Here is a 144,179-nt window from a genome sequence, read left to right as displayed (position 1 = left end):
GAAAGGTGTCGGAAGGTAGTTCTCGGATCACTTTGTCATGTTCAGGTGCCAAATCATAAAAAACACGACTTTCATTTTTTAATTTTTGACGCCCCTCGACGGCAGCGCTGTGGTCACACGCCTTGCCGTGTTTACAGTACGTCTCTTGTTTCAGTGAATGGAGTGTAGTTCCCCTAGAATAGCTTTAAATGCTTTGACGTCATTGCCTCCGCGACCTACTAATGATTGGTATTTCAATGGTAACTTCATCGCGCATAATTTAATCAACTCTCCGTCACTGTATGGTACATCAAAGCATTGATTTTTCTTTGCCATTAATTCGAAAAATTTCACGGGACTCTTCTCTCCTGAATTTTCAAAGTATGGGTTCTGTAATAATTCGTACTTCACTTTGTTCTGTGCTTCGCTGGACCAATATCGTGAGAGAAACTTCTCTCTGAAATCTTCGTACGATCGGCATGTCGCTGCAACATTGTGCATGGTTTCTGCGACTGTTCCTGACAGATGTGCACATATGATGTCTAATTTGTGTGCTAGCGTCCAGTGTTCTGGCAATCCTACTCGGAATTGATCAATAAAAGTTCGTGGATTTAATGAGTTTCCTTCTCGAAAGTGTTGAAATTTTCTGCCTGTGAGGAAAAGATCGTTGTCGTACTTCATCATAGTTCCATATGAAATTCGCGATTCTTCGCCACTTTTGTTTCTGATCATTTCTCCCGTCGTTCTTTCCGGTTGTGGTAGATCCATTGGATATTGTCCACTGTAACTTTCGCCTACCCTTGCGTAGTATCGTTGGAGTGGTACGCAATAATTTTCTTCCACCGGTTGTGAACGTGTAGCTGAATGCATTGCACTGTAGTCTTCGCGACCTGGCTTTCCATTGTCAGGTATTGGTTCGGTATCTTGTCTGGCTAACCTTGCTGCTTCATTGCACGATCCAAGCTGTCTTGAAACATACATTTGTGGTTCCGCATGTGTTTGTGATGACGTTTGTTCATCAAGAATTTCGAAACGTGTTTGTTGCTGTGCAGGCTGTCTGATTTCACGTATGTTACTTTCCGCCTGTGATTGGAATCGCAAATGCGTAATATCTTCGTTAACTGCATGTTTTTCCGGTACTGTTACAGATACGGATGTGGTTGCAGACTCAGTGCTTGTTCGATCCTGTTCACTACACTCTTCAATGGTTTGCAACAACTCTGTTCGCAATTTCTGAAATTGTCGCTTCGTTTGCACTTCTATTTTGCCTATGCGGTTATCATATCTTTTCAGCGCTGCTTTTGTGATACGTTTGTGTAACACACGGTTTTCAACAATTTCACGCGCTGTACCTGCTGTTTGTCTAGTAATTACGTTTATCTGTTTCTCTAGTTTCTTGACTTCTCCCTGGGTGTTGTTACGTAATGTTTTGATCTCGTCCAGAATGTCATTACGCAATGTTTGTACGTCCACTTGTACCTTGTCAATGTCTGTTCTCAATTGATTGTGACCTGTTATTAAGTTTCCTATCACTTCTCGAGATTCTTTGGCCTCGTCTTCAATATGACTTAGGTGTAACTGAATTTTTTTGTGTTGTTCTTTAATCTCACGCATTTGTCTCCTGGTTTCTGCATTCTGAATTTGAATTTGGTTCGCTATGTCTTTATTTTCCCTTGTCATGGTTTCCGTAATTTGTTGTAATAATTCTGCCAGTTTGGTGGGTCCTATTCGTTTTCTTCCGACGTCCTACGCTCTGTGTTTTCGCCCAAGTGTTGGTTCGCAACCGATTGCATTGAACTGTGCTGTGACACGTTTCTGCTCGCATTCCTTGTACTCTGTGGTGATGGAGCTCTGATTACTTGTACTATGGGTTCTACGTATTCAAGACGCAAGTTAGAATCCTCATCGACTGTCTCTCTACTTTCCTGCTCCTCTGTCGTATGCTTACTTACGTTTTCTATGCCTTGACGTACATTATCCTCGTTATGGTGCGTTATATGTCCTATTTATTGCGATACTGCATCGTCTGTTGTACTGTCCTCTATTCTCTGTCCATTTTCATGCTGGGTCTGTACCTCAATTCGGTCAAGGTCTCGATTTGCCCTTGCTAATCTTTCCGAATCCCTTATTTACTGTTTTAAAAGCAATTCACGCGCCCTACTTCAAGTCAACATGCGCTCATACGATCTCACGCGTTTCATAAACTTTTTGTTCACACGACTTGACACTAATTATACCCAAGACTGACAATCCGTTCACTTACTTGTTGGGTCAGAACCAACTTGTCAACGATGTATCCGCCACTTGTGCGCTTGCATTGAGGAGAAAACTTAATTCTAACTATTTTTAAAATTCATAACTTAATTATGCTATTGTCTCTGCTAGAATGTCTCACTATCAATCACTGCAGCTACTGTTTTCAACCATTTATGCCTTTAAAAAAAATTTTTTATTACGAAAAAATTTTAACAGGATATTTTTCTGACCTAGTTAGGCATGTGGTCGACCTTCAATCATGGTATTTTACCATCCTGGCAGGGTCGCCATTTTCTAACATTCTGCGTGGTTTCTGTTTGTTCTACATCGTGTTTCCCTACCACTTTCGTGCAACAACGCTCTGAGCGTGTTTTTTAGGGAATTGACTAGTTTGAACCTGGGACCTGTTACTTGTAAGGAAACGCCAGACCACACATGACATGTAGAGTTCAGTGAGACTAGCGATGATATAACCCAATACTTAATGATTTCAGTGTCAGCTCCACTGCACTCCCTGTAAAATAATCTTAATAGTAACTAAATTTAGTGGAAGGGGTTCAAGGCTTTCCTAGTTTTAGTTAGCTGGTAAAATAATGTCGAAAAAGCAGTTAAGTTTACCATTGGAAATTTTATTCTACTCACAAAACATTGTTTATAAATTGCACTATTGATAAAAGGAAACGTTTTAATACAGGATGACAAAAACCATCTGCGTTCAACAAAAGTGTGAACGAATATTCCCAGAGTGGGTTTCCTAGTTCTACAATGGATCGAAGGATAACCTATGCCATATCACATCTATAATCTAGGTTTAAATTAAGTTTCACAAAAGAGAAAAGTATAAAAATGATCTACAGTGACCCTCAATTATCTTTAATTACTTATGTAACTTGTCGTAAATTACAGTGGCTCATGTGGCTTCTCAAAAACTATATAACAGAAAAATAATCGCGTTTCAGATTTTTACTTCGAGTGGCAAATGTGAGCACCATGAGTTTTAATTGACGATCGACACTTGTATTACGCAAAAAGGGGGTGTAACAGATGAGACTTCTGCAGTTCTGAGTGAAGCTTTATGCGCTCAAAAATGCGGCATCGCGTGCGTTCATTACCTTGTCGGTGTTCGTCAGGGGGCGCCGGGCAGCACAGCTCTGCTCACCTCGCCGTCTCGGAAGCAACTCTCTCCTAATTTCTCCTTACTACAATTTACCAAAGTTGGTTTAAAAAAACTATCTGGCTGTGTTTTCATCTGACCAATCAGGGTTTCAATGTTAACCTTAAGCTCTGCCTGTGTAATTTTTTTCCTTCTTTTCTACGTAATTCTGTAGCTCTCAATTCGTTCGAGCAATCAATCATTCATGATAGGAAACACAGTCATAACTCAGTCACTCAAAATGATTGTGAAGTTTTACTTGTTAGAATGAAATCAGGCGATGATTCTTCTTCTCTGCTGGCTCGTGCTTTGCGGCGGTCTGCTAATCTGTACAAATAAAATGCCTCGTAATTTTGGGAGCGTTGTATAATCAGTCGGGAAACCTCATATCAAGCGAATATTTGGCTTTGATGAAGTTTAACCTTCCGAAGAAGTAATGGAGCTCTTGGATTATTAAATGCAGGTTCATATCCAGTCTTTCGGAAGTTCCCTTCTGATTAACAACTACGCAATATATCGATAAATATCATTAATTCTCACATTTCAAATACACACCTTTTATTTGAAGGAGCAATCTATATATATTTCCTTTTAATCGTACAGTTCGTATCAGTTATCTTCTGTGATAAATCTCAATAATCAGATTGCAGTTCTTCCAAACCTAGCTCAGGCTAATCGGCACGAAGACAATCTCGGAATCTCCCTTTCTTTTTTTTTTCTAACAACCATCAGAGAGAGTACTACAAAGAATACTTATGCGCTCATGGCATAGCTATTGTATGAACTACTTTTCGCATGGGTTCTGCGAGTATGAAGATAGAAAGTTAGTAAACGTCATTCAAGGATAGAATTGTATCTGAATAATTCATCGAATATAAAGAGATATTACAATTGCCCCTCGCAGCGAGCAAAGTTAATGATAATACACTTTGCGAGCTAACAGAAAAAATTTGTTGTGTTGTTTATTCAAAAGAGGAATTTTTTGAATTAGTCGAATTTTACTATAGAGAGTATGGGTAACATGTTAAGACAATAAGTTACGAGAATACCTAAGCTGTAGCTTTTACATGTACCGGGGTATACCCGCATCCCGAGTACATAACCAGGGAAGATGTAGATTGGTGTAATTACGAAAAAGGTCTACCCATTTGGGAACTGGCCTTCACAGGGAAACCCTGGAAAACGCGGAAGAATAGACCCCAGCTCAGGTATTAAAGAAGATAGGAAAGCCTAAATCCAGTAATTTTGAAATATATAGAAGCTCTATAGATTAGATAGAAGGAAAAGTGCCTCATAGCCAAAAAAAAATTTTACAATATTGCTCAAAAAATTTTCAAAATTCTTTTTTCGACGATGTAGCCGGCGATCTCGTTGTGAAGTCGATGGAACAGGAACACTGGGTACGGACACCGGGTAGGCGACGTACAGCGTTTGGTGGAGGCGGCACGGAGGACAGGCGATGGCTTATGGTACAGGACAGAAGCTGGTAACGTGCCGTAGAAACAGGAAGATGATCTCAGGAACAGATGGTCAGGGACGTGAACATGAAACAGGTTTAAAGTGGAATAAGAAAAGGTTCTGACTGAATAAATCCCTGGAAGAGAGTGGATTAAGGCAACGAAGTCCATATTTCATCGTTGAACTCAAAATCGGAGTGGATTCTTATATTCTTCCATCTGTACTGGACTGGAACATCCATCAGTCCTGACAACCGCGAACTTTTTTTGTAGTCCCCAATACCAAAGTTGTTTTTCATTACAACTGCTGATTGTCCAAAACATTGCTAAATAGACTGTGGGCAATTAAATTTTATTGTAGCTCATATCGAATGTATTCCTCTCAAAAAAAATTTTAATCTAATCTTCCTTTTATTATAGTGCAGGTGGAAGTAAAGCATTGAATCTGTCCGAGGTTTGCCTTCAATTACGAAATTATGGATAAAATTTAAGTTTACACCTGATGAAAAATTTTAAACATAGGCATACGACACTGACTCCACAAAAGGAACAATTTGAAAAATTTTCATTATTCTTATAATTAATTGATTTATAGATCCACTTGCAAATAAATATCATTAATGATGACGTATGTTCATTTAACAAATCATCCACTCGTAGAATCTTCTTCATCCTCTCATGAACATTTATGGAAATATATTTCAACAATTATGTCCATAATATGAAACACATAAACTGCTATTCTTAAAATGTTAATTAAAATTCTTAAATTAATTCTCCTGGTGAAGAAGGCATAATGAAAATCTAAACATTATTATAATTTCCTCTCGCGCAACCAGAGAGTTTCTTCAATCGTTTGCAACAGTGACATTATCGACTGTTGCTTCATTTCACAGTTCATTTGTTTTCTTGCGCGAACAGCGCACATCATACACACAGCGTATTTACCTACATATCCCACACTGTTCAAGTTTCACACGCAATTCTCACATAAGTGCCGTGTCTTGAGGAAATGTAGATGCACTTTCATTGTATATCACTGTGGCTTCTGCTCATAGTCCACACTTACAAACGCTAGTAATTAACAAATTCTACTACCTATCTTAAAATTTTGTGCTAACCTATCACAGGAGTAATCTCACTGTCTCTTAACCTATCACAGGAGTAATCTCACTGTCTCTTAACCTATCACAGGAGTAATCTCACTGTCTCTTAACCTATCACAGAAGTAATCTCACTGTCTCTTAACCTATCACAGGGGTAATCTCACTGTCTCTTAACCTATCACAGGAGTAATTTCACTGTCTCTTAACCTCTAGACAACATAAACTTCTTGATATTTATATACACATTTGACTCATAGTCAAATTCCACTCTAAATTCTTCTCCATATTTGGTATCACAGATCTACGATCCTTCACTAAATTTCTTAATATCATTATGCGGGAATAATCCCTTTATTCTTTTCGATTCGGGATATGCCAACAAGTATGATATAGGATTTGGTATATTTACAATAACGTATGGCCCGGTATAAATAAGACTCCATTTCTTTATGTTCTTCATCAGTTTCGAGGAATGGATGTGTCGCCTCAATAAAACCTTTTCTCCAAGATGAAACGTCCGAATCCGGTGAATCCGTTTATCATATGTCAATTTCCGTTGTATTGCCTTTTTAGTTAAATTGACAAGTGCGAGTAGAATCTTTTCCTCCCATTTTAAATTCTGGTCTTCATACTTTGGCAGATGGTTTATCCAGAAGTTCTTTTCAATCTGACTAAACATAAGCTCTGTTGGAGTAAAGTTAGTTGAGGTATGTGTCAGATTATTAAATATTTGTTCAAATTCTGACAAATAATCAGCCCATGATGCTTGTTTACTGTGACAGTATGTACGCATAAATCGGTTTAATTCTCGGAAAACTCGTTCTATTGGACTACCTTGTGGATGGTAACATGATGTCAAAATTTGTCGAATACCAAGTTGTGTTAATGTTTGCTTCCATTTAAATCCAGTAAAAATTCTGGCATTATCTGTAATTATGGATTTCGGTAAACCTACATGCGGAAGATAGTCACGCACCAATCTCATTACAACAGCTCTGGCAGTAGCACACTAATGGAAATAGTTTTACATATTTTGTAAACACGTCAAAGAATCCAACACTGAATTTGACTCCTCCTCTTGATCGTGGGAGAGGGCCGCAGATATCACACGAAATTAACGCCCTTGGCTCTCGTGGAATAATTGAATGCAGAACATGCTTACTACCTCTATTATCCGGTTTTGCCTTTTGACAGAGTAAACAGTTTTGTAGTGTTTGGTGCACTTTTCTCCGAATATTCGGAAAATAACAGTATGCTCCTATTTTATTGGCACATTTAATTACACCAAAATGTCCCCATGATAAGTGGGTAAACCAAATTAATTTTTCCTCATATTCCTTTGGGATACATACACACCACCGTGGATTGTTGTCCTTCCCACATCTGAAGAATAATACTCCATTTACTAATTTATAATGATCTAAACTAGCCCTTGAATTTGGTTGTTCCTTTAGCTGAATTATCTTCTTCCATCGAGGGTCTTTTCGTTGTAAATTTCCCATATCTCTACAAAGATGTACATAATAAGTCTTGTAGATATTGTCCTGCAACAGTAATACTGGAAAATCCGAAGTATTTACTGATTCTATTTCCGGTGTTAAACCTTCTGGGGATCTGGACAGTGCATCCGCAATAATATTTTCTTTGCCAGACAAATGAATAATTTTAAATTGGTGCTGTTGTAATGTCATTGTCCAACGTGACAGTCTAGGATGTAATAATTTACATGTTTGCAAAAAGGTTAGTGATTGATGGTCACAATACACAATCGTTTTCGAACCATATAAATAATAGTTAAACTTCTTGAATGCCCAGATAACCGCAAGTGCTTCAAGTCCTGTGGTCGTAGAGGCTCTTTCACAGGGCGATAACACTCGACTAGCAAATGCTATCGGACAGAATGTTGGTACCCCTTTTATTTTCCTTATTCGAAAGAGACAAGCACCTAATCCAACATCCGATGAATCCGTGGACAGACAGAACTCACAGTTCATATCAGGGTGATATAATAAGGATGCGTCAACGAATTGGTCTTTAATGTCTCGAAAAGCTAGTTCACATTCTTCAGTCCATTGCCATGGCACATCCTTCCGCAGAAGCCGGTTTAATGCCTCAGAATTCATGGCTTGAGTCTTTATGAAATGACGGAAGAACGATGCCATACCTGTAAATCCCTTCAGCTGTCTTTTATTCCGTGGTGATGGAAAATTTCGAATTGCACTTATCTTCTTCTCGCTAGGCAGGATACCTTTCGCATCTATCATATGTCCTAAGAACTTAATTTGTGGTAAAGCAAAATGAGACTTTTGGAAGTTTACTGTAATTCCGGGTTTCTTGAAAACAGCAAAAATCCTTTCCAAAATATGCAAATGCTCTTCGCATGTTTTCGTGGCTATTAATAAGTCGTCAACAAACACAGTTATACGACTACGCAATTCTGGTCCAAGAACATAATCCAACGCTGAAATAAATATTCCGGCACTAATATTAAGTCCGAATGGGACAACTCTAAATTGGTAACTTCTCCCAGCATAGATAAATGTGGTATATTTCCTAGATTCTGTATCGATTTGGACCTGCCAGTACGAACTTCTCAAATCAACACTAGTTAAGTACGAAACATCCTGGAAATTTTGAATTAATTCATCTGTATTTTCAGAATGAGTTCTTACAGGTACTATTATTTTATTAATCTCTCTCGCATCCATAACTAATCTAACGTTACCTCCAGGTTTTGGGACGGCTAAGAGCGGAGAACAATAGGGACTAGTTGATGGCTCAATCAAGTTCCATTCTAACATTCTATTTATCTCCCTTTGAAGGGATTGCTTTAAACGCCAGGGGATCGGATAATGCGTGTAACAGTAAGTCTGATGTGACTTGACTTGTAGGTGACAAATATACCCTTTAATAATTCCTGGTTTCTCATCAAAAATCTCTTCATATGCCTCTAACAAATAATGAAGCTGCTGACTTTGTTCTCCGGTAAGCTGATTTGATTCACTAGCTTTTATCATTGTTGTTTGGTTAAAGTCCTCCTGTTGTATCAAATCCTTTGAAAGCTCCTTCCGACGATCGTTTGTAGTGTCAATTAATGGAATTACGGCACCGCGATAATATTTCTCATGCACCGTTTCCTTTCTATTTAAATCCAGTGCTATCTCTTCTCCATTTAATCTAAATTTAACTATTCCTTCCAAAAAATCAATCTGACAATCGTACTCCTGCATACTCCCAATACCAGGAATACAGTCCGCTAATAACTTCTCCACTACAAGGAACGTGCATTTTATTGCTACATTTCCCATTTTCATCTCTGATTGTGTTTGTATTTTGACATTGGGAGAGCGTGCTCCAACAGCTCCGATGATTTTGCAGTTCTGTACTGGCAAAATTGGTACCTTCTTCTTCCTAATAATTCTCCGAAAAAGAGCGCCTGAGATGACATTGGCGGAAGCGGCGGTGTCTAATATCACATTCGTTGGAACTTCCTCTATTTCAACAAATACTTCCGGTACCGCAACACTCGATCTGTCATTATGACACGTTATTAAATCCTTTGTTAACTCTTCAGTCAACAGCTCACCATCATTATATGTTAACAATTGTAATTTTACTGTTTCGCCCCTAACAGATCCCCCGACCGCTCCTCCGGGGCACGATGCGGTCACGTTTAGTTTGACTGATTGTTGGTCCGATTGGTATTTGTCTCTTCAGCTACTTCAGTGATTATCGGTTGTTGTGGTGAATTCTGATTATATTGCCTTGCTTGATTCGTGTAATTATTGTTGTTGTTTTGCTGGTGTTGGTAGAACTGTCCTGTGTTGCGATACATTGGATTATATCGATTAAAATTCCTATTGTTCCTAAAATAGCCCCTCGCTGCACCATTACTAAAGTTTCCATTATGGTAATAATTATTGTTTGCATTTTGTCCATTTCCTTGTCTCCTCGGAGAGTGTAGTTGGTTATGATTATTGTTACTGCTACCATTACTGCCACTCCCATTCGAGTTGCAGCTCGGATTCGCTTCTGTTACTCTTCTTTGATATGACATTTCTCTTGCCCTTTTATTGTCCTCCTCAATTATATCAATATGATCAAGCGTAGTCAATAATGAGTCTATATCCTTATCATTTATATATAACAGCTGACTCCTTATACTGGTGGGTAGTCTGGACTTGAGTATTTTAAGTATATCCGGCAAAGGAATCGGTACATCCCAATACAAAGATTTATTAATGTATTTCTCAAAATCTCTCTTTAGAGATCCTCTAGAAAATGAGAAAGGCTCAGCATATAATACTTCCTGCCTAAGTCTTTCTTGTATTCCAGCAGAACAATATTTTGCTAGAAAAGCCTGCTCAAATTCTTTGTAACATTTACACGAAGATGTTTGTTCGGATGCCCACAATGCTCCTGTTCCTTGTATATATCCAGATACAAAACTAATCCTTTGCCATTCTGTCCAAGATCGTGGAAATAGACCTCTGAAATTTCGAATAATGACTACAGGATGAACATTCTTTTTGTCAGGGTTAAAGATTTGAAATTGTCTCTGTTTAATCATCTTCTCCTCAACGGTACTACGATTCCAAAAATCATCCTGTTCGTACTCTTCCCTGTGGCTATCCGTTATATCGAATCTAACTTGTGACGTTCCAGTTCTGTGTACATCGGATCTTGACGTGGAATGTCACGCGCAGATTGAGGACGTTGTTTGCTACTTCTCGCTGTTTTTAAATCCTCCTGCGAGAGATTTAGTGATCTTTCGATATTTTCTTTCCAACGCGAGAATTCTTCGCCAAGTTGTTCTCGAACTTCCTTTAACCCTTTGTTGAAAAAATTCTCCTCGGAACTCTCTGAAATTGACTGTAAAGCTACTTTCACAGTTTCTTCTATGGTTTCCGAAGGAAAATTTTGCCGCTCTAATGTCATTTCTGAAAACTTTCCCGCAGGTACATTCATTTTATGTTCCACTGTCTCCTGTTTTTCCTTCACGTCGTCAAATTGCTTCTTTAGATTATCTTGGGATTCTATAATTTCTGGTATCATAGATACGGAACACTGTATGTCCTCTTGAGCTTGTATTACTTGAGGAAACAGTTCTACTTGTTTTTGTATCGTGTCAATTTTGACGGATACATATTCGGTTAGTTCCGCTTTTAATTTACTATTGTTTTCTTGGCATTGTTGGCGGACCTGCTCAATTTGAGCAATAAGATTCTGTTCGGTCCTTTCTGCCTGTTCGTTTATTTCCTGTGTCTGGGTATTTAATCTCTGATCTAATTCGGTAAAGGTTGCTCTTAACTGATTTTGTAATTCTGTTTGATTTTCGGCTAATTGATTTTGGAGTTCATTTTGTATAACGGATAAGTCTCGTTTTACCTCCGCTTGGCCTTCGGCTAATAGAGACAACTGTTGCATAATAACAACTAATGTGTCAACAACCCTCTGATCAGCTGTTGTATGAATGTTTTCTGAACCAGCGGGATTATTTATATTGCTACCGCTAGCCACAACAGTCTCAGAATTGCTATCCGTGGCCTCTGCTTCTGTGCAAACAGCTGAAGGCTGTTGCACGTCTCGTTGCTGATTCAATGACATTTTAAATGCCGCTCTAGTCAATACCATTAAATAACTGTCAATATCAGGTTCCAGTCAATAAATACAGTTTCAACTTTACTGTCGTAGACACACTTAACTTTCAAATTACTTCACAGATGGTATAAAGTTCAATGTTCAGATACGAAAAAAAACACAATATACAGTTCAACAATCTAACTACTATCTGGAAAAACGTTCTTTCTAAATTGATTTCAAACTATTTTAACTACAGGATAAAAAAATTAGATTTCTCTGGCCTTGTTCTGTAGTCTCGGTGTCGTCCAATAGTTGAAATCGTTTCTTGGTATCAGCAATCTTTTACTATGGGCACCGAATCTCTCTTCAGATTAGGTACCTCTCGTTCTCGTTGGTTTTCATGAAACAAAAATATACGTATATTATATAACAATCCAGGAGAGTCCTGTCACACTGGCGCCACTGTAATTTTTCTCCTTTTCTACGTAATTCTGTAGCTCTCAATTCGTTCGAGCAATCAATCATTCATGATAGGAAACACAGTCATAGCTCAGTCACTCAAAATGATTGTGAAATTTTACTTGTTAGAATGGAATCAGGCGATGATTCTTCTTCTCTTCAGGCTCGTGCTTTGCGGCGGTCTGCTAATCTGTACAAATAAAATGCCTCGTAATTTTGGGAGCGTTGTATAATCAGTCGGGAAACCTCATATCAAGCGGACATTTGGCTTTGATGAAGTTTAACGTTCCGAAGAAGTAATGGAGCTCTTGGATTATTAAATGCAGGTTCGTATCCAGTCTTTCGGAAGTTCCCTTCTGATTAACAACTACGCAATATATCGATAAATATCATTAATTCTCACATTTCAAATACACACCTTTTATTTGAAGGAGCAATCTATATATATTTCCTTTCAATCGTACAGTTCGTATCAGTTATCTTCTGTGATAAATCTCAATAATAAGATTACAGTTCTTCCAAACCAAGCTCAGGCTAATCGGCACGAAGACAATCTCGGAATCTCCCTTTCTTTTTTTTTCTAACAACCATCAGAGAGAGAGTACTACAAAGAATACTTATGCGCTCATGGCATAGCTATTGTATGAACTACTTTTCGCATGGATTCTGCGAGTATGAAGATAGAAAGTTAGTAAACGTCATTCAAGGGTAGAATTGTATCTGAATAATTCATCGAATATAAAGAGATATTACACCTACAAAAATTCTGTCTATCCAATGAGAAACGTTATACTTTTCATGGTGGGGCAATGTTTTTAAAGTTTCCAATATAACAGAGACGCGAAAAAGTCTCACGCTAAAACTTGCGTCTGGGGTGGCCCTTTTAGTGTTATCGTAAGATCTATACTGTTCTTCTGGATGGCTCTAGCTTTTAACATGGGCTGGGGGGTGATCCTGGCGGTTAGCTGGCGACGTGGGTGTCTGTCCCTTATCGTAGGGCCTTCCAGCTTAACACGGTTCTGCCCTCGGCTTCTGTTCTCGTTTCTCCCCTCGGAACTGCGTCTGTCTCACGGTGGGAAGGTATGACATGCATTTAGGCATTCTTGTGTTAGTCTGTGGTATTCCATTTGCTCACTCGTTACTCGTATTAATTTGGTTAATTTAATGTCACGATTTAGTTGACATACTACTGGATTTGCTTATCATGTCAGGGTTTTCATGGAAGGTGTTGGATTTGCCTGACACTTTACAACATTTATCTGTTGACTTTTGAACATTATTAAGGTAAATACATTGTTCACTATCAAAACATTTCATTTGCTAACTATATGCTTATCAGTAGTTTGTACCTTCAGTAGTTAGAATCTTTTATTTAGCTGGCAGTATTGGTGCTCCCTGTATTGCAGTAGTTCGAGTAACGAAGATTTTTGAAAGGTAAGTGACTCACGAAGGGTATAAGTTATTGTTAGTCAGAGGTATTCTTTTGTAGGGATTATTAAAAGTCAGATTGGGTTGCGCTAAAATATTGTGTGTCAGTTTAGACATGATCAGTATAAGTAAAGAGAAAACTGTCTGAGTAAGTTCCCTTTTACTCAGCTGTTTTAGTATCAAATAACGTAGAAGTTTACAAGCACAGTCATTCTTTACATACAAAGGGGAAGTTTCACTGTAAACAGATTCGAAGTAGCGGTTATGGTTCAAAAGTTACAAGACATTTTGGTTCCAATTACAGGCTGTACTGTTCTCTGTAAAGGGCAATCGATTCATGTGTTCAAAACGGTGTCCCCCTCGGTCAACACACATTTGAAGGCGCTGAATCTAATCGTCATGCACTCGCAGAAGGATTTCCGTAGCTATGCTGGCACACACTTCTTCAGTGCGTTGACTGAGATGATATCTGTTTCTTATTTTGCTGAAGTTACAAGTTGCTTTCATTGATCCCACGGGCAAACGTCAAATAGCGTGATCTGTGTGGCCAGAACAACCTCGGCCAATCCAATGACCAGGAAATTAACCGTCTAACCACTGACGAACAACTGCTCCGTAGTGTGGCGAAGACCCATTCTGTTGGAAATAAGAGAGAAATCTCCTATTTTCATTCAGGAATAAGGGAAACACCATTTCTTGCAGCATTTTCCGGTAGAGTTGAGCATTAAAGTTCTGAAAAAGGGTCCAATTACACGGGTACCCCATATTCTACACCACACCATAACGTCACCAACTGCCTAGGAAGGTTACATCCAGTGTGAATACTGTTCATTCCAGTATCTGTAACTGTGACGATTGACTTCGCCATTGAAAAAAAAGTTTGCCTCATCACTGTACAAGATAACTTGTGCGAACGTGGGAGTCTGTTGAGCTTGCTCTAGGGCCCACGTGAATAACTGAATGCGTCTGTCTGGGTCATCATCTGCTAGGTGCTGGAGTAGCTGAACCTCGAATGGACGCCATTGGTAAGCCTGTGTAATTCGTACGATCGATGACTGACTGAGCCCACGTTCTGATGACAAATGTCGTGTGCCGCGGTGTGGGTTCTCGACGAAGAATGCCAAAACCATTGTTGAGCTTTTCTCGTCAGTAGAACATTTTGGACGGCCACTCCGTGCCTTGTCAGACACAGTCCCAATTTCTTGGAGTTTGCAAATTAAGCTCCTGGCCGTGTTGTGTGAAACTGGTGGTCTTTCTGGGTGCCGGTTGTTAAAATCGGCCGCTATGACACGGAGACTCCGTTCTCTAAATATCAAAATGACACCAGTTCTCTCCTCCTTGGTCAAAGCAATCTTCAGTTACCTGCAACAAAAAAAATCGTTGTAACTTTGAATCATAACTGCTACTTAGAATTTCTTTACAGGAATGAAATTGTCAAAAAATGCTGACGTTATTTGACATATCACACAATCCCCCTTCCATTTAAAAATTTGATTTAGATTCAAGGTAGCCGATTTCTAGATGACGCCGACGTTCTGTACATACCGTAAAAGAAAGACCACCTCATCCATACCCTGCTGGAATGTTCAGGTTTCCCCATTCCTGCAGTGTTTTTGGAATAACAGCGTGTACTGCGACTTTGGCTCACCCTGTATTGTTTCACTGCGATCAGCCCCATAGTGCTACATTTGTCTTCACGAGGGGTTTAGCAGAATCACGAGAAACCAATTCGAAAAGTCTGTGACAATTTTGTAATGAATAAAATCTCCGTACTACAGATTCCATGGCGTGACGGAGTGACTACGTATGCGGAGAAGTTTCAATAATGTATCAGATGTTGGTAGTATAACACGTAAAAAGTTATGATGCCATTTTTCCATTCAGTTTCCGTGAGTGATCCTTGATGTTCGATGAACAAATTTTTGATCCACCTTTTATTCCGCTTGTGACAAAAGAAAGTAATCATTGCGACAGCAGCGTCTTTATCGTCCAAACTTCCGAACCACAATAATATCGTGCGATATCACTGAACAGTCTAGTGACAATTTGAATAATATTGTTCAATATATTAGGAAAATGCATAAGTTTATAGCGTTTTTCCATAAGTTTAATAAATACAACAGTTACACATAACACAAACCTTAGTCAACAGTAATATAATTCCCTTCACTATTTACAATCCGTCTGCCAACGCTGGGGTAACTTTTCGATTCGGCGACTGTAGAAACCACGTGGTTTTCAAGTGAAGGACAGGTCAGCCGTGTTCGGAGCGTATTTTCAAGAAAAATGGGTCAAATGGCTCTGAGCACTATGGGGCTTAACTTGTGAGGTCATCAGTCCCCTAGGACCCAGAGCTACTTAAACCTAACTAACCTAAGGACATCACAAACACCCATGCCCGAGGCAGGATTCGAACCTGCGACCGCAGCGGTCGCGCGGTTCCAGATTGTAGCGCCTACAACCGCTGGGCCACTTCGGACGGCAGCGCATTTTTATCCAGAGAAGAAGTTCTTTGGAGGTTGTTCGATAGAGAGGGTTCAAGGTGAAAATCAGAGTGCAATATAAAGTGAATAAGGTGGCTGAGGAATAACTTTACAACGAGACTCCTTTATAGAGTTTTTTGTCAGTCTAGCAGAAAGCGGGAGGGTTTCATCGTGGAGTAGCATCACCTCACGCAGTCTTCCTGGTCGTTGTTCTTGGACTGCGTCTACAACCCGTTGACAAGAAGTGTGAGCTGTGATGGTTACACCTCTCGGAAGCAAATCTTAGAAGACAACAGCGTAGCTGTTCCACCAAATGCATAATATATCTTTTATGTGTGCGCACAGGTCTTTGTACGGAGATTTGCTGCTTTGTTTGGGCTCAACTATTCCTTTCTTTTCTTTATGTTAGCGTAAAGACACAATTTCTCGTCACCATTAGCGGTACACGATAGGAATGATCGATATTGATGACTAGCCAAGTGATGACGAGCCATCAGACAAACACATATTTGTGACTTTTAACTTAGAGCATGTGGTACCCATACGCCCTATTTTAGGATTATCCCCATCGCATTCAAATTCCGCATGATGATGGTGTAACCTCCCCACAAAGATAATTAAATTAAAATGAACGAAGTGTAACATCCCCACAAAAATATTAATTAAAATGTGAATCTTAGTGTAACCTCCCCACAGAAATAAGAATTAAATGAATTTTTTTAAAATATTGTAACCTCTGAACAAAAATTGGTTCCCATTTATTATCTCCGTGCAGAAATGCATTCACATTTAATGTACCCACAAAATTCTTTTCTCATTTAATGTTAAGTTCGAAAAAGAAAAATTCCTAAACACCAAAATAATAAAAAAATTCAGTAACCTGGTAAATTTTATGACGACAGCAGCGCTGCGTCTCGGCCCTGTATTCTGAATAAAAAAAGCAAAAATTCTTACCTCAATAAAAACTGCGAATATATCTGCTCTTACATAAAAAATTTTTGGCACAGCTCCGTGCAATGCTGGCATTGCTTTGTGATTCATGAAAGGAAAGATAATCCATTAAATAAAATCTTTAAATTGAAATGAATGCCTTTTTTTTAAAAAAAATACTTTATATTATAAAAATTATTATTGGGGCATTTTTTTAAGAAATTGATGACAGTTAACATACATTATTAGATATGCGCAAGGCTGCTTCTTTACCTTCTACAATAATACTCATCCTCCAGAGTCCCGACCAGAGCAGACTGCACACAAGCGCAGACACGCGCCGACTACCTGCCGACTACCTCCGACTACCGAAGACTACAGAAGACTACTGCCGACTAACGACAAGCAACAACTAACTACATACTGCTCTCTGGTCAGAGACTCTCCTATGCCTTGCCTATTGCAGGCAGCGCATACATCGCATACCTCTTACGTTGATACATATAAACCTTATCACCAACATTATTTACCTTGCATCTTGTGCACCCAAACTCCAATAATCATCAACTTCACACAGTCTCAATACCTCAATAATACCTCTTCAATACGTCGACACATATAAACCTTATCGCCAATATCATTTCACTTCCATAACAACTCTTTCCTCTAGTCAGTCTCCTCGAACAAGTACAGATAAAATCCTAGTGCAAACTTCACTTCGTCATCCCATACAATCCGAAGACACAATGTCCACACACAACCTCTGTGTAATCCATCTGACCTAAGTCTTCTACTCATTATGAATCATAAAATACATTTTGGTTACCTTTCCCACCATTAAATAAAAGAAATGCCTACGTAACCTCTAACAGCCTTCAGTTTGAACAACTTTCAGTAAGTAAGTACGAGTACGGAGTGTAAATGATAGTAATAATTCACAGTGTGTACACCACTTTAAGAATCATGGCAAAACAGAAGCAAACATATGGAGTATTTCTTGTGTCAAGTGTCACTTGCTATTTCAATTGCTCACGAAGAATGCAGTGTAATAACTGTCAATGGTCTAAACCTAGTGTTGGTATGTCATGTCGTTAGCTTCCTTCCTATTAGCATAAATTTATACAGCTTCCATAAAACTTCCAGCTCATGTGACTTCTATGAAGTTTCTTGTACTAATGTCGTTCGTCGAATTATAGCAGTTCATTTTACCTTAAAAATATAAGGCACTGAGTGTAAGCAAAACATGCAATAGCGAGTAAATATACCAGTGGAGAACAGAATGTCAACAAGTGGATGCAGCACAATTCCTACAACGAGGCTCTGCCGAGCGAACAATCTATAATTAATACCATAGTGTGACATAAACTCCATGTTCGTACACCGCATATAAGCATTTCTATATACCAAATTAAATAGTAGTTATGACAACAAACAGAAATATATAAATATTCAATCCACACGCAAAGCAGCAATTATGTATCTTACATAATAAACAGGTCATTAGCATCATATTAGCATAAGCAAATAAATGTTCATATGTAATCTTCATAAGTAAACATGAAGGCGCAAGCAGATAAATCACAAAGTATAACTTACATACATAACCATATCAGCACAATTAATCAGGTGACAATTATAATTTAAATAAATAAGCACAGCAGGCACATAATAAAAAAAATGTGACATCAGTGAAAAAGCATAGTAGCCAAGCGATGCATAATATACACAAGTAACAACCCTGTTCATTAATAAAACATTGACAAAAATCAGCAAATGTACGCAAGCACGTCGCTTCACAAGTGAATTCATAGAACATAAAATTTAGCACAAAGTATAAATCACGTAATCGCGAGCAGCAAATTACGTCTAAAGTACGTACCTAAGTGGAAATATGTTACCTGAAAAATAAACTCAATTAATAGTTACCTTTTTAGTTTATTACTTTCTTCTACGAAATTACATTCTTCCTGAAATTTTCTCGATAGCAAGTCCTCTAAACGTCCGACACACACAGAATTTACCTGAAGTTCTTAAATATTTTATACAACCGTATCCTTCATATATATTGACGAAAAATACACTCTGATCATTACATCATCTCCATTCGAACAACATCTGCTGTCTAGCCCATCAAAACAACTGCACACGACATGGCCTCAAATAATACAGCTATCAACATCCTCTCAGCAAAGCACTAAGCACCACAACTTCTGAACAAGCACTGCCAGTGGAGGCGGCGGAATAAGACTCTTAGGCGCAATCTCTGGCGCTGTGACTCAGTGTAGCCACCTTTCAATGGAATGATCACCGTTCATCACATTTGTCAGTTCTCGAATACACTGACGTGGTTGATTGTGGGTTAATGCGTTCAAACGATCTTCATGAACTCCCGAAGGTCTTCGTGAACGAAGAGTCTCTAATGTCGAAACGATCACCCTTAAATCGAGAAAACCATTTTGTTGCCGTACTCTGTCCAGCGGCACTAATCCCATACACAGTGCAAATATTTCCACAGAGCCGGCCGGGATGGCCGAACAGTTCTAGGAACAAGTTGTGGCACAACCTGACTAGAAAAAGGAATCGGTTGGTAGGATGAGTTCATGAGTAATGTGAAAGACGCACCGGCCGCGCACGGGCGCCCACCGCGCACGGGCGGCCAGACGCAAACGGGGGACAGACGCAAACGTGGGAGATGAGAAGTTTGGGGTACAACCTGACTAAAAGAAGGAATCAATTGGTAGGATGGGTTCATGAGTAATGCGAAAAACGCAAATAACTGGAAAAACGCAAATAAATGGAAAAACACAAATAACTGGAAAAACGCAAATAACTGGAAAAACGCAAATTACTGGAAAAACGCAAATTACTGGAAAAACGCAAATTACTGGAAAAACGCAAATAACTGGAAAAAGGCAAATAACTGGAAAAACGCAAATTACTGGAAAAAGGCAAATAACTGGAAAAACGCAAATAACTGGAAAAACGCAAATAACTGGAAAAAAGGCAAATAACTGGAAAGAAGGCAAATAACTGAAAAAATGCAAATAACAGGGAAAACGCAAATAACGGCAAAAACGCAAATAACGGGAAAAACGCAAATATTGGAAAAATAAATTCTGATGCACAACTTGACTAGAAGAAGGAATCAGTTGCTAGGACGGGTTCAAAAGTAATACGGAAAACGCAAATGCGGGACAAAGGACAAATGCGGGACAAAGGGCAAATGTGGGACAAAGGGCAAATGCCAGAAAAACGCAAATGCGGGACAAACGCAAATGCGGAACAAACGCAAATGCGGAACAAACGCAAATGCGGCACAAACGAAAATGTGGGACAAACGCAAATGCAGGACAAACGCAAATATGGGAAAAACGCAAATATGGGAAAAACGCAAATATGGGAAAAATGCAAATATGGGAAAAACGCAAATATGTGAAAAACGCAAATATGGGAAAATCGCAAATATGGGAAAAACGCAAATATGAGGAAAACGCAAATATGGGGAAAACGCAAATATGGGGAAAAAGCAAATATGGGGAAAACTCAAATATGGAGAAAACGCAAATATGGGGAAAATGCAAATATGGGGAAAACAGCAAAAATGGAGAAAACCGAATATATGGGAAAACCGAAAATATGGGAAAACTGAAAATATGGGAAAACTGAAAATATGGGAAAACCGCAAAAATCGGAAAACCGCAAAAATCAGAAAATCGAAAAAATCGGAAAATGGCAAAAAACCGGAAAATCCTAAAAATCGGGAAATCGCAAATACGGCAGAAGAGAATTTGAATTGACTAGAAAAAGGAATCAGTTTGTAGGATGGGTTCATGAGTAACGTGAAAAGCACAAATATGGTAAAAACGCCAATATGGTAAAAACGCCAATTTGGGAAACACACCAATATGGGAGACACGCCAATATGGGAAACACGCCAGTATGGGAAACACACCAGTATGGGAAACACGCCAGTATGGGAAACACGCCAGTATGGGAAACACGCCAGTATGGGAAACACGCCAGTATGGGAAACACGCCAGTATGGGAAACACGCCAGTATGGGAAACACGCCAGTATGGGAAACATGCCAGTATGGGAGACACGCCAGTATGGGAAACACGCCAATATGGGAAACACGCCAACTTGGGAAACACGCCAACTTGGGAAACACGCCAATATGGGAAAAATGGAAAAATAGGAAAAACGGAAAACAGGCAAAACGGAAAATGTGAAAAACGGAAAATGGGAAAAACGGAAAAATGGGAAAAACGGAAAAATGGGAAAAACGCAAAAATAGGAAAAACGCAAATATGGGAAAAACGCAAATATGGGAAAAACGCAAATATGGGAAAAACGCAAATAGGGGAAAAACGGAAAAATGGGAAAAATGCAGTAATGGGAAAAACGCCAAAATGGGAAAAACGCAAAAATGGGAAAAATGCAAAATTTGCAAAATGGAAAAATAGGAAATACGCAAAAATGGGAAAAACGAAAAATGGGAAAAACGCAAAAATCGGAAAATCGCAAATATGGCAGAACAGAATTTTGTGGCACAACTTGACTAGAAGAATGAATCGGTTGGTAGGCTGGGTTCAGGAGTAATGCGAAAAACGCAAATATGGGAAAAACGCAAATGTGGGGAAAACGAAAATATGGGGAGTGGAGTGGCTCTGAGCACTATGGGACTTAACATCTGTGGTCATCAGTCCCCTAGAACTTAGAACTACTTTTACCTAACTAACCTAAGGACATCACACACGTCCATGCCCGAGGCAGGATTCGAACCTGCGACCGTAGCAGTCGCGCGGTTCCGGACTGCGCGCCTAGAACCGCTAGACCACCGCGAAAGGCGAAAATATGGGGAAAACGCAAATATGGGGAAAACGAAAATTTGGAAAAACGCAAATATGGGAAAAACGCAAATATGGGAAAAACGCAAAAATGGGAAAAACGCAAAAATGGGAAAACAGCAAAAATGGGAAAACAGCCAAAATGGGAAAAAAGCCAAAATGGGAAAACAGCAAAAATGGGAAAACAGCAAAAATGGGAAAACCGCAAAAATCGGAAAACCGCAAAAACAGGAAAATGGAAAAATCTGAAAATCGCAAGAATCGGGAAATCACAAATATGGCAGAAGAGAATTTTGTGGCACAACATGACTAGAAGAAGGAATCTGTTGGTAGGATGGGTTTATGAGTAATGTGAAAAACGCAAATATGGGAAAAACGCAAATATGGGAAAATCGCAAATATGGGAAAATCGCAAATATGGGAAAACAGCAAAAATCGGAAAATCGCAAATATGGCAGAAGAGAATTTTGTGGCACATCTGGACGAGAAGGAGGTATCGGTTGGTAGGATGGGTTCATGAGTAATGGGAAAAACGCAAATATGGGAAAATCGCAAATATAGGAAAATCGCAAATATGGGAAAATCGCAAATATGGGAAAATCGCAAATATGGGATAATCGCAAATATGGGAAACTCGCAAATACGGGAAAATCGCAAATACGGGAACAACGCTATTACGGGAACAACGCAAATATGGGAAACACACAAATACGGGAAACACGCAAATACGGGAAAAACGCAAATACGGGAGAAACGCAAATATGGGAGAAATGCAAATATGGCAAAAACGCAAATATGGCAAAAACGCAGATATGGCAAAAACGCAAAATTTTCGAAAATCGCAAATATGGGAAAAACGCAAAAATGGGAAATTCGCAAATATGGGAAAATCGTAAATATGGGAAAATCGCTAATATGGGAAAATCGCAAATATGGGAAAACGCAAATATAGGATAACGCAAATATGGGAAAAAAGGCTAATATGTGAAAAAAGCAAATATGTGAAAAACGCAAATATGTGAAAAACGTAAATATGTGAAAAACGTAAATATGTGAAAAACGTAAATATGTGAAAAACGCAAATATCGGAAGAACGCAAATATCGGAACAACGCAAATATGGGAAAAACGCAAAAATCGGAAAATCTCAAAAATCGGAAAATCGCAAACATGGCAGAAGAGAATTTTGTGGCACAACTTGACTAGAAGAATGAATTGGTTGGTAGGAAGGGTTGTTGAGAAATGCAAAAAACGCAAATATGGGAAAAACGCAAATATGGGAAAATCGCAAATGGGGGAAAAACGGAAATGTGGGAGAAACGCGAATGTGGGAGAAACGCGAATGTGGGAGAAACGCGAATGTGGGAGAAACGCGAATGTGGGAGAAACGCGAATGTGGGAGAAATGCGAATGTGGGAGAAACGCGAATGTGGGAGAAACGCGAATGTGGGAGAAACGCAAATGAGGGAGAAACACAAATGTCAGAGAAACGCAAATGTCAGAGAAACGCAAATGTGGGAGAAACGCAAATGTGGGAGAAACGCAAATGTGGGAGAAACGCTAATGTGGGAGAAACGCAAATGTGGGAGAAACGCTAATGTGGGAGAAACGCTAATGTGGGAGAAACGCAAATGTGGGAGAAACGCAAATACGGGAGAAACGGAAATACGGGAAAAACGCAAATACTGGAAAAACGCAAATACGGGAAAAACGCAAATACGGGAAAAACGCAAATACGGGAAAAACGCAAATACGGGAAAAACGCAAATATGGGAAAAACGCAAATATTGGAAAACCGCAAATATGGGAAGAACGCATATATTGGAAGAACGCAAAAATCGGAAATACTCAAAAATCGGAAAATCGCAAAGATGGCAGAAGAGCATTTTGTGGCACAACTTGACTAGAAGAATGAATCGGTTGGTAGGATGGGTTGATGAGGAATGCAAAAAATGCAAATATGGGAAAAATGCGAATATGGGAAAAACGTAAAATACAGGAAAACCGCAAAATACGGGAAACACGCAAAATACGGGAAACACGTAAAATACGGGAAACATGCAAAGTACGGGAAAAACGCGAAGTACGGGAAAAACGCGAAGTACGGAAAACACGCAAATACGGAAAACACGCAAATACGGGAAACACGCAAATACGGGAAACACGCAAATACGGGAAACACGCAAATACGGGAAACACACGGGAAACACGCAAATACGGGAAAAACGCAAATACGGGAAAAACGCAAATACCGGAAGAACGCAAATATTGGAAAACGGCAAATATGGGAAGAACGCAAATATTGGAAGAACGCAAAAATCAGAAATACTCAAAAATCGGAAAATCGCAAAGATGGCAGAAGAGAATTTTGTGGCACAACTTGACTACAAGAATGAATCGGTTGTTAGGATGGGTTGATGAGTAATGCAGAAAATGCAAATATGGGAAAAATGCGAATATGGGAAAAACGCAAAAACGGGTAAAACGCAAAAATGGGACAAACGCAAAAATGGGAAAAACGTAAAATACGGGAAACACGTAAAATACGGGAAACACGCAAAGTACGAGAAACACGCAAATACAGGAAACACGCAAATACGGAAAACACGCAAATACGGAAAACACGCAAATACGGAAAACACGCAAATACGGAAAACACGCAAATACGGAAAACACGCAAATACGGAAAACACGCAAATACGGGAAACACGCAAATACGGGAAACATGCAAATATGGGAAACACACGGGAAACACGCAAATACGGGAAACACACGGGAAACACGCAAATCCGGGAAAAATGCAAATACGGGAAAAACGCAAATACGGGAAAAACCCAAAAACGGGTAATACGCAAAAATTGGAAAAACGCAAACATGGGAAAAACGCAAATATGGGAAAAACGCAAATATGGGAAAAACGCAAATATGGGAAATACGCAAATATGTGAAAAACGCAAATATCGGAAAATCGCAAACATGGGAAAAACGCAAAAATCGGAAAATCTCAAAAATCGGAAACTCGCAAATATGGCAGAGGAGAATTTAGTGGCACAACTTGACTAGAAGAGTGAATTGGTTGGTAGGAAGGGTTGTTGAGTACTGCAAAAACCGCAAATATGGGAAAAACGCAAATATGGGAAAATCGCAAATGGGGGAAAAACGGTAATGTGGGAGAAACGCGAATGTGGGAGAAACGCGAATGTGGGAGAAACGCGAATGTGGAAGAAACGCGAATGTGGAAGAATCGCTGAAACGTCCCCTTTGAACAATTTTACACGACTGTCCTTAACCTGACACACAATATTTTGTTAGCGCAATGCAATCTGACTTTCAAAAATCCCTACAAAAGAATGGCCCTGACTAACATTAAACTATACCTTTCACAAATCACTTACCTCACAAAAATCTTCGCTGCTCAAGCTACTGCAATACAGCGAGCGCCACTACTGCCAGCTAAATAAAAGATTCAAACTATGGAAGGCACTAACTACTGATAGGGATAGTTAGCAAATGAAAGATATTAGTAGAGAACAAACAATGTATTTACCTTGATATCATCATATATAAATATAGCAGTTCATGACAAATTACAAATCTCCGCCATCTCTCTCCCCACATCCACCACTGCTGGCGGCTCACCTCCAACTGCACAACGCTACGCGCTGTTCACAGCCAGCTGCCTAACACTACAATGGCGAGTATTACAACAATGCAAAGCAGCCACAGACTGCACACAGCACAGCCAGTGATTTTCATACAGAGGTGGCGTTACCAATAAAAAAACCTAAACAGCCTACTTACATAGCCCCCATGCTACCCAAAAAAACTTTTACAAATTTTTTTGGGCACTGGCCAATACATATTTGTTAAAATTTTTTTCACAATTACAATAACAAAGAAATCAAAGGCACACACTTATTGATACAATGTTGGTCAAAAGCTAAAATTTTCTCACAGTCCGTAAAGACAGTCCTCATCATTCGTCACAGTAAAATTGCAGTGTTTTTCTCAAAGTCTGAGCAGTAGAAGACAATGCACACAGACGTAGTGGATTTTCATGCAGTCTTGAAGAAGTAGTGTTGTCCTTCCAACGGAAAGACAGTGCTGACTCGACATGCAGACAGGTAATGGGCCACAACAGAGTAAACCCACAGCAGAGTCAGTCGACGTTTTGAAGAATATTGGTAGTTAGGTCATCACAGAGCAGACCCACTGTAGTCCTGGTAGAAATTACGGTGCTGGTGGGCCACCAGAGGCGCAGTCCCACTGCAGTCCTTGTAGCAATTGGTGGGCCATCAAAGATGCAGACCCACTGCAGTCCTGGTAGAGACGGCCAGCAGCCATCTGTTGCAAATGTGCAGGTGCACAATCACCATCGAAGAGTCTTGCGGACAATATAGCAAGTCCATAAACCACCACTTGTGCACTCACAAAGTTTCTGGAATTGTCCTTAGATCCAGCAATGCTGTTATCCAGTCCCTTGCTGAATCATTAACACACGTGCAAACACTATCAGTCCCTACTTCTCACATATTGTCCATGTACTATGACCAACAGAAACGTGTGCTGTGAAATGTTACTTAATTTGAAGAACTGGTAACAATTACAATTTGGTAACATAAAAATACAATAACAAAGGTACAAAATACATCATTAAAGAACATAATAATACAGATAACATTTGTAGTACAGGCTTTACAAAAGAATAGAAATAAACATATACATCAGTGTTACAGGAATTACGACATGAGTACATACATAAAAGATCAGAATAACTTGCGAAACATCAACTTCACACATGAGCATTTAAACAGAATAAATAAAGTCTAACATCTTTACAAAGTAAATAACATATTATTAATGCCAATTATATTTGAGGATGACAGTATTCCTCATCATAGTTCATGTAGCTAAGTATGAGAAAAAGTCTACAACATAAGTCTTATGAGGTAAACATATAAAGACAGGAAGAACATATATACACAAGGGTACCCAAACACATAGTGGGATAACACAAAAGGAAAGGACAGGGTTTGTTTCATTGCAGTATTTTGCAAATAAAACTTTCTTTGCTTCTTGGAGATCTCCCTTCATTCATCATTATTCCCTAAAGTCCTATCTAAGCCTGCCTTCTGTATTTTGTTCACATCCTCTGTCAAAAATAGTTTTTCTCCCTGCTTTCTGTATTCTGTTCACATCCTCTGTCAATAATAGTATTTCTCCACTGTACAGTATCCTTTTTATTTTGCCAGACCATTTTCTGATAGCTTCTCAATGCATTTCTTATAAATTTATAATAGTTAGTTTCTTATATAGTCTACTCCTCTTAAGCTAACTTAAATCTACTGAGCTCAGATGCTAAACTAAGGGATGAGGCAATGCAGCAGCACATAAAACAATTAATATAAACAGCAATAAAAAAATGGAAAATCGCAAAGCAAGCTACAGTAAATCTAAATTACCAAGCAATTCAACATTACAACTAATATGAGGCAATGCGCAGCAAACAAAAAATTAAATCTGGCTTAGCAGAGTAACACAAATTAAAGTTCAGTAGCACTATGCCTGGCAAACAGCAGCTTATATCTAAACATGACATAGCTCAAGCAGAAAAAATATTACAGTAAAGATAACAATGCAGATAAGGGAAATGTATAATCACATCTTAATGTCTAAGTAATTAAAGTGGTGCACCACAAGATGTTATTCTACCAAAAAGTTACCAATTACTTGAAAAGAAAATTATGAATGCATTTCCTGTGAAGGTAAATGTCATTTTGTGCTCCCTCATTTTTTAAAAAAATTATTATTTACTCGATCTGTAGACAGAAAATATTTTTATTAGTACATCTATAAAATTTTATTTTAACCAATGCTGCAGTGCAGCTAGAAACTAGATATCAAATGAAATAAGCAACTATGTACAAAGCAAAGCATAAGAATATCGTTCAATAGTCATGTGGCATTTCATAAGTAGTAAAAAAATCTCTAATCTAGAAAGACAGTAGTCATAGTCAGGTGTGTAGACAAACTATTTCTTGTCATTTCATTAGGCATTTCAGTAAACATCAGAAAGTACGATATGTTTCCAAGTAATCAGCGTGTCGGATTTGCGATGCTTTCTCTAAAGGAATGACAATGGCCAGGATAATGGCCTCCCTTTTTTTTTTCTTCCTGTGCTCTGAAAGGCACGCGCTAATGGCTTTTTCTCCAGGCGTCTGACACAGCTGGGTGCCCACGACGCATTACGTGCAGGTGGTCACTTAATTTTCTTACGGAAATATTTACGACAACAGTTTCCGCTACAGTGGCAGTCTCATATAAAAAATTTCAGAGGTCAAGAATTTGGGTTACAAATCTGTAGAAACAAAATCCTATTGATATAACAGTGTCCAAAAAATTTTCGTCGGCATAGTAATACATTCACGCATTTACGCAAATTTCATAACTCTTAAGTATGATTCTTGGTTTCCAACATCCTTTTCCATAAGTCAGCGTCCCTAACCACTATTCATTACTCCTTACCTTATTCGTCGACACTTCTTCAATATTGCATCATAACAGATAAGTATCATAATCAAATAACTCATATAGCATCAGCGTATTAATCATAAACATACCTCAGCAGCATAATACACATCGTCGTCGTAAAAATAACATCATAACACCTCAGTCAAATCTCAAAATCGTCGTAGCTTCCTCCAATAATTAAAAAAATTCTCTGCTCATATCAAAAGCGTCATCTGCCTCAAACGTACTTTAAAAATCATGAATCCATACCAAATATATCATTCAAAGCTCTCATAGTATCACAATGGGTCCGAAAAAATATGAACAGTTCACACAGTACAGACAAAATACAATTTCATAAGTGTGAAGTAATCCAACTCTGTAATTGCGTAGACATATGTCACTGATGTAATAAAAAAAGTCTATCTCTCAGTTACACAATCAGATAGCTGTGTGATCTGTGTGTTAGAGAAATATGGTACCGATGTGTAAAGTTGTATAAGCAAATACCATATTAGCTAGGGTTCCTTGTGGTTGCCACACACATGGTACACAAAGTAAGTGTGTACCCCCCTGAGGATTAATGTAATTATACCCTCAGGTGTTACAGATTACAGCAATGGAATGAAATGTATCACGGAAAACCTTTGTATCATTGTACTCCAAATATCTTGAAAAATAAATATTTTAGGTACAAAATCAATCACTCAAATACGTGTCCTGTAGCGCTAAATGTGCGTCTTGTTGCAACATAATCTCTGTGGAAGTGTCGTAGTTATCGTCCTCCGAAAGCTCAGTTCTCCAGAAGTCAATGTACTTACCTCATGATAAACAAAAGTGAAATGCTTTGTGTATAGATATCGTAGTTATTACGCTTATTGTTGTGATGAAGAAAGTACTGTACTGTAACGTATTGTTGTGCTACGGAAAACCCTGTCTCATTGTAGCTGTACTACAAAAGTTACTACTAAAACCTGTTTTACTTTCCAGAAGAATTCAGAAAAACTGTGCAGATATAAAACAGATACACCGCAAAAGCAATATTGTAAATTTTCACTCATTAGTAGCGTCGTGATAAAACCGTGTAGTTGTCACATAAACTAACCACTGTGTCATCTGGTATCTCACAGAAAGTACTTTAAATCCAGAATATATTTTCAAGTAAACCAAAATGTTGCATTAAAATCTCATTAGCAGTACCAGATATAATGTTATTTTTCTCAGAGCCAGCCGGCGCACGTGTATGCCTGCGGTGCGAGTCATTGTCTGGCTCTTTGTTGCCGTGCGTCGTTACTGGGATTAGGAGGCCTAACTTCCACAAATTCGCCTTGCCGAGAGGGCCCAGCTCTGTTTAAAACTCGCCAGTTCTGTTGGAATTGAGGTCTGTCGTTTTGTCGGTAGTTTACACAGTTTCTTTCGTGTCGGTCATGTGGTGGAGAATTTCTCCCTGAATCGTAACTGCGCGCTGAACTGTTGCGTCTGAAATTATTCTGTCTCCCTTGATAATAATAGTTCTGATTACCATATTGTCTGTTTCTATGGTTATCTCTGTCATATTCATTACTACGAAAATGCGATCTCTCTCTGTAACTATTACTCTGCCAATGGTTGTCATATGGGTGGTGTCTGTTTGGGTCACTATTTGCTTTGTAAGAATAGCCTTGTCGTGGCCAATTATTGTTTCTGTCGTCACGGAATTGCGACGGATGTGACCTGTAGTGATTGTTTTCCTGTTTTCACATCCTGCGACTGTCTGTGTCAATTTCTAATTCTTGTAACAGTCCCTGAAAAGCCTCAATGTCTTCTTTGCAACGTCCTGCTAAAATAATATGTCTTAAATGTTCAGGCAATTTGAGTAAGCAAATGCGGATGAGTTCTGAGGGGCTGTATGGGTTTGAAAGATACTGATTCTTATGCAACATGTCTTCAAAATAATTCACAAGACTGGAAAATTCAGATTGTTCGAAGTGTTTCATCATTATGATGCTATGTTTTACTCGGTCTTGTGTGGCTTGAGACCAATATGCTGAGAGGAAGGCATGGTAAAATTCTCCTTCACTGTGGCAATCGTGAATGACCGATCGCATTCTTACAGCTGGTTCATTCTCTAAGTAGCCACACATAAATTCTAATCTGTGTTCCAACGACCAGTTGGGAGGAAAACAATGAGAGAATTGATGGAGCCATGCTTGTGTATGAATGTCGTTGAAAGAATTCTTAAAAGTTTTGAATTTACGTGTAGTAATGAACAGCTTATAGTAAAAATCATCGTGTCGGCGAGTAGCATATCGGTCATTGTTACGTCGTGTCGGCGGTTCCATCTCAAAATTCGGTGCACCTTGCCAATTTCTTTCATAATTTCCGAAATGCCCTGTGTTATTATTTTGCGGCTTTTCCGTGTTTCTAAGTCCCTCTTCCCGTGTTGGAGCGCCAGTGTCCTCTGAAATACGTAATACTTGTATTACCTGTGTCAGCTGATCTTGTACTTCCCGGATTTCTCTTTGGTGTTGTGTATTAATTTGATTCTAATTTTGTTTGGATATCCTAATTTGTTCGCACTCTTCTGTGTCATTAAAAACTACCGGTTTTGTGTCATTCAGATTATCATCTACGTTCGTAGATAAGTTAGTGAACTGATCCGAAAGTTCGGCTACTTTCTCCGATAGTGAACACATTTCCTCAGTGTGTTTTTCTGAACCAAGTTTCAGAGTGTCCATTTGTGTTGAAATCGAATCTCCTGTGTCCTTTAAGTTTTCCTGAGTTTCTGCAAGTTGCGTAACCGAATCGGTAGATGCAACTGAGTCAATTTTAGCTTGCAACGTGTCGCGATTTTCATAAACAATAGTTCGCAGTTCTTTTATGGTGGCTTCGTGATTCTGTAATGCATATTCATGACGCGAAAAAATAGGTTGGAAATGCTCACAAATTTGTGTTTTTACGTCATTACAGACTTTTTGACATTTCGATTCGATTTTATGTAACTCAGTAGTTAAATCTTCACGTGTTTGTTCAAGAGTTTATTCCAATGAGTCTAACTTTTGAAGCTGTTGCTGTGTTTGTCTCTGATTTTGTTCCATTTGTTACATTAATTGCAATAATAATGTATTAGTGTCTGGATTGTGTTTCTCTATGCTTTTTGGCAGTGCATTTTCACCGGCAAAATTCACGTTTTGACAAGCAGAAAATGTGTCTTGACTCATTTGAGAAAACGGTGAGGACCCGAAACCTGAGTCTACAGTATTTTCAATATTGTATTCTGTCATTTCGGATTCCTGAGGCGAGCTATTGCCGACCGATCCATTGATAATGCATCCCTGTTCACTACCTGTTTCACTGTCTACACCATTATTTGCAGCCCGCTCCATTTACCTATGCACTGTTACCAAATTACTACTTTGAATGTCTTACTTCATTACACAGTGGTGCTGATAAGCTACGCTCGTCGTCACTATTATTTCTCAGTTTACTTTGGGGCCTAGTGTTACGTTTTTCACACGCCATTATTGTCACAATATTTCACACGACAACACAGAAAAGCACAATTTGAAGAGCAAAATAACAAAACACATTAACATAGCATTGAAAATAATATCTAGTTAATTGCAAGCGCAGCTGCGAAATACTTGGTGCAAATCTGCATGCATGCCACAACTGTTTTACTGTACAACAATGAAAGACTGCAACTACAAAGGAGATTCTCTCTACAATTACGCGCTAGCAATAAACAAAATCTACACTAATTACACAAACTACAAGAAAAAATCAGAAGATTCCAGTGAGGTATCCTCGGCTAAGGGTCGACATATGAAACGTCCCCTTTTTGAAGAATTATACAAGACTGTGGTTTAACTGACACACAATATTTTGTTAGCGCAACGCAATCTGACTTTCAAAAATCCCTACAAAAGAATGGCCCTGACTAACATTAAACTATACCTTTCACAAATCACTTACCTCACAAAAATCTTCGCTGCTCAAGCTACTGCAATACAGCGAGCGCCACTACTGCCAGCTAAATAAAAGATTCAAACTATGGAAGGCACTAACTACTGATAGGGATAGTTAGCAAATGAAAGATATTAGTAGAGAACAAACAATGTATTTACCTTGATATCATCATATATAAATATAGCAGTTCATGACAAATTACAAATCTCCGCCATCTCTCTCCCCACATCCACCACTGCTGGCGGCTCACCTCCAACTGCGCAACGCTACGCGCTGTTCACAGCCAGCTGCCTGACACTACAATGGCGAGTTTTACAACAATGCAAAGCAGCCACGGACTGCACGCAGCACAGCCAGTGATTTTCATACAGAGGTGGCGTTACCAATAAAATAACCTAAACAGCCTACTTAAAACGCGAATGTGGGAGAAACGCGAATGTGGGAGAAACGCGAATGTGGGAGAAATGCGAATGTGGGAGAAACGCGGATGTGGGAGAAACGCGAATGTGGGAGAAACGCGAATGTGGGAGAAACGCAAATGTGGGAGAAACGCAAATGTGGGAGAAACGCAAATGTGGGAGGCACGCAAATGTCGGAGAAACGCAAATGTGGGAGAAACGCAAATGTGGGAGAAACGCTAATGTGGGAGAAACGCAAATCTGGCAGAAACGCAAATGTGCGAGAAACCCAAATGTGGGAGAAACGCAAATACGGGAGAAACGCAAATACGGGAAAAACGCAAATACGGGAAAAACGCAAATACGGGAAAAACGCAAATACGGGAAAAACGCAAATATGGGAAAAACGCAAATATTGGAAAACCGAAAATATGGGAAGAACGCAAATATTGGAAGAACGCAAAAATCGGAAATACTCAAAAATCGGAAAATCGCAATGACGGCAGAAGAGAATTTTGTGGCACAACTTGACTAGAAGAATGAATCGGGTGGTAGGATGGGTTGATGAGTAATGCAAAAAATGCAAATATGGGAAAAATGTGAATATGGGAAAAACGCAAAATACAGGAAACACGCCAAATAGGGGTAACACGCCAAATAGGGGAAACACGCAAAATACGGGAAAACCGCAAAATACGGGAAACACGCAAAATACGGGAAACACGCAAAATACAGGAAACACGTAAAATACGGGAATCACGCAAAGTACGGGAAACACGCAAAGTACGGGAAACACGCAAAGTACGGGAAACACGCAAATACGGAAAACACGCAAATACGGGAAACACACAAAAACGAGAAACACGCAAATACGGAAAACACGCAAATACGGGAAACACGCAAATACGGGAAAGACACGGGAAACACGCAAATATGGAAAAACGCAAATACGGGAAAAACGCAAATACGGGAAACACGCAAATACGGGAGAAACGCAAAAACGGGTAAAACGCAAAAACGGGTGAAACACAAAAATGGGAAAAATGCAAATAAGGGAAAAACGCAAATACGGGAAAAACGCAATTACGGAAAAACGCAAATGTGGGCAAAACGCAAATATTGGAAAACCGCAAATATTGGAAGAACGCAAAAATCGGAAATACTGAAAAATCGGAAAATCGCAAAGATGTCAGAAGAGAATTTTGTGGCGAATTTGGGAAAAACACAAAAACGGGTAAAACGTAAATATGGCAAAAAGGCAAAAATGGGAAAGACGTAAAATACGGGAAACATGTAAAACACGGGAAACACGCAAAGTACGGGAAACACACAAAGTACCGGAAACACGCAAAGTACGGGAAACACGCAAATACGGAAAACACGCAAATACGGAAAACGCGCAAATGCGGGAAACACGCAAATACAGGAAACACACGGGAAACACGCAAATACGGGAAAAACGCAAATACGGGAAAAACGCAAATACGGGAAAAACGCAAAAACAGGTAAAACGCAAAAATGGGAAAAACGCAATAATGGGAAAAACGAAAATATGGGAAAAACGAAAATATGGGAAATACGCAAATATGTGAAAAACGCAAATATTGGAAATACGCAAACATTGGAAAAACGCAAAAATCGGAAAATCTCAAAAATAGGAAAATCGCAAATATGGCAGAAGAGAATTTTGTGGCACAACTTGACTAGAAGAATGAATTGGTTGGTAGGAAGGGTTGTTGAGTACTCGGAAAATCTCAAAAATCGGAAAATCGCAAATATGGCAGAAGAGAATTTTGTGGCACAACTTGACTAGAAGAATGAATCGGTTGGTAGGAAGTGTTGTTGAGTAATGAAAAAAACGCGAATATGGGAAAAACGCAAATATGGGAAAAACGCAAATATGGGAAAAACGCAAATATGGGAAAAGGGCAAATATGGGAAAAGGGCAAATACGGGAAAAACGCAAATACGGGAAAAACGCAAATACGGGAAAAACGCAAAAATCGTAAAATCTCAAAAATCGGAAAATTGCAAATATGGCAGAAGAGAATTTTGTGGCAAAACTTGACTAGAAGAATGAATCGGTTGGAAGGAACGGATGATGAGTAATGCAAAAGACGCAAATAAGGGAAGAAACGCAAAATTGGGAAAACCGATATATGGGATATACGAAAAATGGGAAATACGCAAAAATCGGAAGTACGCAAAAATGGGAAATATACAAAATTGGGAAATACGCAAATATGGGAATAACGCAAATATGGGAATAACGCAAATATGGGAAAAACGCAAATATGGGAAAAACGCAAATATGGGAAAAACGCAAATATGGGAAGCACGCAAATATGGGAAACTCGCAAATATGGGAAACTCGCAAATATGGGAAACTCGCAAGTATGGGCAACTCGCAAGTATGGGCAACTCGCAAGTATGGGCAACTCGCAAGTATGGGCAACTCGCAAGTATGGGCAACTCGCAAATATGGGAAACACGCAAATAGGGGAAACACGCAAATATGGGAAACACGCAAATATGGGGAACACGCAAATATGGGGAACACGCAAATATGGGAAACACGCAAATATGGGAAACTCGCAAATATGGGAAACTCGCAAATATGGGAAACTCGCAAATATGGGAAACTCGCAAATATGGGAAACTCGCAAATATGGGAAACTCGCAAGTATGGGAAACTCGCAAGTATGGGAAACTCGCAAGTATTGGCAACTCACAAGTATGGGAAACTAGCAAATATGGGAAACACGCAAATATGGAAAACTCGCATATATGGGAAACTCGCAAATATGGGAAACTCGCAAGTATTGGCAACTCACAAGTATGGGAAACTAGCAAATATGGGAAACACGCAAATAGGGGAAACACGCAAATATGGGAAACACGCAAATATGGGAAACACGCAAATATGGGAAACACGCAAATATGGTAAACACAAAAATATGGGAAACACAAATAATGGGAAACACAAAAATATGGGAAACACGCAAATATGGGAAAAACGCAAATATGGGAAACACGCAAATATGGGAAACACGCAAATATGGGAAACACGCAAAATAGGGGAAACACACAAAAATGGGAACCACGCAAAAATGGGAAACATGCATATATGGGAGAAACCCAAATATGGGAGAAAAGCAAATGGGGGAGAAACGCAAATGGGGGAGAAACGCAAATGGGGGAGAAACGCAAATGGGGGAGAAACGCAAATGGGGGAGAAACGCAAATGGGGGAGAAACGGAAATGGGGGAGAAACGGAAATGGGGGAGAAACGCAAACGGGGGAGAAACGCAAATGCGAAAGAAACGCAAATATGGGAAAAACCCAAATATGGGAAATACGCAAATATGGGAAATACGCAAATATGGGAAATATGCAAATATGGGAAATACGCAAATATGGGAAATACGCAAATATGGGAAATACGCAAATATGGGAAATACGCAAATATGGGAAATACGCAAATATGCGAAAAACGCAAATATGCGAAAAACATAAATATGCTAAAAACGCAAATATGGGAAAAACGCAAATAAGGGAAACACGCAAATAAGGGAAACACGCAAATAAGGGAAACACGCAAATATGGGAAACACGCAAATATGGGAAACACGCAAATATGGGAAAACGCAAATATGGGAAAAACGCAAATATGGGAAAAACGCAAATATGGGAAAAACGCAAATATGGGAAAAACGCAAATATGGGAAAAACGCAAATATGGGAAAAATGCAAATATGGGATAACGCAAATATGGGAAAAACGCAAATATAGGAAAAACGCAAATGGGGGAGAAACGCAAATGGGGGAGAAACGCAAATGCGGAAGAAACGCAAATGCGGAAGAAACGCAAATATGCGAAATACGCAAATATGGGAAATACGCAAATATGGGAAATACGCAAATATGGGAAATACGCAAATATGCGAAAAACGCAAATATGCGAAAAACGCAAATATGCGAAAAACGCAAATATGCGAAAAACGCAAATATGGGAAACACGCAAATATGGGAAACACGCAAATATGGGAAAAACACAAATATGGGGAAAACGCAAATATGGGAAAAACGCAAATATGGGAAAAATGCAAATATGGGATAACGCAAATATGGGAAAAACGCAAATATAGGAAAAACGCAAATGGGGGAGAAACGCAAATGGGGGAGAAACGCAAATGGGGGAGAAACGCAAATGGGGGGAAACGCAAATGGGGGAGAAACGCAAATGGGGGAGAAACGCAATTCGGGGAGAAACGCAAATGGGGGAGAAACGCAAATGGGGGAGAAATGCAAATGTGGGAGAAATTCAAATGGGGGAGAAACGCAAATGGCGGAGAAACTCAAATGGGGGAGAAACGCAAATGGGGGAGAAACGCAAATACGGGAGAAACGCAAATATGGGAAAAACGCAAATATGGGAAAAACGCAATTATGGGAAAAACGCAATTGTGGGAAAAACGCAATTGTGGGAATAACGCAATTGTGGGAAAAACGCAATTATGGGAAAATCGCAATCATGGGAAAATCGCAATCATGGGAAAAACGAAATTATGGGAAAAAGGCAATTATCGGAAAAAGGCAACTATGAGAAACACGCAATTATGGGAAAAACGCAATTATGGGAAAAACGCAATTTTGGGAAAAACGCAATTATGGGAAAAACGCAAATATGCAATAGCGCAAATATGGGAAAAACGCAAATATGAGAAAAACGCAATTAAGGGAAAAACGCAATTAAGGGAAAAACGCAATAAAGGGAAAAACGCAATAAAGGGAAAAACGCAATATAGGGAAAATCGGATATATGTGAAAAACGCGAATATGTGAAAAACGCGAATATGTGAAAAACGCGAATATGTGAAAAACGCAAATATGTGAAAAACGCAAATATGTGAAAAACGCAAAAAGCGGAAAATTTCAAAAATCGGAAAATCTCAAAAATCGGAAAATCGCAAATATGGCAGAAGAGAATTTTGTGGCACAACTTGACTAGAAGAATGAATCGGTTGGTAGGAAGTGTTGTTGAGTAATGAAAAAAACGCGAATATGGGAAAAACGCAAATATGGGAAAAACGCAAATACGGGAAAAACGCTAATACGGGAAAAACGCAAATACGGGAAAAACGCAAAAATCGTAAAATCTCAAAAATCGGAAAATTGCAAATATGGCAGAAGAGAATTTTGTGGCAAAACTTGACTAGAAGAATGAATCGGTTGGAAGGAACGGATGATGAGTAATGCAAAAGACGCAAATAAGGAAAGAAACGCAAAATTGGGAAAACGCATATATGGGATATACGAAAAATGGGAAATACGCAAAAATCGGAAGTACACAAAAATGGGAAATACGCAAAAATGGGAATAACGCAAATATGGGAATAACGCAAATATGGGAATAACGCAAATATGGGAATAACGCAAATATGGGAATAACGCAAATATGGGAATAACGCAAATATGGGAATAACGCAAATATGGGAACAACGCAAGTATGGGAAAAACGAAAATATGGGAAAAACGCAAATATGGGAAAAACGCAAATATGGGAAACACGCAAATATGGGAAACACGCAAATATGGGAAACACGCAAATATGGGAAGCACGCAAATATGGGAAGCACGCAAATATGGGAGGCACGCAAATATGGGAAGCACGCAAATATGGGAAGCACGCAAATATGGGAAACTCGCAAATATGGGAAACTCGCAAATATGGGAAACTCGCAAATATGGGAAACTCGCAAATATGGGAAACTCGCAAATATGGGAAACTCGCAAATATGGGAAACTCGCAAATATGGCAACTCGCAAGTATGGCAACTCGCAAGTATGGGAAACTCTCAAATATGGGAAACTCGCAAATATGGGAAACACGCAAATATGGGAAACACGCAAATATGGGAAACACGCAAATATGGGAAACACGCAAATATGGGAAACACGCAAATATGGGAAACTCGCAAATATGGGAAACTCGCAAATATGGGAAACTCGCAAATATGGGAAACTCGAAAGTATTGGCAACTCACAAGTATGGGAAACTCGCAAATATGGGAAACACGCAAATATGGGAAACACGCAAATATGGGAAACACGCAAATATGGGAAACACGCAAATATGGGAAACACGCAAATATGGGAAACACGCAAAAGAGGGGAAACACGCAAAAGAGGGGAAACACGCAAAAAATGGGAACCACGCAAAAATGGGAAACACGCAAATTAGGGAGAAACACAAATATGGGAGAAACGCTAATATGGGAGAAACGCTAATATGGGAGAAACGCAAATGGGGGAGAAACGCAAATGGGGGAGAAACGCAAATGGGGGAGAAACGCAAATGGGGGAGAAACGCAAATGGGGGAGAAACGCAAATGGGGGAGAAACGCAAATGGGGGAGAAACGCAAATGGGGGAGAAACGCAAATGGGGGAGAAACGCAAATGGGGGAGAAACGCAAATGGGGAAGAAACGCAAATATGGGAAAAACGCAAATATGGGAAAAACGCAAATATGGGAAAAACGCAAATATGGGAAATACGCAAATATGGGAAATACGCAAATATGGGAAATACGCAAATATGGGAAATACGCAAATATGGGAAATACGCAAATATGGGAAATACGCAAATATGGGAAATACGCAAATATGGGAAATACGCAAATATGGGAAAAACACAAATATGGAAAATACGCAAATATGGGAAAAACGCAAGTATGGGAGACACGCAAATATGGGAGACACGCAAATATGGCAGACACGCAAATATGGGAGACACGCAAATATGGGAGACACGCAAATATGGGAGACACGCAAATATGGGAGACACGCAAATATGGGAGACACGCATATATGGGAGACACGCATATATGGGAGACACGCATATATGGGAGACACGCATATATGGGAGACACGCATATATGGGAGACACGCATATATGGGAGACACGCATATATGGGAGACACACATATATGGGAGACACGCAAATATGGGAGACACGCAAATATGGGAGACACGCATATGTGGGATACACGCAAATATGGGAAACACGCAAATATGGGAAACACGCAAGTATGGGGAACACGCAAATATGGGAAACACGCTAATATGGGAAAAACGCAAATATGGGAAAAACGCAAATATGGGAAAAACGCAAATATGGGAAAAACGCAAATATGGGAAAAACGCAAATATGGGAAAAACGCAAATAACTGAAAAGCACAAATATGGGAAAAACGCAAATAAGAGAAAAACGCAAAGACGGGAAAAACGCAAATACGGGAAAAACGCAATTATGGGAAAAACGCAATCATGGGAAAATCGCAATCATGGGAAAATCGCAATCATGGGAAAATCGCAATTATGGGAAAATCGCAATAATGGGAAAACGCAATTATGGGAAGAAGGCAATTAGGGGGAAAACGCAATTATGGGAAAAACGCAATTATTGGAAAACGCAATTATGGGAAAACACAAACATGCAAAAACGCAAAAATGGGAAAAACGCAAATATGAGAAAAACGCAATTAAGGGAAAAACGCAATAAAGGGAAAAACGCAAACATGTGAAAACGCAAATATGTGAAAAACGCAAAAATCGGTAAAACGCAAAAATCGGAACATTTCAAAAATCGGAAAATTTCAAAAATCGGAAAATCTCAAAAATCGGAAAATCGCAAATATGGCAGAAGAGAATATTGAGAAGTGTTGTCGAATAATGAAAAAAACGCAAAAATGGGAAAAACGCCGAAAATGGGAAAAACTCCAAAATGGGAAAAACGCCAAAATGGGAAAAACGCAAATATGGGAAAAACGCAAATATGGGAAAAACGCAAATATCTGAAAAGCACAAATATGGGAAAAACGCAAATAAGAGAAAAACGCAAAGACGGGAAAAACGCAAATACGGGAAAAACGCAAATATGGGAAAAACGCAAAAATCGGAAAAACTCAAGAATCGGAAAATCGCAAATATGGCACAAGGGAATTTTGTGGCACAACTTGACTACAAAAATGAATCGGTTGGTAGGAAGGGTAGATGAGTAATGCAAAAAACGCAAATATGGGAAAAACGCAAAAATCGGAAACTCTCAAAAATAGGAAAATCGCAAATATGGCACAAGAGAAATTTGTGGCACAACTTGACTACAAGAATGAATCGGTTGGTAGGAAGGGTACATGAGTAATGCAAAAAAGGCAAATATGGGAAAAACGCAAAAATGGGAAAACGCAAAAATGAGAAAAACGCAAAAATGAGAAAAACGCAAAAATGAGAAAAACGCAAAAATGAGAAAAACGCAAAAGTGGGTAAACGCAAAATTGGGAAAAACGCGAAAGTGGGAATAAACGCAAAAGTGGGAATAAACGCAAAAGTGGGAATAAACGCAAAAGTGGGAATAAACGCAAAAGTGGGAATAAACGCAAAAGTGGGAATAAACGCAAAAGTGGTAATAAACGCAAATATGGTAATAAACGCAAAAGTGGGAATAAACGCAAAAGTGGGAATAAACGCAAAAGTGGGAATAAACGCAAAAGTGGGAATAAACGCAAAAGTGGGAATAAACGCAAAAGTGGGAATAAACGCAAAAGTGGGAATAAACGCAAAAGTGGGAATAAACGCAAAATTGGGAATAAACGCAAAAGTGGGAATAAACGCAAAAGTGGGAATAAACGCAAAAATGGGAAAAACCCAAGAATGTCAAAAACCCAAGAATGGGAAAAACGCAAGAATGGGAAAAACGCAAGAATGGGAAAAACGCAAGAATGGGAAAAACGCATGAATGGGAAAAACGCAACAATGGGAAAAACGCAACAATGGGAAAAACGCAACAATGAGAAAAACGCAAAAATGGGAAAAACGCAAAAATGGGAAAAACGCAAAAATGGGAAAAACGCAAAAATGGGAAAAACGCAAAAATGGGAAAAACGCAAAAATGGGAAAAACGCAAAAATGGGAAAAACGCAAAAATGGGAAAAACGCAAAAATGGGAAAAACGCAAAAATGGGAAAAACGCAAAAATGGGAAAAACGCAAAAATGGGAAAAACGCAAAAATGGGAAAAACGCAAAAATGGGAAAAACGCAAAAATGGGAAAAACGCAAAAATGGGAAAAACGCAAAAATGGGAAAAACGCAAAAATGGGAAAAACGCAAAAATGGGAAAAACACAAAATGGGAAAAACACAAAATGGGAAAAACGCAAAAATCGGAAAAACGCAAAAATTGGGAAAAAGCAAAAATTGGGAAAAAGCAAAAATAGGGAAAAAGCAAAAATAGGAAAAAAGCAAAAATAGGAAAAAAGCAAAAATAGAAAAATCGCAAAAATCGGAATATCGCAAAAATCGGAACATCGCAAAATTCGGAAAATCGCAATTACGGCAGAAGAGAATCTTGTGGCACAACTTGACTGGAAAAATGAATTGGTTGGTAGGAGGGGTTGATGAGTAATGCAAAAAACGCAAATATATTGGAAAAACGCAAATATGGGAAAAGCGCAAATATGGGAACAACGCATATATGGGAAACACGCAAATATGGGAAACACGCAAATATGGGAAACACGCAAATATGGGAAAAACGCAAATATGGGAAAAACGCAAATTTGGGAAATTCGCAAATATGGGAAATTTGCAAATATGAGAAATTCGCAAATATGGCAAATACGCAAAAATCGGAAAATCTCAAAAATCGAGAAAATCGCAAATGGGGGAGAAACGCAAATGGGGGAGAAACGCAGATGGGGGAGAAACGCAGATGGGGGAGAAACGCAAATTGGGGAGGATCGCAAATTGGGGAGGAACGCAAATAGGGGAGAAAAGCAAATAGGGGAGAAACGCAAATGGGGGAGAAACGCAAATGGGGGAGAAACGCAAATGGGGGAGAAACGCAGATGAGGGAGAAACGCAGATGGGGGAAAAACGAAAATGGGGGAAAAACGAAAATGGGGGAGAAACACAAATGGGGGAGAATGGAAAATGGTGGATAGACGTAAATCGGGGAAAAACGCAAATGGGGGAGAATCGCAAATGGGGGAGAATCGCAAATGGGGGAGAAACGCTAATCGGGGAGAAACGCAAATGGGGGAGAAACGCAAATGGGGGAGAAACGCAAATTGGGGAAGAACGCAAATTGGGGAGGAACGCAAATTGGGGAGGAACGCAAATTGGGGAGGAACGCAAATTGGGGAGGAACGCAAATTGGGGAGGAACGCAAATTGGGGAGGAACGCAAATTGGGGAGGAACGCAAATTGGGGAGAGACGCAGACTGGGGAGACACGCAAATAGGGGAGAAACGCAAATTGGGTAGAAACGCAAATTGGTGAGAAACGCAAATTGGGGAGAAACGCAAATTGGGGAGAAACGCAAATTGGGGAGAAACGCATATTGGTGAGAAACGCAAATTGGGGACAAACGCAAATTGGGGAGAAACGCAAATTGGGGAGAAACGCAAATTGGGGAGAAACGCAAATTGGGGACAAACGCAAATAGGGGAGAAACGCAAATACGGGAAACGCGCAAATACGGGAAACGCGCAAATACGGGAAACGCGCAAATACGGGAAACGCGCAAATACGGGAAACGCGCAAATACGGGAAACGCGCAAATACGGGAAACGCGCAAATACGGGAAACGCGCAAATACGGGAAACGCGCAAATATGGGAAAAACGCAAATATGGGAAACAAGCAAATATGGGAAACACGCAAATTGGGAAAATCGCCAGTATGGGAAAATCGACAGTATGGGAAAAACGCAAGTATGGGAAAAACTCAAATATGGCAAAAACGCAAATATGTGAAAAACGCAAAAATGGGAAAATCGCAAAAATCGGAAATCGCAAATATGGCAGAAGAGAATTTTTTGGCACAACTGGACTAGAAGAAGTTAACGGTTGGTAGGATGGGTTCATGAGAAACGGGAAAAACGCAAATATGGGAAAAACGCAAATGTGGGAAAAACGCAAATGTATGAAAAACGCAAATGTATGAAAAACGCAAATGCGGGAAAAACGCAAAATGGCGGAGAAACGCAAAATGGGGGAGAGACGCAAATGGGGGAAAGACACAAAAGGGGGAGAGACGCAAATGGGGGAGAGACGCAAATGGGGGAGAGACGCAAATGGGGGAGAGACGCAAATGGGGGAGAGACGCAAATGGGGGAGAAACGCAAATAGGGGTGAAACGCAAATAGGGGAGAAACGCAAATAGGGGAGAAACGCAAATAGGGGAGAAAGGCACATAGGGGAGAAACGCAAATAGGGGAGAAAGGCACATAGGGGAGAAAGGCACATAGGGGAGAAACGCAAATGGGGGAATAACGCAAATGGGGGAGAAACGCAAATGATGGAGAATCGCAAATGATGGAGAATCGCAAATTTGGGAAAAACGCAAATATGGGAAAAACGCAAATATGGGAAAAACGCCAATATGGGAAAAACGCCAATATGGGAAAAACGCAAATATGGAAAAAAGCAAATATGGAAAAACGCAAATATGGAAAAACGCAAATTTGGGAAAAACGCAAATATGGGAAAAACGCAAATATGGAAAAAACGCAAATATGGGAAATACGCAAATATGGGAAATACGCAAATAAGGGGAAATACGCAAATAAGGGGAAATACGCAAATATGGGAAATACGCTAATATTGGAAAAACGCAAATATGGGAAAAACGCAAATGAGGGAAAAACGCAAATAAATAAAAAACGCAAATATGGGAAAAAACGCAAATGTGGGAAAAACGCAAATGTGGGAAAAACGCTAATGTGGGAAAAACGCTAATGTGGGAAAAACGCAAATGTGGGAGAAACGCAAATGTAAGAAAAACGCAAATGTAAGAAAAACGCAAATATGGCAGAAATGCAAACGGGGCAGAAACGCAAATGGGCAGAAACGGAAATGGGGGAGAAACGCAAATGGGGCAGAAACGCAAATGGGGCAGAAACGCAAATGGGGCAGAAACGCAAATGGGGCAGAAACGCAAATGGGGCAGAAACGCAAATGGGGCAGAAACGCAAATGGGGCAGAAACGCAGATGGGGGAGAAACGCAGATGGGGGAGAAACGCAGATGATGGAGAAACGCAAATGGGGGAGAAACGCAAATGGGGGAGAAACGCAAATGGGGGAGAAACGCAAATGGGGGAGAAACGCAAATCGGGGAGAAACGCAAATGGGGGAGAAACGCAAATGGGGGAATAACGCAAATGGGGGAATAACGCAAGCGGGGGAGAAACGCAAATGGGGGAGAAACGCAAATGGGGGAGAAACGCAAATGGGGGAGAAACGCAAATGGGGGAGAAACGCAAATGGGGGAGAAACGCAAATGGGGGAAAAACGCAAATGGGGGAGAAACGCAAATGGGGGAAAAACGCAAATGGGGGAAAAACGCAAATGGGGGAAAAACGCAAATGGGGGAAAAACGCAAGTGGGGGAAAAACGCAAATGGGGGAGAAACACAAATGGGGGAGAAACACAAATGGGTGAGAAAGGAAAAAGGTGCATAGACGCAAATCGGGGAGAAACGCAAATCGGGGAGATACGCAAATGGGGGAGAAACGCAAATGGGGGAGAAACGCAAATGGGGCAGAAACGCAAATGGGGCAGAAACGCAAATGGGGGAGAAACGCAAATGGGGGAGAAACGCAAATGGGGGAGAAACGCAAATGGGGGAGAAACGCAAATGGGGGAGGAACGCAAATTGGGGAGGAACGAAAATTGGGGAGGGACGCAAATTGGGGAGGGACGCAAATTGGGGAGGGACGCAAATTGGGGAGGGACGCAAATTGGGGAGGGACGCAAATTGGGGAGGGGCGCAAATTGGGGAGGGACGCAAATTGGGGAGGGACGCAAACTGGGGAGAGATGCAAATTGGGGAGAAACGCAGATTGGCGAGAAAAGCAAATTGGGGAGAAACGCAGATTGGGGAGAAACGCAGATTGGGGAGAAACGCAGATTGGGGAGAAACGCAAATAGTGGAGAAACGCAAATAGGGGAGAAACGCAAATAGGGGAGAAACGCAAATAGGGGAGAAACGCAAATAGGGGAGAAACGCAAATAGGGGAGAAACGCAAATAGGGGAGAAGAGCAAATGGGTGAGAAACGCAAATGGGGGAGAAACGCAAATGGGGGAGAATCGCAAATGGGGGAGAATCGCAAATTTGGGAAAAACGCAAATACGGGAAAAACGCAAATACGGGAAAAACGCAAATACGGGAAAGACGCAAATACGGGAAAGACGCAAATACGGGAAAGACGCAAATACGGGGAAGAACGCAAATATGGGAAGAACGCAAATATGGGAAGAACGCAAATATGGGAAGAACGCAAATATGGGAAGAACGCAAATATGGGAAGAACGCAAATATGGGCAAAACGCAAATATGGGAAAAACGCAAATACGGGAAAAACGCAATTACGGGAAAAACGCAATTACGGGAAAAACGCAAATACGGGAAACACGCAAATACGGGAAACACGCAAATACGGGAAACACGCAAATATGGGAAACACGCAAATATAGGAAACACGCAAATATGGGAAACACGCAAATATGGGAAACAAGCAAATATGGGAAACACGCAAATATGGGAAAATCACCAGTTTGGGAAAATCGCCAGTATGGGAAAGACGCAAGTATGGGAAAGACGCAAGTATGGGAAATACGCAAGTGTGGGCAAAACACAAGTATGGGAAAAACGCAAATATGGGAAAAATGCAAGTAAGGGAAAAACGCAAGAATGCGAAAAACGCAAGTATGGGAAAAACGCAAGTATGGGAAAAACGCAAGTATGGGAAAAACGCCAATATGGGGAAAACGCAAATATGGGAAAAACGCAAATATGGGAAAAACGCAAATATGGGAAAAACGCAAGTATGGGAAAAACGCAAGTATGGGAAAAACGCAAGTATGGGAAAAACGCAAGTATGGGAAAAACGCAAGTATGGGAAAAACGCAAATATGTGAAAAACGCAAAAATGGGAAAATCGCAAAAATGGGAAAATCGCAAAAATCGGAAATCGCAAATATGGCAGAAGAGAATTTTTTGGCACAACTGGACTAGAAGAAGTTAACGGTTGGTAGGATGGGTTCATGAGAAACGGGAAAAAAGCAAATATTGGAAAAACGCAAATATAGGAAAAACGCAAATATGGAAAAACGCAAATATTGGAAAAACGCAATTATGAGAAAAACTCAAATATGGGAAAAACGCCAATATGGGAAAAACGCCAATATGGGAAAAACGCCAATATGGGAAAAACGCCAATATGGGAAAAACGCCAATATGGGAAAAACGCCAATATGGGAAAAACGCCAATATGGGAAAAACGCCAATATGGGAAAAACGCCAATATGGGAAAAACGCCAATATGGGAAAAACGCCAATATGGGAAAAACGCCAATATGGGAAAAACGCCAATATGGGAAAAACGCCAATGTGGGAAAAACGCCAATGTGGGAAAAACGCCAATGTGGGAAAAACGCCAATGTGGGAAAAACGCCAATGTGGGAAAAACGCCAATGTGGGAAAAACGCCAATGTGGGAAAAACGCTAATATGGGAAAATCGCAAATATGGGAAACACTCAAAAATGGGAAATACACATAAATTGGGAAAACGCAAAAATGGGAAAATCGGAAAATCGCATATATGGCAGAAGAGAATTTTGTGGCACAACTGGACTAGAAGAAGTTATCGGTTGGTAGGATGGGTTCATGAGAAACGGGATAAACGCAAATATGGGAAAAACGCAAACATGGGAAAAACGCCAATATGGGAAAAACGCAAATATGGGAAAAACGCAAATATGGGAAAAAAGCAAATATGGGAAATACGCAAATAAGGGGAAATACGCAAATAAGGGGAAATACGCAAATATGGGAAATACGCTAATATGGGAAAAACGCAAATGAGGGAAAAACGCAAATAAATAAAAAACGCAAATGTGGGAAAAACGCAAATGTGGGAAAAACGCAAATGTGGGAAAAACGCTAATGTGGGAAAAACGCTAATGTGGGAAAAACGCAAATGTGGGAGAAACGCAAATGTGGGAGAAACGCAAATGTAAGAAAAACGCAAATATGGCAGAAATGCAACGGGGCAGAAACGCAAATGGGGCAGAAACGCAAATGGGGCAGAAAAGCAAATGGGGCAGAAACGCAAATGGGGCAGAAACGCAGATGGGGGAGAAACGCAGATGGGGGAGAAACGCAGATGGGGGAGAAACGCAGATGGGGGAGAAACGCAGATGGGGGAGAAACGCAGATGGGGGAGAAACGCAGATGGGGGAGAAACGCAAATGGGGGAATAACGCAAATGGGGGAGAAACGCAAATGGGGGAGAAACGCAAATGGGGGAGAAACGCAAATGGGGGAGAAACACAAATGGGGGAGAAACGCAAATGGGGGAATAACGCAAATGGGGGAGAAACGCAAATGGGGGAGAAACGCAGATGGGGGAGAAACGCAAATGGGGGAATAACGCAATCGGGGGAGAATCGCAAATGGGGGAGAAACGCAAATGGGGGAGAAACGCAAATGGGGGAGAAACGCAGATGGGGGAGAAACGCAGATGTTGGAGAAACGCAAATGGGGGAGAAACGCAAATGGGGGAATAACGCAAGTGGGGGAGAAACGCAAATGGGGGAGAAACGCAAATGGGGGAGAAACGCAAATGGGGGAGAAACGCAAATGGGGGAGAAACGCAAATGGGGGAGAAACGCAAATGGGGGAGAAACGCAAATGGGGGAGAAACGCAAATGGGGGAAAAACGCAAATGGGGGAAAAACGCAAGTGGGGGAAAAACGCAAGTGGGGGAAAAACGCAAATGGGGGAAAAACGCAAATGGGAGAGAAACACAAATGGGTGAGAAAAGAAAAAGGTGCATAGACGCAAATCGGGGAGAAACGCAAATCAGGGAGAAACGCAAATGTGGGAAAAACGGAAATGTAGGAGAAACGCAAATACGGGAGAAACGCAAATATGGGAAAAACGCAAATATGGGAGAAACGAAAATATGGGAAAAACGCAAATATGGGAAAAACGCAAATATGGGAAAAACGAAAATATTGGGAAAACGCAAATATGGGGAAAACGCAAATATGGGGAAAACGCAAATATGGGGAAAACGCAAATATGGGAAAAACGCAAATATGTGAAAAACGCAAATATGTGAAAAAAGGAAAAAACTGAAAAACGCAAATATGTGAAAAACGCAAATACGTGAAAAACGCAAATACGAAAAAACGGAGTTATGGGAAAAACGCAATTATGGGAAAAACGCAATTATGAGAAAAACGCAAATAAGGGAAAAACGCAATTATGGGAAAAACGCAATTATGGGAAAAACGCAAATATGGGGAAAAACGCAATTATGGCGAAAAACGCAATTATGGCGAAAAACGCAATTATGGGGAAAAAGGCAATTATGGAAAAACGCAAATATGGGAAAAACGCAAATATGGGAAAAACGCAAATATGGGGAAAACGCAAATATGGGGAAAATGCAAATATGTGGAAAACGCAAATATGCGAAAAAGGCAAATATGGGAAAAACGAAAATATGTGAAAAACGCAAATATGTGAAAAACGCAAATATGTGAAAAACGCAAATATGTGAAAAAAGGAAAAAACTGAAAAACGCAAATATCTGAAAAACGCAAATATGTGAAAAACGCAAATACGTGAAGAACGCAAATACGGGAAAAACGGAGTTATGGGAAAAACGCAATTATGGGAAAAACGCAAATATGGGATAAACGCAAATATGGGAAGAACGCAAAAATAGGAAAATCTCAAAAATCGAAAATTCGCAAATATGGCAGAAGAGAATTTTGTGGCACAACTAGACTAGAAGAATGAATCGGTTGGTAGGAAGGGTTGATGACTAATGCAAAAAACGCAAATGGGGGAAAAACGCAATTATGGGAAAAACGCAAATGGGAGAAAAACGCAAAAATGAGAAAAACGCCAACATGGGAAAAACGCAAACATGGGAAAAACGCAAATACGGGAAAAACGCAAATATGGGAAAAACCCAAATATGGGAAAAACGCAATAACGGGAAAAATGCAAATGTGGGAAAAACGCAAATATGGGAAAAACGCAAATATGGGAAAAACGCAATTATGGGATAAACGCAATTATGGGAAAAACGCAAAAATGGGAAAAACGCAAAAATGGGAAAAACACAAATATGGGAAAAACGCAAAAATGGGAAAAACGCAGATATGGGAAAAACGTAAATATGGGAAAAACGCAAATATGCTCAAACCCAAATATGGGATAAAACGCAAAAATGGGAAAAACGCAAAAAAGAGAAAAACGCAAAATTGGGAAAAACGCAAAAATGGGAAAAACGCAAAAAAGAGAAAAACGCAAAATTGGGAAAAACGCAAAAATGGGAAAAACGCAAGAATGGGATAAAACGCAGAAATGGGAAAAATGCAAAAAAGAGAAAAACGCAAAATTGGGAAAAACGCAAAAATGGGAAAAACGCAAAAATGGAAAAAACGCAAATATGCTCAAAACGCAAATATGGGAAAAACGCAAATATGGGATTAACGCAAATATGGGATGAACACAAAAATCAGAAAATCTCAAAAATCGAAAATTCGCAAATATGGCAGAAGAGAATTTTGTGGCACAACTAGACTAGAAGAATGAATCGGTTGGTAGGAAGGGTTGATGAGTAATGCAAAAAACGCAAATGGGGGAAAAACGCAAATATGGGAAAAACGCAAATATGGGAAAAACGCAAATATGGGAAAAACGCAAATGGGGGAAAAACGCAAATGGGGGAAAAACGCTATTACGGGAAAAACGCAATTATGGGAAAAACGCAATTATGTGAAAAACGCAAATATGGGAAAAACGCAAATATGAAAAAAACGCAAATATGGGATAAACGCAAATATGGGAAGAATGCAAAAATCGGAAAATCTCAAAAATCGAAAAATCGCAAATATGTCAGAAGAGAATTTTGTGGCACAACTAGACTAGAAGAATGAATCGGTTGGTAGGAAGGGTTGATGAGTAATGAGAAAAACGCAAATGGGGGAAAAACGGAAATGTGGGAGGAACGTAAATATGGGAGAAACGCAAATATGGGAGAAACGCAAATATGGGAAAAACGCAAAAATGGGAAAAACGTAAAAATGGGAAAAACGCAAATAAGGGGAAAACGCAAATATGGGAAAAACGCAAATATGGGAAAAACGCAAATATGGGAAAAACGCAAATATGGGAAAAACGCAAATATGGGAAAAACGCAAATATGGGAAAAACGCAAATATAGGAAAAAAGCAAATATGGGAAAAAAGCAAATATGGGAAAAACGCAAATATGGGAAAAACGCAAATATGGGAAAAACGCAAATACGGGAAAAACGCAATTATGGGAAAAGCGCAACTATGGGAAAAACGCAATTATGGGGAAAACGCAATTATGTGAAAAACGCAAATATGGGAAAAACGCAATTATGAAAAAAACGCAAATATGGGAAAAACGCAAATATGGGAAAAACGCAAATATGGAAAAAACGCAAATATGCTCAAAACGCAAATATGGGAAACACGCAAATATGGGAAAAACGCAAATATGGGAAAAACGCAAATATGGGAAAAACGCAAATATGGGAAAAACGCAAATATGGGAAAAACGCAAATATGGGAAAAACGCAAATATGGGAAAAACGCAAATATGGGAAAAACGCAAATATGGGAAAAACGCAAATATGGGAAAAACGCAATTATGAAAAAAACGCAAATATGGGAAAAACGCAAATATGGGAAAAACTCAAATATGGCAAAAACGCAAATATGTGAAAAACGCAAAAATGGGAAAATCGCAAAAATCGGAAATCGCAAATATGGCAGAAGAGAATTTTTTGGCACAACTGGACTAGAAGAAGTTAACGGTTGGTAGGATGGGTTCATGAGAAACGGGAAAAACGCAAATATGGGAAAAACGCAAATGTGGGAAAAACGCAAATGTATGAAAAACGCAAATGTGGGAAAAACGCAAATGCGGGAAAACGCAAAATGGCGGAGAAACGCAAAATGGGGGAGAGACGCAAATGGGGGAAAGACGCAAAAGGGGGAGAGACGCAAATGGGGGAGAGACGCAAATGGGGGAGAGACGCAAATGGGGGAGAGACGCAAATGGGGGAGAGACGCAAATGGGGGAGAAACGCAAATAGGGGTGAAACGCAAATAGGGGAGAAACGCAAATAGGGGAGAAACGCAAATAGGGGAGAAACGCAAATAGGGGAGAAACGCAAATAGGGGAGAAACGCAAATAGGGGAGAAACGCAAATAGGGGAGAAAGGCACATAGGGGAGAAAGGCACATAGGGGAGAAACGCAAATGGGGGAATAACGCAAATGGGGGAATAACGCAAATGGGGGAGAAACGCTAATGGGGGAGAAACACTAATGGGGGAGAAACGCTAATGGGGGAGAAACTCTAATGGGGGAGAAACACTAATGGGGGAGAAACGCTAATGGGGGAGAAACTCTAATGGGGGAGAAACGCTAATGGGGGAGAAACTCTAATGGGGGAGAAACGCTAATGGAGGAGAAATGCAAATGCTTGAGAAACGCAAATGGTTGAGAAACGCAATTGGTTGAGAAATGCAAATGGTTGAGAAACGCAAATGGTTGAGAAACGCAAATGGTTGAGAAATGCAAATGGTTGAGAAAAGCAAATTGGAGAGGAACGCAAATGGGGAAGAACGCAAATTGCGGAGGAACGCAAATTGGGGAGAAACGCAAATTGGGGACAAACGCAAATTGGGGAGAAACGGAAATAGGGGAGAAACGCAAATTGGGGAGAAACGCAAATAGGGGAGAAACGCAAATAGGGGAGAAACGCAAATAGGGGAGAAACGCAAATAGGGGAGAAACGCAAATAGGGGAGAAACGCAAATGGGGGAATAACGCAAACGGGGGAGAAACGCAAATGGGGGAGAAACGCAGATGGGGGAGAAACGCACATCATGGAGAAACGCAAATGGGGGAGAAACGCAAATGGGGGAGAAACGCAAATGGGGGAATAACGCAAGCGGGGGAGAAACGCAAATGGGGGAGAGACGCAAATGGGGGAGAAACGCAAATGGGGGAGAAACGCAAATGGGGGAGAAACGCAAATGGGGGAGAAACGCAAATGGGGGAGAAACGCAAATGGGGGAGAAACGCAAATGGGGGAGAAACGCAAATGGGGGAGAAACGCAAATGGGGGAAAAACGCAAATGGGGGAAAAACGCAAATGGGGGAAAAACGCAAATGGGGGAAAAACGCAAGTGGGGGAAAAACGCAAATGGGGGAGAAACACAAATGGGTGAGAAAGGAAAAAGGTGCATAGACGCAAATCGGGGAGAAACGCAAATCGGGGAGATACGCAAATGGGGGAGAAACGCAAATGGGGGAGAAACGCGAATGGGGCAGAAACGCAAATGGGGGAGAAACGCAAATGGGGGAGAAACGCAAATGGGGGAGAAACGCAAATTGGGGAGGAACGAAAATTGGGGAGGGACGCAAATTGGGGAGGGACGCAAATTGGGGAGGGACGCAAATTGGGGAGGGACGCAAATTGGGGAGGGACGCAAATTGGGGAGGGACGCAAATTGGGGAGGGACGCAAATTGGGGAGGGACGCAAACTGGGGAGAGATGCAAATTGGGGAGAAACGCAGATTGGCGAGAAAAGCAAATTGGGGAGAAACGCAGATTGGGGAGAAACGCAGATTGGGGAGAAACGCAGATTGGGGAGAAACGCAAATAGTGGAGAAACGCAAATAGGGGAGAAACGCAAATAGGGGAGAAACGCAAATAGGGGAGAAACGCAAATAGGGGAGAAACGCAAATAGGGGAGAAACGCAAATAGGGGAGAAGAGCAAATGGGTGAGAAACGCAAATGGGGGAGAAACGCAAATGGGGGAGAATCGCAAATGGGGGAGAATCGCAAATTTGGGAAAAACGCAAATACGGGAAAAACGCAAATACGGGAAAAACGCAAATACGGGAAAAACGCAAATACGGGAAAGACGCAAATACGGGAAAGACGCAAATACGGGAAAGACGCAAATATGGGAAGAACGCAAATATGGGAAGAACGCAAATATGGGAAGAACGCAAATATGGGAAGAACGCAAATATGGGAAGAACGCAAATATGGGCAAAACGCAAATATGGGAAAAACGCAAATACGGGAAAAACGCAATTACGGGAAAAACGCAATTACGGGAAAAACGCAAATACGGGAAACACGCAAATACGGGAAACACGCAAATATGGGAAACACGCAAATATAGGAAACACGCAAATATGGGAAACACGCAAATATGGGAAACAAGCAAATATGGGAAACAAGCAAATATGGGAAACACGCAAATATGGGAAAATCACCAGTTTGGGAAAATCGCCAGTATGGGAAAGACGCAAGTATGGGAAAGACGCAAGTATGGGAAATACGCAAGTGTGGGCAAAACACAAGTATGGGAAAAATGCAAGTAAGGGAAAAACGCAAGAATGCGAAAAACGCAAGTATGGGAAAAACGCAAGTATGGGAAAAACGCAAGTATGGGGAAAACGCAAATATGGGAAAAACGCAAATATGGGAAAAACGCAAGTATGGGAAAAACGCAAGTATGGGAAAAACGCAAGTATGGGAAAAACGCAAGTATGGGAAAAACGCAAGTATGGGAAAAACGCAAATATGTGAAAAACGCAAAAATGGGAAAATCGCAAAAATGGGAAAATCGCAAAAATCGGAAATCGCAAATATGGCAGAAGAGAATTTTTTGGCACAACTGGACTAGAAGAAGTTAACGGTTGGTAGGATGGGTTCATGAGAAACGGGAAAAAAGCAAATATTGGAAAAACGCAAATATAGGAAAAACGCAAATATGGAAAAACGCAAATATTGGAAAAACGCAATTATGAGAAAAACTCAAATATGGGAAAAACGCCAATATGGGAAAAACGCCAATATGGGAAAAACGCCAATATGGGAAAAACGCCAATATGGGAAAAACGCCAATATGGGAAAAACGCCAATATGGGAAAAACGCCAATATGGGAAAAACGCCAATATGGGAAAAACGCCAATATGGGAAAAACGCCAATATGGGAAAAACGCCAATATGGGAAAAACGCCAATATGGGAAAAACGCCAATATGGGAAAAACGCCAATATGGGAAAAACGCCAATATGGGAAAAACGCCAATATGGGAAAAACGCCAATATGGGAAAAACGCCAATATGGGAAAAACGCCAATATGGGAAAAACGCCAATATGGGAAAAACGCCAATATGGGAAAAACGCCAATATGGGAAAAACGCCAATATGGGAAAAACGCCAATGTGGGAAAAACGCCAATGTGGGAAAAACGCCAATGTGGGAAAAACGCCAATGTGGGAAAAACGCCAATGTGGGAAAAACGCCAATGTGGGAAAAACGCCAATGTGGGAAAAACGCTAATATGGGAAAATCGCAAATATGGGAAACACTCAAAAATGGGAAATACACATAAATTGGGAAAACGCAAAAATGGGAAAATCGGAAAATCGCATATATGGCAGAAGAGAATTTTGTGGCACAACTGGACTAGAAGAAGTTATCGGTTGGTAGGATGGGTTCATGAGAAACGGGATAAACGCAAATATGGGAAAAACGCAAACATGGGAAAAACGCCAATATGGGAAAAACGCAAATATGGGAAAAACGCAAATATGGGAAAAAAGCAAATATGGGAAATACGCAAATATGGGAAATACGCAAATAAGGGGAAATACGCAAATATGGGAAATACGCAAATATGGGAAATACGCTAATATGGGAAAAACGCAAATGAGGGAAAAACGCAAATAAATAAAAAACGCAAATGTGGGAAAAACGCAAATGTGGGAAAAACGCAAATGTGGGAAAAACGCTAATGTGGGAAAAACGCTAATGTGGGAAAAACGCAAATGTGGGAGAAACGCAAATGTGGGAGAAACGCAAATGTAAGAAAAACGCAAATATGGCAGAAATGCAACGGGGCAGAAACGCAAATGGGGCAGAAACGCAAATGGGGCAGAAAAGCAAATGGGGCAGAAACGCAAATGGGGCAGAAACGCAGATGGGGGAGAAACGCAGATGGGGGAGAAACGCAGATGGGGGAGAAACGCAGATGGGGGAGAAACGCAGATGGGGGAGAAACGCAGATGGGGGAGAAACGCAGATGGGGGAGAAACGCAAATGGGGGAATAACGCAAATGGGGGAGAAACGCAAATGGGGGAGAAACGCAAATGGGGGAGAAACGCAAATGGGGGAGAAACACAAATGGGGGAGAAACGCAAATGGGGGAATAACGCAAATGGGGGAGAAACGCAAATGGGGGAGAAACGCAGATGGGGGAGAAACGCAAATGGGGGAATAACGCAATCGGGGGAGAATCGCAAATGGGGGAGAAACGCAAATGGGGGAGAAACGCAAATGGGGGAGAAACGCAGATGGGGGAGAAACGCAGATGGGGGAGAAACGCAGATGTTGGAGAAACGCAAATGGGGGAGAAACGCAAATGGGGGAATAACGCAAGTGGGGGAGAAACGCAAATGGGGGAGAAACGCAAATGGGGGAGAAACGCAAATGGGGGAGAAACGCAAATGGGGGAGAAACGCAAATGGGGGAGAAACGCAAATGGGGGAGAAACGCAAATGGGGGAAAAACGCAAATGGGGGAAAAACGCAAGTGGGGGAAAAACGCAAGTGGGGGAAAAACGCAAGTGGGGGAAAAACGCAAGTGGGGGAAAAACGCAAATGGGGGAGAAACACAAATGGGTGAGAAAAGAAAAAGGTGCATAGACGCAAATCGGGGAGAAACGCAAATCGGGGAGAAACGCAAATGGGGGAAAAACGGAAATGTAGGAGAAACGCAAATACGGGAGAAACGCAAATATGGGAAAAACGCAAATATGGGAGAAACGAAAATATGGGAAAAACGCAAATATGGGAAAAACGCAAATATGGGAAAAACGAAAATATTGGGAAAACGCAAATATGGGGAAAACGCAAATATGGGGAAAACGCAAATATGGGGAAAACGCAAATATGGGGAAAACGCAAATATGGGGAAAACGCAAATATGGGAAAAACGCAATTATGGGAAAAACGCAATTATGAGAAAAACGCAAATAAGGGAAAAACGCAATTATGGGAAAAACGCAATTATGGGAAAAACGCAAATATGGGGAAAAACGCAATTATGGCGAAAAACGCAATTATGGCGAAAAACGCAATTATGGGGAAAAAGGCAATTATGGAAAAACGCAAATATGGGAAAAACGCAAATATGGGAAAAACGCAAATATGGGGAAAACGCAAATATGGGGAAAATGCAAATATGTGGAAAACGCAAATATGCGAAAAAGGCAAATATGGGAAAAACGAAAATATGTGAAAAACGCAAATATGTGAAAAACGCAAATATGTGAAAAACGCAAATATGTGAAAAAAGGAAAAACTGAAAAACGCAAATATCTGAAAAACGCAAATATGTGAAAAACGCAAATACGTGAAGAACGCAAATACGGGAAAAACGGAGTTATGGGAAAAACGCAATTATGGGAAAAACGCAAATATGGGATAAACGCAAATATGGGAAGAACGCAAAAATAGGAAAATCTCAAAAATCGAAAATTCGCAAATATGGCAGAAGAGAATTTTGTGGCACAACTAGACTAGAAGAATGAATCGGTTGGTAGGAAGGGTTGATGACTAATGCAAAAAACGCAAATGGGGGAAAAACGCAATTATGGGAAAAACGCAAATGGGAGAAAAACGCAAAAATGAGAAAAACGCAAACATGGGAAAAACGCAAACATGGGAAAAACGCAAATACGGGAAAAACGCAAATATGGGAAAAACCCAAATATGGGAAAAACGCAATTACGGGAAAAATGCAAATGTGGGAAAAACGCAAATATGGGAAAAACGCAAATATGGGAAAAACGCAATTATGGGATAAACGCAATTATGGGAAAAACGCAAAAATGGGAAAAACGCAAAAATGGGAAAAACACAAATATGGGAAAAACGCAAAAATGGGAAAAACGCAGATATGGGAAAAACGTAAATATGGGAAAAACGCAAATATGCTCAAAACGCAAATATGGGATAAAACGCAAAAATGGGAAAAACGCAAAAAAGAGAAAAACGCAAAATTGGGAAAAACGCAAAAATGGGAAAAACGCAAAAAAGAGAAAAACGCAAAATTGGGAAAAACGCAAAAATGGGAAAAACGCAAGAATGGGATAAAACGCAGAAATGGGAAAAATGCAAAAAAGAGAAAAACGCAAAATTGGGAAAAACGCAAAAATGGGAAAAACGCAAAAATGGAAAAAACGCAAATATGCTCAAAACGCAAATATGGGAAAAACGCAAATATGGGATTAACGCAAATATGGGATGAACACAAAAATCAGAAAATCTCAAAAATCGAAAATTCGCAAATATGGCAGAAGAGAATTTTGTGGCACAACTAGACTAGAAGAATGAATCGGTTGGTAGGAAGGGTTGATGAGTAATGCAAAAAACGCAAATGGGGGAAAAACGCAAATATGGGAAAAACGCAAATATGGGAAAAACGCAAATGGGGGAAAAACGCAAATGGGGGAAAAACGCTATTACGGGAAAAACGCAATTATGGGAAAAACGCAATTATGTGAAAAACGCAAATATGGGAAAAACGCAAATATGAAAAAAACGCAAATATGGGATAAACGCAAATATGGGAAGAATGCAAAAATCGGAAAATCTCAAAAATCGAAAAATCGCAAATATGTCAGAAGAGAATTTTGTGGCACAACTAGACTAGAAGAATGAATCGGTTGGTAGGAAGGGTTGATGAGTAATGAGAAAAACGCAAATGGGGGAAAAACGGAAATGTGGGAGGAACGTAAATATGGGAGAAACGCAAATATGGGAAAAACGCAAATATGGGAAAAACGCAAAAATGGGAAAAACGTAAAAATGGGAAAAACGCAAATAAGGGGAAAACGCAAATATGGGAAAAACGCAAATATGGGAAAAACGCAAATATGGGAAAAACGCAAATATGGGAAAAACGCAAATATGGGAAAAACGCAAATATGGGAAAAACGCAAATATAGGAAAAAAGCAAATATGGGAAAAAAGCAAATATGGGAAAAACGCAAATATGGGAAAAACGCAAATATGGGAAAAACGCAAATACGGGAAAAACGCAATTATGGGAAAAGCGCAACTATGGGAAAAACGCAATTATGGGGAAAACGCAATTATGTGAAAAACGCAAATATGGGAAAAACGCAATTATGAAAAAAACGCAAATATGGGAAAAACGCAAATATGGGAAAAACGCAAATATGGAAAAAACGCAAATATGCTCAAAACGCAAATATGGGAAACACGCAAATATGGGAAAAACGCAAATATGGGAAAAACGCAAATATGGGAAAAACGCAAATATGGGAAAAACGCAAATATGGGAAAAACGCAAATATGGGAAAAACGCAAATATGGGAAAAACGCAAATATGGGAAAGACGCAAATATGGGAAAAACGCAAATATGGGAAAAACGCAAATATGGGAAAAACGCAAATATGGGAAAAACGCAAATATGTGAAAAACGCAAATATGTGAAAAAAGGAAGAAACTGAAAAACGCAAATATGTGAAAAACGCAAGTATGTGAAATACGCAAATACGGGAAAAACGCAGTTATGGGAAAAACGCAATTATGGGAAAAACGCAATTATGGGAAAAACGCAATTATGGGAAAAACGCAATTATGGGAAAAACGCAAATATGGGATAAACGCAAATATGGGGAGAATGTAAAAATCGGAATATCTCAAAAATCGAAAATTCGCAAATATAGCAGAAGAGAATTTTGTGGCACAACTAGACTAGAAGAATGAATCGGTTGGTAGGAAGGGTTGATGAGTAATGCAAAAGACGCAAATGGGGGTAAAACGCGAATAAGGGAAAAACGCAAATGGGGGGAAAACGCAAATGGGGGAAAAACGAAAAAATGGGAAAAACGCAAACATGGGAAAAACGCAAACATGGGAAAAACGCAAACATGGGAAAAACGCAAAAATGGGAAAAACGCAAATATGGGAAAAACGCAAATATGGGAAAAACGCAAATATGGGAAAAACGCGGGAAAAACGCAAATATGGGAAAAACGCAAATATGGGAAGAACGCAAATATGGGAAGAACGCAAAAATCGGAAAATCTCAAAAATCGAAAAATCGCAAATATGGCAGAAGAGAATTTTGTGGCACAACTAGACTAGAAGAATGAATCGGTTGGTAGGAAGCGTTGATGAGTTATGCAAAAAACGCAAATGAGGGAAAACGGAAATCTGGGAGAAACGCAAATGTGGGAGAAACGCAAATGTGAGAGAAACGCAAATGTGGGAGAAACGCAAATATGGGAGAAACGCAAATATGGGAGAAACGCAAATATGGGAGAAACGCAAATATGGGAGAAACGCAAATATGGGAGAAACGCAAATATGGGAAAAACGCAAATATGGGAAAAACGCAAATATGGCAGAAGAGAGTTTTTTGGCACAACTGGACTAGAAGAAGTTAACGGTTGGTAGGATGGGTTCATGAGAAACGGGAAAACAGCAAATATTGGAAAAACGCAAATATTGGAAAAACGCAAATATGGGAAAAACGCAAATATGGGAAAAACGCCAATATGGGAAAAACGCCAATACGGGAAAAACGCCAATATGGGAAAAACGCCAATATGGGAAAAACGCCAATATGGGAAAAACGCCACTATGGGAAAAACGCCAATATGGGAAACACTCAAAAATGGGAATTACACAAAAATTGGAAAAACGCTAAAATGGGAAAATCGGAATAATCGGAAAATCACAAAAATCGGAATTTCGCAAATATGGCAGAAGAGAATTTTGTGGCAAAACTAGACTAGAAGAATGAATCGGTTGGTAGGCAGGGTTGATGAGTAATGCAAAAAACGCAAATGGGGGAAAAACGCAAATATGGGAAAAACGCAAATGGGGGAAAAACGCAAAAATGGGAAAAACGCAAACATGGGAAAAACGCAAACATGGGAAAAACGCAAACATGGGAAAAACGCAAACAAGGGAAGAACGCAAAAATGGGAAAAACGCAAAAATGGGAAAAACGCAAAAATGGGAAAAACGCAAAAATGGGAAAAACGCAAAAATGGGAAAAACGCAAAAATGGGAAAAACGCAAAAATGGGAAAATCGCAAATCTGGGAAAAACGCAAATATGGGAAAAACGCAAATATGGGAAAAACGCAAATATGGGAAAAACGCAAATATGGGAAAAACGCATATATGGGAAGAACGCAAAAATCGGAAAATCTCAAAAATCGCAAAATCGCAAATATGGCAGAAGAGAATTTTGTGGCACAACTAGACTAGAACAATAAATCGGTTGGTAGGAAGGGTTGATGAGTAATGCAAATAACGCAAATGAGGGAAAACCGGAAATGTAGGAGAAACGCAAATATGGGAGAAACGCAAATATGGGAGAAATGCAAATATGGGAAAAACGCAAATATGGGAAAAACGCAAATATAAGAAAAACGCAAATTTGGGAAAAACGCAAATATGGGGAAAACGCAAATATGGGGAAAACGCTAATATGGGGAAAACGCTAATATGGGGAAAACGCTAATATGGGGAAAACGCAAATATGGGGAAAACGCAAATATGGGGAAAACGCAAATATGGGAAAAACGCAAATATGGGAATAACGCAATTATGGGAAAAACGCAATTATGGGAAAAACGCAAATATGGGAAAACCGCAAATATGGGAAAAACGTAAATATGGGAAAAATGCAATTATGGGAAAAACGCAATTATGGGAAAAACGCAATTATCGGAAAAACGCAATTATGGGAAAAACGCAATTATGGGAAAAACGCAATTACTGGAAAAACGCAAATATGGGAAAAACACAAATATGGGAAAAACACAAATATGGGAAAAACACAAAAATGGGATAAACGCAAATATGGGAAAAACGTAAATATGGGAAAAACGCAAATATGCTCAAAACGCAAATATGGGATAAACGCAAATATGGGAAGAACGCAAAAATCGGAAAATCTCAAAAATCGAAAATTCGCAAATATGGCAGAAGAGAATTTTGTGTCACAACTAGACTAGAAGAATGAATCCGTTGGTAGGAAGGGTTGATGAGTAATGCAAAAAACGCAAGTTTGTGAAAAACGCAAATATGGGAAAAACGCAAAAATCGGAAAATCTCAAAAATCGAAAAATCGCAAATATGTCAGAAGAGAATTTTGTGGCACAACTAGACTAGAAGAATGAATCGGTTGGTAGGAAGGGTTGATGAGTAATGAGAAAAACGCAAATGGGGGAAAAACGGAAATGTGGGAGGAACGCAAATATGGGAGAAACGCAAATATGGGAAAAACGCAAATATGGGAAAAACGCAAAAATGGGAAAAACGTAAAAATGGGAAAAACGCAAATATGGGAAAAACGGAAATATGGGAAAAACGGAAATATGGGAAAAACGCAAATAAGGGGAAATCGCAAATATGGAAAAAACGCAAATATGGGAAAAACGCAAATATGGGAAAAACGCAAATATGGGAAAAACGCAAATATGGGAAAAACGCAAATATGGGAAAAAAGCAAATATGGGAAAAAAGCAAATATGGGAAAAACGCAAATATGGGAAAAACGCAAATATGGGAAAAACGCAAATATGGCAGAAGAGAGTTTTTTGGCACAACTGGACTAGAAGAAGTTAACGGTTGGTAGGATGGGTTCATGAGAAACGGGAAAACAGCAAATATTGGAAAAACGCAAATATTGGAAAAACGCAAATATGGGAAAAACGCAAATATGGGAAAAACGCCAATACGGGAAAAACGCCAATACGGGAAAAACGCCAATATGGGAAAAACGCCAATATGGGAAAAACGCCACTATGGGAAAAACGCCAATATGGGAAACACTCAAAAATGGGAATTACACAAAAATTGGAAAAACGCTAAAATGGGAAAATCGGAAAAATCGGAAAATCTCAAAAATCGGAATTTCGCAAATATGGCAGAAGAGAATTTTGTGGCAAAACTAGACTAGAAGAATGAATCGGTTGGTAGGCAGGGTTGACGAGTAATGCAAAAAACGCAAATGGGGGAAAACGCAAATATGGGAAAAACGCAAATGGGGGAAAAACGCAAAAATGGGAAAAACGCAAACATGGGAAAAACCCAAACATGGGAAAAACGCAAACATGGGAAAAACGCAAACATGGGAAAAACGCAAACATGGGAAAAATGCAAACATGGGAAAAACGCAAACAAGGGAAAAACGCAAAAATCGGAAAAACGCAAATATGGGAAAAACGCAAATATGGGAAAAACCCAAATATGGGAAAAACGCAATTATGGGAAAAACGCAAAAATGGGAAAATCGCAAATATGGGAAAAACGCAAATATGGGAAAAACGCAAATATGGGAAAAACGCAAATGTGGGAAAAACGCAAATATGGGAAAAACGCAAATATGGGATAAACGCATATATCGGAAGAACGCAAAAATCGGAAAATCTCAAAAATCGCAAAATCGCAAATATGGCAGAAGAGAATTTTGTGGCAAAACTAGACTAGAACAATAAATCGGTTGGTAGGAAGGGTTGATGAGTAATGCAAAAAACGCAAATGAGGGAAAACCGGAAGTGTGGGAGAAACGCAAATGTGGGAGAAATGCAAATATGGGAAAAACGCAAATATGGGAAAAACGCAAATATAAGAAAAACGCAAATTTGGGAAAAACGCAAATATGGGGAAAACGCAAATATGGGGAAAACGCAAATATGGGGAAAACGCAAATATGGGGAAAACGCAAATATGGGGAAAACGCAAATATGGGGAAAACGCAAATATGGGGAAAACGCAAATATGGGGAAAACGCAAATATGGGAAAAACGCAATTATGGGAAAAACGCAAATATGGGAAAACCGCAAATATGGGAAAAATGCAATTATGGGAAAAACGCAATTATGGGAAAAACGCAATTATGGGAAAAACGCAATTATGGGAAAAACGCAATTATGGGAAAAACGCAATTATTGGAAAAACGCAAATATGGGAAAAACACAAATATGGGAAAAACACAAATATGGGAAAAACACAAATATGGGAAAAACACAAAAATGGGATAAACGCAAATATGGGAAAAACGTAAATATGGGAAAAACGCAAATATGCTCAAAACGCAAATATGGGATAAACGCAAATATGGGAAGAACGCAAATATGGGAAGAACGCAAAAACCGGAAAATCTCAAAAATCGAAAATTCGCAAATATGGCAGAAGAGAATTTTGTGACACAACTAGACTAGAAGAATGAATCCGTTGGTAGGAAGGGTTGATGAGTAATGCAAAAAACGCAAGTTTGTGAAAAACGCAAATATGGGAAAAACGCAAAAATCGGAAAATCTCAAAAAACGGAAAATCGAAAAATCGGCTGAAGAGAATTTCGGGGCACAACTTGACTAGAAGAATGAATCGGTTGGTAGGAAGTGTTGACGAGTAATGCAAAAAACGCTAATATGGGAAACACGCAAGTATGGGAAAGTGTAAAATTCGGAAAATCTCAAAAATCGAAAAATTGCATATAAGGCAGAAGGGAGTTTTGTGGCACAACTTGAGTAGAAGAATGAATCGGTTGGTAGGAAGGGTTGATGAGTAATGCAAAAAACTAAATGGGGGAAAAACGGAAATGTGGGAGAAAAGCAAATATGGGGGAAACGCAAATATGGGAAAAACGCAAATATGGGAAAAACGCAAATATGGGAAAAACGCAAATATGGGAAAAACGCAAATATGGGAAAAACGCAAATATGGGAAAAACGCAAATATTGGAAAAACGCAAATATGGGAAAAACGCAAATATGGGAAAAACGCAAATATGGGAAAAACGCAAATATGGGAAAAACGCAAATATGGGAAAAACGCAAATATGGGAAAAACGCAAATATGGGAAAAACTCAAATATGGGAAAAACTCAAATATGGAAAAAATGCAAATATGGGGAAAACGCAAATATGGGGAAAACGCAAACATGGGGAAAACGCAAATATGGGGAAAACGCAAATATGGGGAAAACGCAAATATGGGGAAAACGCAAATATGGGGAAAACGCAAATATGGGAAAAACGCAAATATGGGAAAAACGCAAATATGGGAAAAACGCAAATATGGGAAAAACGCAAATATGGGAAAAACGCAAATATGGGAAAAACGCAAATATGTGAAAAACGCAAATATGTGAAAAACGCAAATACGTGAAAAAAGGGAGAAACTGAAAAACGCAAATATGTGAAAAACGCAAATACGTGAAAAACGCAAATACGGGAAAAACGCAGTTATGGGAAAAACGCAATTATGGGAAAAACGCAAATATGGGAAGAACACAAAAATCGCAAAATCTCAAAAATCGAAAATTCGCAAATATGGCAGAAGAGAATTTTGTGGCAAAACTAGACTAGAAGAATGAATCGGTTGGTAGGAAGGGTTGATGAGTAATGCAAAAAACGCAAATGGGGGAAAAACGCAAATATGGGAAAAACGCAAATGGGGGAAAAACGCAAAAATGGGAAAAGCGCAAAAATGGGAAAAACGCAAAAATGGGAAAAACGCAAACATGGGAAAAACGCAAACATGGGAAAAACGCAAATATGGGAAAAACGCAAATATGGGAAAAACGCAAATATGGGAAAAACGCGGGAAAAACGCAAATATGGAAAAAACGCAAATATGGGAAGAACGCAAATATGGGAAGAACGCAAAAATCGGAAAATCTCAAAAATCGAAAAATCGCAAATATGGCAGAAGAGAATTTTGTGGCACAACTAGACTAGAAGAATGAATCGGTTGGTAGGAAGCGTTGATGAGTTATGCAAAAAACGCAAATGAGCGAAAAACGGAAATGTGGGAGAAACGCAAATGTGGGAGAAACGCAAATGTGGGAGAAACGCAAATGTGGGAGAAACGCAAATGTGGGAGAAACGCAAATGTGGGAGAAACGCAAATGTGGGAGAAACGCAAATGTGGGAGAAACGCAAATGTGGGAGAAACGCAAATGTGGGAGAAACGCAAATGTGGGAGAAACGCAAATGTGGGAGAAACGCAAATGTGGGAGAAACGCAAATGTGGGAGAAACGCAAATGTGGGAGAAACGCAAATGTGGGAGAAACGCAAATATGGGAGAAACGCAAATATGGGAGAAACGCAAATATGGGAGAAACGCAAATATGGGAAAAACGCAAATATGGGAAAAACGCAAATATGGGAAAAACGCAAATACGGGAAAAACGCAAATATGGCAGAAGAGAATTTTTTGGCACAACTGGACTAAAAGAAGTTAACGGTTGGTAGGATGGGTTCATGAGAAACAGGAAAACAGCAAATATTGGAAAAACGCAAATATTGGAAAAACGCAAATATTGGAAAAACGCAAATATGGGAAAAACGCAAATATGGGAAAAACGCCAATATGGGAAAAACGCCAATATGGGAAAAACGCCAATATGGGAAAAACGCCAATATGGGAAAAACGCCAATATGGGAAAAACGCCAATATGGGAAAAACGCCAATATGGGAAAAACGCCAATATGGGAATAACGCCAATATGGGAAAAACGCCAATATGGGAATAACGCCAATATGGGAAAAACGCCAATATGGGAAAAACGCCAATATGGGAAAAACGCCAATATGGGAAAAACGCCAATATGGGAAAAACGCCAATATGGGAAACACTCAAAAATGGGAATTACACAAAAATTGGAAAAACGCTAAAATGGGAAAATCGGAAAAATCGGAAAATCTCAAAAATCGGAATTTCGCAAATATGGCAGAAGAGAATTTTGTGGCAAAACTAGACTAGAAGAATGAATCGGTTGGTAGGCAGGGTTGATGAGTAATGCAAAAAACGCAAATGGGGGAAAACGCAAATATGGGAAAAACGCAAATGGGGGAAAAACGCAAAAATGGGAAAAACGCAAACATGGGAAAAACCCAAACATGGGAAAAACGCAAACATGGGAAAAACGCAAACATGGGAAAAACGCAAACATGGGAAAAATGCAAACATGGGAAAAACGCAAACAAGGGAAAAACGCAAAAATCGGAAAAACGCAAATATGGGAAAAACGCAAAAATGGGAAAAACCCAAATATGGGAAAAACGCAATTATGGGAAAAACGCAAAAATGGGAAAATCGCAAATATGGGAAAAACGCAAATATGGGAAAAACGCAAATATGGGAAAAACGCAAATATGGGAAAAACGCAAATGTGGGAAAAACGCAAATATGGGAAAAACGCAAATATGGGATAAACGCATATATCGGAAGAACGCAAAAATCGGAAAATCTCAAAAATCGCAAAATGTGGCAGAAGAGAATTTTGTGGCAAAACTAGACTAGAACAATAAATCGGTTGGTAGGAAGGGTTGATGAGTAATGCAAAAAACGCAAATGAGGGAAAACCGGAAGTGTGGGAGAAACGCAAATATGGGAGAAACGCAAATATGGGAAAAACGCAAATATGGGGAAAACGCAAATATGGGGAAAACGCAAATATGGGGAAAACGCAAATATGGGGAAAACGCAAATATGGGGAAAACGCAAATATGGGAAAAACGCAAATATGGGAAAAACGCAATTATGGGAAAAACGCAAATATGGGAAAACCGCAAATATGGGAAAAATGCAATTATGGGAAAAACGCAATTATGGGAAAAACGCAATTATGGGAAAAACGCAATTATGGGAAAAACGCAATTATGGGAAAAACGCAATTATTGGAAAAACGCAAATATGGGAAAAACACAAATATGGGAAAAACACAAATATGGGAAAAACACAAAAATGGGATAAACGCAAATATGGGAAAAACGTAAATATGGGAAAAACGCAAATATGCTCAAAACGCAAATATGGGATAAACGCAAATATGGGAAGAACGCAAAAACCGGAAAATCTCAAAAATCGAAAATTCGCAAATATGGCAGAAGAGAATTTTGTGACACAACTAGACTAGAAGAATGAATCCGTTGGTAGGAAGGGTTGATGAGTAATGCAAAAAACGCAAGTTTTGTGAAAAACGCAAATATGGGAAAAACGCAAAAATCGGAAAATCTCAAAAAACGGAAAATCGAAAAATCGGCTGAAGAGAATTTCGGGGCACAACTTGACTAGAAGAATGAATCGGTTGGTAGGAAGTGTTGATGAGTAATGCAAAAAACGCTAATATGGGAAACACGCAAGTATGGGAAAGTGTAAAATTCGGAAAATCTCAAAAATCGAAAAATTGCATATAAGGCAGAAGGGAGTTTTGTGGCACAACTTGAGTAGAAGAATGAATCGGTTGGTAGGAAGGGTTGATGAGTAATGCAAAAAACTAAATGGGGGAAAAACGGAAATGTGGGAGAAAAGCAAATATGAGGGAAACGCAAATATGGGAAAAACGCAAATATGGGAAAAACGCAAATATGGGAAAAACGCAAATATGGGAAAAACGCAAATATGGGAAAAACGCAAATATGGGAAAAACGCAAATATGGGAAAAACGCAAATATGGGAAAAACGCAAATATGGGAAAAACGCAAATATGGGAAAAACGCAAATATGGGAAAAACGCAAATATGTGAAAAACGCAAATATGTGAAAAACGCAAATACGTGAAAAAAGGAAGAAACTGAAAAACGCAAATATCTGATAAACGCAAATATGTGAAAAACGCAAATACGTGAAAAACGCAAATACGGGAAAAACGCAGTTATGGGAAAAACGCAATTATGGGAAAAACGCAAATATGGGAAGAACACAAAAATCGCAAAATCTCAAAAATCGAAAATTCGCAAATATGGCAGAAGAGAATTTTGTGGCAAAACTAGACTAGAAGAATGAATCGGTTGGTAGGAAGGGTTGATGAGTAATGCAAAAAACGCAAATGGGGGAAAAACGCAAATATGGGAAAAACGCAAATGGGGGAAAAACGCAAAAATGGAAAAAACGCAAAAATGGGAAAAACGCAAACATGGGAAAAACGCAAACAAACATGTGAAAAACGCGAACATGGGAAAAACGCAAAAATGGGAAAAACGCAAAAATGGGAAAAACGCAAATATGGGAAAAACGCAATTATGGGAAAAACGCAATTATGGGAAAAACGCAATTATGGGAAAAACGCAAATATGGGAAAATCCCACATATGGGAAAAACGCAATTATGGGAAAAACGCAAAAATGGGAAAAACGCAAATATGGCAAAAACGCAAATATGGGATAAACGCATATATGGGAAGAACGCAAAAATCGGAAAATCTCAAAAATCAAAAAATCGCAAATATGGCAGAAGAGAATTTTGTGGCACAACTAGACTAGAAGAATAAACGGTTGGTAGGAAGGGTTGATGAGTAATGCAAAAAACGCAAATGAGGGAAAACCGGAAATGTGGGAGAAACGCAAATATGGGAGAAACGCAAATATGGGAAAAACGCAAATATGGGAAAAACGCAAATATGGGAAAAACGCAAATATGGGGAAAACGCAAATATGGGGAAAACGCAAATATGGGGAAACGCAAATATGGGAAAAACGCAAATATGGGAAAAATGCAAATATGGGAAAAACGCAAATATGGGAAAAACCCAAAAATGGGAATAACGCAATTATGGGAAAAACGCAATTATGGGAAAAACGCAAATATGGGAAAAACGCAAATATGGGAAAACCTCAAATATGGGAAAAACGCAAATATGGGAAAAACGCAGTTATGGGAAAAACGCAATTATGGGAAAAACGCCAATGTGGGAAAAACGCCAATGTGGGAAAAACGCCAATGTGGGAAAAACGCCAATATGGGAAAAACGCCAATATGGGAAAAACGCCAATATGGGAAAAACGCCAATATGGGAAAAACGCCAATATGGGAAAAACGCCAATATGGGAAAAACGCCAATATGGGAAAAACGCCAATATGGGAAAAACGCCAATATGGGAAAAACGCCAATATGGGATAAACGCATATATCGGAAGAACGCAAAAATCGGAAAATCTCAAAAATCGCAAAATCGCAAATATGGCAGAAGAGAATGTTGTGGCACAACTAGACTAGAACAATAAATCGGTTGGTAGGAAGGGTTGATGAGAAATGCAAAAAACGCAAATGAGGGAAAACCGGAAGTGTGGGAGAAACGCAAATATGGGAGAAACGCAAATATGGGAGAAATGCAAATATGGGAAAAACGCAAATATGGGAAAAACGCAAATATAAGAAAAACGCAAATTTGGGGAAAACGCAAATATGGGGAAAACGCAAATATGGGGAAAACGCAAATATGGGGAAAACGCAAATATGGGAAAAACGCAAATATGGGAATAACGCAATTATGGGAAAAACAAAATATGGGAAAACCGCAAATATGGGGAAAACGCAAATATGGGAAAAACGCAAATATGGGAAAAACGTAAATATGGGAAAAATGCAATTATGGGAAAAATGCAATTATGGGAAAAACGCAATTATGGGAAAAACGCAATTATTGGAAAAACGCAAATATGGGAAAAACAAATATGGGAAAAACACAAATATGGGAAAAACACAAATATGGGAAAAACACAAAAATGGGATAAACGCAAATATGGGAAAAACGTAAATATGGGAAAAACGCAAATATGCTCAAAACGCAAATATGGGATAAACGCAAATATGGGGAGAACGCAAATATGGGAAGAACGCAAATATGGGAAGAACGCAAAAATCGGAAAATCTCAAAAATCGAAAATTTGCAAATATGGCAGAAGAGAATTTTGTGTCACAACTAGACTAGAAGAATGAATCCGTTGGTAGGAAGGGTTGATGAGTAATGCAAAAAACGCAAGTTTGTGAAAAACGCAAATATGGGAAAAACGCAAAAATCGGAAAATCTCAAAAACGGAAAATCGAAAAATCGGCTGAAGAGAATTTCGGGGCACAACTTGACTAGAAGAATGAATCGGTTGGTAGGAAGTGTTGATGAGTAATGCAAAAAACGCTAATATGGGAAACACGCAAGTACGGGATAAATGCAAATACGGGAAAAACGCAAATATGGGAAAGTGTAAAATTCGGAAAATCTCAAAAATCGAAAAATTGCATATAAGGCAGAAGGGAATTTTGTGGCACAACTTGAGTAGAAGAATGAATCGGTTGGTAGGAAGGGTTGATGAGTAATGCAAAAAACTAAATGGGGGAAAAACGGAAATGTGGGAGAAACGCAAATATGGGGGAAACGCAAATATGGGAAAAACGCAAATATGGGAAAAACGCAAATATGGGAAAAACGCAAATATGGGAAAAACGCAAATATGGGAAAAACGCAAATATGGGAAAAACGCAAATATGGGGAAAACTCAAATATGGGGAAAACTCAAATATGGGGAAAACGCAAATACGGGGAAAACGCAAATACGGGGAAAACGCAAATATGGGGAAAACGCAAATATGGGAAAAACGCAAGTATGGGAAAAACGCAAATATGGGAAAAACGCAAATATGGGAAAAACGCAAATATGGGAAAAACGCAAATATGGGGAAAACTCAAATATGGGGAAAACTCAAATATGGGGAAAACGCAAATACGGGGAAAACGCAAATACGGGGAAAACGCAAATATGGGGAAAACGCAAATATGGGAAAAACGCAAGTATGGGAAAAACGCAAATATGGGAAAAACGCAAATATGGGAAAAACGCAAATATGTGAAAAACGCAAATATGTGAAAAACGCAAAAATGTGAAAAACGCAAATACGGGAAAAACGCAGTTATGGGAAAAACGCAATTATGGGAAAAACGCAAATATGGGAAGAACACAAAAAACGCAAAATCTCAAAAATCGAAAATTCGCAAATATGGCAGAAGAGAATTTCGTGGCAAAACTAGACTAGAAGAATGAATCGGTTGGTAGGAAGGGTTGATGAGTAATGCAAAAAACGCAAATGGGGGAAAAGCGCAAATATGGGAAAAACGCAAATGGGGGAAAAACGCAAAAATGGGAAAAACGCAAAAATGGGAAAAACGCAAACAAACATGTGAAAAACGCAAACATGGGAAAAACGCAAAAATGGGAAAAACGCAAATATTAGAAAAACGCAAATATGGGAAAAACGCAATTATGGGAAAAACGCAATTATGGGAAAAACGCAATTATGGGAAAAACGCAAATATGGGAAAATCCCACATATGGGAAAAACGCAATTATGGGAAAAACGCAAAAATGGGAAAAACGCAAATATGGCAAAAACGCAAATATGGGATAAACGCATATATGGGAAGAACGCAAAAATCGGAAAATCTCAAAAATCAAAAAATCGCAAATATGGCAGAAGAGATTTTTGTGGCACAACTAGACTAGAAGAATAAACGGTTGGTAGGAATGGTTGATGAGTAATGCAAAAAACGCAAATGAGGGAAAACCGGAAATGTGGGAGAAACGCAAATATGGGAGAAACGCAAATATGGGGGAAACGCAAATATGGGAAAAACGCAAATATGGGAAAAACGCAAATATGGGAAAAACGCAAATATGGGGAAAACGCAAATATGGGGAAAACGCAAATATGGGGAAAACGCAAATATGGGGAAAACGCAAATATGGGGAAAACGCAAATATGGGGAAAACGCAAATATGGGGAAAACGCAAATATGGGGAAAACGCAAATATGGGGAAAACGCAAATATGGGGAAAACGCAAATATGGGAAAAACGCAAATATGGGAAAAACGCAAATATGGGAAAAACGCAAATATGGGAAAAACGCAAATATGGGAAAAACGCAAATATGGGAAAAATGCAAATATGGGAAAAACGCAAATATGGGAAAAACCCAAAAATGGGAATAACGCAATTATGGGAAAAACGCAAATATGGGAAAAACGCAAATATGGGAAAACCGCAAATATGGGAAAACCGCAGTTATGGGAAAAACGCAGTTATGGGAAAAACGCAGTTATGGGAAAAACGCAGTTATGGGAAAAACGCAATTATGGGAAAAACGCAATTATGGGAAAAACGCAATTATGGGAAAAACGCAATTATGGGAAAAACGCAATTATTGGAAAAACGCAATTATGGGAAAAACGCAAATATGGGAAAAACACAAATATGGGAAAAACACAAATATGGGAAAAACACAAAATTGGGATAAACGCAAATATGGGAAAAACGTAAATATGGGAAAAAGGCAAATATGCTCAAAACGCAAAAATATGGGATAAACGCAAATATGGGATAAACGCAAATATGGGAAGAACGCAAAAATCGGAAAATCTCAAAAATCAAAAATCGCTAATATGGCAGAAGAGAATTTTGTGGCACAACTAGACTAGAAGAATGAATCGGTTGGTAGGAAGGGTTGATGATTAATGCAAAAAACGCAAATGGGGGAAAGACGGAAATGTGGGAGAAAGGCAAATTTAGGAGAAACGCAAATATGGGAAAAACGCAAATATGGGAAAAACGCAAATATGGGAAAAACGCAAATATGGGAAAAACGCAAAAATGGGAAAAACGCAAATATAGGAAAAACGCAAATATGGGAAAAACGCAAATATGGGAAAAACGCAAATATGGGAAAAACGCAAATATGGGAAAAACGCAAATATGGGAAAAACGCAAATGGGGGAAAAACGCAAATGGGGGAAAAACGCAAATGGGGGAAAAACGCAAATGGGGGAAAAACGCAAATGGGGGAAAAACGCAAATGGGGGAAAAACGCAAATGGGGGAAAAACGCAAATGGGGGAAAAACGCAAATGGGGGAAAATGCAATTATGGGAAAAACGCAAATATGGAAAAAACGCAAATATGGAAAAAAAGCCAATATGGGAAAAACGCCAATATGGGAAAAACGCCAAATGTGTGAAAGACGCCAAATGTGGGAAAAACGCCAAATTTGGGAAAAACGCCAAATTTGGGAAAAACGCCAAATGTGGGAAAAACGCCAAATGTGGGAAAAACGCCAAATGTGGGAAAAACGCCAAATGTGGGAAAAACGCAAATATGGGAAAAACGCAAATATGGGAAAAACGCAAATATGGGAAAAACGCAAATATGGGAAAAACGCAAATATGGGAAAAACGCAATTATGGGAAAAACGCAATTATGGGAAAAACGCAATTATGGGAAAAATGCAAATATGGGAAAAACGCAAAAGTGGGATCAACGCCAATATGGGAAAAACGTAAATATGGGAAAAACGCAAATATGCTCAAAACGCAAATATGCTCAAAACGCAAATATGGGATAAACGCAAATATGGGAAGAACGCAAAAATCGGAAAATCTCAAAAATCGAAAATTCGCAAATATGGCACAAGAGAATTTTGTGACACAACTAGACTAGAAGAATGAATCCGTTGGTAGGAAGGGTTGATGAGTAATACAAAAAACGCAAGTTTGTGAAAAACGCAAATATGGGGAAAACGCAAATATGGGAAAAACGCAAATATGGGGAAAACGCAAATATGGGGAAAACGCAAATATGGGGAAAACGCAAATATGGGGAAAACGCAAATATGGGGAAAACGCAAATATGGGAAAAACGCAAATATGGGAATAACGCAATTATGGGAAAAACGCAAATATGGGAAAAACGCAAATATGGGAAAACCGCAAATATGGGAAAAATGCAATTATGGGAAAAACGCAATTATGGGAAAAATGCAATTATGGGAAAAACGCAATTATGGGAAAAACGCAATTATTGGAAAAACGCAATTATTGGAAAAACGCAAATATGGGAAAAACACAAATATGGGAAAAACCCAAATATGGGAAAAACACAAAAATGGGATAAACGCAAATATGGGAAAAACGTAAATATGGGAAAAACGCAAATATGCTCAAAACGCAAATATGGGATAAACGCAAATATGGGAAGAACGCAAAAATCGGAAAATCTCAAAAATCGAAAATTCGCAAATATGGCACAAGAGAATTTTGTGACACAACTAGACTAGAAGAATGAATCCGTTGGTAGGAAGGGTTGATGAGTAATGCAAAAAACGCAAGTTTGTGAAAAACGCAAATATGGGAAAAACGCAAAAATCGGAAAATCTCAAAAAACGGAAAATCGAAAAATCGGCTGAAGAGAATTTCTGGGCACAACTTGACTAGAAGAATGAATCGGTTGGTAGGAAGTGTTGATGAGTAATGCAAAAAACGCTAATATGGGAAACACGCAAGTACGGGATAAATGCAAATACGGGAAAAACGCAAATATGGGAAAGTGTAAAATTCGGAAAATCTCAAAAATCGAAAAATTGCATATAAGGCAGAAGGGAATTTTGTGGCACAACTTGAGTAGAAGAATGAATCGGTTGGTAGGAAGGGTTGATGAGTAATGCAAAAAACTAAATGGGGGAAAAACGGAAATGTGGGAGAAACGCAAATATGGGGGAAACGCAAATATGGGAAAAACGCAAATATGAGAAAAACGCAAATATGGGAAAAACTCAAATATGGGAAAAACTCAAATATGGGGAAAACGCAAATATGGGGAAAACGCAAATATGGGGAAAACGCAAATATGGGGAAAACGCAAATATGGGGAAAACGCAAATATGGGGAAAACGCAAATATGGGGAAAACGCAAATATGTGGAAAACGCAAATATGGGGAAAACGCAAATATGGGGAAAACGCAAATATGGGGAAAACGCAAATATGGGGAAAACGCAAATATGGGAAAACGCAAATATGGGAAAAACGCAAATATGGGATAAACGCAAATATGGGAAAAACGCAAATATGGGAAAAACGCAAATATTTGAAAAACTCAAATATGTGAAAAAAGGAAGAAACTGAAATACGCAAATATCTGAAAAACGCAAATATGTGAAAAACGCAAATACGTGAAAAACGCAAATACGGGAAAAACGCAGTTATGGGAAAAACGCAATTATGGGAAAAACGCAATTATGGGAAAAACACAAATATGGGAAAAACACAAATATGGGAAAAACACAAAAATGGGATAAACGCAAATATGGGAAAAACGCAAATATGGGCAAAAGGCAAATATGCTCAAAACGCAAATATGGGATAAACGCAAATATGGGAAGAACGCAAAAATCGGAAAATCTCAAAAATCGAAAATTCGCAAATAGGGCAGAAGAGAATTTTGTGTCACAACTAGACTAGAAGAATGAATCCGTTGGTAGGAAGGGTTAATGAGTAATGCAAAAAACGCAAGTTTGTGAAAAACGCAAATATGGGAAAAACGCAAATGGGGTAAAAACGCAATTATGGGAAAAACGCAAACATGAGAAAAACGCCAATGTGGGAAAAACGCCAATGTGGGAAAAACGCCAATGTGGGAAAAACGCCAATGTGGGAAAAACGCCAATGTGGGAAAAACGCCAATGTGGGAAAAACGCCAATATGGGAAAAACGCCAATATGGGAAAAACGCCAATATGGGAAAAACGCCAATATGGGAAAAACGCGAATATGGGAAAAACGCGAATATGGGAAAAACGCCAATATGGGAAAAACGCCAATATGGGAAAAACGCCAATATGGGAATAACGCCAATATGGGAAAAACGACAATATGGGAAAAACGACAATATGGGAAAAACGACAATATGGGAAAAACGACAATATGGGAAAAACGACAATATGGGAAAACGCCAATGTGGGAAAAACGCCAATATGGGAAAAACGCCAATATGGTAAAAACGCCAATATGGGAAAAACGCCAATATGTGAAAAACGCAAATATGGGAAAAACTCAAATATGGGAAAAACTCAAATATGGGAAAATCGCAAATATGGGAAAAACGCAAATATTGGAAAAACACAAATATGGAAGAACGCAAATATGGGAAAAACGCAAATATGGGAAAAACGCAAATATGGGAAAAACACAAATATGGGAAAAACGCAATTATGGGAATAACGCAATTATGGGATAAACGCAAATATGGGAAAAACGCAAATATGGGAAAAACGAAAATACGGGAAAAACGCAAATACGGGAAAAACGCAAATATGGGAAAAACGCAAATATGGGAAAAACGCAAATATGGGATAAACGCATATATGGGAAGAACGCAAAAATCGGAAAATCTCAAAAATCGAAAAATCGCTAATATGGCAGAAGAGAATTTTGTGGCACAACTAGACTAGAAGAATGAATCGGTTGGTAGGAAGGGTTGATGATTAATGCAAAAAACGCAAATGGGGGAAAGACGGAAATGTGGGAGAAAGGCAAATTTAGGAGAAACGCAAATATGGGAAAAACGCAAATATGGGAAAAACGCAAATATGGGAAAAACGCAAATATGGGAAAAACGCAAATATGGGAAAAACGCAAATATGGGAAAAACGCAAATATGGGAAAAACGCAAATATGGGAAAAACGCAAATATGGGAAAAACGCAAATATGGGAAAAACGCAAATATGGGAAAAACGCAAATATGGGAAAAACGCAAATATGGGAAAAACGCAAATATGGGAAAAACGCAAATATGGGAAAAACGCAAATATGGGAAAAACGCAAATATGGGAAAAACGCAAATATGGGAAAAACGCAAATATGGGAAAAACGCAAATATGGGAAAAACGCAAATGGGGGAAAAACGCAAATGGGGGAAAACGCAAATGGGGGAAAAACGCAAATGGGGGAAAAACGCAAATGGGGGAAACACGCAAATGGGGGAAAAACGCAAAAATGGGAAAAACGCAAAAATGGGAAAAACGCAAACATGGGAAAAACGCACACATGGGAAAAACGCAAACATGGGAAAAACGCAAACATGGGAAAAACGCAAAAATGGGAAAAACGCAAATATGGGAAAACGCAATTATGGGAAAAACCCAAATATGGGAAAAACGCAATTATGGGAAAAACGCAAAAATGGGAAAAACGCAAAGATGGGAAGAACGCAAAAATGGGAAAAACGCAAATATGGGAAAAACGCAAATATGGGAAAAACGCAAATATGGGAAAAACGCAAATATGGGAAAAACGCAAATATGGGATAAACGCATATATTGGAAGAACGCAAAAATCGGAAAATATCAAAAATCGAAAAATCGCAAATATGGCAGAAGAGAATTTTGTGGCACAACTAGACTAGAAGAATAAATCAGTTGGTAGGAAGGGTTGTTGAGTAATGCAAAAAACGCAAATGAGGGAAAACCGGAGATGTGGGAGAAACGCAAATATGGGAGAAACGCAAATATGGGAGAAACGCAAATATGGGAAAAACGCAAATATGGGAAAAACGCAAATATGGGAAAAACGCAAATATGGGAAAAACGCAAATATGGGAAAAACGCAAATATGGGGAAAACGCAAATATGGGGAAAACGCAAATATGGGGAAAACGCAAATATGGGGAAAACGCAAATATGGGGAAAACGCAAATATGGGAAAAATGCAAATATGGGAAATACGCAAATATGGGAAAAACCCAAAAATGGGAATAACGCAATTATGGGAAAAACGCAATTATGGGAAAAACGCAATTATGGGAAAAACGCAAATATGGGAAAAACGCAAATATGGGAAAAACGCAAATATGGGAAAACCGGAAATATGGGAAAAACGCAAATATGGGAAAAACGCAATTATGGGAAAAACGCAATTATGGGAAAAACGCAAATATGGGAAAAACACAAATATGGGAAAAACACAAAAATGGGATAAACGCAAATATGGGAAACACGTAAATATGGGAAAAAGGCAAATATGCTCAAAACGCAAATATGGGATAAACGCAAATATGGGAAGAACGCAAAAATCGGAAAATCTCAAAAATCGAAAATTCGCAAATATGGCAGAAGAGAATTTTGTGTCACAACTAGACTAGAAGAATGAATCCGTTGGTAGGAAGGGTTGATGAGTAATGCAAAAAACGCAAGTTTGTGAAAAACGCAAATATGGGAAAAACGCAAATATGGGAAAAACGCAATTATGGGAAAAACGCAAACATGAGAAAAACGCCAATATAGGAAAAACGCCAATGTGGGAAAAACGCCATTATGGGAAAAACGCCAATATGGGAAAAACGCCAATATGGGAAATACGCCAATATGGGAATAACACCAATATGGGAAAAACGACAATATGGGAAAAACGACAATATGGGAAAAACGACAATATGGGAAAAACGACAATATGGGAAAAACGACAATATGGGAAAAACGACAATGTGGGAAAAACGCCAATGTGGGAAAAACGCCAATGTGGGAAAAACGCCAATGTGGGAAAAACGCCAATGTGGGAAAAACGCCAATGTGGGAAAAACGCCAATGTGGGAAAAACGCCAATATGGGAAAAACGCAAATATGGGAAAAACGCAAATATGGGAAAAACTCAAATATGGGAAAAACTCAAATATGGGAAAAACTCAAATATGGGAAAAACGCAAATATGGGAAAAACGCAAATATTGGAAAAACACAAATATGTGAATAACGCAAATACGGGAAAAACGCAAATACGGGAAAAACGCAAATATGCGAAAAACGCAAATATGGGAAAAACGCAAATATGGGAAAAACGCAAATATGGGAAAAACGCAAATATGGGAAAAACGCAAATATGGGAAAAACGCAAATATGGGAAAAACGCAATTATGGGAATAACGCAATTATGGGAATAACGCAATTATGGGAAAAACGCAAATATGGGAAAAACGCACATATGGGAAAAACGCAAATATGGGAAAAACGCAAATATGGGAAAAACGCAAATATGGGAAAAACGCAAATACGGGAAAAACGCAAATACGGGAAAAACGCAAATAGGGGAAAAACGCAAATATGGGATAAACGCATATATGGGAAGAACGCAAAAATTGGAAAATCTCAAAAATCGAAAAATCGCTAATATGGCAGAAGAGAATTTTGTGGCACAACTAGACTAGAAGAATGAATCGGTTGGTAGGAAGGGTTGATGAGTAATGCAAAAAACGCAAATGGAGGAAAGACGGAAATGTGGGAGAAAGGCAAATTTAGGAGAAACGCAAATATGGGAAAAACGCAAATATGGGAAAAACGCAAATTTGGGAAAAACGCAAATATGGGAAAAACGCAAATATGGGAAAAACGGAAATATGGGAAAAACGCAAATATGGGAAAAACGCAAATATGGGAAAAACGCAAATATAGGAAAAACGCAAATGGGGGAAAAACGCAAATGGGGGAAAAACGCAAATGGGGGAAAATGCAATTATGGGAAAAACGCAAATATGGAAAAAACGCAAATATGGAAAAAACGCAAATATGGGAAAAACGCAAATATGGGAAAAAAGCCAATATGGGAAAAACGCCAATATGGGAAAAACGCCAATATGGGAAAAACGCCAATATGGGAAAAATGCCAAATGTGTGAAAAATGCCAAACGGGTGAAAAACGCCAAATGTGGGAAAAACGCCAAATTTGGGAAAAACGCCAAATGTGGGAAAAACGCCAAATGTGGGAAAAACGCCAAATGTGGGAAAAACGCAATTATGGGAAAAACGCAATTATGGAAAAAACGCAATTATGGGAAAAACGCAAATATGGGAAAAACACAAATATGGCAAAAACGCAAAAATGGGATAATCGCAAATATGGGAAAAACGTAAATATGGGAAAAACGCAAATATGCTCAAGACGCAAATATGCTCAAAACGCAAATATGCTCAAAACGCAAATATGGGATAAACGCAAATATGGGAAGAACGCAAAAATCGGAAAATCTCAAAAATCGAAAATTCGCAAATATGGCAGAAGAGAATTTTGTGACACAACTAGACTAGAAGAATGAATCCGTTGGTAGGAAGGGTTGATGAGTAATGCAAAAAACGCAAGTTTGTGAAAAACGCAAATATGGGAGAAACGCAAATATGGGAAAAACGCAAATGTGGGAAAAACGCAAATGTGGGAAAAACGCAAAAATGGGAAAAACGCAAACATGAGAAAAACGCCAATATAGGAAAAACGCCAATGTGGGAAAAACGCCAATATGGGAAAAACGCCGATATGGGAAAAACGCCGATATGGGAAAAACGCCGATATGGGAAAAACGCCGATATGGGAAAAACGCCGATATGGGGAAAACGACAATATGGGGAAAACGACAATATGGGAAAAACGACAATACGGGAAAAACGACAATGTGGGAAAACGCCAATGTGGGAAAAACGCCAATATGGGAAAATCGCCAATATGGGAAAAACGCCAATATGGGAAAAACGCCAATATGGGAAAAACGCCAATATGGGAATAACGCCGATATGGGGAAAACGACAATATGGGGAAAACGACAATATGGGGAAAACGACAATATGGGAAAAACGACAATATGGGAAAAACGACAATATGGGAAAAACGACAATATGGGAAAAACGACAATATGGGAAAAACGACAATATGGGAAAACGCCAATGTGGGAAAAACGCCAATATGGGAAAAACGCCAATATGGGAAAAACGCCAATATGTGAAAAACGCAAATATGTGAAAAACGCAATTATGGCAAAAACGCAAATATGGCAAAAACGCAAATATGGGAAAAACGCAAATATGGGAAAAACGCAAATATGGGAAAAACGCAATTATGGGAAAAACGCAATTATGGGAAAAACGCAATTATGGGAATAACGCAATTATGGGAATAACGCAATTATGGGAAAAACGCAATTATGGGAATAACGCAATTATGGGAAAAACGCAAATTTGGGAAAAACGCAAATATGGGAAAAACGCAATTAAGGGAAAAACGCAATTATGGGAAAAACGCAATTATGGGAAAAACGCAATTATGGGAAAAACGCAATTATGGCAAAAACGCAAATATGGGAAAAACGCAAATATGGGAAAAACGCAAATATGGGAAAAACGCAAATATGGGGAAAACGCAAATATGGGAAAAACGCAAATATGGGAAAAACGCAAATATGGGAAAAACGCAAATATGGGAAAAACGCAAATATGGGAAAAACGCAAATATGGGAAAAACGCAAATATGGGAAAAACGCAAATATGGGAAAAACGCAAATATGGGAAAAACGAAAATATGGGAAAAACGCAAATGGGGGAAAAACGCAAATGGGGGAAAAACGCAAATGGGGGAAAAACGCAGATGGGGGAAAAACGCAGATGGGGGAAAAACGCAAATGGGGGAAAAACGCAATTATGGGCAAAACGCAATTATGGGAAAAACGCAATTATGGGCAAAACGCAATTATGGGAAAAACGCAATTATGGGAAAAACGCAATTATGGGAAAAACGCAATTATGGGAAAAACGCCAATATGGGAAAAACGCCAATATGGGAAAAACGCCAATATGGGAAAAACGCAAATATGGGAAAAACGCAATTATGGGAAAAACGCAATTATGGGAAAAACGCAATTATGGCAAAAATGCAAATATGGGAAAAACGCAAATATGGGAAAAACGCAAAAATCGGAAAATCTCAAAAATCGAAAATTCGCAAATATGGCAGAAGAGAATTTTGTGACACAACTAGACTAGAAGAATGAATCCGTTGGTAGGAAGGGTTGATGAGTAATGCAAAAATCGCAAGTTTGTGAAAAACGCAAATCTGGGAGAAACGCAAATATGGGAAAAACGCAAATATGGGAAAAACGCAAATGTGGGAAAAACGCAAAAATGGGAAAAACGCAAAAATGGGAAAATTGCAAACATGAGAAAAACGCCAATATAGGAAAAACGCCAATGTGGGAAAAACGCCAATATGGGAAAAACGCCAATATGGGAAAAACGCCAATATGGGAAAAACGCCAATATGGGAAAAACGCCAATATGGGAAAAACGCCAATATGGGAAAAACGCCAATATGGGAAAAACGCCAATATGGGGATAACTCCGATATGGGAAAAACGACAATATGGGAAAAACGACAATATTGGAAAAACGACAATATGGGAAAACGCCAATGTGGGAAAAACGCCAATATGGGAAAAACGCCAATATGTGAAAAACGCAAATATGTGAAAAACGCAAAAATGGGAAAAACGCAAATATGGGAAAAACTCAAATATGGGAAAAACTCAAATATGGGAAAAACTCAAATATGGGAAAAATGCAAATATGGGAAAAATGCAAATATGGGAAAAACGCAAATATGGGAAAAACGCAAATATGGGAAAAACGCAAATATGGGAAAAACGCAAATATGGGAAAAACGCAAATATGGGAAAAACGCAATTATGGGAATAACGCAATTATGGGAAAAACGCAAATATGGGAAAAACGCAAATATGGGAAAAACGCAAATATGGGAAAAACGCAAATATGGGAAAAACGCAAATATGGGAAAAACGCAAATATGGGAAAAACGCAAATATGGGAAAAACACAAATATGGTAAAAACGCAAATATGAGAAAAACGCAAATATGGGATAAACGCATATATGGGAAGAACGCAAAAATCGGAAAATCTCAAAAATCGAAAAATCGCTAATATGGCAGAAGAGAATTTTGTGGCACAACTAGACTAGAAGAATGAATCGGTTGGTAGGAAGGGTTGATGAGTAATGCTAAAAACGCAAATGGGGGAAAGACGGAAATGTGGGAGAAAGGCAAATTTAGGAGAAACGCAAGTATGGGAAAAACGCAAGTATGGGAAAAACGCAAATATGGGAAAAACGCAAATATGGGAAAAACGCAAAAATGGGAAAAACGCAAATATGGGAAAAACGCAAATATGGGAAAAACGCAAATATGGGAAAAACGCAAATATGGGAAAAACGCAAATATGGTAAAAACGCAAATATGGTAAAAACGCAAATATGGGAAAAACGCAAATATGGGAAAAACGAAAATATGGGAAAAACGCAAATATGGGAAAAACGCAAATGGGGGAAAAACGCAAATGGGGGAAAAACGCAAATGGGGGAAAAACGCAATTATGGGCAAAACGCAATTATGGGAAAAACGCCAATATGGGAAAAACGCCAATATGGGAAAAACGCCAATATGGGAAAAACGCCAATATGGGAAAAACGCCAATATGGGAAAAACGCAAATATGGGAAAAACGCAAATATGGGGAAAACGCAAATATGGGGAAAACGCAAATATGGGAAAAACGCAAATATGGGAAAAACGCAATTATGGGAAAAACGCAATTATGGGAAAAACGCAATTATGGGAAAAACGCAAATATGGGAAAAACGCAAATATGGGAAAAACGCAATTATGGGAAAAACGCAATTATGGGAAAAACGCAATTATGGGAAAAACGCTATTATGGGAAAAACGCTATTATGGGAAAAACGCAATTATGGGAAAAACGCAAATACGGGAAAAACCCAACTATGGGAAAAACGCAAATATGAAAAAAACGCAAATATGGGATGAACGCAAATATGGGAAAAACGCAAAAATCGGAAAATCTCAAAAATCGAAAAATCGCAAATATGGCAAAAGAGAATTTTGTGGCACAACTAGACTAGAAGAATGAATCGGTTGGTAGGAAGGGTTGATGAGTAATGAGAAAAACGGAAATGGGGGAAAAACGGAAATGTGGGAGAAACGCAAATGTGGGAGAAACGCAAATATGGGAGAAACGCAAATATGGGAGAAACGCAAATATGGGAAAAACGCAAATATGGGAAAAACGCAAATATGGGAAAAACGCAAATATGGGAAAAACGCAAATATGGGAAAAACGCAAATATGGGAAAAACGCAAATATGGGAAAAACGCAAATATGGGAAAAACGCAAATATGGGAAAAACGCAAAAATGGGAAAAACGCAAATATGGGAAAAACGCAAATAAGGGGAAAACGCAAATAAGGGGAAAACGCAAATATGGGAAAAACGCAAATATGGGAAAAACGCAAATATGGGAAAAATGCAATTATGGGAAAAACGCAAATATGGGAAAAACGTAAATATGGAAAAAACGTAAATATGGAAAAAACGTAAATATGGAAAAAACGCAAATATGCTCAAAACGCAAATACGGGAAAAACGCAAATATGGGATAAACGCAAATATGGGAAGAACGCAAAAATAGGAAAATCTCAAAAATCGAAAATTCGCAAATATGGCAGAAGAGAATTTTGTGGCACAACTAGACTAGAAGAATGAATCGGTTGGTAGGAAGGGTTGATGAGTAATGCAAAAAACTAAATGGGGGAAAAACGGAAATCTGGGAGGAACGCAAATATGGGAGAAACGCAAATATGGGAGAAACGCAAATGTGGGAAAAACGCAAATGTGGGAAAAACGCAAATGTGGGAAAAACGCAAATGTGGGAAAAACGCAAATATGGGAAAAACGCAAATATGGGAAAAACGCAAATATGGGAAAAACGCAAATATGGGAAAAACGCAAATATGTGAAAAACGCAAATATGTGAAAAACGCAAATATATGAAAAACGGAAAGATGTGAAAAACGCAAATATGTGAAAAAAGGAAAAACTGAAAAACGCAAATATCTGAAAAACGCAAATATGTGAAAAACGCAAATACGTGAAAAACGCAAATACGGGAAAAACGCAGTTATGGGAAAAACCCAATTATGGGAAAAACGCAATTATGGGAAAAACGCAAATGGGGGAAAAACGCAAATGGGGGAAAAATGCAAATGGGGGAAAAATGCAAATGGGGGAAAAACGCAAAAATGGGAAAAACGCAAACATGGGAAAAACGCAAACATGGGAAAAACGCAAACATGGGAAAAACGCATATATGGGAAAAACGCAAATATGGGAAAAACGCAAATATGGGAAAAACGCAAATATGGGAAGAACGCAAAAATCGGAAAATCTCAAAAATCGAAAAATCGCAAATATGGCAGAAGAGAATTTTGTGGCACAACTAGACTAGATGAATGAATCGGTTGGTAGGAAGGGTTGATGAGTAATGCAAAAAACATAAATGAGGGAAAAACGGAAATGTGGGAGAAACGCAAATATGGGAGAAACGCAAATATAGGAGAAACGCAAATATGGGAGAAACGCAAATATGGGAGAAACGCAAATGTGGGAAAAACGCAAATATGGGGAAAACGCAAATATGGGAAAAACGCAAATATGGGAAAAACGCAAATATGGGAAAAACGCAAATATGGGAAAAACGCAATTATGGGAAAAACGCAATTATGGGAAAAACGCAATTATGGGAAAAACGCAAATATGGGGAAAACGCAATTATGGGAAAAACGCAATTATGGGAAAAACGCAAATATGGGAAAAACGCAAATATGGGAAAAACGCAAATAAGGGAAAAACGCAATTATGGGAAAAACGCAATTTTGGGAAAAACGCAAATATGGGAAAAACGCAAATATGGGAAAAACGCAAATATGGGAAAAACGCAAATATGGGAAAAACGCAAATATGGGATAAACGCAAATATGGGATAGACGCAAATATGGGAAGAACGCAAAAATCAGAAAATCTCAAAAATCGAAAATTCGCAAATATGGCAGAAGAGAATTTTGCGGCACAACTAGACTAGAAGAATGAATCGGTTGGTAGGAAGGGTTGATGAGTAATGCAAAAACGCAAATGGGGGAAAAACGAAATATGGGAAAAACGCAATTATGGGGGAAAAACGCAAATGGGGGAAAAACGCAAATGGGGGAAAAACGCAATTATGGGAAAAACGCAATTATGGGAAAAACGCAATTATGGGAAAGACGCAAATATGGGAAAAACGCAAATATGGGAAAAACGCAAATATGGGAAGAACGCCAAAATCGGAAAATCTCAAAAATCGAAAATTCGCAAATATGGCAGAAGACAATTTTGTGGCACAACTAGACTAGAAGAATGAATCGGTTGGTAGGAAGGGTTGATGAGTAATGAGAAAAACGCAAATGGGGGAAAAACGGAAATGTGGGAAAAACGCAAATATGGGAAAAACGCAAATATGGGAAAAACGCAAATATGGGAAAAACGCAAATATGGGAAAAACGCAAATATGGGAAAAACGCAAATATGGGAAAAACGCAAATATGGGGAAAACGCAAATAAGGGGAAAACGCAAATATGGGAAAAACGCAAATATGGGAAAAACGCAAATATGGGAAAAACGCAAATATGGGAAAAACGCAAATACGGGAAAAACGCAAATACGGGATAAACGCAAATACGGGAAAAACGCAAATACGGGAAAAACGCAATTATGGGAAAAACGCAATTATGGGAAAAACGCAACTATTGGAAAAACGCAATTATGGGGAAAACGCAATTATGATGAAAACGCAATTATGGGAAAAACGCAAATATGGGAAAAACGCAAATATGGGAAAACGAAAATATGGAAAAAACGCAAATATGGGAGAAACGCAAGTATGGGAAAAACGTAAATATGGGAAAAACGCAAATATGCTCAAAACGCAAATATGGGAAAAACGCAAATATGGGATAAACGCAAATATGGGATAAACGCAAATATGGGAAGAACGCAAAAATCGGAAAATCTCAAAAATCGAAAATTCGCAAATATGGCAGAAGAGAATTTTGTGGCACAACTACACTAGAAGAATGAATCCGTTGGTAGGAAGGGTTGATGAGTAATGCACAAAACGCAAATGAGGGAAAAACGCAATTATGGGAAAAACGCCAATATGGAAAAAACGCCAATATGGGAAAAACGCCAATATGGGAAAAACGCCAATATGGGCAAAACGCCAATATCGGATAAACGACAATATGGGAAAAACGCCAAATATGAGAAAAACGCCAAATATGAGAAAAACGCCAAATATGAGAAAAACGCCAAATATGGGAAAAACGCAAATATGGGAAAAACGCAAATATGGGAAAAACGCAAATATGGGAAAAACGCAAATATGGGAAAAACGCAAAAATGGGAAAAACGCAAAAATGGGAAAAACGCAAATATGGGAAGAACACAAAAATCGGAAAATCTCAAAAATCGAAAAATTGCAAATATGGCAGAACAGAACTTTGTGGCACAACTAGACTAGAAGAATGAATCGGTTGGTAGGAAGGGTTGATGAGTAATGCAAAAAACGCAAATGGGGGAAAAACAGAAATGTGGGAGAAACGCAAATATGGGAAAAACGCAAATATGGGAAAAACGCAAATATGGGAAAAACGCAAATATGGGAAAAACGCAAATATGGGAAAAACGCAAATATGGGAAAAACGCAAATATGGGAAAAACGCAAATATGGGAAAAACGCAAATATGGGAAAAACGCAAATATGGGAAAAACGCAAATATGGGAAAAACGCAAATATGGGAAAAACGCAAGTATGGGAAAAACGCAAATATGGGAAAAACGCAAATATGGGAAAAACGCAAATATGGGAAAAACGCAAATATGGGAAAACCGCAAATACGGGAAAACCGCAAATACGGGAAAAAAGCAAATACGGGAAAAACGCAAATACGGGAAAAACGCAAATACGGGAAAAACGCAAATACGGGAAAAACGTATATACGGGAAAAACGCATATACGGGAAAAACGCATATACGGGAAAAACGCAAATACGGGAAAAACGCAAATATGGGAAAAACGCAAATATGGGAAAAACGCAAATATGCTCAAAACGCAAATATGGGAAAAACGCAAATATGGGATAAACGCAAATTTGGGAAGAACGCAAAAATCGGAAAATCTCAAAAATCGAAAATTCGCAAATATGGCAGAAGAGAAGTTTGTGGCACAACTAGACTAGAAGAATGAATGGGTTGGTAGGAAGGGTTGATGAGTAAAGCAAAAAACGCAAATGGGGGAAAAACGCAAATATGGGAAAAACGCAATTATGGGAAAAACGCAGATATGCGAAAAACGCAGATATGGGAAAAACGCAGATATGGGAAAAACGCAGATATGGGAAAAACGCAGATATGGGAAAAACGCCAAAATGGGAAAAACGCCAAAATGGGAAAAAAGCCAAAATGGGAAATACGCCAAAATGGGAAAAACGCCAAAATGGGAAAAACGCAAATATGGGAAAAACGCAAATATGGGATAAACGCAAATATGGGAAAAACGCAAATATGGGAAAAACGCAAATATGGGAAAAACGCAAATATGGGAAAAACGCAAATATGGGAAAAACGCAAATATGGGAAAAACGCAAATATGGGAAAAACGCAAATATGGGAAAAACGCAAAAATGGGAAAAACGCAAATATGGGAAGAACACAAAAATCGGAAAATCTCAAAAATCGAAAAATTGCAAATATGGCAGTACAGAACTTTGTGGCACAACTAGACTAGAAGAATGAATCGGTTGGTAGGAAGGGTTGATAAGTAACGCAAAAAACGCAAATGGGAGAAAAACAGAAATGTGGGAGAAACGCAAATATGGGAAAAACGCAAATATGGGAAAAACGCAAATATGGGAAAAACGCAAATATGGGAAAAACGCAAATATGGGAAAAACGCAAATATGGGAAAAACGCAAATATGGGAAAAACGCAAATATGGAAAAAACGCAAATATGGGAAAAACGCAAATATGGGAAAAACGCCAATATGGGAAAAACGCCAATATGGGAAAAACGCCAATAAGGGCATAACGCAAATATGGGAAAAACGCAAATATGGGAAAAACGCAAATACGGGAAAAACGCAAATATGGGAAAAACGCAATTATGGGCAAAACGCAATTATGGGAAAAACGCAATTATGGGAAAAACGCAAATATGGGTAAAACGCAAATATGGGAAAAACGCAAATATGGGAAGAACGCGAATATGGGAAAAACGCAAATATGGGAAAAACGCAAATATGGGAAGAACGCAAATATGGGAGGAACGCAAATATGGGAAGAACGCAAACATGGGAAGAACGCAAAAATCGGAAAATCTCAAAAATCGAAAATTCGCAAATATGGCAGAAGAGAATTTTGTGGCACAACTAGACTAGAAGAATGAATCGGTTGGTAGAAAGGGTTGATGCGTAATGTAAAAAACGCAAATGGGGGAAAAACGCAAATATGGGAAAAAGTCAAATATGGGAAAAACGCAAATGGGGGAAAAACGCAATTAGGGGAAAAACGCAAAAATGGGAAAAACGCAAACGTGGGAAAAACGCAAACGTGGGAAAAACGCCAATATGGGAAAAACACCAACATGGGAAAAACGCCAATATGGGAAAAACGCCAATATGGGAAAAACGCCAATATGGGAAAAACGCCAATATGGGAAAAACGCCAATATGGGAAAAACGCCAATATGGGAAAAACGCCAATTAGGGAAAAACGCCAACATGGGAAAAACGCCAATATGGGAAAAACGCCAATATGGGAAAAACGCAAATATGGGAAAAACGCAAATATGGGAAAAACGCAAATATGGGAAAAACGAAAATATGGGAAAAACGCAAATATGGGAAAAACGCAAAAATGGGAAAAACGGAAATATGGGACGAACGCAAATATGGGAAGAACGCAAATATGGGAAGAACACAAAAAACCGGAAAATCACAAAGATCGAAAAATGGCAAATATGGCAGAACAGAATTTTGTGGCACAACAACACTAGAAGAATGAATCGGTTGGTAGGAAGTGTTGATGAGTAATGCAAAAAACGCAAATGGGGGAAAAACAGAAATGTGGGAGAAACGCAAATATGGGAAAAACGCAAATATGGGAAAAACGCAAATTTGGGAAAAACGCAAATATGGGAAAAACGCAAATATGGGAAAAACGCAAATATGGGATAAAAGCAAATATGGGATAAAAGCAAATATGGGAAATACGCCAATATGGGAAAAACGCCAATATGGGTAAAACGCCAATATGGGTAAAACGCCAATATGGGAAAAACGCAAATATGGGAAAAACGCAAATATGGGAAAAACGCAAATATTGGAAAAACGTAAATATGGGAAAAACGCAAATATGCTCAAAACGCAAATACGCGAAAAACGCAAATATGGGATAGACGCAAATATGGAAAGAACGCAAAAATCGGAAAATCTCAAAAATCGAAAATTCGCAAATATGGCAGGAGAAAATTTTGTGGCACAACTAGACTAGGAGAATGAATCGGTTGGTAAGAAGGGTTGATGAGTTATGCAAAAAACGCAAATGGGGGAAAAACGCAAGTGGGGGAAAAACGCAAATACGGGAAAAACGCAATTATGGGAAAAACGCCAATATGGGAAAAACGCCAATATGACAAAAACGCCAATATGGGAAAAACGCCAATATGGGAAAAACGCCAATATGGGAAAAACGCCAATATGGGAAAAACGCCAACATGGGAAAAACACCAACATGGGAAAAACGCCAATATGGGAAGAACGCCAATATGGGAAAACGCCAATATGGGAAAAACGCCAATATGGGAAAAACGCCAATATGGGAAAAACGCCAATATGGGAAAAACGCCAATATGGGAAAAACGCCAATATGGGAAAAACGCCAATATGGGAAAAACGCCAATATGGGAAAAACGCCAATATGGGAAAAACGACAATATGGGAAAAACGCCAATATGGGAAAAACGCCAATATGGGAAAAACGCCAATATGGGAAAAACGCCAATATGGGAAAAACGCCAATATGGGAAAAACGCCAATTTGGGAAAAACGCCAATTTGGGAAAAACGCAAATATGGGAAAAACGCAAATATGAAAAAAACGCAAATATGGGAAAAATGCAAATATGGGAAAAATGCAAATATGGGAAAAACGCAAATATGGGAAAAACGCAAATATGGGAAAAACGCAAATATGGGAAAAACGCAAATATGGGAAAAACGCAAATATGGGAAAAACGCAAATATGGGAAAAACGCAAATATGGGAAAAACGCAAATATGGGAAGAACGCAAATATGGGAAGAACGCAAAAATCGGAAAATCTCAAAAATCGAAAATTCGCAAATATGGCAGAAGAGAATTTTGTGGCACAACTAGACTAGAAGAATGAATCGGTTGGTACGAAGGGTTGATGAGTTATGCAAAAAACGCAAATGGGGGAAAAACGCAAATGGGGGAAAAACGCAAATGGGGGAAAAACGCAAATGGGGGAAAAACGCAAATGGGGGAAAAACGCAAAAATGGGAAAAACGCAAAAATGGGAAAAACGCAAAAATGGGAAAAACGCAAAAATGGGAAAAACGCAAAAATGGGAAAAACGCAAAAATGGGAAAAACGCAAACATGGGAAAAACGCCAATATGGGAAAAACGCCAATATGGGAAAAACGCCAATATGGGAAAAACGCCAATATGGGAAAAACGCCAATATGGGAAAAACGCCAATATGGGAAAAACGCCAACATGGGAAAAACGCCAACATGGGAAAAACGCCAACATGGGAAAAACGCCAATATGGGAAAACCGCCAATATGGGAAGAACGCCAATATGGGTAAAACGCCAATATGGGTAAAACGCCAATATGGGAAAAACGCCAATATGCGAAAAACGATAATATGGGAAAAACGCCAATATGGGAAAAACGATAATATGGGAAAAACGCCAATATGGGAAAAACGCAAATATGGGATAAACGCAAATATGGGAAAAACGCAAATATGGGAGAAACGCAAAAATGGGAAAAACGCAAATATGGGACAAATGCAAATATGGGAAGAACGCAAATATGGGAAGAACACAAAAATCGGAATATCACAAAGATCGAAAAATGGCAAATATGGGAGAACAGAATTTTGTGGCACAACTACACTAGAAGATTGAATCGGTTGGTAGGAAGTGTTGATGAGTAATGCAAAAAACGCAAATGGGGGAAAAACGGAAATCTGGGAGAAACGCAAATATGGGAAAAACGCAAATATGGGAAAAACGCAAATATGGGAAAAACGCAAATATGGGAAAAACGCAAATATGGGAAAAACGCAAATATGGGAAAAACGCAAATATGGGAAAAACGCAAATATGGGAAAAACGCAAATATGGGAAAAATGCAAATATGGGAAAAACGCAAATATGGGATAAAAGCAAATATGGGAAATAGGCCAATATGGGAAATAGGCCAATATGGGAAATAGGCCAATATGGGTAAAACGCCAATATGGGTAAAACGCCAATATGGGTAAAACGCCAATATGGGAAAAACGCAAATATGGGAAAAACGCAAATATGGGAAAAACGCAAATATGGGAAAAACGCAAATATGGGAAAAACGCAAATATGGGAAAAACGCAAATATGGGAAAAACGCAAATATGGGAAAAACGCAAATATGGGAAAAACACAAATATGGGAAAAACGCAAATATGGCAAAAACGCAAATATGGCAAAAACGCAAATATGGGAAAAACGCAAATATGGGAAAAACGCAAATATGGGAAAAACGCAAATATGGGAAAAACGCAAATATGGGAAAAACGCAAATATGGGAAAAACGCAAATATGGGAAAAACGCAAATATGGGAAAAAAGGCAAATATTGGAAAAACACAAATATGGCAAAAACGAAAATATGGCAAAAACGCAAATATGGCAAAAACGCAAATTTGGGAAAATTGAAAATATGGGAAAAAAGCAAATATGGGAAAAAAGCAAATATGGGAAAAAAGCAAATAAGGGAAAAGGCAAATATTTGAAAAACGCAAATATGGGAAAAACGCCAATATGGGAAAAACGTCAAAATGGGAAAAACGCCAAAATGGGAAAAACGCCAAAATGGGAAAACGCCAAAATGGGAAAACGCCAAAATGGGAAAACGCGAATATGGGGAAATACGCAAATATTGGAAATATGCAAATATTGGAAGTATGCAAATATTGGAAGTATGCAAATATTGGAAATACGCAAATATTGGAAATATGGAAATTTCGGAAAAACGCAAATATGGGAAAACGCAAATATGGGAAAAACGCCAATATGGGAAAAACGCAAAAATCGGAAAAACGCAAAAATCGGAAAAACGCAAAAATCGGAAAAACGCAAAAATCGGAAAAACGCAAAAATCGGAAAAACGCAAAAATCGGAAAAACGCAAAAATCGGAAAAACGCAAAAATCGGAAAAACGCAAAAATCGAAAAAACACAAAAATCGGAAAAACGCAAAAATCGGAAAAACGCAAAAATCGGAAAAACGCAAAAATCGGAAAATCTCAAAAATCGGAAAATCGAAAGTTTGGCAGAAGAGAATTTTGTGGCACAACTAGACTAGAAGAATGAATCGGTTGGTAGGAAGGGTTGATGGGTAATGCACAAAACGCAAATGGGGGAAAAACGCAAATATGGGAAAAACGCAATTATGGGAAAAACGCCAATATGGGAAAAACGCCAATATGGGAAAAACGCCAATATGGGAAAAACGCCAATATGGGAAAAACGCCAATATGGGAAAAACGCCAATATGGGAAAAACGCCAATATGGGAAAAACGCCAATATGGGAAAAACGCCAATATGGGAAAAACGCCAATATGGGAAAAACGCCAATATGGGAAAAACGCCAATATGGGAAAAACGCCAATATGGGAAAAACGCCAAAATGGGAAAAACGCCAAAATGGGAAAAACGTCAATATGGGAAAAACGACAATATGGGAAAAACGCCAACATGGGAAAAACGCCAATATGGGAAAAACGCCAATATGGGAAAAACGCAAATATGGGAAAAACGCCAATATGGGAAAAACGCCAATATGGGAAAAACGCAAATATGGGAAAAACGCAAATATGGGAAAAACGCAAATATGGGAAAAACGCAAAAATGGGAAAAACGCAAATATGGGAAGAACACAAAAATCGGAAAATCTCAAAAATCGAAAAATTGCAAATATGGCAGTACAGAACTTTGTGGCACAACTAGACTAGAAGAATGAATCGGTTGGTAGGAAGGGTTGATGAGTAATGCAAAAAACGCAAATGGGGGAAAAACAGAAATGTGGGAGAAACGCAAATATAGGAAAAACGCAAATATGGGAAAAACGCAAATATGGGAAAAACGCAAATATGGGAAAAACACAAATACGGGAAAAACGCAAATATGGGAAAAACGCAAATATGGGAAAAACGCAAATATGGGAAAAACGCAAATATGGGAAAAACGCAAATATGGGAAAAACACAAATATGCTCAAAACGCAAATATGGGAAAAACGCAAATATGGGATAGACGCAAATATGGGATAGATGCAAATATGGGAAGAACGCAAAAATCGGAAAATCTCAAAAATCGAAAATTCGCAAATATGGCAGAAGAGAATTTTGTGGCACAACTAGACTAGAAGAATGAATCGGTTGGTAGAAAGGGTTGATGAGTAATGTAAAAAACGCAAATGGGGGAAAAACGCAATTAGGGGAAAAACGCAATTATGGGAAGAACGCAAACATGGGGAAAACGAAAATATGCGAAAAACGCAAATATGGGAAAAACGCCAATATGGGAAAAACGCCAATATGGGTAAAACGACAACATGGGAAAAACGCCAATATGGGAAAAACGCCAATATGGGAAAAACGCCAATATGGGAAAAACGCAAATATGGGAAAACCGCAAATATGGGAAAAACGCAAAAATGGGAAAAACGCAAATATGGGACGAACGCAAATATGGGAAGAACGCAAATATGGGAAGAACACAAAAATCGGAAAATCTCAAAAATCGAAAAATTGCAAATATGGCAGAACAGAATTTGCGTTGCGCTAACAAAATATTGTGTGTCAGCTTAAGCACAGTCATGTATAATTGTTCAAAAGGGGACGTTTCAAAATATGGGAAAAACGCAAATATGGGAAAAACGCCAATATGGGAAAAACGCCAATATGGGAAAAACGCCAATATGGGAAAACCGCCAATATGGGAAAACCGCCAATATGGGAAAACCGCCAATATGGGAAAACCGCCAATATGGGAAAACCGCCAATATGGGAAAACCGCCAATATGGGAAAACCGCCAATATGGGAAAACCGCCAATATGGGAAAACCGCCAATATGGGAAAACCGCCAATATGGGAAAACCGCCAATATGGGAAAACCGCCAATATGGGAAAACCGCCAATATGGGAAAACCGCCAATATGGGAAAACCGCCAATATGGGAAAACCGCCAATATGGGAAAACCGCCAATATGGGAAAACCGCCAATATGGGAAAACCGCCAATATGGGAAAACCGCCAATATGGGAAAACCGCCAATATGGGAAAACCGCCAATATGGGAAAACCGCCAATATGGGAAAACCGCCAATATGGGAAAACCGCCAATATGGGAAAACCGCCAATATGGGAAAACCGCCAATATGGGAAAACCGCCAATATGGGAAAACCGCCAATATGGGAAAACCGCCAATATGGGAAAACCGCCAATATGGGAAAACCGCCAATATGGGAAAACCGCCAATATGGGAAAACCGCCAATATGGGAAAACCGCCAATATGGGAAAACCGCCAATATGGGAAAACCGCCAATATGGGAAAACCGCCAATATGGGAAAACCGCCAATATGGGAAAACCGCCAATATGGGAAAACCGCCAATATGGGAAAACCGCCAATATGGGAAAACCGCCAATATGGGAAAACCGCCAATATGGGAAAACCGCCAATATGGGAAAACCGCCAATATGGGAAAACCGCCAATATGGGAAAACCGCCAATATGGGAAAACCGCCAATATGGGAAAACCGCCAATATGGGAAAACCGCCAATATGGGAAAACCGCCAATATGGGAAAACCGCCAATATGGGAAAACCGCCAATATGGGAAAACCGCCAATATGGGAAAACCGCCAATATGGGAAAACCGCCAATATGGGAAAACCGCCAATATGGGAAAACCGCCAATATGGGAAAACCGCCAATATGGGAAAACCGCCAATATGGGAAAACCGCCAATATGGGAAAACCGCCAATATGGGAAAACCGCCAATATGGGAAAACCGCCAATATGGGAAAACCGCCAATACGGGGAAACCGCCAATACGGGGAAACCGCCAATACGGGGAGAACCGCCAATACGGGGAGAACCGCCAATACGGGGAGAACCGCCAATACGGGGAGAACCGCCAATACGGGGAGAACCGCCAATACGGGGAGAACCGCCAATACGGGGAGAACCGCCAATACGGGGAGAACCGCCAATACGGGGAGAACCGCCAATACGGGGAGAACGCCAATACGGGGAGAACGCCAATACGGGGAGAACGCCAATACGGGGAGAACGCCAATACGGGGAGAACGCCAATACGGGGAGAACGCCAATACGGGGAGAACGCCAATACGGGGAGAACGCCAATACGGGGAGAACGCCAATACGGGGAGAACGCCAATACGGGGAGAACGCCAATACGGGGAGAACGCCAATACGGGGAGAACGCCAATACGGGGAGAACGCCAATACGGGGAGAACGCCAATACGGGGAGAACGCCAATACGGGGAGAACGCCAATACGGGGAGAACGCCAATACGGGGAGAACGCCAATACGGGGAGAACGCCAATACGGGGAGAACGCCAATACGGGGAGAACGCCAATACGGGGAGAACGCCAATACGGGGAGAACGCCAATACGGGGAGAACGCCAATACGGGGAGAACGCCAATACGGGGAGAACGCCAATACGGGGAGAACGCCAACACGGGCAGAACGCCAACACGGGGAGAACGCCAACACGGGCAGAACGCCAACACGGGCAGAACGCCAACACGGGCAGAACGCCAACACGGGCAGAACGCCAACACGGGCAGAACGCCAACACGGGCAGAACGCCAACACGGGAAGAACGCCAACACGGGAAGAACGCCAACACGGGAAGAACGCCAACACGGGAAGAACGCCAACACGGGAAGAACGCCAACACGGGAAGAACGCCAACACGGGAAGAACGCCAACACGGGAAGAACGCCAACACGGGAAGAACGCCAACACGGGAAGAACGCCAACACGGGAAGAACGCCAACACGGGAAGAACGCCAACACGGGAAGAACGCCAACACGGGAAGAACGCCAACACGGGAAGAACGCCAACACGGGAAGAACGCCAACACGGGAAGAACGCCAACACGGTAAGAACGCAATCGTGGTAAGAACGCCATCGTGGGAAGAACGCCATCATGGGAAGAACGCCATCATGGGAAGAACGCCAACATGGGAAGAACGCCAACATGGGAAGAACGCCAACATGGGAAGAACGCCAACATGGGAAGAACGCCAACATGGGAAGAACGCCAACATGGGAAGAACGCCAACATGGGAAGAACGCCAACATGGGAAGAACGCCAACATGGGAAGAACGCCAACATGGGAAGAACGCCAACATGGGAAGAACGCCAACATGGGAAGAAAGCATATATGGGAAAAAAGCATATATGGGAAAAAAGCATATATGGGAAAAAAGCAAATATGGGAAAAAAGCAAATATGGGAAAAAAGCAAATATGGGAAAAAAGCAAATATGGGAAAAACGCAAATATGGGAAAAAAGCAAATATGGGAAAATCGCAAATATGGGAAAAACGCAAATATGGGAAAAACGCAAATATGGGAAAAACGCAAATATGGGAAAAACGCAAATATGGGAAAAACGCAAATATGGGAAAAACGCAAATATGGGAAAAACTCAAATATGGGAAAAACTCAAATATGGGAAAAACGCAAATATGGGAAAAACGCAAATATGGGAAAAACGCAAATATGGGAAAAACGCAAACATTGGAAAAACGCAAACATGGGAAAAACGCAAATTTGGGAAAAACGCAAATTTGGGAAAAACGCAAATTTGGGAAAAACGCAAATTTGGGAAAAACGCAAATATTGGAAATACGCAAATATTGGAAATACGCAAATATTGGAAATACGCAAATATGGGAAAAACGCCAATATGGGAAAAACGCCAATATGGGAAAAACGCCAATATGGGAAAAACGCCAATATGGGAAAAACGCCAATATGGGAAAAACGCCAATATGGGAAAAACGCCAATATGGGAAAAACGCCAATATGGGAAAAACGCCAATATGGGAAAAACGCCAATATGGGAAAAACGCCAATATGGGAAAAACGCCAATATGGGAAAAACGCCAATATGGGAAAAACGCCAATATGGGAAAAACGCCAATATGGGAAAAACGCCAATATGGGAAAAACGCCAATATGGGAAAAACGCCAATATGGGAAAAACGCCAATATGGGAAAAACGTCAATATGGGAAAAACGTCAATATGGGAAAAAGGCAAATATGGGAAAAAAGCAAATATTGGAAAAAAGCAAATATGGGAAAAAAGCAAATATGGGAAAAAAGCAAATATGGGAAAAAAGCAAATATGGGAAAAAAGCAAATGAGGGAAAGAAGCAAATGAGGGAAAGAAGCAAATATGGGAAAAACGCAAATATGGGAAAAACGCAAATATGGGAAAAACGCAAATATGGGAAAAACGCAAATATGGGAAAAACGCAAATATGGGAAAAACGCAAATATGGGAAAAACGCAAATATGGGAAAAACGCAAATATGGGAAAAACGCAAATATGGGAAAAACGCAAATATGGGAAAAACGCAAATATGGGAAAAACGCAAATATGGGAAAAACGCAAATATGGGAAAAACGCAAATATGGGAAAAACGCAAATATGAGAAAAACGCAAATATGGGAAAAACGCAAATTTGGGAAAAACGCAAATTTGGGAAAATTGCAAATTTGGGAAAATTGCAAATTTGGGAAAACCGCAAATTTGGGAAAATCGGAAAATCGAATAAATGGCAGAAGAGAATTTTGAGGCACAACTTGACTAGAAGAATGTATCGGTTGGTAGGATGGGTTCATGAGAAATGGGAAAAACGCTAATATGGGAAAAACGCAATTATGGGGAAAAACGTATTACGGGAAAAACGCAATTACGGGAAAAACGCAATTATGGGAAAAACGCAATTATGGGAAAAACGCAATTATGGAGAAGAACAATTATTGGAAAAACGCAAATATGGAAAAACGCAAAAATCGGAAAAGCGCAAAAATCGGAAAAGCGCACAAATCGGAAAAGCGCACAAATCGGAAAAGCGCACAAATCGGAAAATCGCACAAATCGGAAAAGCGCACAAATCGGAAAAGCGCACAAATCGGAAAAGCGCACAAATCGGAAAAGCGCACAAATCGGAAAAGCGCACAAATCGGAAAAGCGCACAAATCGGAAAAGCGCACAAATCGGAAAAACGCAAAAATCGGAAAAACGCAAAAATCGGAAAAACGCAAAAATCGGAAAAACGCAAAAATCGGAAAAACGCAAAAATCGGAAAAACGCAAAAATCGGAAAAACGCAAAAGTCGGAAAAACGCAAAAGTCGGAAAAACGCAAAAGTCGGAAAAACGCAAAAGTCGGAAAAACGCAAAAGTCGGAAAAACGCAAAAGTCGGAAAAACGCAAAAGTCGGAAAAACGCAAAAGTCGGAAAAACGCAAAAGTCGGAAAAACGCAAAAGTCGGAAAAACGCAAAAGTCGGAAAAACGCAAATATCGGAAAAACACAAAAATCGGAAAAACACAAAAATCGGAAAAACACAAAAATCGGAAAAACGCAAAAATCGGAAAAACGCAAAAATCGGAAAAACGAAAATATCGGAAAATCTCAAAAATCAGAAAATCGCAAAAATGGCAGAATAGAATTTTGTGGCACAACTTGACTAGATGAATGATTCGTTTGGTAAGAAGGGTTGATGAGTAATGCAAAAAACGCAAATGGGGGAAAAACGCAAATGGGGGAAAAACGCAAATGGGGGAAAAACGCAAATGGGGGAAAAACGCAAATGGGGGAAAAACGCAAATATGGGAGAAACGCACATATGGGAGAAACGCACATATGGGAAAAACGCACGTATGGGAAAAACGCACGTATGGGAAAAACGCACATATGGGAAAAACGCACATATGGGAAAAACGCACATATGGGAAAAACGCACATATGGGATAAACGCACATATGGGATAAACGCAAATATGGGATAAACGCAAATATGGGAAAAACGCAAATATGGGAAAAACGCAAATATGGGAAAAACGCAAATATGGGAAAAACGCAAATATGGGAAAAACGCAAATATGGGAAAAACGCAAATATGGGAAATACGCAAATATGGGAAAAACGCCAATATGGGAAAAACGCCAATATGGGAAAAACGCCAATATGGGAAAAACGCCAATATGGGAAAAACGCCAATATGGGAAAAACGCCAATATGGGAAAAACGCCAATATGGGAAAAACGCCAATATGGGAAAAACGCCAATATGGGAAAAACGCCAATATGGGAAAAACGCCAATATGGGAAAAACGCCAATATGGGAAAAACGCCAATATGGGAAAAACGCCAATATGGGAAAAACGCCAATATGGGAAAAACGCCAATATGGGAAAAACGCCAATATGGGAAAAACGTCAATATGGGAAAAAGGCAAATATGGGAAAAAAGCAAATATTGGAAAAAAGCAAATATGGGAAAAAAGCAAATATGGGAAAAAAGCAAATATGGGAAAAAAGCAAATATGGGAAAAAAGCAAATATGGGAAAAAAGCAAATGAGGGAAAGAAGCAAATATGGGAAAAACGCAAATATGGGAAAAACGCAAATATGGGAAAAACGCAAATATGGGAAAAACGCAAATATGGGAAAAACGCAAATATGGGAAAAACGCAAATATGGGAAAAACGCAAATATGGGAAAAACGCAAATATGGGAAAAACGCAAATATGGGAAAAACGCAAATATGGGAAAAACGCAAATATGGGAAAAACGCAAATATGAGAAAAACGCAAATATGGGAAAAACGCAAATTTGGGAAAAACGCAAATTTGGGAAAAACGCAAATTTGGGAAAATTGCAAATTTGGGAAAATTGCAAATTTGGGAAAAACGCAAATTTGGGAAAATCGGAAAATCGAATAAATGGCAGAAGAGAATTTTGAGGCACAACTTGACTAGAAGAATGTATCGGTTGGTAGGATGGGTTCATGAGAAATGGGAAAAACGCTAATATGGGAAAAACGCAATTATGGGGAAAAACGTATTACGGGAAAAACGCAATTACGGGAAAAACGCAATTATGGGAAAAACGCAATTATGGGAAAAACGCAATTATGGAGAAGAACAATTATTGGAAAAACGCAAATATGGAAAAACGCAAAAATCGGAAAAGTGCAAAAATCGGAAAAGCGCACAAATCGGAAAAGCGCACAAATCGGAAAATCGCACAAATCGGAAAATCGCACAAATCGGAAAATCGCACAAATCGGAAAAGCGCACAAATCGGAAAAGCGCACAAATCGGAAAAGCGCACAAATCGGAAAAGCGCACAAATCGGAAAAGCGCACAAATCGGAAAAGCGCACAAATCGGAAAAGCGCACAAATCGGAAAAGCGCACAAATCGGAAAAGCGCACAAATCGGAAAAACGCAAAAATCGGAAAAACGCAAAAATCGGAAAAACGCAAAAATCGGAAAAACGCAAAAATCGGAAAAACGCAAAAATCGGAAAAACGCAAAAATCGGAAAAACGCAAAAATCGGAAAAACGCAAAAGTCGGAAAAACGCAAAAGTCGGAAAAACGCAAAAGTCGGAAAAACGCAAAAGTCGGAAAAACGCAAAAGTCGGAAAAACGCAAAAGTTGGAAAAACGCAAAAGTCGGAAAAACGCAAAAGTCGGAAAAACGCAAAAGTCGGAAAAACGCAAAAGTCGGAAAAACGCAAATATCGGAAAAACACAAAAATCGGAAAAACACAAAAATCGGAAAAACACAAAAATCGGAAAAACGCAAAAATCGGAAAAACGCAAAAATCGGAAAAACGAAAATATCGGAAAATCTCAAAAATCAGAAAATCGCAAAAATGGCAGAATAGAATTTTGTGGCACAACTTGACTAGATGAATGATTCGTTTGGTAAGAAGGGTTGATGAGTAATGCAAAAAACGCAAATGGGGGAAAAACGCAAATGGGGGAAAAACGCAAATGGGGGAAAAACGCAAATGGGGGAAAAACGCAAATATGGGAGAAACGCACATATGGGAGAAACGCACATATGGGAAAAACGCACGTATGGGAAAAACGCACATATGGGAAAAACGCACATATGGGAAAAACGCACATATGGGAAAAACGCACATATGGGAAAAACGCACATATGGGAAAAACGCACATATGGGAAAAACGCACATATGGGATAAACGCACATATGGGATAAACGCACATATGGGATAAACGCACATATGGGATAAACGCAAATATGGGAAAAACGCAAATATGGGAAAAACGCAAATATGGGAAAAACGCAAATATGGGAAAAACGCAAATATGGGAAAAACGCAAATATGGGAAAAACGCAAATATGGGAAAAACGCAAATATGGGAAAAACGCAAATATGGGAAAAACGCAAATATGGGAAATACGCAAATATGGGAAATACGCAAATATGGGAAATACGCAAATATGGGAAATACGCAAATATGGGAAATACGCAAATATTCGAAATACGCAAATATTCGAAATACGCAAATATTCGAAATACGCAAATATTCGAAATACGCAAATATTCGAAATACGCAAATATGATATATACGCAATTACGGGAAATACGCAAATACAGAAAAAACGCAAATACGGGAAAAACGCAAATACGGGAAAAACGCAAATACGGGAAAAACGCAAATACGGGAAAAACGCAAATACGGGAAAAACGCAAATTTGGGAAAAACGCAAATTTGGGAAAAACGCAAAAATGGGAAAAATGCAAAAATGGAAAAAATGCAAAAATGGAAAAACGCAAAAATGGAAGAAACGCAAAAATGGGAAATCGGAAAATTGCAAGTATGGCAGAAGAGAAGTTTGAGGCACAACTTGACTAGAAGAATGTATCGGTTGGTAGGATGGGTTCATGAGTAATGGGAAAAACGCAAATATGGGAGAAAGGCAAATATGGGAAAAAAGCAAATATGGGAAAAAAGCAAATGAGGGAAAAAAGCAAATATGGGAAAAACGCAAATATGGGAAAAACGCAAATATGGGAAAAACGCAAATATGGGAAAAACGCAAATATGGGAAAAACGCAAATATGGGAAAAACGCAAATATGGGAAAAACGCAAATATGGGAAAAACGCAAATATGGGAAAAACGCAAATATGGGAAAAACGCAAATATGGGAAAAACGCAAATATGGGAAAAACGCAAATATGGGAAAAACGCAAATATGGGAAAAACGCAAATATGGGAGAAACGCAAATATGGGAAAAACGCAAATATGGGAAAAACGCAAATATGAGAAAAACGCAAATTTGGGAAAAACGGAAATTTGGGAAAAACGCAAATTTGGGAAAATTGCAAATTTGGGAAAAACGCAAATTTGGGAAAATCGGAAAATCGAATATATGGCAGAAGAGAATTTTGAGGCACAACTTGTTTTGAGGCACAACTTGACTAGAAGAATGTATCGGTTGGTAGGATGGGTTCATGAGAGATGGGAAAAACGCTAATATGGGAAAAACGCAATTATGGGGAAAAACGTATTACGGGAAAAACGCAATTATGGGAAAAACGCAATTATGGGAAAAACGCAATTATGGGAAAAACGCAATTATGGAGAAGAACAAGTATTGGAAAAACGCAAATATGGAAAAACGCAAAAATCGGAAAAGCGCACAAATCGGAAAAGCGCACAAATCGGAAAAGCGCACAAATCGGAAAAGCGCACAAATCGGAAAAGCGCACAAATCGGAAAAGCGCACAAATCGGAAAAGCGCACAAATCGGAAAAACGCAAAAATCGGAAAAACGCAAAAATCGGAAAAAAGCAAAAATCGGAAAAACGCAAAAATCGGAAAAACGCAAAAATCGGAAAAACGCAAAAATCGGAAAAACGCAAAAATCGGAAAAACGCAAAAGTCGGAAAAACGCAAAAGTCGGAAAAACGCAAAAGTCGGAAAAACGCAAAAATCGGAAAAACGCAAAAATCGGAAAAACGCAAAAGTCGGAAAAACGCAAAAGTCGGAAAAACGCAAAAGTCGGAAAAACGCAAAAGTCGGAAAAACGCAAAAGTCGGAAAAACGCAAAAGTCGGAAAAACGCAAAAGTCGGAAAAACGCAAAAGTCGGAAAAACGCAAAAGTCGGAAAAACGCAAAAGTCGGAAAAACGCAAAAGTCGGAAAAACGCAAAAGTCGGAAAAACGCAAAAGTCGGAAAAACGCAAAAGTCGGAAAAACGCAAAAGTCGGAAAAACGCAAAAGTCGGAAAAACGCAAAAGTCGGAAAAACGCAAAAGTCGGAAAAACGCAAATATCGGAAAAACACAAAAATCGGAAAAACACAAAAATCGGAAAAACACAAAAATCGGAAAAACGCAAAAATCGGAAAAACGCAAAAATCGGAAAAACGAAAATATCGGAAAATCTCAAAAATCAGAAAATCGCAAAAATGGCAGAATAGAATTTTGTGGCACAACTTGACTAGATGAATGATTCGTTTGGTAAGAAGGGTTGATGAGTAATGCAAAAAACGCAAATGGGGGAAAAACGCAAATGGGGGAAAAACGCAAATGGGGGAAAAACGCAAATATGGGAGAAACGCACATATGGGAGAAACGCACATATGGGAGAAACGCACATATGGGAGAAACGCACATATGGGAGAAACGCACATATGGGAAAAACGCACATATGGGAAAAACGCACATATGGGAAAAACGCACATATGGGAAAAACGCACATATGGGAAAAACGCACATATGGGAAAAACGCACATATGGGAAAAACGCACATATGGGAAAAACGCACATATGGGAAAAACGCACAAATGGGAAAAACGCACATATGGGAAAAACGCACATATGGGATAAACGCACATATGGGATAAACGCAAATATGGGATAAACGCAAATATGGGAAAAACGCAAATATGGGAAAAACGCAAATATGGGAAAAACGCAAATATGGGAAAACGCAAATATGGGAAAAACGCAAATATGGGAAATACGCAAATATGGGAAATACGCAAATATTGGAAATACGCAAATATTGGAAATACGCAAATATTCGAAATACGCAAATATTCGAAATACGCAAATATGATATATACGCAAATATGGGAAAAACGCAATTACGGGAAATACGCAAATACAGAAAAAACGCAAATACGGGAAAAACGCAAATACGGGAAAAACGCAAATACGGGAAAAACGCAAATACGGGAAAAACGTAAATTTGGGAAAAACGCAAATTTGGGAAAAACGCAAAAATGGGAAAAATGCAAAAATGGAAAAAACGCAAAAATGGAAGAAACGCAAAAATGGGAAAATCGGAAAATTGCAAGTATGGCAGAAGAGAAGTTTGAGGCACAACTTGACTAGAAGAATGTATCGGTTGGTAGGATGGGTTCATGAGTAATGGGAAAAACGCAAATATGGGAGAAAGGCAAATATGGGAGAAAGGCAAGTATGGGAGAAAGGCAAATATGGGAGAAAGGCAAATATGGGAGAAAGGCAAATATGGGAGAAAGGCAAATATGGGAGAAAGGCAAAGATGGGAGAAAGGCAAATATGGGAGAAAGGCAAATATGGGAGAAAGGCAAATATGGGAGAAAGGCAAATATGGGAGAAAGGCAAATATGGGAGAAAGGCAAATATGGGAGAAAGGCAAATATGGGAGAAAGGCAAATATGGGAGAAAGGCAAATATGGGAGAAAGGCAAATATGGGAGAAAGGCAAATATGGGAGAAAGGCAAATATGGGAGAAAGGCAAATATGGGAGAAAGGCAAATATGGGAGAAAGGCAAATATGGGAGAAAGGCAAATATGGGAAAAAGGCAAATATGGGAAAAAGGCAAATATGGGAAAAAGGCAAATATGGGAAAAAGGCAAATATGGGAAAAACGCCAGTATGGGAAAAACGCCAGTATGGGAAAAACGCCAGTATGGGAAAAACGCCAGTATGGGAAAAACGCCAGTATGGGAAAAACGCCAGTATGGGAAAAACGCCAGTATGGGAAAAACGCCAGTATGGGAAAAACGCCAGTATGGGAAAAACGCCAGTATGGGAAAAACGCCAGTATGGGAAAAACGCCAGTATGGGAAAAACGCCAGTATGGGAAAAACGCCAGTATGGGAAAAACGCCAGTATGGGAAAAACGCCAGTATCGGAAAAACGCCAGTATGGGAAAAACGCCAGTATGGGAAAAACGCCAGTATGGGAAAAACGCCAGTATGGGAAAAACGCCAGTATGGGAAAAACGCCAATACGGGAAAAACGCCAATACGGGAAAAACGCCAATACGGGAAAAACGCCAATACGGGAAAAACGCCAATACGGGAAAAACGCCAATACGGGAAAAACGCCAATACGGGAAAAACGCCAATACGGAAAAAACGCAAATACGGGAAAAACGCAAATACGGGAAAAACGCAAATATGGGAAAGACGCAAATATGGGAAAAACGCAAATATGGGAAAAACGCAAATATGGGAAAAACGCAAATATGGGAAAAACGCAAATATGGGAAAAACGCAAATTTGGGAAAAACGCAAATTTGGGAAAAACGCAAATTTGAGAAAGCGCAAAAATGGGAAAATCGGAAAATCTCACATATGGCAGAAGAGAATTTTGAGGCACAACTTGACTAGAAGAATGTATCGGTTGGTAGGATGGGTTCATGAGTAATGGGAAAAAAGCAAATATGGGAAAAACGCAAATATGGGAAAAACGCAAATGTTGGAAAAATGGAAATGTGGGAAAAATGCAAATGTGGGAAAAACACAAAAATCGGAAAAACACAAAAATCAGAAAAACGCAAAAATCAGAAAAAAAGCAAATATGGCAGAAAAGAATTTTGTGGCACAACTTGACTAGAAGAATAAATCGCTTGGTAAGAAGGGTTGATGAGTACTGCAAAAAACGCAAATGGGGAAAAACGAAAATGTGGGAGAAACGCCAATGTGGGAGAAACGCCAATGTGGGAGAAACGCCAATGTGGGAGAAACGCCAATGTGGGAGAAACGCCAATGTGGGAGAAACGCCAATGTGGGAGAAACGCCAATGTGGGAGAAACGCCAATGTGGGAGAAACGCCAATGTGGGAGAAACGCCAATGTGGGAGAAACGCCAATGTGGGAGAAACGCCAATGTGGGAGAAACGCCAATGTGGGAGAAACGCCAATGTGGGAGAAACGCCAATGTGGGAGAAACGCCAATGTGGGAGAAACGCCAATGTGGGAGAAACGCCATTGTGGGAGAAACGCCATTGTGGGAGAAACGCCAATGTGGGAGAAACGCCAATGTGGGAGAAACGCCAATGTGGGAGAAACGCCAATGTGGGAGAAACGCCAATGTGGGAGAAACGCCAATGTGGGAGAAACGCCAATGTGGGAGAAACGCCAATGTGGGAGAAACGCCAATGTGGGAGAAACGCCAATGTGGGAGAAACGCCAATGTGGGAGAAACGCCAATGTGGGAGAAACGCCAATGTGGGAGAAACGCCAATGTGGGAGAAACGCCAATGTGGGAGAAACGCCAATGTGGGAGAAACGCCAATGTGGGAGAAACGCCAATGTGGGAGAAACGCCAATGTGGGAGAAACGCCAATGTGGGAGAAACGCCAATGTGGGAGAAACGCCAATGTGGGAGAAACGCCAATGTGGGAGAAACGCCAATGTGGGAGAAACGCCAATGTGGGAGAAACGCCAATGTGGGAGAAACGCCAATGTGGGAGAAACGCCAATGTGGGAGAAACGCCAATGTGGGAGAAACGCCAATGTGGGAGAAACGCCAATGTGGGAGAAACGCCAATGTGGGAGAAACGCCAATGTGGGAGAAACGCCAATGTGGGAGAAACGCCAATGTGGGAGAAACGCCAATGTGGGAGAAACGCCAATGTGGGAGAAACGCCAATGTGGGAGAAACGCCAATGTGGGAGAAACGCCAATGTGGGAGAAACGCCAATGTGGGAGAAACGCCAATGTGGGAGAAGCGCCAATGTGGGAGAAGCGCCAATGTGGGAGAAGCGCCAATGTGGGAGAAGCGCCAATGTGGGAGAAACGCCAATGTGGGAGAAACGCCAATGTGGGAGAAACGCCAATGTGGGAGAAACGCCAATGTGGGAGAAACGCCAATGTGGGAGAAACGCCAATGTGGGAGAAACGCCAATGTGGGAGAAACGCCAATGTGGGAGAAACGCCAATGTGGGAGAAACGCCAATGTGGGAGAAACGCCAATGTGGGAGAAACGCCAATGTGGGAGAAACGCCAATGTGGGAGAAACGCCAATGTGGGAGAAACGCCAATGTGGGAAAAACGCCAATGTGGGAAAAACGCCAATGTGGGAAAAACGCCAATGTGGGAAAAACGCCAATGTGGGAAAAACGCCAATGTGGGAAAAACGCCAATGTGGGAAAAACGCCAATGTGGGAAAAACGCCAATGTGGGAAAAACGCCAATGTGGGAAAAACGCCAATGTGGGAAAAACGCCAATGTGGGAAAAACGCCAATGTGGGAAAAACGCCAATGTGGGAAAAACGCCAATGTGGGAAAAACGCAAATACGGGAAAAACGCAAATACGGGAAAAACGCAAATACGGGAAAAACGCAAATACGGGAAAAACGCAAATACGGGAAAAACGCAAATACGGGAAAAACGCAAATACGGGAAAAACGCAAATACGGGAAAAACGCAAATACGGGAAAAACGCAAATACGGGAAAAACGCAAATACGGGAAAAACGCAAATATGGGAAAAACGCACATATGGGAAAAACGCACATATGGGAAAAACGCACATATGGGAAAAACGCAAATATGAGAAAAATGCAAATATGGGAAAAATGCAAATATGGGAAAAACGCAAATATGGGAAAAACGCAAATATGGGAAAAACGCAAATATGGGAAAAACGCAAATATGGGAAATACGCAAAAATGTGAAATACGCAAAAATGTGAAAATGGCAAATATGGGAAGAACGCAAATATGGGAAGAACGCTAAAATCGGAAAATCTCAACATCGAAAAATCGCAAATATGGCATAACAGAAGGGTTGATGAGTAATGCAAAAAACGCAAATGGAGAAAAGCAAATATGGGAAAAACGCAAATACGGGGAAAACGCCAATACGGGGAAAACGCCAATACGGGGAAAACGCCAATACGGGGAAAACGCCAATACGGGGAAAACGCCAATACGGGGAAAACGCCAATACGGGGAAAACGCCAATACGGGGAAAACGCCAATACGGGGAAAACGCCAATACGGGGAAAACGCCAATACGGGGAAAACGCCAATACGGGGAAAACGCCAATACGGGGAAAACGCCAATACGGGGAAAACGCCAATACGGGGAAAACGCCAATACGGGGAAAACGCCAATACGGGGAAAACGCCAATACGGGGAAAACGCCAATACGGGGAAAACGCCAATACGGGGAAAACGCCAATACGGGGAAAACGCCAATACGGGGAAAACGCCAATACGGGGAAAACGCCAATACGGGGAAAACGCCAATACGGGGAAAACGCCAATACGGGGAAAACGCCAATACGGGGAAAACGCCAATACGGGGAAAACGCCAATACGGGGAAAACGCCAATACGGGGAAAACGCCAATACGGGGAAAACGCCAATACGGGGAAAACGCCAATACGGGGAAAACGCCAATACGGGGAAAACGCCAATACGGGGAAAACGCCAATACGGGGAAAACGCCAATACGGGGAAAACGCCAATACGGGGAAAACGCCAATACGGGGAAAACGCCAATACGGGGAAAACGCCAATACGGGGAAAACGCCAATACGGGGAAAACGCCAATACGGGGAAAACGCCAATACGGGGAAAACGCCAATACGGGGAAAACGCCAATACGGGGAAAACGCCAATACGGGGAAAACGCCAATACGGGGAAAACGCCAATACGGGGAAAACGCCAATACGGGGAAAACGCCAATACGGGGAAAACGCCAATACGGGGAAAACGCCAATACGGGGAAAACGCCAATACGGGGAAAACGCCAATACGGGGAAAACGCCAATACGGGGAAAACGCCAATACGGGGAAAACGCCAATACGGGGAAAACGCCAATACGGGGAAAACGCCAATACGGGGAAAACGCCAATACGGGGAAAACGCCAATACGGGGAAAACGCCAATACGGGGAAAACGCCAATACGGGGAAAACGCCAATACGGGGAAAACGCCAATACGGGGAAAACGCCAATACGGGGAAAACGCCAATACGGGGAAAACGCCAATACGGGAAAAACGCCAATACGGGAAAAACGCCAATACGGGAAAAACGCCAATACGGGAAAAACGCCAATACGGGAAAAACGCAAATACGGGAAAAACGCAAATACGGGAAAAACGCAAATACGGGAAAAACGCAAATACGGGAAAAACGCAAATACGGGAAAAACGCAAATACGGGAAAAACGCAAATACGGGAAAAACGCAAATACGGGAAAAACGCAAATACGGGAAAAACGCAAATACGGGAAAAACGCAAATACGGGAAAAACGCAAATACGGGAAAAACGCAAATACGGGAAAAAGGCAAATTCGGGAGAAACGCAAATACGGGAAAAAGGCAAATACGGGAAAAACGCAAATACGGGAAAAACGCAAATACGGGAAAAACGCAAATACGGGAAAAACGCAAATACGGGAAAAACGCAAATACGGGAAAAACGCAAATACGGGAAAAACGCAAATACGGGAAAAACGCAAATACGGGAAAACCGCAAATACGGGAAAATCGCAAATACGGGAAAAACGCAAATACGGGAAAAACGCAAATACGGGAAAAACGCAAATACGGGAAAAACGCAAATATGGGAAAAACGCAAATATGGGAAAAACGCAAATATGGGAAAAACGCAAATATGGGAAAAACGCAAATATGGGAAAAACGAAAATATGGCAAAAACGAGAATATGGGAAAAGCGAGAATATGGAAAAAACGAAAATTTGGGAAAAACGCAAATTTGGGAAAAACGCAAATTTGGGAAAAACGCAAATTTGGGAAAAACGCAAATTTGGGAAAAACGCAAAAATGGGAAAATCGGAAATTCGCATATGTGGCAGAAGAGAATTTTGAGGCACAACTTGATTAGAAGAATGTATCGGTTGGTAGGATGGGTTCATGAGTAATGGGAAAAACGCAAATATGGGAAGAACGCAAATATGGGAAGAACGCAAATATGGGAAGAACGCAAATATGGGAAGAACGCAAATATGGGAAGAACGCAAATATGGGAAGAACGCAAATATGGGAAGAACGCAAATATGGGAAGAACGCAAATATGGGAAGAACGCAAATATGGGAAGAACGCAAATATGGGAAGAACGCAAATATGGGAAGAACGCAAATATGGGAAGAACGCAAATATGGGAAGAACGCAAATATGGGAAGAACGCAAATATGGGAAGAACGCAAATATGGGAAGAACGCAAATATGGGAAGAACGCAAATATGGGAAGAACGCAAATATGGGAAGAATGCAAATATGGGAAAAACGCAAATATGGGAAAAACGCAAATATGGGAAAAACGAAAATATGGGAAAAACGAAAATATGGGAAAAACGCAAATATGGGAAAAACGCAAATATGGGAAAAACGCAAATATGGGAAAAACGCAAATATGGGAAAAACGCAAATATGGGAAAAACGCAAATATGGGAAAAACGCAAATATGGGAAAAACGCAAATGTTGGAAAAACGCAAATGTTGGAAAAACGCAAATGTTGGAAAAACGCAAATGTTGGAAAAACGCAAATGTGGGAAAAACGAAAAATGGGAAAAACCATAAATGGGAAAAACGCAAATATGGGAAAAACGCAATTATGGGAAAAACGCAATTATGGGAAAAACGCAAATATGGGAAAAACGCAAATATGGGAAAAACGCAAATATGGGAAAAACGCAAATATGGGAAATACGCAAATATGGGAAATATGCAAAAATGTGAAAATCGCAAATATAGGAAGAACGCAAATATGGGAAGAACGCAAAAATCGGAAAATCTCAACATCGAAAAATCGCAAATATGGCAGAACAGATGGGTTGATGAGTAATGCAAAAAACGGAAATGTGGGAGAAACGCAAATATGGGAAAAACGCAAATATGGGAAAAACGCAAATATGGGAAAAACGCAAATATGGGAAAAACGCAAATATGGGAAAAACGCAAATATGGGAAAAACGCAAATATGGGAAAAACGCAAATATGGGAAAAACGCAAATATGGGAAAAACGCAAATACGGGAAAAACGCAAATACGGGAAAAACGCAAATACGGGAAAAACGCAAATACGGGAAAAACGCAAATACGGGAAAAACGCAAATACGGGAAAAACGCAAATACGGGAAAAACGCAAATATGGGAAAAACGCAAATATGGGAAAAACGCAATTATGGGAAAAACGCAAATATGGGAAAAACGCAAATATGGGAAAAACGCAAATATGGGAAATACGCAAAAATGTGAAATACGCAAAAATGTGAAAATCGCAAATATAGGAAGAACGCAAATATGGGAAGAACGCAAAAATCGGAAAATCTCAACATCGAAAAATCGCAAATATGGCAGAACAGATGGGTTGATGAGTAATGCAAAAAACGGAAATGTGGGAGAAACGCAAATATGGGAAAAACGCAAATATGGGAAAAACGCCAATATGGGAAAAACGCCAATATGGGAAAAACGCCAATATGGGAAAAACGCCAATATGGGAAAAACGCCAATATGGGAAAAACGCCAATATGGGAAAAACGCCAATATGGGAAAAACGCCAATATGGGAAAAACGCCAATATGGGAAAAACGCCAATATGGGAAAAACGCCAATATGGGAAAAACGCCAATATGGGAAAAACGCCAATATGGGAAAAACGCCAATATGGGAAAAACGCCAATATGGGAAAAACGCCAATATGGGAAAAACGCCAATATGGGAAAAACGCCAATATGGGAAAAACGCAAATTTGGGAAAAACGCAAATTTGGGAAAAACGCAAATTTGGGAAAAACGCAAATTTGGGAAAAACGCAAATTTGGGAAAAACGCAAATTTGGGAAAAACGCAAATTTGGGAAAAACGCAAATTTGGGAAAAACGCAAAAATGGGAAAAACGCAAAAATGGGAAAAACGCAAAAATGGGAAAAACGCAAAAATGGGAAAATCGGAAAATCGCATATATGGCAGAAGAGAATTTTGACGCTCAACTTGACTAGAAGAATGTATCGGTTGGCAGGATGGGTTTATGAGTAATGGGAAAAACGCAAATATGGGAAAAACGCAAATATGGGAAAAACGCAAATATGGGAAAAACGCAAATATGGGAAAAACGCAAATATGGGAAAAACGCAAATATGGGAAAAACGCAAATATGGGAAAAACGCAAATATGGGAAAAACGCAAATATGGGAAAAACGCAAATATGGGAAGAATGGAAATGTTGGAAAAACGCAAATGCGGGAAAAACGCAAATGTGGGAAGAGCGCAAATGTGGGAAGAGCGCAAATGTGGGAAAAGCGCAAATGTGCGAAAAACGCAAATGTGGGAAACACACAAAAATCGGAAAAACACAAAAATCGGAAAAACGCAAATATGGCAGAAAAGAATTTTGTGGCACAACTTGACTAGAAGAATGAATCGCTTGGTAAGAAGGGTTGATGAGTAATGCAAAAAACGCCAATGTAGGAAAAACGCCAATGTAGGAAAAACGCCAATGTAGGAAAAACGCCAATGTAGGTAAAACGCCAATGTAGGAAAAACGCCAATGTGGGAAAAACGCCAACGTGGGAAAAACGCCAACGTGGGAAAAACGCCAACGTGGGAAAAACGCCAACGTGGGAAAAACGCCAACGTGGGAAAAACGCCAACGTGGGAAAAACGCCAACGTGGGAAAAACGCCAACGTGGGAAAAACGCCAACGTGGGAAAAACGCCAACGTGGGAAAAACGCCAACGTGGGAAAAACGCCAACGTGGGAAAAACGCCAACGTGGGAAAAACGCCAACGTGGGAAAAACGCCAACGTGGGAAAAACGCCAACGTGGGAAAAACGCCAACGTGGGAAAAACGCCAACGTGGGAAAAACGCCAACGTGGGAAAAACGCCAACGTGGGAAAAACGCCAACGTGGGAAAAACGCCAACGTGGGAAAAACGCAAGTATGGGAAAAACGCAAGTATGGGAAAAACGCAAGTATGGGAAAAACGCAAATATGGGAAAAACGCAAATATGGGAAAAACGCAAATATGGGAAAAACGCAAATATGGGAAAAACGAAAATATGGCAAAAACGAGAATATGGGAAAAGCGAGAATATGGAAAAAACGAAAATTTGGGAAAAACGCAAATTTGGGAAAAACGCAAATTTGGGAAAAACGCAAATTTGGGAAAAACGCAAATTTGGGAAAAACGCAAATTTGGGAAAAACGCAAATTTGGGAAAAACGCAAAAATGGGAAAATCGGAAAATCGCATATGTGGCAGAAGAGAATTTTGAGGCACAACTTGATTAGAAGAATGTATCGGTTGGTAGGATGGGTTCATGAGTAATGGGAAAAACGCAAATATGGGAAGAACGCAAATATGGGAAGAACGCAAATATGGGAAGAACGCAAATATGGGAAGAACGCAAATATGGGAAGAACGCAAATATGGGAAGAACGCAAATATGGGAAGAACGCAAATATGGGAAGAACGCAAATATGGGAAGAACGCAAATATGGGAAGAACGCAAATATGGGAAGAACGCAAATATGGGAAGAACGCAAATATGGGAAGAACGCAAATATGGGAAAAACGCAAATATGGGAAAAACGCAAATATGGGAAAAACGCAAATATGGGAAAAACGCAAATATGGGAAAAACGCAAATATGGGAAAAACGCAAATGTTGGAAAAACGCAAATGTTGGAAAAACGCAAATGTTGGAAAAACGCAAATGTTGGAAAAACGCAAATGTGGGAAAAACCATAAATAGGAAAAACGCAAATATGGGAAAAACGCAATTATGGGAAAAACGCAATTATGGGAAAAACGCAATTATGGGAAAAACGCAATTATGGGAAAAACGCAATTATGGGAAAAACGCAAATATGGGAAAAACGCAAATATGGGAAAAACGCAATTATGGGAAAAACGCAATTATGGGAAAAACGCAATTATGGGAAAAACGCAATTATGGGAAAAACGCAATTATGGGAAAAACGCAAATATGGGAAAAACGCAAATATGGGAAAAACGCAAATATGGGAAAAACGCAAATATGGGAAAAACGCAAATATGGGAAAAACGCAAATATGGGAAATACGCAAAAATGTGAAAATCGCAAATATAGGAAGAACGCAAATATGGGAAGAACGCAAAAATCGGAAAATCTCAACATCGAAAAATCGCAAATATGGCAGAACAGAAGGGTTGATGAGTAATGCAAAAAACGGAAATGTGGGAGAAACGCAAATATGGGAAAAACGCAAATATGGGAAAAACGCAAATATGGGAAAAACGCAAATATGGGAAAAACGCAAATATGGGAAAAACGCAAATATGGGAAAAACGCAAATATGGGAAAAACGCAAATATGGGAAAAACGCAAATATGGGAAAAACGCAAATATGGGAAAAACGCAAATATGGGAAAAACGCAAATATGGGAAAAACGCAAATATGGGAAAAACGCAAATATGGGAAAAACGCAAATATGGGAAATACGCAAATATGGGAAAAACGCAAATATGGGAAAAACGCAAATATGGGAAAAACGCCAATATGGGAAAAACGCCAATATGGGAAAAACGCCAATATGGGAAAAACGCCAATATGGGAAAAACGCCAATATGGGAAAAACGCCAATATGGGAAAAACGCCAATATGGGAAAAACGCCAATATGGGAAAAACGCCAATATGGGAAAAACGCCAATATGGGAAAAACGCCAATATGGGAAAAACGCCAATATGGGAAAAACGCCAATATGGGAAAAACGCCAATATGGGAAACACGCCAATATGGGAAAAACGCCAATATGGGAAAAACGCCAATATGGGAAAAACGCCAATATGGGAAAAACGCCAATATGGGAAACACGCCAATATGGGAAACACGCCAATATGGGAAACACGCCAATATGGGAAACACGCCAATATGGGAAACACGCCAATATGGGAAACACGCCAATATGGGAAAAACGCCAATATGGGAAAAACGCCAATATGGGAAAAACGCCAATATGGGAAAAACGCCAATATGGGAAAAACGCCAATATGGGAAAAACGCCAATATGGGAAAAACGCCAATATGGGAAAAACGCCAATATGGGAAAAACGCCAATATGGGAAAAACGCCAATATGGGAAAAACGCCAATATGGGAAAAACGCAAATATGGGAAAAACGCAAATATGGGAAAAACGCAAATATGGGAAAAACGCAAATATGGGAAAAACGCAAATATGGGAAAAACGCAAATATGGGAAAAACGCAAATATGGGAAAAACGAAAATATGGGAAAAACGAAAATATGGGAAAAACGAAAATATGGGAAAAACGAAAATATGGGAAAAACGAAAATATGGGAAAAACGAAAATATGGGAAAAACGCAAACATGGGAAAAACGCAAACATGGGAAAAACGCAAACATGGGAAAAACGCAAATTTGGGAAAAACGCAAATTTGGGAAAAACGCAAATTTGGGAAAAACGCAAATTTGGGAAAAACGCAAATTTGGGAAAAACGCAAATTTGGGAAAAACGCAAATTTGGGAAAAACGCAAATTTGGGAAAAACGCAAATTTGGGAAAAACGCAAATTTGGGAAAAACGCAAATTTGGGAAAAACGCAAATTTGGGAAAAACGCAAATTTGGGAAAAACGCAAATTTGGGAAAAACGCAAATTTGGGAAAAACGCAAATTTGGGAAAAACGCAAATTTGGGAAAAACGCAAATTTGGGAAAAACGCAAATTTGGGAAAAACGCAAAAATGGGAAAAACGCAAAAATGGGAAAAACGCAAAAATGGGAAAAACGCAAAAATGGGAAAAACGCAAAAATGGGAAAAACGCAAAAATGGGAAAATCGGAAAATCGCATATATGGCAGAAGAGAATTTTGACGCTCAACTTGACTAGAAGAATGTATCGGTTGGCAGGATGGGTTTATGAGTAATGGGAAAAACGCAAATATGGGAAAAACGCAAATATGGGAAAAACGCAAATATGGGAAAAACGCAAATATGGGAAAAACGCAAATATGGGAAAAACGCAAATATGGGAAAAACGCAAATATGGGAAAAACGCAAATATGGGAAAAACGCAAATATGGGAAAAACGCAAATATGGGAAAAACGCAAATATGGGAAGAATGGAAATGTTGGAAAAACGCAAATGCGGGAAAAACGCAAATGTGGGAAGAGCGCAAATGTGGGAAGAGCGCAAATGTGGGAAAAGCGCAAATGTGCGAAAAACGCAAATGTGGGAAACACACAAAAATCGGAAAAACACAAAAATCGGAAAAACGCAAATATGGCAGAAAAGAATTTTGTGGCACAACTTGACTAGAAGAATGAATCGCTTGGTAAGAAGGGTTGATGAGTAATGCAAAAAACGCCAATGTAGGAAAAACGCCAATGTAGGAAAAACGCCAATGTAGGATAAACGCCAATGTAGGTAAAACGCCAATGTAGGAAAAACGCCAATGTGGGAAAAACGCCAACGTGGGAAAAACGCCAACGTGGGAAAAACGCCAACGTGGGAAAAACGCCAACGTGGGAAAAACGCCAACGTGGGAAAAACGCCAACGTGGGAAAAACGCCAACGTGGGAAAAACGCCAACGTGGGAAAAACGCCAACGTGGGAAAAACGCCAACGTGGGAAAAACGCCAACGTGGGAAAAACGCCAACGTGGGAAAAACGCCAACGTGGGAAAAACGCCAACGTGGGAAAAACGCCAACGTGGGAAAAACGCCAACGTGGGAAAAACGCCAACGTGGGAAAAACGCCAACGTGGGAAAAACGCCAACGTGGGAAAAACGCCAACGTGGGAAAAACGCCAACGTGGGAAAAACGCCAACGTGGGAAAAACGCCAACGTGGGAAAAACGCCAACGTGGGAAAAACGCAAGTATGGGAAAAACGCAAGTATGGGAAAAACGCAAGTATGGGAAAAACGCAAATATGGGAAAAACGCAAATATGGGAAAAACGCAAATATGGGAAAAACGCAAATATGGGAAAAACGAAAATATGGCAAAAACGAGAATATGGGAAAAGCGAGAATATGGAAAAAACGAAAATTTGGGAAAAACGCAAATTTGGGAAAAACGCAAATTTGGGAAAAACGCAAATTTGGGAAAAACGCAAATTTGGGAAAAACGCAAATTTGGGAAAAACGCAAAAATGGGAAAATCGGAAAATCGCATATGTGGCAGAAGAGAATTTTGAGGCACAACTTGATTAGAAGAATGTATCGGTTGGTAGGATGGGTTCATGAGTAATGGGAAAAACGCAAATATGGGAAGAACGCAAATATGGGTAGAACGCAAATATGGGAAGAACGCAAATATGGGAAGAACGCAAATATGGGAAGAACGCAAATATGGGAAGAACGCAAATATGGGAAGAACGCAAATATGGGAAGAACGCAAATATGGGAAGAACGCAAATATGGGAAGAACGCAAATATGGGAAGAACGCAAATATGGGAAGAACGCAAATATGGGAAGAACGCAAATATGGGAAGAACGCAAATATGGGAAGAACGCAAATATGGGAAGAACGCAAATATGGGAAAAACGCAAATATGGGAAAAACGCAAATATGGGAAAAACGCAAATATGGGAAAAACGCAAATATGGGAAAAACGCAAATATGGGAAAAACGCAAATGTTGGAAAAACGCAAATGTTGGAAAAACGCAATCGTTGGAAAAACGCAAATGTTGGAAAAACGCAAATGTTGGAAAAACGCAAATGTGGGAAAAACCATAAATAGGAAAAACGCAAATATGGGAAAAACGCAATTATGGGAAAAACGCAATTATGGGAAAAACGCAATTATGGGAAAAACGCAATTATGGGAAAAACGCAATTATGGGAAAAACGCAAATATGGGAAAAACGCAAATATGGGAAAAACGCAAATATGGGAAAAACGCAAATATGGGAAAAACGCAAATATGGGAAATACGCAAAAATGTGAAAATCGCAAATATAGGAAGAACGCAAATATGGGAAGAACGCAAAAATCGGAAAATCTCAACATCGAAAAATCGCAAATATGGCAGAACAGAAGGGTTGATGAGTAATGCAAAAAACGGAAATGTGGGAGAAACGCAAATATGGGAAAAACGCAAATATGGGAAAAACGCAAATATGGGAAAAACGCAAATATGGGAAAAACGCAAATATGGGAAAAACGCAAATATGGGAAAAACGCAAATATGGGAAAAACGCAAATATGGGAAAAACGCAAATATGGGAAAAACGCAAATATGGGAAAAACGCAAATATGGGAAAAACGCAAATATGGGAAAAACGCAAATATGGGAAAAACGCAAATATGGGAAAAACGCAAATATGGGAAAAACGCAAATATGGGAAAAACGCAAATATGGGAAAAACGCAAATATGGGAAAAACGCAAATATGGGAAAAACGCAAATATGGGAAAAACGCAAATATGGGAAAAACGCAAATATGGGAAAAACGCAAATATGGGAAAAACGCAAATATGGGGAAAACGCAAATATGGGAAAAACGCAAATATGGGAAAAACGCAAATATGGGAAAAACGCAAATACGGGAAAAACGCAAATACGGGAAAAACGCAAATACGGGAAAAACGCAAATACGGGAAAAACGCAATTATGGGAAAAACGCAAATATGGGAAAAACGCAATTATGGGAAAAACGCAAATATGGGAAGAACGCAAAAATCGGAAAATCTCAACATCGAAAAATCGCAAATATGGCAGAACAGATGGGTTGATGAGTAATGCAAAAAACGGAAATGTGGGAGAAACGCCAATATGGGAAAAACGCCAATATGGGAAAAACGCCAATATGGGAAAAACGCCAATATGGGAAAAACGCCAATATGGGAAAAACGCCAATATGGGAAAAACGCCAATATGGGAAAAACGCCAATATGGGAAAAACGCCAATATGGGAAAAACGCCAATATGGGAAAAACGCCAATATGGGAAAAACGCCAATATGGGAAAAACGCCAATATGGGAAAAACGCCAATATGGGAAAAACGCCAATATGGGAAAAACGCCAATATGGGAAAAACGCCAATATGGGAAAAACGCCAATATGGGAAAAACGCCAATATGGGAAAAACGCCAATATGGGAAAAACGCCAATATGGGAAAAACGCCAATATGGGAAAAACGCCAATATGGGAAAAACGCCAATATGGGAAAAACGCCAATATGGGAAAAACGCCAATATGGGAAAAACGCCAATATGGGAAAAACGCCAATATGGGAAAAACGCCAATATGGGAAAAACGCCAATATGGGAAAAACGCCAATATGGGAAAAACGCCAATATGGGAAAAACGCCAATATGGGAAAAACGCCAATATGGGAAAAACGCCAATATGGGAAAAACGCCAATATGGGAAAAACGCAAATATGGGAAAAACGCAAATATGGGAAAAACGCAAATATGGGAAAAACGCAAATATGGGAAAAACGCAAATATGGGAAAAACGCAAATATGGGAAAAACGCAAATATGGGAAAAACGCAAATATGGGAAAAACGAAAATATGGGAAAAACGAAAATATGGGAAAAACGAAAATATGGGAAAAACGAAAACATGGGAAAAACGCAAACATGGGAAAAACGCAAACATGGGAAAAACGCAAAGATGGGAAAAACGCAAATTTGGGAAAAACGCAAATTTGGGAAAAACGCAAATTTGGGAAAAACGCAAATTTGGGAAAAACGCAAATTTGGGAAAAACGCAAATTTGGGAAAAACGCAAATTTGGGAAAAACGCAAATTTGGGAAAAACGCAAATTTGGGAAAAACGCAAATTTGGGAAAAACGCAAATTTGGGAAAAACGCAAATTTGGGAAAAACGCAAATTTGGGAAAAACGCAAATTTGGGAAAAACGCAAAAATGGGAAAAACGCAAAAATGGGAAAAACGCAAAAATGGGAAAAACGCAAAAATGGGAAAAACGCAAAAATGGGAAAAACGCAAAAATGGGAAAATCGGAAAATCGCATATATGGCAGAAGAGAATTTTGACGCTCAACTTGACTAGAAGAATGTATCGGTTGGTAGGATGGGTTCATGAGTAATGGGAAAAACGCAAATATGGGAAAAACGCAAGTATGGGAAAAACGCAAATATGGGAAAAACGCAAATATGGGAAAAACGCAAATATGGGAAAAACGCAAATATGGGAAAAACGCAAATATGGGAAAAACGCAAATATGGGAAAAACGCAAATATGGGAAAAACGCAAATATGGGAAAAACGCAAATATGGGAAAAACGCAAATATGGGAAAAACGCAAATATGGGAAAAACGCAAATATGGGAAGAATGGAAATGTTGGAAAAACGCAAATGCGGGAAAAACGCAAATGTGGGAAGAGCGCAAATGTGGGAAGAGCGCAAATGTGGGAAAAGCGCAAATGTGCGAAAAACGCAAATGTGGGAAACACACAAAAATCGGAAAAACACAAAAATCGGAAAAACGCAAATATGGCAGAAAAGAATTTTGTGGCACAACTTGACTAGAAGAATGAATCGCTTGGTAAGAAGGGTTGATGAGTAATGCAAAAAACGCCAATGTAGGAAAAACGCCAATGTAGGAAAAACGCCAATGTAGGAAAAACGCCAATGTAGGAAAAACGCCAATGTGGGAAAAACGCCAATGTGGGAAAAACGCCAATGTGGGAAAAACGCCAACGTGGGAAAAACGCCAACGTGGGAAAAACGCCAACGTGGGAAAAACGCCAACGTGGGAAAAACGCCAACGTGGGAAAAACGCCAACGTGGGAAAAACGCCAACGTGGGAAAAACGCCAACGTGGGAAAAACGCCAACGTGGGAAAAACGCCAACGTGGGAAAAACGCCAACGTGGGAAAAACGCCAACGTGGGAAAAACGCCAACGTGGGAAAAACGCCAACGTGGGAAAAACGCCAACGTGGGAAAAACGCCAACGTGGGAAAAACGCCAACGTGGGAAAAACGCCAACGTGGGAAAAACGCCAACGTGGGAAAAACGCCAACGTGGGAAAAACGCCAACGTGGGAAAAACGCAAGTATGGGAAAAACGCAAGTATGGGAAAAACGCAAATATGGGAAAAACGCAAATATGGGAAAAACGCAAATATGGGAAAAACGCAAATATGGGAAAAACGCAAATATGGGAAAAACGCAAATATAGGAAAAACGCAAATATGGGAAAAACGCAAATATGGGAAAAACGCAAATATGGGAAAAACGCAAATATGGGAAAAACGCAAATATGGGAAAAACGCAAATATGGGAAAAACGCAAATATGGGAAAAACGCAAATATGGGAAAAACGCAAATATGGGAAAAACGCAAATATGGGAAAAACGCAAATATGGGAAAAACGCAAATATGGGAAAAACGCAAATATGGGAAAAACGCAAATATGGGAAAAACGCAAATATGGGAAAAACGCAAATATGGGAAAAACGCAAATATGGGAAGAACGCAAATATGGGAAGAACGCAACTATGGGAAGAACGCAACTATGGGAAGAACGCAACTATGGGAAGAACGCAACTATGGGAAGAAGGGAAATGTTGGAAAAACGCAAATGCGGGAAAAACGCAAATGTGGGAAAAACGCAAATGTGGGAAAAGCGCAAATGTGGGAAAAGCGCAAATGTGGGAAAAGCGCAAATGTGGGAAAAGCGCAAATGTGGGAAAAACGCAAATATGGGAGCACACAAAAATCGGAAAAACACAAAAATCGGAAAAACGCAAATATGGCAGGGAAGAATTTTGTGGCACAACTTGACTGGAAGAATGAATCGCTTGGTAAGAATGGTTGATGAGTAATGCAAAAAACGCCAATGTAGGAAAAACGCCAATGTGGGAAAAACGCCAATGTGGGAAAAACGCCAATGTGGGAAAAACGCCAATGTGGGAAAAACGCCAATGTGGGAAAAACGCCAACGTGGGAAAAACGCCAACGTGGGAAAAACGCCAACGTGGGAAAAACGCCAACGTGGGAAAAACGCCAACGTGGGAAAAACGCCAATGTGGGAAAAACGCCAACGTGGGAAAAACGCAATATAGGAAAAACGCCAACGTGGGAAAAACGCAATATGGGAAAAACGCAATATGGGAAAAACCCAATTATGGGAAAAACCCAATTATGAGAAAAACGCAAATATGGGGAAAACGCAAATATGGGGAAAACGTAAATATGGGAAAAACGCAAATATGGGAAAAACGCAAATATGGGAAAAACGCAAATATGGGAAAAACGCAAATATGGGAAAAACGCAAATATGGGAAAAACGCAAATATGGGAAAGACGCAAATATGGGAAAGACGCAACTATGGGAAGAACGGAAATGTTGGAAAAACGCAAATGCGGGAAAAACGCAAATGTGGGAAAAGCGCAAATGTGGGAAAAGCGCAAATGTGGGAAAAGCGCAAATGTGGGAAAAACGCAAATATGGGAAACACACAAAAATCGGAAAAACACAAAAATCGGAAAAACGCAAATATGGCAGAAAAGAATTTTGTGGCACAACTTGACTAGAAGAATGAATCGCTTGGTAAGAAGGGTTGATGAGTAATGCAAAAAACGCCAATGTAGGAAAAACGCCAATGTGGGAAAAACGCCAATGTGGGAAAAACGCCAATGTGGGAAAAACGCCAATGTGGGAAAAACGCCAATGTGGGAAAAACGCCAATGTGGGAAAAACGCCAATGTGGGAAAAACGCCAATGTGGGAAAAACGCCAATGTGGGAAAAACGCCAATGTGGGAAAAACGCCAATGTGGGAAAAACGCCAATGTCGGGAAAAACGCCAACGTGGGAAAAACGCCAACGTGGGAAAAACGCCAACGTGGGAAAAACGCCAACGTGGGAAAAACGCCAACGTGGGAAAAACGCCAACGTGGGAAAAACGCCAACGTGGGAAAAACGCCAACGTGGGAAAAACGCCAACGTGGGAAAAACGCCAACGTGGGAAAAACGCCAACGTGGGAAAAACGCCAACGTGGGAAAAACGCCAACGTGGGAAAAACGCCAACGTGGGAAAAACGCCAACGTGGGAAAAACGCAATATGGGAAAAACGCAATATGGGAAAAACGCAATATGGGAAAAACGCAATATGGGAAAAACCCAAATATGGGAAAAACCCAAATATGGGAAAAACGCAAATATGGGAAAAACGCAAATATGGGAAAAACGCAAATATGGGAAAAACGCAAATATGGGAAAAACGCAAATATGGGAAAAACGCAAATATGGGAAAAACGCAAATATGGGAAAAACGCAAATATGGGAAAAACGCAAATATGGGAAAAACGCAAATATGGGAAAAACGCAAATATGGGAAAAACGCAAATATGGGAAAAACGCAAATATGGGAAAAACGCAAATATGGGAAAAACGCAAATATGGGAAAAACGCAAATATGGGAAAAACGCAAATATGGGAAAAACGCAAATATGGGAAAAACGCAAATATGGGAAAAACGCAAATATGGGAAAAACGCAAATATGGGAAAAACGCAAATATGGGAAAAACGCAAATGTGGGAAAAACGCAAATGTGGGAAAAACGCAAATGTGGGAAAAACGCAACTATGGGAAGAACGGAAATGTTGGAAAAACGCAAATGCGGGAAAAACGCAAATGTGGGAAAAGCGCAAATGCGGGAAAAACGCAAATGTGGGAAACATACAAAAATGGAAAAACACAAAAATCGGAAAAACGCAAATATGGCAGAAAAGAATTTTGTGGCACAACTTGACTAGAAGAATGAATCGCTTGGTAAGAAGGGTTGATGAGTAATGCAAAAAACGCCAATGTAGGAAAAACGCCAATGTAGGAAAAACGCCAATGTGGGAAAAACGCCAATGTGGGAAAAACGCCAATGTGGGAAAAACGCCAATGTGGGAAAAACGCCAATGTGGGAAAAACGCCAATGTGGGAAAAACGCCAACGTGGGAAAAACGCCAACGTGGGAAAAACGCCAACGTGGGAAAAACGCCAACGTGGGAAAAACGCCAACGTGGGAAAAACGCCAACGTGGGAAAAACGCCAACGTGGGAAAAACGCCAACGTGGGAAAAACGCCAACGTGGGAAAAACGCCAACGTGGGAAAAACGCCAACGTGGGAAAAACGCAATATGGGAAAAACGCAATATGGGAAAAACCCAATTATGGGAAAAACGCAAATATGGGAAAAACCCAATTATGGGAAAAACGCAAATATGGGAAAAACGCAAATATGGGAAAAACGCAAATATGGGAAAAACGCAAATATGGGAAAAACGCAAATATGGGAAAAACGCAAATATGGGAAAAACGCAAATATGGGAAAAACGCAAAAATGTGAAAATCGCAAATATGTGAAAATCGCAAATATGGGAAGAACGCAAATATGGGAAGAACGCAAATATGGGAAGAACGCAAATATGGGAAGAACGCAAATATGGGAAGAACGCAAATATGGGAAGAACGCAAATATGGGAAGAACGCAAAAATCGGAAAATCTCAAAATCGAAAAATCGCAAATATGGCAGATCAGAATTTTGTGGCTCAACTAGACTAGAAGAATGAATCGGTTGGTAGGAAGGGTTGATGAGTAATGCAAAAAACAGAAATGTGGGAGAAACGCAAATATGGGAAAAACGCAAATATGGGAAAAACGCAAATATGGGAAAAACGCAAATATGGGAAAAACGCAAATATGGGAAAAACGCAGATATGGGAAAAACGCAGATATGGGAAAAACGCAGATATGGGAAAAACGCAGATATGGGAAAAACGCAGATATGGGAAAAACGCAGATATGGGAAAAACGCAGATATGGGAAAAACGCAGATATGGGAAAAACGCAGATATGGGAAAAACGCAGATATGGGAAAAACGCAGATATGGGAAAAACGCAGATATGGGAAAAACGCAGATATGGGAAAAACGCAGATATGGGAAAAACGCAGATATGGGAAAAACGCAGATAGGGGAAAAACGCAGATACGGGAAAAACGCAGATAGGGGAAAAACGCAGATACGGGAAAAACGCAGATACGGGAAAAACGCAGATACGGGAAAAACGCAGATACGGGAAAAACGCAGATACGGGAAAAACGCAGATACGGGAAAAACGCAGAACCGGGAAAAACGCAGATACGGGAAAAACGCAGATACGGGAAAAACGCAGATACGGGAAAAACGCAGATACGGGAAAAACGCAGATACGGGAAAAACGCCGATACGGGAAAAACGCCGATACGGGAAAAACGCCAATACGGGAAGAACGCCAATACGGGAAGAACGCCAATACGGGAAGAACGCCAATACGGGAAAAACGCCAATACGGGAAAAACGGCAATACGGGAAAAACGCCAATACGGGAAAAACGCCAATACGGGAAAAACGCCAATACGGGAAAAACGCCAATACGGGAAAAACGCCAATACGGGAAAAACGCCAATACGGGAAAAACGCCAATACGGGAAAAACGCCAATACGGGAAAAACGCCAATACGGGAAAAACGCCTATACGGGAAAAACGCCAATACGGGAAAAACGAAAATACGGGAAAAACGAAAATACGGGAAAAACGAAAATACGGGAAAAACGAAAATACGGGAAAAACGCCAAAACGGGAAAAACGCCAAAACGGGAAAAACGCCAAAACGGGAAAAACGCCAAAACGGGAAAAACGCCAAAACGGGAAAAACGCCAAAACGGGAAAAACGCCAAAACGGGAAAAACGCCAAAACGGGAAAAACGCCAAAACGGGAAAAACGCCAAAACGGGAAAAACGCCAAAACGGGAAAAACGCCAAAACGGGAAAAACCCAAATATGGGAAAAACCCAAATATGGGAAAAACCCAAATATGGGAAAAACGCAAAAATGGGAAAAACGCAAAAATGGGAAAAACGCAAAAATGGGAAAAACGCAAAAATGGGAAAAACGCAAAAATGGGAAAAACGCAAAAATGGGAAAAACGCAAAAATGGGAAAAACGCAAAAATGGGAAAAACGCAAAAATGGGAAAAACGCAAAAATGGGAAAAACGCAAAAATGGGAAAAACGCAAAAATGGGAAAAACGCAAAAATGGGAAAAACGCAAAAATGGGAAAAACGCAAAAATGGGAAAAAACGCAAAAATGAAAAAAAACGCAAAATCGCATATATGGCAGAAGAGATTTTTGAGGCACAACTTGACTAGAAGAATGTATCGGTTGGTAGGATGTGTTCATGAGTAATGAGAAAAACGCTAATATGGGAAAAACGCTAATATGGGAAAAACGCAAATATGGGAAAAACGCAAATATGGGAAAAACGCAAATATGGGAAAAACGCAAATATGGGAAAAACGCAAATATGGGAAAAACGCAAATATGGGAAAAACGCAAATATGGGAAAAACGCAAGTATGGGAAAAACGCAAGTATGGGAAAAACGCAAATATGGGAAAAACGCAAGTATGGGAAAAACGCAAATATGGGAAAAACGCAAATATGGGAAAAACGCAAATATGGGAAAAACGCAAATATGGGAAAAACGCAAATATGGGAAAAACGCAAATATGGGAAAAACGCAAATATGGGAAAAACGCAAATATGGGAAAAACGCAAATATGGGAAAAACGCAAATATGGGAAAAACGCAAATATGGGAAAAACGCAAATACGGGAAAAACGCAAATACGGGAAAAACGCAAATACGGGAAAAACGCAAATACGGGAAAAACGCAAATACGGGAAAAACGCAAATACGGGAAAAACGCAAATACGGGAAAAACGCAAATACGGGAAAAACGCAACTATGCGAAAAACGCAACTATGCGAAAAACGCAACTATGCGAAAAACGCAACTATGGGAAAAACGCAACTATGGGAAAAACGCAACTATGGGAAAAACGCAACTATGGGAAAAACGCAACTATGGGAAAAACGCAACTATGGGAAAAACGCAACTATGGGAAAAACGCAACTATGGGAAAAACGCAACTATGGGAAAAACGCAACTATGGGAAAAACGCAACTATGGGAAAAACGCAACTATGGGAAAAACGCAACTATGGGAAAAACGCAACTATGGGAAAAACGCAACTATGGGAAAAACGCAACTATGGGAAAAACGCAACTATGGGAAAAACGCAACTATGGGAAAAACGCAACTATGGGAAAAACGCAACTATGGGAAAAACGCAACTATGGGAAAAACGCAACTATGGGAACAACGCAACTATGGGAAAAACGCAACTATGGGAAAAACGCAACTATGGGAAAAACGCAACTATGGGAAAAACGCAAATATGGGAAAAACGCAAATATGGGAAAAACGCAAATATGGGAAATACGCAAATATGGAAAATACGCAAATATGGAAAATACGCAAATATGGGAGAAACGCAAATATGGGAAATACGCAAATATGGGAAAAACGCAAATATGGGAAATACGCAAAAATGTGAAAATCCCAAATATGGGAAGAGCGCAAATATGGGAAGAACGCAAAAATCGGAAAATCTCAAAATCGAAAAATCGCAAATATGGCAGAACAGAATTTTGTGGCAAGACTAGACTAGAAGAATGAATCGGTTGGTAGGAAGGGTTGATGAGTAATGCAAAAAATGCAAATACGGGAAAAACGCCAATACGGGAAAAACGCCAATACGGGAAAAACGCCAATACGGGAAAAACGCCAATACGGGAAAAACGCCAATACGGGAAAAACGCCAATACGGGAAAAACGCCAATACGGGAAAAACGCCAATACGGGAAAAACGCCAATACGGGAAAAACGCCAATACGGGAAAAACGCCAATACGGGAAAAACGCCAATACGGGAAAAACGCCAATACGGGAAAAACGCCAATACGGGAAAAACGCCAATACGGGAAAAACGCCAATACGGGAAAAACGCCAATACGGGAAAAACGCCAATACGGGAAAAACGCCAATACGGGAAAAACGCCAATACGGGAAAAACGCCAATACGGGAAAAACGCCAATACGGGAAAAACGCCAATACGGGAAAAACGCCAATACGGGAAAAACGCCAATACGGGAAAAACGCCAATACGGGATAAACGCAAAATGGGATAAACGCAAAATGGGAAAAACGCAAAATGGGATAAACGCAAAATGGGATAAACGCAAAATGGGAAAAACGCAAATATGGGAAAAACGCAAATATGGGAAAAACGCAAATATGGGAAAAACGCAAATATGGGAAAAACGCAAATATGGGAAAAACGCAAATATGGGAAAAACGCAAATATGGGAAAAACGCAAATATTGGAAAAACGCAAATATTGGAAAAACGCAAATATGGGAAAAACGCAAATATGGGAAAAACGCAAATATGGGAAAAACGCAAATATGGGAAAAACGGAAATATAGGAAAAACGGAAATATGGGAAAAACGCAAATATGGGAAAAACGCAAATATGGGAAATACGCAAAAATGGGAAAATCGCAAAAATGGGAAAATCGCCAATATGGGAAAATCGCCAATATGGGAAAAACGCCAATATGGGAAAAACGCCAATATGGGAAAAACGCCAATATGGGAAAAACGCCAATATGGGAAAAACGCCAATATGGGAAAAACGCCAATATGGGAAAAACGCCAATATGGGAAAAACGCCAATATGGGAAAAACGCCAATATGGGAAAAACGCCAATATGGGAAAAACGCCAATATGGGAAAAACGCCAATATGGGAAAAACGCCAATATGGGAAAAACGCCAATATGGGAAAAACGCCAATATGGGAAAAACGCCAATATGGGAAAAACGCCAATATGGGAAAAACGCCAATATGGGAAAAACGCCAATATGGGAAAAACGCCAATATGGGAAAAACGCCAATATGGGAAAAACGCCAATATGGGAAAAACGCCAATATGGGAAAAACGCCAATATGGGAAAAACGCCAATATGGGAAAAACGCCAATATGGGAAAAACGCCAATATGGGAAAAACGCCAATATGGGAAAAACGCCAATATGGGAAAAACGCCAATATGGGAAAAACGCCAATATGGGAAAAACGCCAATATGGGAAAAACGCCAATATGGGAAAAACGCCAATATGGGAAAAACGCCAATATGGGAAAAACGCCAATATGGGAAAAACGCCAATATGGGAAAAACGCCAATATGGGAAAAACGCCAATATGGGAAAAACGCCAATATGGGAAAAACGCCAATATGGGAAAAACGCCAATATGGGAAAAACGCCAATATGGGAAAAACGCCAATATGGGAAAAACGCCAATATGGGAAAGACGCCAATATGGGAAAGACGCCAATATGGGAAAGACGCCAATATGGGAAAGACGCCAATATGGGAAAGACGCCAATATGGGAAGAACGCCAATATGGGAAGAACGCCAATATGGGAAGAACGCCAATATGGGAAGAACGCCAATATGGGAAGAACGCCAATATGGGAAGAACGCCAATATGGGAAGAACGCCAATATGGGAAGAACGCCAATATGGGAAGAACGCCAATATGGGAAGAACGCCAATATGGGAAGAACGCCAATATATGGGAAGAACGCCAATATATGGGAAGAACGCCAATATATGGGAAGAACGCCAATATATGGGAAGAACGCCAATATATGGGAAGAACGCCAATATGGGAAGAACGCCAATATATGGGAAGAACGCCAATATGGGAAGAACGCCAATATATGGGAAGAACGCCAATATAGGAAGAACGCCAATATAGGAAGAACGCCAATATAGGAAGAACGCCAATATGGGAAGAACGCCAATATGGGAAGAACGCCAATATGGGAAGAACGCCAATATGGGAAGAACGCAAAAATCGGAAAATCTCAAAAGTCGAAAAATCGCAAATATGGCAGAATACAATTTTGTGGCGCATCTTGACTAGAAGAATGAATCGGTTAGTAGGAAGGGTTGATGAGTAATGCAAAAAATGCAAATGGGGGGAAAACGCAAATGTGGGAGAAACGCTAACGAGGGAGAAACGCTAACGAGGGAGAAACGCTAACGAGGATGAAACGCTAACGAGGATGAAACGCTAACGAGGATGAAACGCTAACGAGGATGAAACGCTAACGAGGATGAAACGCTAACGAGGGAGAAACGCTAACGAGGGAGAAACGCTAACGAGGGAGAAACGCTAACGAGGGAGAAACGCTAACGAGGGAGAAACGCTAACGAGGGAGAAACGCTAACGAGGGAGAAACGCTAACGTGGGAGAAACGCTAACGTGGGAGAAACGCTAACGTGGGAGAAACGCTAACGTGGGAGAAACGCAAGCGTGGGAGAAACGCAAGCGTGGGAGAAACGCAACCGTGGGAGAAACGCAAGCGTGGGAGAAACGCAAGCGTGGGAGAAACGCAAGCGTGGGAGAAACGCAAGCGTGGGGGAAACGCAAGCGTGGGGGAAACGCAAGCGTGGGGGAAACGCAAGCGTGGGGGAAACGCAAGCGTGGGGGAAACGCAAGCGTGGGGGAAACGCAAGCGTGGGGGAAACGCAAGCGTGGGGGAAACGCAAGCGTGGGGGAAACGCAAGCGTGGGGGAAACGCAAGCGTGGGGGAAACGCAAGCGTGGGGGAAACGCAAGCGTGGGGGAAACGCAAGCGTGGGGGAAACGCAAGCGTGGGGGAAACGCAAGCGTGGGGGAAACGCAAGCGTGGGGGAAACGCAAGCGTGGGGGAAACGCAAGCGTGGGGGAAACGCAAGCGTGGGGGAAACGCAAGCGTGGGGGAAACGCAAGCGTGGGGGAAACGCAAGCGTGGGGGAAACGCAAGCGTGGGGGAAACGCAAGCGTGGGGGAAACGCAAGCGTGGGGGAAACGCAAATGTGGGGGAAACGCAAATGTGGGGGAAACGCAAATGTGGGGGAAACGCAAATGTGGGGGAAACGCAAATGTGGGGGAAACGCAAATGTGGGGGAAACGCAAATGTGGGGGAAACGCAAATGTGGGGGAAACGCAAATGTGGGGGAAACGCAAATGTGGGGGAAACGCAAATGTGGGGGAAACGCAAATGTGGGGGAAACGCAAATGTGGGGGAAACGCAAATGTGGGGGAAACGCAAATGTGGGGGAAACGCAAATGTGGGGGAAACGCAAATGTGGGGGAAACGCAAATGTGGGGGAAACGCAAATGTGGGGGAAACGCAAATGTGTCGGAAACGCAAATATGGGGAAAAACGCAAATATGGGAAAAACGCAAATATGGGAAAAACGAAAATAGGGGAAAAACGAAAATAGGGGAAAAACGAAAATAGGGGAAAAACGAAAATAGGGGAAAAACGAAAATAGGGGAAAAACGAAAATATGGGAAAAACGAAAATATGGGAAAAACGAAAATATGGGAAAAACGAAAATAGGGGAAAAACGAAAATATGGGGAAAACAAAAATATGGGGAAAACAAAAATATGGGAAAAACGCAAATATGGGAAAAACGCAAATATGGGAAAAACGCAAATATGGGAAAAACGCAAATGTGGGAAAAACGCAAATGTGGGAAAAACGCAAATATGGGAAAAACGCAAATATGGGAAAAACGCAAATATGGGAAAAACGCAAATATGGGAAAAACGCAAATATGGGAAAAACGCAAATATGGGAAAAACGCAAATATGGGAAAAACGCAAATATGGGAAAAACGCAAATATGGGAAAAACGCAAATATGGGAAAAACGCAAATATGGGAAAAACGCAAATATGGGAAAAACGCAAAAATGGGAAAAACGCAAAAATGGGAAAAACGCAAAAATGGGTAAAACGCAAAAATGGGAAAATCGGAAAATCGCATATATGGCAGATGAGCATATGAGGCACAACTTGACTAGAAGAATGTATTGGTTGGTAGGATGGGTTCATAAGTAATGGGAAAAACGCCAATATGGGAAAAACGCCAATATGGGAAAAACGCCAATACGGGGAAAACGCCAATGGGGGAAAAACGCCAATGGGGGAAAAACGCAAATGGGGGAAAAACGCAAATGGGGGAAAAACGCAAATGGGGGAAAAACGCAAATGGGGGAAAAACGCAAATGGGGGAAAAACGCAAATGGGGGAAAAACGCAAATGGGGGAAAAACGCAAATGGGGGAAAAACGCAAATGGGGGAAAAACGCAAATGGGGGAAAAACGCAAATGGGGGAAAAACGCAAATGGGGGAAAAACGCAAATGGGGGAAAAACGCAAATGGGGGAAAAACGCAAATGGGGGAAAAACGCAAATGGGGGAAAAACGCAAATGGGGGAAAAACGCAAATGGGGGAAAAACGCAAATGGGGGAAAAACGCAAATGGGGGAAAAACGCAAATGGGGGAAAAACGCAAATGGGGGAAAAACGCAAATGGGGGAAAAACGCAAATGGGGGAAAAACGCAAATGGGGGAAAAACGCAAATGGGGGAAAAACGCAAATGGGGGAAAAACGCAAATGGGGGAAAAACGCAAATGGGGGAAAAACGCAAATGGGGGAAAAACGCAAATGGGGGAAAAACGCAAATGGGGGAAAAACGCAAATGGGGGAAAAACGCAAATGGGGGAAAAACGCAAATGGGGGAAAAACGCAAATGGGGGAAAAACGCAAATGGGGGAAAAACGCAAATGGGGGAAAAACGCAAATGGGGGAAAAACGCAAATGGGGGAAAAACGCAAATGGGGGAAAAACGCAAATGGGGGAAAAACGCAAATGGGGGAAAAACGCAAAAATGGGGGAAAAACGCAAAAATGGGGGAAAAACGCAAAAATGGGGGAAAAACGCAAAAATGGGGGAAAAACGCAAATGGGGGAAAAACGCAAATGGGGGAAAAACGCAAATGGGGGGAAAAACGCAAATGGGGGAAAAACGCAAATGGGGGAAAAACGCAAAAATGGGGGAAAAACGCAAAAATGGGGGAAAAACGCAAATGGGGGAAAAACGCAAAAATGGGAAAATCGCAAATATGGGAAGAACGCAAATATAGGAAGAACGCAAAAATCGGAAGAACGCAAAAATCGGAAAATCTCAAAATCGAAAAATCGCAAACATGGCAGAACAGATATTTGTGGCACAACTAGACTAGAAGTATGAATCGCTTGGTAGGAAGGGTTGATGAGTAATGCAAAAAACGCAAATGTGGGAGAAACGCAAATATGGGACAGACGCAAATATGGGACAGACGCAAATATGGGACAGACGCAAATATGGGACAGACGCAAATATGGGACAGACGCAAATATGGGACAGACGCAAATATGGGACGAACGCAAATATGGGACGAACGCAAATATGGGACGAACGCAAATATGGGACGAACGCAAATATGGGACGAACGCAAATATGGGACGAACGCAAATATGGGCCGAACGCAAATATGGGACGAACGCAAATATGGGACGAACGCAAATATGGGACGAACGCAAATATGGGACGAACGCAAATATGGGACGAACGCAAATATGGGACGAACGCAAATATGGGACGAACGCAAATATGGGACGAACGCAAATATGGGACGAACGCAAATATGGGACGAACGCAAATATGGGACGAACGCAAATATGGGACGAACGCAAATATGGGACGAACGCAAATGTGGGCCGAACGCAAATGTGGGCCGAACGCAAATGTGGGCCGAACGCAAATGTGGGACGAACGCAAATGTGGGACAAACGCAAATGTGGGACAAACGCAAATGTGGGACAAACGCAAATGTGGGACAAACGCAAATGTGGGACAAACGCAAATGTGGGACAAACGCAAATGTGGGAAAAACGCAAATGTGGGAAAAACGCAAATGTGGGAAAAACGCAAATGTGGGAAAAACGCAAATGTGGGAAAAACGCAAATGTGGGAAAAACGCAAATGTGGGAAAAACGCAAATGTGGGAAAAACGCAAATGTGGGAAAAACGCAAATGTGGGAAAAACGCAAAAATGGGAAAAACGCAAAAATGGGAAAAACGCAAAAATGGGAAAAACGCAAAAATGGGAAAAACGCAAAAATGGGAAAAACGCAAATATGGGAAAAACGCAAATATGGGAAAAACGCAAATATGGGAAAAACGCAAATATGGGAAAAACGCAAATATGGGAAAAACGCAAATATGGGAAAAACGCAAATATGGGAAAAACGCAAATATGGGAAAAACGCAAATATGGGAAAAAAGCAAATATGGGAAAAACGCAAAAATGGGAAAAACGCAAAAATGGGAAATACGCAAAAATGGGAAAATCGGAAAACCGCATATATGGCAGATGAGCATTTGAGGCACAACTTGACTAGAAGAATGTATTGGTTGGTAAAATGGGTTCATGAGTAATGGGAAAAACGCAAATACGGGAAAAACGCCAATACGGGAAAAACGCCAATACGGGAAAAACGACAATACGGGAAAAACGCCAATACGGGAAAAACGCCAATACGGGAAAAACGCCAATACGGGAAAAACGCCAATACGGGAAAAACGCCAATACGGGAAAAACGCAAAAGTCGGAAAAACGCAAAAGTCGGAAAAACGCAAAAGTCGGAAAAACGCAAAAGTCGGAAAAACGCAAAAGTCGGAAAAACGCAAAAGTCGGAAAAACGCAAAAGTCGGAAAAACGCAAAAGTCGGAAAAACGCAAAAGTCGGAAAAACGCAAAAGTCGGAAAAACGCAAAAGTCGGAAAAACGCAAAAGTCGGAAAAACGCAAAAGTCGGAAAAACGCAAAAGTCGGAAAAACGCAAAAGTCGGAAAAACGCAAAAGTCGGAAAAACGCAAAAGTCGGAAAAACGCAAAAGTCGGAAAAACGCAAAAATCCGAAAAACGCAAAAATCCGAAAAACGCAAAAATCGGAAAAAAGCAAAAATCGGAAAAACGCAAATATGGCAGAAAAGAATTTTGTGGCACAACTTGACTAGAAGTATGAATCGCTTGGTTAGAAGGGTTGATGAGTAATGCAAAAAACGCAAATGGGGGAAAAACGCCAATATGGGAAAAACGCAGATATGGGAAAAACGCAGATATGGGAAAAACGCAAATATGGGAAAAACGCAAATGTGGGAAAAACGCAAATGTGGGAAAAACGCAAATGTGGGAAAAACGCAAATGTGGGAAAAACGCAAATGTGGGAAAAACGCAAATGTGGGAAAAACGCAAATGTGGGAAAAACGCCACTGTGGGAAAAACGCCACTGTGGGAAAAACGCCACTGTGGGAAAAACGCCACTGTGGGAAAAACGCCACTGTGGGAAAAACGCCACTGTGGGAAAAACGCCACTGTGGGAAAAACGCCACTGTGGGAAAAACGCCACTGTGGGAAAAACGCCACTGTGGGAAAAACGCCACTGTGGGAAAAACGCCACTGTGGGAAAAACGCCACTGTGGGAAAAACGCCACTGTGGGAAAAACGCCACTGTGGGAAAAACGCCACTGTGGGAAAAACGCCACTGTGGGAAAAACGCCACTGTGGGAAAAACGCCAATACGGGAAAAACGCCAATACGGGAAAAACGCCAATACGGGAAAAACGCCAATACGGGAAAAACGCCAATACGGGAAAAACGCCAATACGGGAAAAACGCCAATACGGGAAAAACGCCAATACGGGAAAAACGCCAATACGGGAAAAACGCCAATACGGGAAAAACGCCAATACGGGAAAAACGCCAATACGGGAAAAACGCCAATACGGGAAAAACGCCAATACGGGAAAAACGCCAATACGGGAAAAACGCCAATACGGGAAAAACGCCAATACGGGAAAAACGCCAATACGGGAAAAACGCCAATACGGGACAAACGCCAATACGGGACAAACGCCAATACGGGAAAAACGCCAATACGGGACAAACGCCAATACGGGAAAAACGCCAATACGGGAAAAACGCCAATACGGGAGAAACGCCAATACGGGAGAAACGCCAATACGGGAGAAACGCCAATACGGGAGAAACGCCAATACGGGAGAAACGCCAATACGGGAGAAACGCCAATACGGGAGAAACGCCAATACGGGAGAAACGCCAATACGGGAGAAACGCCAATACGGGAGAAACGCCAATACGGGAAAAACGCCATTACGGGAAAAACGCCATTACGGGAAAAACGCCATTACGGGAAAAACGCCAATACGGGAAAAACGCCAATACGGGAAAAACGCCAATACGGGAAAAACGCCAATATGGGAAAAACGCCAATATGGGAAAAACGCCAATATGGGAAAAACGCCAATATGGGAAAAACGCCAATATGGGAAAAACGCCAATATGGGAAAAACGCCAATATGGGAAAAACGCCAATATGGGAAAAACGCCAATATGGGAAAAACGCCAATATGGGAAAAACGCCAATATGGGAAAAACGCCAATATGGGAAAAACGCCAATATGGGAAAAACGCCAATGTGGGAAAAACGCCAATATGGGAAAAACGCCAATATGGGAAAAACGCCAATATGGGAAAAACGCCAATATGGGAAAAACGCCAATATGGGAAAAACGCCAATATGGGAAAAACGCCAATATGGGAAAAATGCCAATATGGGAAAAACGCCAATATGGGAAAAACGCCAATATGGGAAAAACGCCAATATGGGAATAACGCCAATATGGGAATAACGCCAATATGGGAATAACGCCAATATGAGAAGAACACAAAAATCGGAAAATCTCAAAAATCGGAAAATCGCAAATATGGCAGAAGACAATTTTGTGGCACAACTTGACTAGAAGAATGAATCGGTTAGTAGGAAGGGTTGATGAGTAATGCAAAAAATGCAAACGGGGGGAAAACGGAAATGTGGGAGAAACGCAAATGTGGGAAAAACGCAAATGTGGGAAAAACGCAAGTGTGGGAGAAACGCAAGTGTGGGACAAACGCAAGTGTGGGACAAACGCAAGTGTGGGACAAACGCTAGTGTGGGACAAACGCTAGTGTGGGACAAACGCTAGTGTGGGACAAACGCTAGTGTGGGACAAACGCTAGTGTGGGACAAACGCTAGTGTGGGACAAACGCTAGTGTGGGACAAACGCTAGTGTGGGACAAACGCTAGTGTGGGACAAACGCTAGTGTGGGACAAACGCTAGTGTGGGACAAACGCTAGTGTGGGACAAACGCTAGTGTGGGACAAACGCTAGTGTGGGACAAACGCTAGTGTGGGACAAACGCTAGTGTGGGACAAACGCTAGTGTGGGACAAACGCTAGTGTGGGACAAACGCTAGTGTGGGACAAACGCTAGTGTGGGACAAACGCTAGTGTGGGACAAACGCTAGTGTGGGACAAACGCTAGTGTGGGACAAACGCTAGTGTGGGACAAACGCTAGTGTGGGACAAACGCTAGTGTGGGACAAACGCTAGTGTGGGACAAACGCTAGTGTGGGACAAACGCTAGTGTGGGACAAACGCTAGTGTGGGACAAACGCTAGTGTGGGACAAACGCTAGTGTGGGACAAACGCTAGTGTGGGACAAACGCTAGTGTGGGACAAACGCTAGTGTGGGACAAACGCTAGTGTGGGACAAACGCTAGTGTGGGACAAACGCTAGTGTGGGACAAACGCTAGTGTGGGACAAACGCTAGTGTGGGACAAACGCTAGTGTGGGACAAACGCTAGTGTGGGACAAACGCTAGTGTGGGACAAACGCTAGTGTGGGACAAACGCTAGTGTGGGACAAACGCTAGTGTGGGACAAACGCTAGTGTGGGACAAACGCTAGTGTGGGACAAACGCTAGTGTGGGACAAACGCAAGTGTGGGACAAACGCAAGTGTGGGACAAACGCAAGTGTGGGACAAACGCAAGTGTGGGACAAACGCAAGTGTGGGAGAAACGCAAGTGTGGGAGAAACGCAAGTGTGGGAGAAACGCAAGTGTGGGAGAAACGCAAGTGTGGGAGAAACGCAAGTGTGGGAGAAACGCAAGTGTGGGAGAAACGCAAGTGTGGGAGAAACGCAAGTGTGGGAGAAACGCAAGTGTGGGAGAAACGCAAGTGTGGGAGAAACGCAAGTGTGGGAGAAACGCAAGTGTGGGAGAAACGCAAGTGTGGGAGAAACGCAAGTGTGGGAGAAACGCAAGTGTGGGAGAAACGCAAAAGTGGGAGAAACGCAAATGTGGGAAAAACGCAAATGTGGGAAAAACGCAAATGTGGGAAAAACGCAAATGTGGGAAAAACGCAAATGTGGGAAAAACGCAAATGTGGGAAAAACGCAAATATGGGAAAAACGCAAATATGGGGAAAACGCAAATATGGGAAAAACGCAAATATGGGAAAAACGCAAATATGGGAAAAACGCAAATATGGGAAAAACGCAAATATGGGAAAAACGCAAAAATGGGAAAAACGCAAAAATGGGAAAAACGCAAAAATGGGAAAAACGCAAAAATGGGAAAAACGCAAAAATGGGAAAAACGCAAAAATGGGAAAAACGCAAAAATGGGAAAAACGCAAAAATGGGAAAAACGCAAAAATGGGAAAAACGCAAAAATGGGAAAAACGCAAAAATGGGAAAAACGCAAAAATGGGAAAAACGCAAAAATGGGAAAAACGCAAAAATGGGAAAATCGGAAAAATGGGAAAATCGGAAAATCACATATATGGCAGATGAGCATTTGAGGCACAACTTGACTAGAAGAATGTATTGGTTGGTAGGATGGGTTCATGAGTAATGGGAAAAACGCAAATATGGGAAACACGCCGGTGTGGGAAAAACGCCGACGTGGGGAAAAACGCCAACGTGGGGAAAAACGCCAACGTGGGGAAAAACGCCAACGTGGGGAAAAACGCCAACGTGGGGAAAAACGCCAACGTGGGGAAAAACGCCAACGTGGGGAAAAACGCCAACGTGGGGAAAAACGCCAACGTGGGGAAAAACGCCAACGTGGGGAAAAACGCCAACGTGGGGAAAAACGCCAACGTGGGGAAAAACGCCAACGTGGGGAAAAACGCCAACGTGGGGAAAAACGCCAACGTGGGGAAAAACGCCAACGTGGGGAAAAACGCCAACGTGGGGAAAAACGCCAACGTGGGGAAAAACGCCAACGTGGGGAAAAACGCCAACGTGGGGAAAAACGCCAACGTGGGGAAAAACGCCAACGTGGGGAAAAACGCCAACGTGGGGAAAAACGCCAACGTGGGGAAAAACGCCAACGTGGGGAAAAACGCCAACGTGGGGAAAAACGCCAACGTGGGGAAAAACGCCAACGTGGGGAAAAACGCCAACGTGGGGAAAAACGCCAACGTGGGGAAAAACGCCAACGTGGGGAAAAACGCCAACGTGGGGAAAAACGCCAACGTGGGGAAAAACGCCAACGTGGGGAAAAACGCCAACGTGGGGAAAAACGCCAACGTGGGGAAAAACGCCAACGTGGGGAAAAACGCCAACGTGGGGAAAAACGCCAACGTGGGGAAAAACGCCAACGTGGGGAAAAACGCCAACGTGGGGAAAAACGCCAACGTGGGGAAAAACGCCAACGTGGGGAAAAACGCCAACGTGGGGAAAAACGCCAACGTGGGGAAAAACGCCAATGTGGGGAAAAACGCCAATGTGGGGAAAAACGCCAATGTGGGGAAAAACGCCAATGTGGGGAAAAACGCCAATGTGGGGAAAAACGCCAATGTGGGGAAAAACGCCAATGTGGGGAAAAACGCCAATGTGGGGAAAAACGCCAATGTGGGGAAAAACGCCAATGTGGGGAAAAACGCCAATGTGGGGAAAAACGCCAATGTGGGGAAAAACGCCAATGTGGGGAAAAACGCCAATGTGGGGAAAAACGCCAATGTGGGGAAAAACGCCAATGTGGGGAAAAACGCCAATGTGGGGAAAAACGCCAATGTGGGGAAAAACGCCAATGTGGGGAAAAACGCCAATGTGGGGAAAAACGCCAATGTGGGGAAAAACGCCAATGTGGGGAAAAACGCCAATGTGGGGAAAAACGCCAATGTGGGGAAAAACGCCAATGTGGGGAAAAACGCCAATGTGGGGAAAAACGCCAATGTGGGGAAAAACGCCAATGTGGGGAAAAACGCCAATGTGGGGAAAAACGCCAATGTGGGGAAAAACGCCAATGTGGGGAAAAACGCCAATGTGGGGAAAAACGCCAATGTGGGGAAAAACGCCAATGTGGGGAAAAACGCCAATGTGGGGAAAAACGCCAATGTGGGGAAAAACGCCAATGTGGGGAAAAACGCCAATGTGGGGAAAAACGCCAATGTGGGGAAAAACGCCAATGTGGGGAAAAACGCCAATGTGGGGAAAAACGCCAATGTGGGGAAAAACGCCAATGTGGGGAAAAACGCCAATGTGGGGAAAAACGCCAATGTGGGGAAAAACGCCAATGTGGGGAAAAACGCCAATGTGGGGAAAACCGCCAATGTGGGGAAAACCGCCAATGTGGGGAAAACCGCCAATGTGGGGAAAACCGCCAATGTGGGGAAAACCGCCAATGTGGGGAAAACCGCCAATGTGGGGAAAAGCGCCAATGTGGGGAAAAGCGCCAATGTGGGGAAAAGCGCCAATGTGGGGAAAAGCGCCAATGTGGGGAAAAGCGCCAATGTGGGGAAAAGCGCCAATGTGGGAAAAGCGCCAATGTGGGAAAAGCGCCAATGTGGGAAAAGCGCCAATGTGGGAAAAGCGCCAATGTGGGAAAAACGCCAATGTGGGAAAAACGCCAATGTGGGAAAAACGCCAATGTGGGAAAAACGCCAATGTGGGAAAAACGCCAATGTGGGAAAAACGCCAATGTGGGAAAAACGCCAAAATCGGGAAAACGCCAAAATCGGGAAAACGCCAAAATCGGGAAAACGCCAAAATCGTGAAAACGCAAAAATCGGGAAAACGCAAAAATCGGGAAAACGCAAAAATCGGGAAAACGCAAAAATCGGGAAAACGCAAAAATCGGGAAAACGCAAAAATCGGGAAAACGCAAAAATCGGGAAAACGCTAAAATCGGGAAAACGCAAAAATCGGGAAAACGCAAAAATCGGGAAAACGCAAAAATCGGGAAAACGCAAAAATCGGGAAAACGCAAAAATCGGGAAAACGCAAAAATCGGGAAAACGCAAAAATCGGGAAAACGGAAAAATCGGGAAAACGCAAAAATCGGAAAATCGCAAATATGGCAGAAGAGAATTTTGTGGCACAACTTGACTAGAAGAATGAATCGGTTGGTAGGAAGGGTTGATGAGTAATGCAAAAGACGCAAATGGGGCAGGAACGCAAACGGGGCGGCACGCAAACGGGGCAGGCACGCAAACGGGGGTCGACACGCAAACGGGGGTCGACACGCAAACGGGGGTCGACACGCAAACGGGGGTCGACACGCAAACGGGGGTCGACACGCAAACGGGGGTCGACACGCAAACGGGGGTCGACACGCAAACGGGGGTCGACACGCAAACGGGGGTCGACACGCAAACGGGGGTCGACACGCAAACGGGGGTCGACACGCAAACGGGGGTCGACACGCAAACGGGGGTCGACACGCAAACGGGGGTCGACACGCAAACGGGGGTCGTCACGCAAACGGGGGTCGACACGCAAACGGGGGTCGTCACGCAAACGGGGGTCGTCACGCAAACGGGGGTCGACACGCAAACGGGGGTCGACACGCAAACGGGGGTCGACACGCAAACGGGGGTCGACACGCAAACGGGGGTCGACACGCAAACGGGGGTCGACACGCAAACGGGGGTCGACACGCAAACGGGGGTCGACACGCAAACGGGGGTCGAGACGCAAACGGGGGTCGAGACGCAAACGGGGGTCGAGACGCAAACGGGGGTCGAGACGCAAACGGGGGTCGAGACGCAAACGGGGGTCGAGACGCAAACGGGGGTCGAGACGCAAACGGGGGTCGAGACGCAAACGGGGGTCGAGACGCAAACGGGGGTCGAGACGCAAACGGGGGTCGAGACGCAAACGGGGGTCGAGACGCAAACGGGGGTCGAGACGCAAACGGGGGTCGAGACGCAAACGGGGGTCGAGACGCAAACGGGGGTCGAGACGCAAACGGGGGTCGAGACGCAAACGGGGGTCGAGACGCAAACGGGGGTCGAGACGCAAACGGGGGTCGAGACGCAAACGGGGGTCGAGACGCAAACGGGGGTCGAGACGCAAACGGGGGTCGAGACGCAAACGGGGGTCGAGACGCAAACGGGGGTCGAGACGCAAACGGGGGTCGAGACGCAAACGGGGGTCGAGACGCAAACGGGGGTCGAGACGCAAACGGGGGTCGAGACGCAAACGGGGGTCGAGACGCAAACGGGGGTCGAGACGCAAACGGGGGTCGAGACGCAAACGGGGGTCGAGACGCAAACGGGGGTCGAGACGCAAACGGGGGTCGAGACGCAAACGGGGGTCGAGACGCAAACGGGGGTCGAGACGCAAACGGGGGTCGAGACGCAAACGGGGGTCGAGACGCAAACGGGGGTCGAGACGCAAACGGGGGTCGAGACGCAAACGGGGGTCGAGACGCAAACGGGGGTCGAGACGCAAACGGGGGTCGAGACGCAAACGGGGGTCGAGACGCAAACGGGGGTCGAGA

This window comes from Schistocerca piceifrons, chromosome 7, assembly GCF_021461385.2.
Source record: "Schistocerca piceifrons isolate TAMUIC-IGC-003096 chromosome 7, iqSchPice1.1, whole genome shotgun sequence".
Taxonomy (NCBI): domain Eukaryota; kingdom Metazoa; phylum Arthropoda; class Insecta; order Orthoptera; family Acrididae; genus Schistocerca; species Schistocerca piceifrons.
This window is presented reverse-complemented; position numbering follows the sequence as displayed.